The following is a 144,179-nucleotide window of genomic DNA, read 5'->3' on the forward strand; positions in this document are numbered from 1 at the left end:
TTTTTATGAAATTTTTCTGTATGTAGCCATGAATATGTCTTTCATTCAAGCTGTCAAACTACAAAACAACATACTTGTATCTGAAAATACATTGTGTAGGCTATATGAAAGATACAGTGCACGTTCACAGTAGATCATCGAATGATGTCTAGAATAAATATTATTTTTACTTTGATAATGATTTGGGTCGAATTGAATGGAAATTTATGCGAGTAGTGCTCCGTGGCACTTCAGAATGTTGATGCTGAGCATTGCCGGTTTGTGCATACCTTTTGTAGAAAATAAATATTTTTTTCTAATATTTGTTCTACCCCCCTTTCATTTACTCTGCGCTCACACTTTACCAAAGTTGAAATAAGAAACACCAAAATAAATATGCTTGAAAAGACAAAAACTATTGTGCAACAAGCAGCCTAGTATATATTTGAAAAGAAATCCTGATATATATTGATAATCATTTGGGAACTGCCAGACACGTCATCGGAGGTGAGCTTCCCTCCCTCCAGGACATATATACCAGGCGGTGTGTGATAAAAGCTCGGAGGATCATCAGAGACTCCAGCCACCCGAGCCATGTACTGCTCTCACTGCTACCATCGGGCAGGTGGTATCGCAGCATCAGGACCCACACCAGCCAAATTCATGACAGCTTCTTCCCCCAAGCAATCAGACTTCTGAACTCTTGATCTCTCACAATCAATATACATGAGCACTGCACTTTATTAATCTTATTAAGCTCTCACTGGACTGTCACAAATTATATTCTCTCTTAACAATACACTGGCAACAGTCTATCAACCGACAGCCTGAATGTCAATACATCACGATACAACCTACTGTATATTTTATATATACTAATATATATATATATGGAACTGCACCCAAGACTTTCACACACTGTTGCACTTATGTATATGGTTGAGTGACAATAAAGTGATTTGATTTGAAATCTTCAGAATATTGATGCATGAAAAAACTATCGATCCCAAGCCTAGTAATTCAGTAGATGATTTGCATTTCCATCTGTCAAAAAATAATCTGTAAATGCATTAATTCTATATATATATATATATATATATATATATATATATATATATATATATATATATATATATATATATACTACTGGTGAAACTCTTGAAACACTTAATAGTACTTACACGTTGTTCTGATTTAAATGGAAAATCAGGGAATAAACCAAATGTCAATACTTTAGATTCAACAAAAACAAACCAAATAACACATTTTCAAAAAAGAAACAAGGCTGAACACAAAATTGTAAAGAAAAGAAAAAAACATTCTTTATTATATATATATATATATATATATATATATATATATATATATATGGAATAACATAAATGGAAAGTATGTTTGACTAAACAAAATCCAAAATAAATCAAAACTTCAAAGTAGTCACCCTTTGCCTTTTAAAAATTAACAATTTTTTACATTTATTATTAAATTGTAGTTTTATGATGAAATAAATATATAAGGTGGCACAATTATATTTTTAATATATTTTAATTCCATGCTTATCCTCAAATGTTGACTCTGAAAAAAGACCTGTACCATTGTGAGAAATTATTTTACATTATGAGGCAATATTTTTCCCCTGGATTTTATATTTGGGGGTATTTTTTATCTTTATGGGGGCATATTTTTTTTTAAACATAAATTGTATCCTATCCAGTTATGTCAAATACTGTATTACCCCCAATCCCCCCACCCTTTTCTAACCCTGCCCTGTACCAATATTAATTTCCTTGACAAAAAGGATTAGGATTCATTTTATTATGGGATTTTCACATGAAATGCAATTTCTTATGGAGTCATGCCGGTGGATTACTTTACTTAGATCTGGGCTTATGTATTTTCTGTCACCAAATATCTAAGCAGAGCCTTCTGATTGCTGCGATCCATTAAGTATGCATGGGAGGAACTTTAGATTGCACGGAAACATGATTTTCTGCCTCACTTAAAGCAGGCCAGCCAAGATTTGGCCACATGATGATTCACCAGCAAGATTTCACAAATGCAGCCTTGCTGTTGAAAATGTTTTCATCATGGTGGGGGGTGGAGATGATGGATGAATGGACAGAGGGATGGATGGATAGACCAGTGAGAGATAACAGCGGAGAACATTAATAGTCAGAGTGAAAGCTGATTCCCATGTTTTATAAAACTGAATCTAACAACCATTAATATGATGACAGCATGTGCCAGACAGGTGAATAATGAATAAGCTAATTTATGTAAATGCATTTATATGTCTAAGCACCAGTGGAGCCATGATTTATGTAATGTCTACTGTGTCTTTATAACATGTTGAAAGAAGTAGAGCATGTCAGCATTTAAGGAGTTAATCCTGATTTTTTTTTCAGCTTTTAAACCCCTATGACTGTCCAACAGTGACACCAGCAGATAAAAAATAGGGAGGGAGGCCTCCTTTCAGCTCATTGTGATTTTTATTGAGCTTCTGAAGCGTTGTGTGAATGTAAGTTGGGTAACCGCGGTATATAGGGGAAAAGTCACGTGAGAGGAAGCAATGTCTCTACTTCGATTCGATTTGATTGGTCATTACCCTGTCATTTATTTGTCAAAGCAATAATGCCCAGCCTACCTATAATGCTTTCAGTGCATACGCAGATCACCATGAACGGAGCAAACTGGTGGAAGAGGACATTTGATTACAGAGTAAACAACTTACCGATACTGACAAAACCACTTCTGTGAACTTGAAATTACTTGAAATAGAACACAAAATGGTCTGTGAGTAAGATGGTTTTAGTGAGCACTTCTGTTCATTCATGTTAATATGAGCAGACAAAACATTAGATTGTAGTACTGAACACTTTTTAATAATGTTAGTAAAAAAGATATTCCAAACAACCCTGCGATGGCACAGTGCCTTCTCATTTCAAAAGTCCACCACACACCACTGCTAATAACATATATTAATATTGGTCTGGATTTGATATCTCTGTATAGATAAAATAGATTCCATATGTAGCATCAGTGTACCTGTGCATATAAGAATGAAAATTGTCAGATAAAATGGCTGGTACTGTGACTTGCTTAGCGATTTCTTAACAAGGGTGCAAATTTCTCCTTGTCACCATGGGCGACTGGTGTATGGATATTAATACGGTAAGATTAACATTACACAAAGGTGTGACTGCACTGAAAGCTATAGCTTGAAGCTCTTAGCTTGATCAAGTGTTAAAGCTTTCTAGATGTATAACAGACAGTCAGATTTCATTAAGTTATGTGATGAATGACTTTGCTATTGAGACTTAATTCCTTATTCTCTAAAACTGGTACCTGTAGTCCTGTAGTTCTTATTTGGACAAAACTAGGCAAAGATTCAGGGAAAGACTCAGAGAGACTGTGGACCAAGTATTTGAGAGAGTTCAGCTAGTACCATAATTGAAAAAAGAGAGACTGAAGCAATCCCCAGAACTGACAAACAAGTACTCTTAGCACCTCTGAAATGTATAGTGCACAGGTGGCTAACCAAACCAAAGACATGGTCTATGAAAAAAAGAGTGGGGTGTAAATCGAAAAAGTTTAAAGGTTGATAACACAGCATAAAATCACTCCTTGTAAATGGTGGCAACTGCAGTGTGCGTGTGTGTGTGTGTGTGTGTGTGTGTGTGTGTGTGTGTGTGTGTGTGGTTAAGTCCACTGCTGATCATAATAAAGGTCCTGACATGGACTGCCATCCAGAAACAAGGCAGTGGGAGAGAGCACCAACTCAGTTACTGAGGACTCAAGAGAGAAGAGATTTCATCAACCATTGTGCCACTCTTTCTTTTCTTTCTCTTTTTCTGGTCAAATTGTTCTTTGTGTATGTGTGAGATTGTGTGTGAGCAAGGGAAGAGGCAAAGAGAGATTTTAGGAAAAAGAATGATAGAGAAAAAACAGGCAAGCTCAGCCAAAGCATAATAAATATGTGTAACCCGAACACACACACACACAAGATGAGACAGTCACAATGTAAGTCAAAAACTGCTTTTATTGTAACAATAAAAGCAGGCAAAAGTACAAACGGGCAAATCCAGTGAAGAGTTGTCGAGGGAAGCGTAGGGTCAAAAGCCGGCAAATCAAAGAGAGTAAAGGGGGCAAATCCGGGAGAGTAGTCGAGGGGAGCGAGGGTCAAAGCCGGGGTAAACAGGATCGAGAGGCCGGTAAACTAACAAAGGGAGTAGACAGGGGTACTAGGGGAACGAGGAGCTGGCAAGCTAAGGGGGTAATCAAGAGGAGTTCAAGAGGAGATCAAAACTAGACGAGACTAGCGGGGGCAAAGACACGGGAAACTAAATACAATAACCAACCAGCGGGAGACGAATGTGCTGTGATATTTATAGAGGAACAAACGAGTGGTGCAGGTGAACCGAATGACAGGTGATGGGACTAGTACAGGTGTAACGAATAAAGGGGTGATTGAGACGAGTGCAGGTGGTCATAATGTTCTGGCCATAGGAGCGTGCATGTGAGCCCGAGAGACCTGCTAACGAGCAGGAGATCTCGAGGGAGCAAAACGAGCGTGAGCTCGAGGGGGGCGGAACGAGCGTGCGAGTTCGAGGGAGGCGGAACGAGCGTGCGAGCTTGAGGAGTGAGTGTGTGTGCGACGAAGCGGGGATGGGGCAGAGGAGCGGGGTTCGTGACAGTACTCCCCCCTCTAAAACGGACGGCTCCTGACGGCCGCGCTCGGTTGCGAGGAAGTGGTGCTGGACGATCCCAACAAACAAAAAAACCCTGAAAAGACAACCCACAAAACACACAAACAAAATTGAGGGCAGTCCAAGGGGCACAGAGGGAAATGAGTCCATGGGATCAATGGGCAGTTTCAAGGCAAGGTCAGGGGGAACATAGCGGACAGGCGGGTGGTCGGGAGATCTAGGGGGCAGCCATAGGGCAGAGGCTGGGTCAGGGTGTCTGGAAGGCAACTGGAGGACAGGGACTGGGTCCGGGGGTCTGGAAGGTGACCACCGGACAGGAACAGGGTCAGGAGGCCAGGGAAGATGCCACAGGACAGGGAGAGTGTCAGGGGGCCACCGGACAGGGTCAAGGGGCCAGGGAAGAGCCGTGAAAGGTGGTGCCGTCAGAGGCGGCACTGTAGGCGGCTCTGGAGGTGGGGTTCTGGAAGGCTCTGGAGGTGGAGCCAAAGGAGGCTTTAGGGGCGAAGGCCTGAAAGGCTCTGGAGGTGGAGCCAATGACGGTGGCGCCGTGGGAGGCTCTAAAGGCGGAGGCCTGGAAGGCTCTGGAGGTGGAGCCGAAGGAGGCTTTAGGGGGGAAGGCCTGGAAGGCTCAGGAAGTGGAGCCAATGGAGGTGGCGCCGTGGGAGGTCCCCCGAGGCGACGACCTGGCAGGCTCTGTAGTCTCGGGGGTAGAGCCGTAGGAGGCCCGAGAGGCGGAGCCATAGAAAGCTCTGGAGTCGTTGGGAGCAGAGCCGTGAGGGGCTCGGGAGGTGGAGCCATGGGAGGCTCTGGAGGGGGAGCCGTAGGAGGCTCGGGAGGCGGAGCCATAGGAGGCTCGGGAGGCGGAGCCCTAGGAAGCTCTGGAGTCTCTGGAAGTAGAGCCGTGAGAGGCTCGGGGAAAAAGGTCGTGGAAGACTCGAGAGGCTCTAGAGGTGGGGCCCTGGAAGGCTCGAGAGGCTCGAGGGGGGGAGCCATGAAAGACTCAAGAGACGGAGCCCCGAGAGGCTCAGGAGGAGGAGGAGCCCTGGAAGACTCGAGAGACGAAGCCCTGAGAGGCTTGGAAGGGGGTGGAGCCCTGAAAGACTCGAGAGGAGAAGCCCTGTGAGGCTTGAGGGGAGGAGGAGCCCTGAGAGACTCGAGAGGGGAAGCCCTGAGAGGCTTGAGAGGGGGAGCCATGAAAGACTCAAGGGACGGAGCCCTGAGAGGCTCGAGGGGAGGAGGAGCCCTGAGAGACTCGAGAGGCGAAGCCGTGAGAGGCTTGAGGGGTGGAGCCATGAAAGACTCGAGGGACGGAGCCCTGAGAGGCTCGAGGGGAGGAGGAGCCCTGAAAGACTCGAGAGGAGAAGCCCTGAGAGGCTTGGGAGGGGGAGCCCTGAAAGACTCGAGAGGAGAAGCCCTGAGAGGCTCGAGAGGAGGAGCCCTGGGAGGCTTGGGAGGAGGAGCCTTGGGAGACTCAGGAGGAGAAGCCCTGAGAGGCTTGAGAGGCGGAGCTCTGGGAGGCTCGAGGGGTAGAGCTCTGGGAGGCTTGAGAGACTTGAAAGGCAGAACCCTGGGGGGCTTGGGAGGTAGAGCTCTGGGAGGCTCTGGGGGCGGAGCAGAACCCGGCAGAGCCGTGGAAGTCTCTGGGGGTGGAGCAGAACCCGGCAGAGCCGTGGAAGACCCTGGGGGTGGAGCAGAACCCGGCAGAGCCATGGAAGACCCTGGGGGCGGAGCAGAACCCGGCAGAGCCGTGGAAGACCCTGGGGGCGGAGCAGAACCCGGCAGAGCCGTGGAAGACTCTGGGGTGGAGCAGAACCCGGCAGAGCCGTGGAAGACCCTGGGGGTGGAGCAGAACCCGGCAGAGCCATGGAAGACCCTGGGGGCGGAGCAGAACCCGGCAGAGCCGTGGAAGACTCTGGGGGCGGAGCAGAACCCGGCAGAGCCGTGGAAGACTCTGGGGTGGAGCAGAACCCGGCAGAGCCGTGGAAGACTCTGGGGGCGGAGCATAACCGGCAGAGCCGTGGAAGACTCTGAGGGCGGAGCAGAGGTCGGTAGAGCTGTGGAAGTCTCTGAGGGCGGAGCAGAGGTCGGTAGAGCTGTGGAAGACTCTGAGGGAACCTCTGCAGTCTTGAGCACAAGACGAGACTGGGGAGAAGGGGCCCTCTTCCTTCTCTTGCGTCCTCGGCCAACAGGGGACGTGGCCATAGGGACGGTCGAGGCTACAGGCGCTGGCTCGCCAACCGTGGCGGGCATGGGCGCTGGCTCGTTGGCCGTGGCGGGCATGGGCGCTGGCTCGTTGACCGTGGCGGGCATGGGCGCTGGCTCGTTGGCCGTGGCGGGCATGGGCGTTGACTCGCTGGCCGTGCCAGGCTTCGAGACTGGGGCCGTGTAAGGCTTCAAGACGGGGGCCGTGGTAGGCTTCAAGACGGGGGCCGTGGTATGGAACGCTGGTTCAGTTTCTGCCTCCCCCACAGTAAACGAGGAACCAGCGTACAGTAGGGCGAGGTCAATAAACTGAGCCAGGTTGAGAGAGCAGCTACCACCTGGCATGAATGATGAGGTTGGCTCATTCAGTCCACATTGAAAAATGTCTTTCAGAGCCACCTCATCAAAATTCACCTGGTACGCCAGGGCACAAAAATCCATAACAAAACCTCCAAGGGTTGACTCCCTGACGCTAACCCCAAGAGTCGGGCCGCAGGCTCCTTAATGTCGAGGGCGGGGTTATGAGTTGCACAACCGCTGCCTCGCATAAAAACCCCTTGGTCAGCGTCCGAAGAGCCAAAAACCTCTCCGGGGTGGAGAGTTCACAGCTCAAATATGCATGGGAAGCATAAACGGGCTCAGGGGCAGACACAGGTGAAGCAGGGTGACAAAAATCAAAAATCGCACGTACCTGCTGGCCCTAGGCTGTGAGCGCGCGATCATGACTCCCACCGGTAGATCCTGGGGCAGAGTGCGCTGAAAACATCCGCTCTAGTGAGCTGCGCGAATTCTCCGCGTGATGCATTGTGACTGTCTACGGTGAGGTTGGTTATTCTGTAACCCGAACACACACATACAAGATGAGACAGTCACAATGTAAGTCAAAAACTGCTTTTATTGTAACAATAAAAGAACGAGCGTGCGAGCTTGAGGAGTGAGTGTGTGTGCGACGAAGCGGGGATGGGGCAGAGGAGCGGGGTTCGTGACAGTATTGTTTTGACTCATGACTTTTGAAGAGAACTCTTGTTTGGAGAACTTTCCCATTCTGGACAGCACCATAAAAACAAAGGCAGCAAAAAACACTTCTCATAATGTAAACCTTTTTTATGCATTGTACAGTACTTCATTAAAGACAGTACATGATCCTTTGTAGACCATGGACAGCGTTATGGTGTACTGGGCTGAGCACATGCTCAGGACATAACTAACCATTTTTGGTTTCCAGAACAATCCTAGAAGAGTGCTTTACTGGTTTGGGTCCAACCTGGGTCATCATGTCCCTACCCCACTCCTTTCTATCATCCCTACTTTCCTGTCTGTCAAAGTGAATCGTTGCTAAAATATTGAAGCTCCACAAATCACATAAATCAGCATAAAAGTAGTCTAATCCTTGTGCCTCCAGTGGTTTAATAAGCGATATGATAGATGTGGTGAGAAACAGATCAATATTTAATTCCTTTTTTACTAATTCTCCTCCCTGCTCAGCCAATCTACACTTTAATTTCACTTTCTTCTTGAATTTTTGGTGATTCACATTCTTCATGCATATCACCACCTACTGGGCAGAGAGAAGAATTTCTAGCAAAAATGGACTTAAATATTGATCTGTTTCTCACCCACACCTGTCATATCAATTCTGAAGTCATGGATAAAACCACTGGAGTTGTATATTACGTTTATGCTGCTTTTATGTGCTTTTTGGAATGTCAATTTGGCACCCCATCACTTACATTTAATGGACCTACAGAGAAGAAGTTTTCTTCTAAAAATCATAATCCGTGTTCTGAAGAAAGAAAGTCATACACATCTGGGAAGGAATGAATGTGAGTAAATGATAAGAGAATTTTCATTTTTGTGTGAATTATTTCTTCAAATAGCACATGAGGGGCCACATTGTCCTCCTTTTGAGATACAAAATTCAACATTGATTTCGTTCTTGGATCTTTAAATGCCATCAATAGTTGTGTTCTCATTCTAATGCATGATGCACAATTTTCTGATGTTTGTGAATGGTGGAATGTTCTGCTGAAGTATTGTTCTGTAAATGTTGATACTTTTCTATCTTTATAAAGGCTAATCATAATGTGACAGGGCGGAGGGCAGGTCCGGGTCTTGATTATACACACCCGGTCCCTTACCAGGCTAATTAAGCATCTGAGAGGGATAAAGGCCGACTGCGGATGGTGGTGCAAGGGAGAGAGTTTGTTTTTTGGGCAGCTGACTGTCATGTGTGTGTTTGTGTTGTTTGTTTAAGTTTTTCATTAAACTATTATTAATATTGTCCAGCCGGTTCTCGCCTCCTCCTTTCCCTTATATCCCTTTACACATAATTATAAATTATTTGACCATCTCTACTTTCCTGGTAATTTATTATACCAATTAACCCACTCTCCACATCATGGGTTAGTATTATTAAAAAATGTACAATATTTTCAAAAAATAAATTATATTAAAAATGTCACTGTTTTATTGTATTACATTAATACTTTTTGTGGCAGGGTGGAGGGCGGGGCCGGGTCATGATACTACACACCTGGTCCCGTATTAGGCTAATTATGCCTCCGTGAGGTTTAAAGGCTGACTGCAGAGGGCCGTGCGGGAGAGAGAGATCGTTAGTGGACATGTCCGTCATATGTGTTTGTGTCTTTGTTTTAAGTTTACCATTAAACTATCATTTATATTATCAAGCCGGTTCTCGCCTCCTCCTTTCCGGGCTTCGGCACCAGTGTAAAGCTCTTCAATGGAAAGGAGGAGGCGAGAACCGGCTTGATAATATAAATGATAGTTTAATCTCACAGCAACCCAATATTCTCAGTGATAGATTGCAGGCTATGTTATTGACACACATAATCTAATAAGCAGAAATATACAATTTACCTTGCAATTCAGGAATTTACAATTCTTGGGGAAAAAGTAGTTAATTACAGTAACGTGAGTATTTGTCATTTGTTACTTTACACCCCTGCAATTACAGTAATCAATAAATCACTGTATACAGCAATTGCAGAAGCTTACTGTTAACAGGTTTTTACAGTAACTAGCTGTAAAATAAGTATTTTAATTCATAAACATCATGCATGCATAAATCCTCCTCCCCCTTGACATCAGGCACAACAGCTTAATTCACATTTTCCGTGTGAATCATATATTTAAATAAACCATAAATGTCACATACTTCAACAGCTTTATAAAGATTTATTTAGGAATATTTTAATTAAGTTTCAACAACATAACAGCAGACCTCGTAACACATTTTTTTCATGGCAACAGTGCATTGAAGGGACACTTGAGTGAACAAGCACATTCCATTTTACAAATGCATCTTGCTTTGATTCCTGTCCCCAAATCTTGTCCTAAAAAGATTGAAGGAAAATAAAAAAGAATGCACAATTTTTGAAATGTGAAGCATCCCATCTTCCATTCTTATAACAAACAGATTCCACACGGCCCAAACTCACGCCACTGGTTGATTTTACATGTTTATATGTCATACAACTCAAACAAACAGAGAATTTTAAATTTGGGGTTAACTATTCCTTTAAAGGAATATTTTGGGCACCAGTTTGAAACAACATGAATGAGTTGGACTTTGGTTTGCCACAGAATGAATCAATAACATTTGAAGCAGGAGTAGTTTTAAGATAAGTCCTAGTACTAAATTTAGATGCTTTTAGATGGTTTTGATAAACCCACCTCCAAGTTTTCTGACTTGCAGTGACTATTGCTATCACTGAGACAAATGATTTTTCAGGACACCTATTTCATTGATAACTGTCATATAGGAGGGACAATTTATGTGTGGTGTTCCTAAAAAAGTAACATTTCTGACAGAAATGTCTATTAAAGTAATCAGTGCCCGTATTCACAAAATTCACACAAAATGTTAAGGCTAAATTGCTCCTAACCTGGAAATTTAGGAGCAACTCTTAAAAATTAGGGGCGTTTCACTCCTAATTTTAGGACTATTAAAATTTTCATCTAAGAGTAATTCATGAAGCATTTTAATGCTGAAAATAGCACCTAAACCCACAACAGCTTATAAGTCATCATGAGGACTAATACAATAGTATAAATATTAAAATAATGTTGACATTGAACTTGAAAAAAATTATCTCCAGAATTGTGAGGGTGTTTTTATTATTGTAAACTTGGAGATGCAGTTCAATCACTATATATTCCCTCTCCAGACAGGCATATCATCTGACATTTCATAGAGTATGTTTTCTCGTAAATTGGGGCTACCCATATCTATCTATCTATCCATCCATCCATGTTAGATAAAAATCTTTGTGAATATGTGCCCAGACTCAGATTTTCTAACTCTTATTGTGTGGTCACACAACAAAGAATCCTGTACACGTTTAAATCTGGGAATCAAATTCTTGAATATGCAGATGTGAGGACTGAAGAACCTGTAAAATGTCTGTCATGTGTAAGAATATTTTAAACTAAGACATTCAAGATTTTGCTGAATTACTAGATGGCTTCAAATCAACTGCACTGCAGGGAATTTAAGGTCCTTGTCATAGAGAAAATAAATAAATTCACTTTTCTTTTCAGCAGTTGAAGGCTGAATTTTATCTCAAGAGTCCTGTGATTCCCGGATTTCTGATTTTTTGTATAATGCAAGAGAAATTACATAATTTAGCCCAGATCTCTGCCTACATTATTCCTTATTAGAGGTCGACCGATAGTGGATTTTACCAATACCAAAAACTAAGATGGGCAGTACCTGCCGATAACTGATTCATCAACCGATAGTTTTTAAAATGGATCCTGAATGAAAAAATAATACTTAAATTAAAATAGTGCTGAACTTAATTACAAAAATAAATAGTACTGACTGGAATACTGTACAGAAATACAATACTGAAAACGTATTGTACTTTTTGAAATGAAATAAATATATAAATATGAATATATATGAACTAATATTAAAATGTTAGTGTCAGCTCATTTTTAAATTGACGTTGTTTCCTTAATCCACAAGAGGGCACAATAAATACATAAACCATATAGCACCAATATATTATTGCATAGAACATTCCTATCCTGGCTGTTAAAATAAGAGCATTTCATTTTCAACTAATGTGCATAAAGTTTTAGTTAGTCCATATTCTCAAATGTTAAGTTAAAAATAAAATGAGTGGGGAAAACGCTTCAATAGACTGTTCACATGGTGTTACACTTGTACTGATTCCTACTACTCCAGACTCAAGCCTCATAATAACAGCAAAATACCACATTGTATTTAATTCAGCACAGTTGTACGTAGAGTAGCAATATTCACAGATAGCAGTGGTATTCGGATGAACTCGGTGGTGAAGCATCTCAGATTATGAGCCCAGGGCAGGGACTGTTCAATCAGAAGGAACACAACAGACTGGAACCGAACGCGAGGATCTCGAGACAGAAACGCATTTCCAATTGAATATCTTTCCTGACAAATCATTTAAACAAATGATTGCTTAATCTGAGAAATGCTTATAAGATAGCAAGATGCAATGGCCAAAGACATCCACCAACTGAAAGGGGCTGTTCACAATGAACACATTTGCAACCATCCATTTGATTTTCTATGTAAACGCACACTAGATGAATGCATTTGTTTCTCTTTGTTTTTGTTTATTCAGCATCTTGTGCAGGAGTGATGTTTTTTTTAGATGATATCTAATTAAAATAACTTTAAAAGCATATTGAGACACCTGCTTTGCTAAACTGTATTTGTAGCGCTGTGTCTAGCCTTTTTTAGTGCAATAATGTGATCGATCTGAGGTCATCATATTACAGTGAGGATACTTTTTTATTATTGAATTCATATGCGTTTCTGAATTGTTTATACGCTTCTCTGGGTTGCATGAAGATATTAATTTGCTTTCTCATGTCACTAGCTTTAAATATGCAACTTAGCTGGCTAATGAATGCATAAACGTGACCAGCTGAATTTAAAAGTAATGCAAAAAGATGGTAATAGATGGTAACAATCATGACATTTAAACATTTGGGTAGGACTTGTATTTTTGTCACATTGTTGTTTAATGTTAGCATCCTCTCAGCCTTGTTGGCAAACATACTGCTGTTCTCTACTAATGCAGCATCTAGTCAACAAATTAATTACTTTATAATATGACAACATGTAATGTAGTATACTGTATACATACCTTTTCGTTGTTGATGTTTTAAATCTGCATCTGAAGTGTTCTGCTCTGTGCAGAGTGTAGTCTCACATGTCAAAACAAACACCAGAAGGCATCAGTGAAGGGATAGTTCCTCGTCTGTCGCTCACTCGACGTTGTCGAATGAAGCGACACTAGGGGTCTTTCTTGAAGGCCTCGTTTACTTCTGAACTTGAGAAAAGGCCAATGAGAAATTGGCAGACAGAATTTGCATGTCCCTCCCCCAGACATACGGGTATAAAAGGAGGGAATCGTGCATCTATCTATTCAGTTTTTGCACTGAGGAGCCGAGAATGAGGTTCGGGCATTACAGTGGCTTGGTACAGCATTGTGGGCAGGAGGACATAATGTCTCGTTCCCTCCATCAGGGAACATAGGTTACAATAGTAACCTAGACATTCTCCTTCTGTCACTCACTCGACATTGTGTCGATTGAAGCGACACTAGGGGTCACTTTTCAATTACGCCATGCGCTGAACTGTGTATGTGAACTGCATGTATGAATCAGACTGCAAATACCCTTCTCCAGTGCCTCATAAAAACATCATAAACCTTTTAGGTTACCAGCATCCCTGAAGGTGGGGAACAAGCGACGTGTCAAGCATGGGAGCAGGCCGTGCGTTTTCTCTCTCTATGTTTCTTGCATAGAGTTAAAGTGGCTGGGGCCATTTAACGCTCTAACATGCATCGGGGAAGGCGTTCTTTTCCAACTCCTATTCTTTCAGGGCAAAACAACCCCACGGAGACCACATCCTGCCCAAGCTGGGGGTGGTTAAATATGGCGAATACGTCACACGAGTTTTCAGGCCACATGTGGAAGTGGCATGGTGGTAGATCCTACCTAGCAAGGGAGAAGTTACTACAAACACAGCAACCGGGGACAGATCTCCCAAGGGAGATGCGGGTCCGCCAAGTGAGGGACCATACCATGGAAAATACACACAGGGGTATTAATCCGTGATGGCAAAACCCTGTGGAGCACCTACTCCAGTACAGAGTAGTTAGTACCCATGGTGGGTCTGGTCGGGAATTCCTCTGCTGAATTCACGGACCAGAGGGCTAGGGAGGAAAGACATCTTGGGAGCAAGAGTTTAGTGGACTCTCCTGGGAGAAAGAGCACACATGATTGCCTCAGTGGAGGGGAAGGGGCTATGTGCAAGCGGAACCCAGTCAGCCGATCCTCATTACCGAGTGCTCGGACCTGAGAAAATACGGGACGAGACCTACTCAACTCTGAGATTGTGGAATCTCATAAAGGTATTGGGTGTTGCCCAGCCCACCGCTCTGCAGATGTTTGCTAGGGAGGTGCCATTGACCAGTCCCCACGAGAACACCACACTGCTCGTAGAGTGTGCTCGAACCCGCAAGGGGGAGGACACGGCCTGGGTCTGATAGGCCAGTGTGAAAGGGTGGAGGGCGGGGCTGGGTCATGATTATACACACCCATACCCTTATCAGGCTAATTAAGCCTCCGAGAGGGATAAAGGCCGATTGCGGACAGTGGTGCGGGAGAGAGAGATCGTTTACGGACATGTTCATCGTGTGTGTGTGTGTTTGCCTTTTGTTTAAGTTAATCATTAAAATATTAATTACATTGCCAAGCCGGTTCTCGCCTCCTCCTTTCCATTGAACTGCTTTTTTTCTCATGAAGCGAGGGCCGTAGAAATGTGGCTTCATCTCGGCTGGAGGGACGGCTGTATCGCATCCCTGTGGGGCGAACTAAATCCTGGCAAACTAAATTGCGTAGCCGTGTCGGATGGTCCCGGCCAGCAAGCGCAACCGGTTGGAAGCGTAAGCGATGTGTCCAAGCTCCAAGCGGGGGGCACTAAGGGGATGATCACGTATGACATACCCGGTGGGGCTTCGCAGCGGGGGGAGCAGGTAATATTATGTTGGGGAGCAAAGTTGCATCTCAAAACAGTTGTGCTGAGAAATAACTCATAGCACTTACCTTGCACCCCGTACTCGGCTGTGGGCGGGAAAGTGATTGAGGAGGAGGTCCTATGGAGGCATCCTCTAGACTCGTCAGAACCAGCCCACCGGGAATCTACAGTCAATGGCGTGGAGGTGAGGGGACAGCTTCCATGGGGCCTTGACTCTTGGTGTTTGACGCCAGAACGCCATATGGGGACACTGGTTAGATGACCAAAGGAGTGAGGAAACCGCTCTCTTTTTCCTGGCAATTTGGGTACCGCGGCCCGAGGGGGGGGGGCAGCAAAGGATTTCCCTCCCTCCCCCGGGATGGAGTGGTCCAAATAACAACTCTGTAGTGGCCATGTCGCGTCTTGGTTTAATCGTCTCATGAATGCTTGAGAGCCTTCTGGGTCCCGGTAATGGTTCGTGAGACAGGTGTGTCCGCTTCTTGCGGGGAGCTCTACGCTGGGGCTGAGAGCTGGGCCCAGGTTGAAGCGGAGCTGCCTGCTGTTAAAAAGACGCAGGGGGGCGCCCTCAGCAGGCAGACGGAGCACGGCCCATCTGATGTGAGAAATGGCCTCTGCTTCCTCACTGCCGAAGACTTCTGGAAAAATTCTTCAACGGTGTCGCCGAATAAGCTGAACTGGGAGACGGGGCATTGAGAAAACGGGCTTTGTAGGGGTCCCGCATCTCGGATTGTGGGCATCGCCTGTCCGAGTGCCGGCGCTGTGACCTTCATTGCCCGGGGGCTGCAGTTGGTCGTCGAGCGCAGTACCTGCAGCACATCAGGATCAGGATTACCTAAGTGCAGATCTTTAAGTGCCTTGGCCTGGTGGACATGCAGGGTGGCCATGGCATGCAGGGCAGAGATGATCTGAAAGGCCGCTCTGCCGTCGAGGGTAGTGAGAGCAGAGGAGTGAGGAAGTCGGTTTGTCAACTTGTCAAGCACCTCCAGGAAGAAATGAACCGGGGGGGGCATGGCTGTGAGCGGCGCCCAGACCCGCTGCATTGGAGAGCGTCACAGCGGTGTCTGATCCGGACAGAATCAAATGAGCGTGTTGGGGCGGGTGGTTCGTGGGGATTTTTCCGGCAAAACTGAGTACATTTCTCTCGGAGGAAAGGGCCGTGAACTGCACTGGCGTGCGGAGAAGAGAGAAAGCCATTGGCAATGCTCTTAGAGGCGAGTAGAACAGTAGTGGAACACCAGCTTGCTGAACAAACAACCGTTCGGCTGAAAGAAAGAATCTGAATGGACAGATGCACGATTCCCTCCTTTTATACCCGTATGTCTGGGGAGGGACATGCAAATTCTGTCTGCCAATTTTTCATTGGCCTTTTCTTAAGTTCAGTGGTAACCGAGGCCTACAAGAAAGACCCCTAGTGACACATCAATCGACACAACGTCGAGTGAGCGACAGAAGGGGAACAAAATGTACGTGAAGTTATTATTTTATTATTATTATTATTTGGTAATATAATATTCCAAATATATTTATACATTTTATAAACAATGTGAAAAGAGCATTACATTTTGAAATTTTGCAATGGACATAAACTTTTATTTACAATTAAGATGCTTCTATTAATTTTTCCCCCATACAAATGTAAATTGTCATATTTCAGTGCTTTTACTCTGCCGTTCACTCGGGAGGAGTGGTTCCTCCAGGCCCTCTGTGATAGAGACTGAAACCGAGGAGGGTGGCACCGCTCGGCTTGAGGCAGAGACTAAAGTCCCTGGGTGAACGGCTAAGAAAAATCAGTGAAAAAATTACTAAGTCAATGCATTGGGAGCGTGTGTGCTCCAGGGTCTATCTCATGGTGAGCGAAGCCGGGGAGGGTGACTCATCTCGGACTGAATGACGGAGTGATGTGCAGTTGAACCTGGGGTTTGATGAAAAAATGCAGTCGGGAGCATGTGTTCTCCAAACTCTTATCGACGGTGACTGAAGCTGAGGAGGGTGGATCACATTGGGTTTATTCAAAAGCCGAGTTCTTTGTCAACAGTACAGCAGTAACACGCTATAACTGCACGCCGTACGTAAAAGCGCACACACATTCAAACAAAGTCCACGGTTTTCCTCTCTGAACCTTTGCGAATCGGCATCAGGGATATATACAACCCTTATATCATTGGTTTCATCTTTTCAATGGCTACACGACCCATCAGTAAAAAATTATCTAGCTTTTCGTTGACTGGCTTTATCCAGAGAAAAACTTGGATGACACAAATTCATTACATCACTTGTATCAACACCCTTAATTGGCTATTTTTTGTGAATACCCAATCACAACTGCACAGAAATGTTTTGAGGGAGAGCTCATTTTGTTCATAAGACCCTCCCAAATATCGTCTTTGGGTGATTTGTTACTGAAAGACTACATCATTGCAGAGAATGGACATGAATGATAACGTGTTGAATCTGTAAAACCTGAACGAAGACAGATTGATCAATATTTCTTCTTATTTGTAAATTTTTGGACTAAAATCTCTAATGGATTTTATTAACTGAACTCTTGGAGTGAAAAGCATACCAGAGTTTGGAGGATTGTGCTCATCTGTGACTGGCTGGAAGACAATAAATGTTTAGAATTTCCGGTTTCATTTTCCATATTTTGATTTTCCCTCTTGACACATTTAATGAAATCTTATTGTTGTAACTTTGCGAAAATAGTCACTTAAAAATATCAAATCTTGAAACCAAGATATTTCAAATGATATATTGGTTGTCAATATTAGTTTACCATTTCACAGTTTAACATGCATTAAACATAAATTAAATGGGTAATTTTTGACCCACCCATCGTTAAGAAATACATAAGTGTTACTGCTATTCTGCCCTGCAAAAGCAAAAGACCTTAACTCACTAGAGTGTGAAACTGAGAAAAATGACTTTAAAGTTTCTGTTTTGTCCAGACAAAAGTATTATAGGTAGGACTCCCAAAATTTCACAACTAGTTGCTATACAGAAGAAATGTTTGTATGCAAAAAATCTTGAGCTCAAAATTGACCTTTGACCCTTGTTTGGCAGTTAATGTACTCTGCCTTTGTATCATGTGCCAAAAATCAGGAGTCATGCAAAGGCAAAAGGCCGTAACTGACATATAATCAATATTTACTTGCTGTTCACCATACTTACATCCATTATAAGAACACCTAACCAAGGTCTAGTCATCATGGTATTTGTTTTAAATTATATAGAAGACCTTTGGTTGTTGCTATTTAGTGCTATAATGATCAGGATAGTCTGGCAACACTAACACAGTTAAACAGTATAACAGATAAGTTACTTTGCAGTACAGTATATACAGTATGGATAAATACAATACATATTTTCACAATAAAGATAATTTAATTATAATTGAATACAAAGGTATATGTATTTAAATGCAAGATATAGAGTAATAATTAATTAAACATTGGACCAATACATTAGAGATTAGAGACTGCTCATTCCAAGTTTTTTACTGCTCTAAATAAAATCTTACTGAAAGCTAATTTTTTGAGATATCAACCTAAAATTTGGAACACAACTTGTCAATAGGTATATATGACAAAGCATTCTTGAAATACAACCATTTAAGTTTGGATAGTGATTTTCATGTCTATCGCGAAAAAAGGGGAGGGGTGACAGTTAAAGGGTTAAACTTTGAAGTCCAAACTGCTCAAGACGCTCAGTCAACGAACTTGACTTGGATTACTACTTTTTAATTCTGAGATAATATAGACAGAGTATACCGAAAAAAGTTGTAATTACTTTTACTATTTAGGTTAGCCTACTTTGTACGGACGTTAGCGATAACCAGCTGTAAAATCTGGCGTGAACACCTGCAAGAAGGAAATATGGCTCAAACACGTATGGATTGTTGTGGATACAGCAGATGGCGTGCATTGCTATGGATTATATCTTCTATGGATTATATCGGATTGCTTGGAAAGGTAGGATGCCTCTGTATTTAATATTTGGTTTTCAGCATCTGATGTGAGGCGAGTGTCAGCGTCAACGTTAGCGCTAATTTACGTGACACCGATTAAATTTAGCAAGCTCGGGCTGTCACTGACATTGACAGATCTGAACCATCAGCCCTATCACATCGCTATCACAGAGTAATAATACAAACAAGCAGTCGGCAGTCTACACTTTATTTCAAAGATGTGTCTTGTGTATGTTATGCGGTTTGGTGACAATAAAAAGCGGTAATCTTTGACAGTATGACAAAGCCAGAGTACAGTAACATCACAGCGGCACCGTAACATCTCTCTTGATGCCAGGCGAAACAAAGTCAGAACACCTTAAACTCAACTTCAGCGTGCGGAACAAAGGCTAAGAGCCGTAACAACTGTTACGGCGTTCTGCTGTGGTTTCTCGTATGGTTTTGGATGTTACGGTTGTCATAGCCCTTTAATTTCTCGTTAAAACAATCAAATTGACTCACGATATTTATTCACATGATAAAGGAGGTCTTGAATACCCCAAAAATGACATTAACTCATTTTTGACCAAACATGATGTTACGGCGTTTTGCCTTTGTAGGGCAGCATTCTCATGCTGGGAGATGTCTTAATTTCACTTGACAGGTCTTAGCAAAGCTGGAAGCTCTCTGTATGTGTTAGGCCCATTTGTTTTATCTGTGATTTGTCAAATAAAAATGACATCTTACTGTTGATATAATCAGGGACAGAATCTCACAAGAGACCCTTGCTTCCTATGTAAAAAATGGTAAATTACAATTTCTCATCAGAATTGTGCATGGAACAGCAATGGAAATCTATTCTCTCATATCTGCTGTCTTTTATCTCAAAAGCAGTCTTGTAGCAGGAGGTGAAAGACACTCCCGCAAGTTCAATTAGCACTTGTGCAAGAAGTCTCAAAGACCTGTGAATTAGTGTTTGAATGTAGGATGAAAAGGCTCCATTCTCTGAAGGTCATACACATAATGTTCTGGATATAGCATTTCCCAGAAGGGTTTCCAAAAGAAGGATGTTTACACAAAGGAAGAATTGGTGCTACCACCACCTTCTCCAATAAATCTTTTTCTCTCTCAAGTTTTTTTCTACATCCCTTTCTTTTGCAACCTGTAGCTATTTACTGAGTTGATGTCAGTGTTGTGATTAAAAACCACTTAAGATGCCAGTTTCTCATGCTACATTAGCTCTGTATGGACTTATACACACAAGCATTAGAGCATTCCCCCTAAAGCCTTTAGCCACTAAATAGAGCAATGAGAGAGAGAGAGAGAGAGAGAGAGAGAGAGAGAGAGAGAGAGAGAGAGAGAGAGAGAGAGAGATTGTGAGTGAGAAACAGAGAATTCCTCCATCAACAAACAGATGGTGTGAGGCATCATTAACATGTTAATATGATTCTCTCTCTCTCTCTACTCTTTCTCTCACTCACTCTGTCTCACACACACACACACACACAATACAGTTTACACAACCAACATATCAAGTTTTGAGATTTTTTACAAAGGGAGCACATCACACTTACATTGGCCTTTTAGCCATTCCATGCGGTTGACACTAAATTGCAATTTAGCATAAAGGTCTCCGTGCAATATTTTTAGATGATTATATAGTTTGGTGCATAAGACATATGGGGGAATTCACTAAGAAATAATTAATTGTACCCACTGATTCACTAAAGAAATTATGCAAATCAGGTAATGGTGCAAACACAGCAAAACTTTAGTGCAGAGAATAATTTGCACAGCGCAATTCCAATCTTGTGGGTGCAAGGTTGTAGAGTATGCAGCAAAATACTGCAATCTGTCACAGTTTACTGATACTGTATAGCCGATCCACCAATTTGATCCAGGCACCTGAACTGGTTCTTTAAAATGTTGAAAGTGTGTTCAGCTATATTGCACATCTGGATATAGTATTTATCCAGTTATAACACTCTTCTCTATCCTTTGATCATCATTTAATGAATTCCTGCTTCAATTAATGCCATGCAAACATTGATGTTTGACCTTTGTTCCATTATGTGTAAACACACATATTTGTCATTCAAGTCTTATCAATCAAGTCCCATTGTAAATATGATAAGAGGGTGGACCTGCAGCACGTATTAGACAGCTCCTACCAAACTGAACCCAAGAAGCATGCAACCCTATACAGGGGAGGATTTGGTTTAATTTCATGAAAGTCCCAGATGTTTTGTTGAGAACCTACACAAAAGATCAAAGATAATTCTACTGACCGTGACAACAACTGTAAAGAGGTGTTTGTGATCTTGTCATGAACAGTATGTGTTGCATTTACTGAGAGTGACCCCCTGTGTTTGGCTGGTTTTAGCCTGTCATGCTTTCCTGGCCTCTCGGAGTGCCTGTCATTTCTGCTCTATCTGTATATTTACAAACCACTATAGAGTGTACTGCCCAGCTTCAAAACGATTCCATCAAGTTTACTCATTGTTTTCCTGTTAAGCTGAAAAATATGCCACATCTTGCTTGTATGTGTTTCAGTTGCTGCTGTCGGTTTCAGAATTGTCATTGCTTCTCCTGTAGTTTATCTGGAGGCACTTTGCAATAAGAAGCAAAACCACTTGTAGGTGAAAAATAATAAGAGGTGAGGCAGGATGGGGATCCATTTCATTAGGTTATTTAGCATCATGGAAAAAAAAATCCACTATGCAAAGCCGTCAGAACTTGCTGACTTGCTGTCAGAAGTGACACAGAAAACTAAAAGATATTGTCAACCCAATAAGCCTTTGGCATATTATTCATTATTCAACATTTCAGCATATTATTCAGTTTCAAAGTTCATTTGTTGTAGATAGTTAGAATTATAATTGAATAGGTTTTGGTTTCAGGTTACATTTTTTATTCGTTAGCAATTTGAACAGTTATGGCCAAATTACTAAGCGACCAGGTTTTTCTTCATATGACACTTCGTCTTGTTTCATCCATCATTTTTATTTATTTTACTTTTCCTGTGACTGATGTGGACATGTCCTATGTTATAAATAACTGGGGGCTGAATTAGAATTGGAACAAGGGATTTAAATGCTCATAAAAAAAGAGACTCTCTTAGACATCATGGTTTTTCTACATGTTTAGTGTTGGTTGAGTGATTCCATGGTATGCCATTGAAGTTAATTGACAAAGAAAGTCTAGCTGGTTAAGCTAGTTAGGAAACCCAATTGTGACACCAGCATCTTACGTTGGGGACCAGCATCTAAAGCACAGAACATGCTGGAGACCAGCTACAGTATGCATTATTTTCAGCAGGAACGTAAATCCAGTATAGAAGATATAATGATTGCAATGCAAAGACTGGTAGATGGAGTATCAGGCATTATTTTGAGCATTTTCTTTATTCTTCTTTATTTATTTTTTTACTTCTGTCTGTTCACTGGCACAAGTTGTCTTTTTAATCTCTTCAAGCGCTTACAGTACTGACAAATGCTGCATACATTCTAAATCGGGATGTCGGATTTTACAACTTCAGTGACATCACGGGCTTAGACCACAGGCCATGTTATAATATAAAAATAAGAAGAATCCTTGCATCCATGACTTAAAAGATTACCACCCTAATTAATAATAATTATATTAAGCATGTTTGACATAGGTTCAGAACTTTTTGTGAGCAAACGTCAGGTGCACAATAAACAAATAAAACATGTTTTGATCTACATTGCGGATCAGCTAGTCACACTGTTTCCGTATTGGGAGATTCCGGAGCCGATGTTGAAATGGTCTCCAGGTGGCAAATTCCGATGATCCAGTTTGACGAAACTGTCACCACCCAGAGAGGAAGGAGGAGGTGCTAGACTGCTCCACTGTTACTGCTAGTGTCCACAGCCATGGAGGTTGTTTCTCTATTGCTGACAACGTCAATGGCCATGGAGGCCACTTCTCCTTCCCTGCCTGTGCTCATGACCATGAGATTGTTCCCCTGTTAGTGCACATGACCACGTAGTTTGTTCCCCTGTCACTGCCAGTGCTCATAGCCACGGAAGCTGTTCCTGTCACTACCTGTGCTCACAGCCAAGAATGCTGTTTCCTTGTCCATGCCCACGAACACGAAGTTCATTTCCCTGTCACTGCCTGTGCTCACGACCAAGGAAGTCGTTGTCCTGCCAGTCCCACAACCACAGAGGTTGTTCCTCTGTCACTGTCTGTGCTCACAGCCACAGAGGCTGTTCCAAAGTCCATGTCAGTCCTCACAGGCACGGAGGCTATTCCCCAGTCCATGTTTGTTTTCACAGCCATGGGGGCTGTTGCCTTGTACTGCCAGTTCTCACTGCCACGGAAGCTGTTCCCCTGTCTCTACCTGTGCTCACAGCCACGGAGGCTGTTTCCCTGTCCCTGTCAATGCCTACGGCCATGGAGTCTATTCCCTAGTCTCTGTCAGTGCTCATGGCCATTGAGGCCATTTCCCAGTCTCTTTTGGTGCTCATGGCTATGGAAGCCGTTCCCCAGTCTCTGTCAGTGCCCACAGTCACAGAGGCTGCTCACCAGTTGCAGCTGCCAGTGCTCATGGCTGCAGAGGCCGTGCCCCTGTCGTGACCAGTGCCCACACCTGAGCTTATCACATCTCCACCCCCTGACCCTTCCGCGGCTCTGCCCCCTGAGCTGCTCCCTCCTGAACCCTAACAAGCGGCCATCGCAGTGTTCACTGCCCCCTGTCCAGCAGCCATCGCCCAGTCCTTTGACCCCAGTCCATCGTCAGTCGCCCAATCCTCCGACCTCTGTACAGCAGCAACCAGCTAGTACTTTTCCCCTCTGCCCTGAGGCCAACAGACCCCGCATCTGCCCTGAGACCTCCTACCTGGCCTCCAGACCATGCCCCTTTCCTTACACTCCCTCCCTTCTATTTTATGTTAGTGCTCGTTTTGTTTGTCTTGTCTTTTGTTTGATGTTCTCGTTTGGAATGCCAGGAGGCTTCCCTTTGAGGGCCCCCTTGTCGTGGCTTCTGCCACCTCTGTGAAAAATCACTCTTAAGATCTTGGGGTTTTGATGTCAGAAAATAGACTTTATTATCAGAGATAAAAAAGCAGAGTTGTCTGCAGAGCAACTGTAGCATCTGGGTTTATACCCACTTATATACATATGATCTACCAAGATGTGTCTAATACATTCCATACATGTCACTATTTTTTATCATTTTGTTATATGGCCACTGTTGTTTTTTTAAGAAGTGGAAAGGAAACCTCTGTGGAGGGGCCTCACCATATATTTTATATAGTGTCAAAACAGGAGACTCAGTTTACCATATGTGAGCACATTCCATTCCAACACAGGCCTCTACACAGACACACACAGTTTGACCATCAGAAATAATTGCAGAATAAAATGGCTATATTTACATTGATTATACTTGATTCATTTATATTCAAATTTTACACACAATGTTCTGTATTGTGTTTCGTGTCCTGTCTTTGTGTTGAGCGCATGGGTCCGGGTGTGAGTTACCACTGTGCAGTCTTCAGTAATGTCCCGGTCATGTCACTCTGTCAGGTTGAGGTTTTGTCTGATGGAACCGTGACATCATCTCATGTCTTGTGTTTTGTGTACATTCTTTGTATGAGTGTGCGGGTCTGGTTGTGTGCAACCAAGCGCTCTTCAGTCAGTCTTGTTTCATGTCCGGAGCATGATGTCTGGCGTTCTCTGTGATAATGAATCTTCAAAGAAGTATTTATCTTTTATGCCTGTGTGTCAGGAGAGTGGTTGCCTTCCAGTTTTCTGCATGTCAGCTGCTCTTCAGCTGAGGTTTCCTCGCGGCTCTGCTCCTCGTGGCGCGTGCGATCGCCTGCGGAAGCACTCTTCATGGAGGATTCCTCAAATCTCTGCTTAAGTTATTATTTTGAATTGTTAATATATCCTTTGAACTGTTCCTCTACTCTTGGGTCTTGTTGTTTCGCTCTCGATCTGTGACAGTGATTAAGCATAGAAAGCTGTTTTGACCATGGACATTAAATGTTGAAGGAACTTTAGGAAGAAATCCTGAAGCAGCAGTGAGGATGTGTATTTAATTTGCATCAAATGCCTTAAAACTGAAAAAAATTCCCAGATGGATTATTTTAACATGTAAATGGTATTGCTGCATCACTGCCTTGCATCTACTTTATATAAACCTGTCTGATCTTGTGTGGATTGTGCTCATAATATATTTCATGCTGCTGCATTTTTAACCTTTGCATGTAATCTTACGTGAGTTCTCTTATATCTGTAATATATATATATATATATATATATATATATATATATATAGCGTCATCTTTGCCTTTGAATCACTAAAGTATCTAATAATGGCTCAGACTGGAGATGTTTTTGTGTTTAGATGTCGTCACGTTTAATTCATAACATGCAAGGGATTGAACAAATGTGTAATACACGCATATTTTCATGGCAATACGATCAAATCAGTATTTTTCCAATTGACAGAATTAATTTTTACAGTCATTATGTGTGTGCATTATGCAGTTATTTTAAACCATCAGACTATTTCTACATGATAATACTGTCAGTCAACTTTTTTGTGAAAATGTCCCGAATGTTTTCTTCCTCGTTGAGCAAATCATCAACACACTCATCATCATCATTGTTGCAGCTTGTAGAGATATGTTTTATTTTATTGATCTTCTCGCTAGAGAACTCGGTTCATTGTCTGTCATATTGTGATTCCATGGTAGTTCTTCTTCTCATATGTGATGGGCAATGGGCAGATCAGTTGAAAGTTACTTTGCACAACCAACCATAATATGGTAAAATTGCTTTGTTGATTAGCTCCACCTATTGTAAAGGTGTGAATGTGCTTATGTCGATCATTCGCATCACTTTTAATGTGAAAGGGCCAATTTCTGTTGATTCGCTTCACATTATTGCATGGTGGGCAAAGACCTTAACATTACCAAACAGTCTCCTGTGAAATTAATCAGCAAAATCTCATTTTAATATTCATGGGCTTAGTGGGCTGCAGAGAGAAGAAAGGCTCCACTCCACCTGCTAAAACCTGATAAGTTTCATGCCAACACATCTAGAGGAGCCAGACTGACCTTATAATGAAAGTTCTGTATATGAATCTGTCTTTGCTTACAACAATTTGAACCACTGCCCCCGGTGGCTGAAGCTGTAATTGTTGTTGAACATATGGGCATGTGTGAGCTCCAGTTTCCAGGTGAAATGTCCACAAAGTGGTGGAAAAAGCGATTTGTAAAGTGAGTTGTTTCATCAGTTGAGCAAAAATTGAATCGTAGAGGGAAAATGCAACCTCCGAATTGCGCTCTTCATTGATTATGTGATAAGATTACTTTCTGGTTTCTGTGGGACCAGAACCCAGGTCTTGTAGGCTGCTCACATTACGTACTACTAGTAGTGCTATAAGAAAAGGTAAACTTAAGGTAAATTTATGCAAAAATGTCTGATTAGGGTGGCCAGACATCCCATTTTTCCTGGGACAGGCTGGTATTTAAGCACTTTTTTTTGTGTCGAACTTGTGTCCCGAAAAAAAATTGTATTGTCCCATATTTCCCCTCTCCTAAAATGTCTCTATCGCCTATGCGGCTTTCTCAGCCATGTGAGTATTTAGCCAAGGATATGGCTTGTAAAACCAATACAATCACACCCTGTTATTTGAGGTACATGACTGGATTAAACTAACAAATCCCCTATCAATAGACATCCAGTTAGTGAACTGATTGAAGAGTCAGTTTGGAAAGCATACAGAGGAAATTGCGACTGGAGAAAATATAAAGGAAGTATGCATGTACATTTAATGATGATCTTCAAAAAGAGTTTACATTTCTAAAGAAGCAAGCATGCATGTACATTTAATGCAGATCTTAAAAATAGCTTAAATAACAATAAAAAAAAAGAGGAGTCACAGACAGAGCCTTTTAAAGTGAGGTGTGAGATTTGTGGAGCTCATTTTTCCATCACCCATGGAGGCCACACCAACATCATGCAGCATGTTCATACAAAAAAAGCACGTGGATGCTGCTGAAAGTAAGTGTGCCACACCTTGTGTTAGCAATTTTTTTGTGAAGCAAAGTTCCGAATCTGACAAGGTGCATGCAAGTGAAGGACGTTTTGCTTATAATTCTGTTGTGCACGGCCATAGATTTACACATTCATGACCTGAGAAAAGTCTTGCAGGCCTGGAGGAATCACTCATGCCTTCTGACATTAAAAGCAGTTGGATGCCCTAGTTGGAGCTGGTGACATGTTAGTGGATGGTTTCTTTTGTGTAGTGAGAAACTTTTATTCAACATCAGTGGATTACCTACAAAATTGGAGCTGCTCATTGGAGAACATAGATTAACTTAAGTGGGCCGTACTACATCGCAGAGTGGTAAGACATTAAGAGCAGACTTGAACACTTCTACTCCAGAATCCCCGCTCTCAGTTTGATTGACAAAACCATGCTCTTTGATGAGTGGGCTTGTGCAAAAATCATTGTCACTCATCACATCACAGGGTGGAACATGAACAAGATGGTCATATCTGAGAGATGGACAGATGTTTTTCATGAGCTGGAGGGCAAGACCATCAACTTCGGACTCTTAGCCAAGGTCGTGGAGTTTGTTTTATGCCTGCCTGGGACATCTGTGTGCGTGTGTTCTCATTAATAAACGCAGCATGGACACCAGATAAATCTTGACTCAGTGTCATGAAGGCAATGCTTTTCGTGCCTCTTAATTTTGGACTGGACTGCTCTGCATTTTACGATAAATTCTTGAAAGTTTGATAAAATCATAAAAATTGCTGCCAGGTGACAACAGTTAAAGCTGCGGATGCACCCTCTACTTCACATTGATATGCAGGTAGGTAAGGATACATACATTTCATTTTTGCCTGGAGGGGGCTGTTCCATTTTCCACAAGCAGGAATCTGGTCACTCTATGTTTCATGTTCGATGGGAGATGGCGTTTGTCAGTAACTCGGTAGAATGAGGTCTATGTCATGGTACCAGTACATTCGGTAGCAGCATATTGAGTGTCCGTGTGATAATGTTGGAGGAGTACAGTGAACACAGGACATAATGTTCAGCCTCCTCCCACATCACTGCCATGTGAAATGGTCTCCCTTCAGCAGACCCTGATAAACTCTTTTCAGGCTTAGCTAGGAGAGAAAAATAAACAAAATTAAGGGTGGGCTGCTATAATCGCAATCAATGGTAATTAGGGTGGATATTTGCTTGAGCATAAATTAGCACTTCGATCATCTTGTACTTGTTCTTGCTTGTAGAGAGAAAAAGTCTTTGGTAGCACATTTTAGCTTCCACAAGCTTAGTTAACAATGATTTTTAAACATCAATATCATGTTCAAGAGCACAGATAGTTTACTGCTAATCATGTGCCCCTTCCCATTAATGAGACATCTGTGAGTGTGTGTGCATATGGATGTTGTGTGGGTGCAGTGCAGCGGCCTTGTTTAATTTAGCTATTAAATGCTACAATTAAAATACGAAAGAATGGTTAGGACAAAAATGATCCATCATAAACATTATTTTATATTTAATTTTGAGGAGGTGAGTAAATTAACTCAAATTTGAAGACTTGGAACAAAGAGATCAAGTCAGTCAAGGTCATCTAAGACCTTTCTTTGTAGAAACAGTAGAAACCTTCTCTAATCTAGATCAGTAGCCCCAAGATGGTTAAATGGAGGAGTCTTTAACTTTAGTTTCACACTGCAGTGAATCTCCCAACTGAGCATTCATTCTGGATTTATCTAAACCCATGTTTCTAAAAGCCTCTGTATGGTTTGACATTGTGATGTTTTTCTAACCTGGGGATGTGCTTCAATCATTTTCTTATTTTGCTCCGCAGTTTTTGTTTGATGGCAATGATCTAAGAGCTTTTTGAAAACCAGCACCTGCCCTTTAGAAACCAGAATATAAATCTTTTTAGGATTTGAGGAGATTTATTACATATGTTCGGGTTAGAAGAACCTCAATAAATCCTAGCCCTTTGATAAACACACACACAGAAATGATGATGCAATTTAAAAGTTAAAGGAATTCTTCTCTGATGCCTGTTCGATGATTTCATCTGGCTCTAAGCACCCCCTCTTACAGCATCTGTAGATTACTAAACACTGACCCTGGATCTGTGATCAAAGCTTTTTTTCTATCTGTGTCCAGTCTTCTTGAATTCTCCCTCTCCTCTGTGTGTGCGATAGGGATCTTAAATACTTCACCAGTGTTCTGCTTTTATCTGGAACAAGTGCTAATGTGCCTCATTACTTGCCTAGCCTGTGCCTCATACACTGTGGAAGAGCAATGGATGGAGAGAGCAGAAAGAAGGGAGTGGGAGCAGAAAACTATGGGAGAGAGAAATGCCATATGTTTAAGTGTAAGAGCTCCCTTTGGGTTTGTTTGGGAGGACAGGGATTAGTGAAAACAACAAGGCAAATATGTGCATTTTGGGCATGTCCTTTTAATGCACAAAAACTGTAAAAGTGGTAACCTCCAATTGTTACCATAAGGGTCCATTTCTATTCGATCTCAACCTTAAAAATTATTTTTGTTGGTCCAACCTAATGTATTCAGGTTGAATCAGTGATTTTTTTTACTTTATAAAACCAGTTAATTTATATGTTTCCACATGAAGCATTTTTTTAAGGTTAATAGTTTGTGTATAGTAAAAATGCATCTATGTCATTATATGTTTTTTGGAATTGTAGATTCCACAAAAATACAAAAGCATTTCTACATCAGATATGGAGTCCTGCCCCAAAGTTTCTACATGCTTTAGAAGAACATAAAGCACAAAACTGCCCAGAATTGAACCACCACAATCTTTTTCTAAAAATTTCCAAATGTCTCCTTGAGTGATTATATGCAAGAGGGAAGATTTTAGCGACTGCTGTAGTGTGACTCATGCAATTAAGAGAAGCAGGAGAAAAGGGGAGGGGTTAAAGTTTCAACAGGTGTGAGAGCTTGTTTCACATTAGAGTTCTCAGCAAATAAACATACAGGAATTGGTATAGTGTTTACACACGACTGGTTCACAGCTGGTTATGAGAGAGAAATGCAGTGCGGTTTTCCTCTTTGACAGTATGAAATAAGAGATGGGACTCTGGAATCAAATATTTATCAAGGGAGACTTTTATCAAGGGAGATTTGTAAATGAAGCTGCTTAAAAATATTCATGTACTTTAACAGGGTGTCTGAGATTGCTATTCATTAAATGTACTTAAAACTTTTGAAGGGCAAGCACATGGCAAGAGAACCGAAACCAAACATGAAGCCATGCGCTCACAAAGACAAGACATAGAGCATGAGTGTCCGGATCACGAGACCGAAGTGTTAGGATACAGACACCATGCTCTAAACATTTCAGGTAATATTAAGTCTCTTGAATTATAATCACACAAACCAAACCATCAATTAACATACCAGCAGTCATACATAGTGTCAGATCCTGATTTGAGACAGAACACTGGTGATGGGTTTAATGTTAATTTCAATTGCATAGGCTGTCAAAAATATGTTGTAGACTTTAGCAGTTACACCAACTGAGGAGACCTAGTCATGTTGCTCTCAGCATAGTTTCAAGGTTCTCTGATTTACAAAAAACACAGAGGAACTGTAATTTTAAAATTGTGTACCAGCAAGGCAAAACGCAGTGGTGTAGAACCACTGCTCCCCCACATGGCGATAGTGAGTAACTTCTCCATCCCATCCATTTTTACAGGTTTGTCAAGGTGAAAAGTCTCTTCTCTATCTCCCTTTCACTTCCTCCCAATTACACACACACACACACACACACACACATGCACAGAGGTAGTGCCTCCTCGCTAGCCTCTCTTGCCTTAAAGTGTCCACATTAGAGGCCTTACAGATAGGATGCTTTTGAAAAGTTAAATGTCAAACGCCAAAGTTTTGGACAGGTAGGCAGGTGATTGAGGTAAAGACTAGTCATGTGGCCACAGGGACATTCACAGACTATTCAGAACCTAAAAAATATGGCACACCTGCAGAGAGACAGTAGCATGAATCTCAATAATTGCCACTTTATTGATAAGTGTGACATGGGAGCATGGAATTGTGGCAGCACTGTAGGTTATAACAGCCCTTTTTTAATGCTAATGAGTGTGATGAACTTCTCTTTAACATGTCCTGACAATAATGACAAGTCTGATGCTCACACTGGTCTGTTATCAGGTGCAAAGTGCCTCGTCAAAATGGGTTGATGACACAAGTTAAAAACCTCATTAACATAGTCTTAAGATTTCACCTTCAGTATGAAATGGGGTGTTAAAGTCAGTTTATGTGCAAGAGTCTGTGCACATGCCTTTTATAATAAGATTCAATAAAGTCTGCTCTCAGTTGGATTTATCTTATGAGCCCTATGATAACAATCACATTGGTGTACAAAAGCAAAGAGGATGCTGATCCTCTTAGAGAGATACAAGATGTGCAGAATCAGTTTGATAAATGTCCTGAGCCCTGCTAAAGAGAGAATAGCATTCAATAGCTGTCAAATCTATCATCATGTGTTTAGAGTTCTGAATAAAGTGTTGTTGTCTGTGTAAATACTGAAGCATAACACACACTCTGGCAGAACCGTTGCTCCAAGCTGTTATTTTGATGTAGCAATCAAAATATGCAATATTACCTTAGCAATCTCAGAGTGCTGTTGTACTGAATATTAGCAAGGCTGTGACTCAGACGAAAGTAATCACTGCTGTGTTGAAAAACAAAATAGCATAGCATATAAACAACATTTCTGTACACAAAAGTTAATACAAATAAAAGTTAACTTGCATTTTAGACACAGTGCCAGTTATTTTGTCTATTTTTGCTCCACAAATGAAAATTGTTGCAAACAAAGCCAATGCTGGATTGACAATAGAGCGCAAAAATATCCGCTCTCTTTTTCAGCTGTCTGGAAGTATTTTCTCCATTAATGTTTTTCCATAGGGTTTCATAAAGTTTAAAGAGTTCTAAGCCATGAACCAAACCAACCAGCTCTAAGGTGAATCACAACATTACACACTTTGATGTTAAGCAAAAATGTGTGTGAAAATGGACAAAAAGATAAAGACACAAGACTGTTTAAAATCATTTACGAGGGCAGGAACTACAGTCCCATGAAGTACATAATTTAATTAAAAACTATGGAAAAAAATATTGATTTAATATTGAATTTTATCTTGTTTATAAGTATAGAAACAATATAGGTAACACTTTCTATAAAGCCCATATGTATAATGCATTGTAAAGGCATTACAAACGCATTATACTGCATTCATAATGTCTCATAATACACCTTATAATAAGTTATAACTTATTATACTACAGTTATAATACTTATTATGAAACTTACCCTAATCATAGTTAAACTTAAAGAGTAAAATGCATTATAACACAAGCAACATCCAATTTTATCACAGCAGATGTTAATAAAGTTAATCATATAAGTGCTGACATGCAAAGGCAACATAGTGTAAACAGTCAAATGGCTTTATGAAATTATAATATTTCATATTATATTATGGTCTTTGCCTGCTTTATGTAAAGTTACAAAAGCAAAATCTTCTTATAAACAGCCATAACATAAACTTTTTACATACAATACCTTACAAGTCAAGCTTATATAATGGAAGTTATTTATACAAATCCCAAATAAAGAGCACAAACATTAAAGTTTATTGAATAGAGTCAAGTATATAATCATATATATATATATATATATATATATATATATATATATATATATATATATATATATATATAAAACCACTTAAAATATCTTATGGATGTTTAGAAGACATTGCTTTTGTCACTTTACTTAAAGTATAAATATATATTTATAAAATAAAACATTATAACTTCTGCAAATAACATTAAATGTTATTTGCATTATATTGCATTATACTCTAACGTAAAACTATAAATAGATAATTATTATAATGTATTATAATTGTGCTTACAATTATTTATGAGAAGTTATAACATATTAAAATGTATTATGAGGCATTACTAATGTATAATAATGCCTTTGTCACGCATCCCTTGGGCTCTCCACCTCCCTCAGTTTTCCGCTCCTCATCTCCCGACTTCTAATTCGCCACACCTGCATACAATCAGCTCACTCATTATCGACTGCTTAAATAGATCACCCTCACTCCAGTTCACCATCAAGTCTCACAAAGCAATCTAGTTTGACCGCATTGCTCTCACACAGTATTTACTTACCTTGTGCTTATCCTGTAGATTCTCATTATCGTTTGTTTATTGTTTATCCTGATTCTCTGCCTGATCCCTCCTCTTCAGTTCGGTGGATAGTTTACCTGGAAACTCACCTTGTGATTCACTCATCAGCCTGTGAAACCTACTTACCGTCAATTACCTGCTTACTTACCTGTGTTATTTAATCTGTGTTTGAATTCACAGTGCATACCCTGTAAATTCTGTGAGTCTCAGTAAACGCTCTCGCACCTGGTTTTCACTAACTACAACTTGTGTGGCTTGAATTCCTAACAGCCTTTACAATGAATTATAAATATTGGCTTCACAGAAAGTGTTACAACAATATATTCCAAGTTTATTGCTAAATATCCAGATATATAAAAATATATCAATAGATTGAGAGTTTAGGGAGACCAACTTGATTGTGTAATTCGCAGTGCAATTGGGCAGTTGTTGCAGTGCTTGCTTGGCATGCTTTTTTTTCCACGATTCGCTGATGGTGGATCATTTCACATTCCCCTATGGAAAAACCTACTGTGGTGGTGGTGTAGTGGTCTAAGCACATAACTGGTAATCTGGTAATCAGAAGGATGCTGGTTTAAGCCCCACAGCCACCACCATTGTGTCCTTGAGCAAGGCACTTAAAGGGTAACTAAACACTAAACCAACTTTTTTTAGTTAATGATCTGTAAGCATGGGGCTTTATTAGTACTGGTCATTGATTCAAGTAATTTTTTTGACATTTGTGTATAAAGTGTTTTAATTCTACAATATATGGTGTAAAAACGTCTGAGTGCTGCCCTCTTCAGGTTGAACGGTGGCTACTGCAGTTGCATTTTCCTATTGGCTGTTTGCGGTACTTCGTGACGTAAGCGGTGACAGCTGACGTAAGCAGGTTCCAGCTCACCATGCCAGATTCATGTACATGTCGTCTTGCGACCGTGTGAGGAATAATAATAACATAGAGTCTGACAGCAGCTGTCAATTAATCCGTCACTACGAGTCTCAGGTGCAAAAGACTGTCTTTTGGATGTGTTTTATGATGACATCACTGACTTACAAGTTGCCATCAGTTTTTTTTTATTATTATTTATTATTATTATTATTTATAAATGTTCTATTATATTAAATATGATGCTTCCCAGTTAAAACTGGATATAATTGAGTTTCAATTTCAATTTTGTTTTTGTTTTGTTTATTGCTACAATTTGAGAGTGTGCATGTAAGTTAAAATATTTAATTTTATAAAAATCAGTCTATGAAAGAAAAATAATGATTTCTGTAAGAGTATGTTGACAATTGTTTTAATCATAAAAAACTGCATAAATCAATGGATATAGTACATAGAGCATACTGGTTCCCCGTCTGTCGCTCACTTCAACGTAGTGTCGAAGAAGCGACACTAGGGGTCTCTCTTGAGCACCGAATATGCCTCTGATCTATGAAAAAAGGCCAATGGCCTCAGTTGCATACCCTGTCCCGGACATACGGGTATAAAAGCGGAGAAATATGTCGTGTTCATTCAGAAAATTTCTTCGGAGCCGATGGTCATGTTGCAGTCAGCTGCGACCTTTTTTCATAGATCAGAGGCATATTCGGCACTCAAGAGAGACCCCTAGTGTCGCTTCTTCGACACAACATCTCATTCCCTCCATCAGGGAATGGAGGTTACCGTAACCTAGATGTTTTGTTAGTGTGGGTCCCAGGTAAACTAAAAATGTCATAGTAGGGTCCTGGATGAGAAAGTTTAAGAAACCCCTGTAATAAAGCGTGTGACAAAAATTATCTACCCTGTACATGTAAAAAAAAGAATGGATATGTCATCTGTAAAAGCCATGAGAGCCTAACTATTACCAGGGCAATTTTAACAAACTGCACACTTTGTTGTATGTTATATATTCAGTTGATTGTGAACAGAAAAAAGGAACGCTGGACTTTAATTTTTACACCATCAGTTTGTGGTTTCCACTCATAACACCAATGCTTCGTTTCTGCATTGTAGAGACTAATTTTGAAGTTTGAGAGGAAAGTCTCCAGAGCATAAAGGTCACAAAAGGAGGTTTTGTTATAAACAGATCATTTCACAAAATCCTGCTCAAGGAGCTTCAAATACAGTGTGTGAATCCTGATAGCCCACTGTTCTGGATATCTTAGAGTACACTGATTTTAATAGCACAGTTACTATTCCTGTTCCCTAGATGAAACATTAGGATGCTCAACTGTGCTTTCTCTCTCTCTCTCTCTCTCTCTCTCTCTCTCTCTCTCTCTCTCTCTCTTGTTGATCTTCAAGGACACTGAAAACCTAGACAGAAATGATAGATTTTACTATTTTTAAAGATTTAAATTTGGGATATAAAAACTAATGATGGCTTGGCAAGTTCATAAAGCAATTTATATGAATAAGAAGAGACAGTGGCTTGCTCTCTGCAATAGAAGGGCTTAAGTGGAGATACAATTTAAAGCTCAAATGGCATTACTATGTTCCAGGAACGACTCGGTTACTAGCGTAACCTAGGTTCCCTGAGAGGAGGGAACGAGTATTGCGTAAGTAGCTTACGCTATGGGAAAACTCCGTTTCTCGAAAAATATTGAAGTCTTTATGTAAAACGCATTGCAGCTGCACAGCAGACAGCGATGAGCGAGGCAGCTCGGTCATTGGCTGTGCCGCGGCAACTGCTCGAACCAATGACGGTGCGACTCTGAACGCGCGACCAATGGGGGCGTGCCTCGCGTTCGCGCACTCAGAGCCTGCCGAAATTAGCATAGGCAGGCTATATAATGGGCACCCCGTCATGCGAGTTCCTTTAGGTTCAATCGACTGAAGCGAACTGACCAAGCACAAGCACGGCAGTTTACGCAATACTCGTTCCCTCCTCTCAGGGAACCGAGGTTGCGCTAGTAACCGAGTCGTTCCCTATCGAGAGGTCTCTCCTATTGCGTAAGTAGCTTACGCTATGGGAACACCATGTAAAACGCCGTGCGTGCTGACTTCGCTCTATAAAACCAGAGGCAGGTGCCTGAGCTTTAAAGCAAAGTGATTATTCCCGAGCCGGCCAACGGCGAGCTATATACTGGGATATTACAGAGCGTCCTTGCCCAAGGCGGGCTCTTTGTACAAACACAAGCACACATCTTATGTACTGAGCTTTTTATGTACTGGTACGCATAATAAATCCTCTAAGTCGGTCAGAGACGGACCTTATAAGGGAGGAGGTGATGCCCAGCATACACACACTCTATTCCATTCTATAGTCAGGCTGATAGAATGTTGGAATGCAATGAGGGGACCTGTAGGATATAAAACCTGATAAATGTCGAAGGCGAGGCCCAGCCTGCCGCTGCACAAATATCTTCAATGGGTATCCCACTCGACCACGCCCACGAGGAGGCCATGCTCCTCGTAGAGTGAGCTCTGATGCCTAAGGGGCATTGAAGGCCCTTGGCTTCATAAGCCAGCCTATAGCATCCACTATCCAGCCGATATTCTTTGCTTTGAGACAGCGAGACCCTTAGTTCGGCCGCCAAAGCATACTGAATAATTGTTCCGTCTGTCTGAACAGGGCAGAACGTTCCAAATATACTCTGAGCGCCCTGACCGGGCAGAGTAAATTTGCGTCGCCTTCGTCTGCTCGGGACGATAGAGCTGCCAGAGATATCACCTGTGCTCTGAAGGGTGTAGAGAGCACTTTAGGAATATACCCGTGCTTTGGCCTAAGGACAACTCTGCAGTCGTTAGGTCCAAATTCCAGGCAAGCAGCGCTTGATGACAGCGCGTGCAGGTCACCCACTCTTTTAACTGAAGCGAGTGCCAGCAAGAGCGCGGTTTTGAGTGAGAGCTGCTTAAGGTGCACGGTTCGGAGAGGTTCGAACGGTGCACCCTTGAGTGCGTCCAGGACCGTGGCCAGGTCCCAGACTGGCACCGAAGGTGGGCGAGGAGGGTTCATCCTCCTAGCGCCTCTTAGGAAACGAACGATCAGATCGTTTTTCCCTAATGAATGTCCTTTATCAGGATTGTGTGACGCCGCTATGGCAGCCACATAGACTTTGAGCGTGGAGGGTGTGCGGCCCGCCTCCAGCAGCTCCTGCAAAAAAGGCGAGTACACTTGGTATCTCGCACGTTTTGGGGTTCAAACTCTTGGTATCACACCAGTCACTGAACACTTTCCACTTTCGGGCATACAAGCGCCTCGTAGAGGTCGCTCGCGCCTCAGTAATGGTTCTCAAAACTCCACTGGGGAGGTTCTCGGGAACCCGTTGAGGGGCCATGCATGGAGGGCCCACAGATCGGGGCGGGGATGAAGAATCATCCCGCTGGCCTGTCCGAGGAGGTCTTGCCTCAGCGGAATCGGCCATGGGGCAGATTGCATCATCTGTATCAGTTCTGGAAACCACGTCTGGTTTTTCCAGAGTGGGGCTACCAGGAGCACTGCACATTTCACCTCCCTGATCCGACTGATGACCTGAGGTAGCATTGCGATCGGGGAAAAGCATACAAGGGGCTGCTCGGCCAAACTTGGGCGAAGCGTCCGTGCTTTTGAGAAGAAGAGAGGGCAGTGCGCGTTTTCCTTGGAGGCTAAGAGGTCGACCTCTGCCTCGCCAAAGGTTTGCCATAACCACTGAACCGTCAGAGGGTGGAGAGACCATTCTCCTGGGAGAACCTTGTCTCTGGATAGCATGTCCGCTCCTTGGTTCAGGACACCTGGCACGCGTCGCTGCCCTTAGCGAGCGCAGGTGGTGTTGTGACTATAGGATGAGCTCCCTGGCCATAGAGTGCAGGGAGCTCGACCTGAGTCCACCTTGGCGATTTATATACGAAACTACCGTCATGTTGTCCATTTGGACCAGGACGTGTTCGGTTTTTAGGTACGGAAGCAGGGCTCTGAGAGCCAAGGCGACCGCTTTCATTTCCAGACAGTTTATGTGTAGGCGCTTTTCCGGGTTTGACCAAAACCCGGAGACAGGCCTGCCCTCGTAAAGGGCCCCCCATCCTATTTTGGAGGCATCTGTCATGATCATTTTTCTCCGCGTACTCACGCCCAGACTCACGCCGGTTTGATACCAGTTGATGGCTTTCCAGGGCGTCAGGGCTTTTATACAGCCGTGATTCGCGCTGATCAAAAAGTGGCCCGAGCGCCACGCGTGAGTGGGGACACGGCTCTTGAGCCAGTGCTGGAGAGGACGCATGTGCAACAATCCTAGCTGGAGTACAGCTGATGCCGAGGCCATGAGACCGAGCATTCTTTGAAATCGTTTGACGGGGGCGTGCGCGCCCGTTCTGAACGATGTTGCAAGGCGTCGAATAGAGAGCGCACGCTCAGATGTCATCTGCACTGAGTCTAGCACTATTCTCAGAAAGAGATATTCTGGCTGGGGGATAGCACGCTCTTTGAAAAATTGATTCTCAGACCCAGGCATTCTAGATGGCTGATAATCCAAGATCTGTGCGTCATTAACTGGTCCTCTGATTGTGCTATGATTAGCCAATCGTCGAGGTAATTCAGTATTTGCACTCCCCGCTGTCTCAGGGGGGAAAGTGCCGCGTCCATACATTTCGTGAATGTACGGGGGGCCAATGATAGGCCGAATGGTAGTACTGTGTACTGGTATGACTGTCCCTCAAGCGTAATCTCAGAAAGGGCCTGTGATGAGGCGCTATCGGAATGTGAAAGTAAGCGTCTTTCAAATCCACTGATAGAAACCAATCCCCGGGCTGAACTTGCGCGAGGATATGTTTGGTTGTTAACATTCTGAACGAGCGAATCATTAAAGCTTTGTTCAGATGTCTGAGATCCAGGATGGGGCAAAGGCCACCGTCCTTTTTCCGGACGAGAAAATAGCGGCTGTAAAAACCCGCCTCGTTCAAAGAGGGAGGAACAGTTTCTATAGCGCCCTTCTCTATCAGTTTGAGCACCTCGGTGCGTAGAACATGTGACACATCTTTTCTCACTTTCGTCTCGACCACCGCTGAAAAGCGGGGTGGTCTGCGAGCGAACTGAAGTGAGTATCCGTGTTTTATTATGTTCAAAACCCATTTCAGCATGTCAGGGATTTTTTCCCAGGCTTCTGCTCGCACAGATATGGGATGAATGCTGGCTGGGGGCGTGTCGCAGTGACGTATGGGCCCCACCGGCAAATCGCTTTGTGCTAACACAGTCTACGGCTCTCAGAGGCGCAGGTGCGCGCTGAGCAGCCGTATTGAGTGCCGAGTGCAGGGGTGCTTGTGAGAGTACAGGCACGTGCGCTATCTCCGAGATGCTGACAGCATGAGTCGGAGAGATGCTTGAAACTGTATGAACAGTGTTTTGGGGTGGGGGTGCATACATCATAATAGGCATGCACGCCACATTCATAAAGCTTTCCGCATTTAGCGGCGAGTTTCTTTGCTCGCGCATTGCATCTGTGATGCTTGCGGCATGAAATAGAGAGCTGTTTGAAACTGTATGGGTAGCTGTGTGTAGGGGTGCGTGCAGTACAGCAGGCACGTGCGCTACACTTATAGTATTTCCCGTTTTTACTGGGGAAGTGTTTATAACTGTGGGAACAGTGCTTGTGTGTAGTGGTGCATACATGACAATAGGCACACAATCTACATTTTTGGGACATCCAGCCTGAACTGGGGAGGTATTTGGCACTGTTTGGACAGTATGATATGTGGGAATGCGCACTTTAGTGTGGACATGTGAACCCTTAGTTACACAGGCAGAAAATGACTCTTTTCGTGATTTCTGTGTGTCGCCGTAAAAACGGCGTTTGATTGCAGGTGAGCGAGTTTTATGACTGGCCCATTGACTGCTGTATAGACATTTCCAGCCGCCTGTAAGGGGACTGGGTAATGTTTTAGATGTTTGAGAGAGAGCGGTCCGGCTTTTGCGAGACACATACTCTCTTTTTTTCTTCCTGTTGCTAGGAAGACTTACGAGGCTCTGTGTTCAGAGTGATTCTGGGCCGAGGACCTCGTTGCTCGTGCAGCTTTCTTCGGCCAGCGGAACGCGAGCGGCGTCGAGCGTCCTTTTCAGGTCTGCTCTTTGGCTGGGAGACGGGCGGCTCTGCCCTGGCTCGCTGCTGCTGCTGGGGCGGTTTCTGAGACGAACTGGAGCGCTTGGGCAGGAAGTGATGCATAGCTTGCGAATCCTTCCGAGCCTCAGTGAAGCGCTCAGTGAATTCTCTCACTGCCGGTCCGAACAAGCCGCTTGGAGTGACAGGTGCGTCAAGAAATGGTGCCTTATCCGCGTCCTTCATCTCCGTTAGTGTTAGCCACAGATGGCGCTCAAGGACGGTCAAATTAGCCATGGCCCGGCCGATGGATTGGGCGGTGGCCTTTGTGGCTCGCAGGGCTACGTCCGTAGCGCTGCGCAGGTCCTTGAAAGCCTCGGGTTCAGGTCCAGACTTGTCCATGGTGCGGAGGAGTTTGGCCTGAAAAACTTGTAGAACCGCCATCAAATGCAGCGCTGACGCAGCTTGGCCGGCGGCGGCCTATGCGCGACCGGCGAGAGCTGAGGTGGTTCTGCAGGGCTTCGGGGGGTGAGAAGCTCTGGCCTTCCATCCAGCGGTGGAGGGTGGGCATAGATGGTTGGCCACGGTCTCCTCGAGGGGCGGAGTTGCCTCGTAGCCTCTTTCTCTCGCGCCGTCCACTGAGGAGAGCGAGGAAGAAAAAGAAGGCTTTAGGCGAGCAGAGTGCGGGGCTTTCCACGACTTTGTGAGCTCGTCGTGGACCTCAGGGAAGAAAGGAGAGGGTCTCTGTCGGGGGGCCTGCCGGCACCCATGCAGGAACCACTCGTCCAGCCGGCTGCGGGCGGGTTCTTCCGGGGAAGACCAGTCGAGCCCGAGGTCTTCCACGGCTTTTGACAGGATACGGACGATTTCCGAGTCCATGCTCTTGCCAGCGCTCGTGTCCGCTGATGTCGATGGCGCGGGGTCGAACGAGCCCGGCCAGTCGTCGGATGCAGCGTCTAGAGAGAGGCTGTCATCCTTTCCATCGTCGTCCCCTGATGTGCCGAACGAGACGAGACCCACCGCTTTGTTGGAGGGGTGCAGGTCCGCTCTCGTGAAATGGACTGGCGGCGGGGAGATTTCTGGTAGCGGTGATGCACGCGGGACTGGGCCGGCGTGGCGTCACCGAGTCGGCATGTTCTGGCAGCCTCTGTGAGCGGCGCTTTTCTTGCGCTGCTCGAACGGAGGTGGCAGCACGGTGGAAGCCGGCTTGTTTGCGGTGAAAACGGCAAAGCGAGCGCGCGACTCGGCGAGGCCCAAGGAGTCGCGATTCGGGGCATCCGCCCTGAATGAGTGCAGCTTCTGCGTGGTCCAGACCCAGGCAGCGAGTGCAGATGATGTGCCGATCTCCGTCATGAAGAGGGCCTCTGCACGAGGCGCAGGCTGAAGGCATTTGAAACAACGCCTTGGAAAATTACTCTTTTACTTTTAAAAGTGTCGCGGGGGCGAGCGCTTGCAGTAAAGGATATGCGATGCGCGCCGGATGGCGTAGCAGAAGGCTTCGAAGGCGGCTGAAGGCGCCGGTGTCCTCTTAGCAGTCCCGCTGTAAGCTTGTCAACGGCGGCGAAAGACTCCAACAATCCGGAGGATCCAGCGAAGTCTTCGCTGAAGGAGATTAAATCTAAAGGAACTCGCATGACGGGGTGCCCATTATATAGCCTGCCTATGCTAATTTCGGAAGGCTCTGAGCGCGCGAACGTGAGGCGCGCGCCCACTGGTCGCGCGTTCAGAGTCGCCCCGTCATTGGTTCGAGCAGTTGCCGTGGCACAGCCAATGACCGAGCTGCCTCGCTCATCGCTGTCTGCTGTGCAGCTGCAATGCGTTTTACATAAAGACTTCAATATTTCTCTAGAAACTGAGTTTTCCCATAGCGTAAGCTACTTACGCAATAGGAGAGACCTCTCGATAGGGAAATGCAGACATCAGTACATCCTGACTTTTAAATCCATCCATGCATTTATTAAACTTGCAGTTCAGGCAAATTATGTTGAAAATGTCATCTTTTTCTTTAATCTTAATGTTGGTTTTAAGGTTTATAATAAATTAATAAAACATGCTATATGCGTTGGTGTGATTTGAAAGCATTTTTGCTCCATTCATCCACCGATCAGCCACAACATTAAAACCACCTGCCTAATATTGTAAAGGTCCCCCTCGTGCCACCAAAACAGCACCAACCTGTATCTCAGAATAGCATACTGAGATGTTATTCTTCTTACCACAGTTGTACAGGGATACATTATCTGAGTTAACGTAGACTTAGTTCGAACCAGTCTGGCCATTCTCTGTTGACCTCTCTCATCAACAAGTCATTTCCGTCATCAGAACTGCCGCTCACTAGATGTTTTTTGTTTTTGGCACCATTCTGAGTAAATTCTAGAGACTGTTGTGTGTGAAAATCCCAGGAGATCAGCAGTTACAGAAATACTCAAACCAGCCCATCTGATACCAACAGGATGGTTCGAACTGACAAAGTCTACGGTAACTCAGATAACCGCTCTGCGCAATTGTGGTGAGAAGAATAGCATCCCATGCTATTCTGAGATGCAGGTTGGCACTGTTTTGGTGGCAAAAGTGGGACCTACACAATATTACACAGGTGGTTTGAGTGTTGTGGCTGATCTGTGTAGATCAATGGATATATCACACTTGCTGTGTGAAAGCCTTGGGCAGTATTGTACATAATGTTGCCAGCTCTTAGTGAATGTCAATGTTATTCTTTACATCTTGAGTTCTTTGAAAAGCTGCATTCAGTGATGCATTTAAATATTCAAACAGAAAAATGTACAGACTTAATTTTAATTTAACTTTATTATAGATTCATTTTAGTGTCATGTGATTGAAACTGTTCTTAGAATGTTAGAATGTGCTTACGTAATTCACCCACTTAATCAAAAAAGGTCCCAGCATTACAGTGTTTATGTTTGCAAAAACTGAACTCAAATGGCATACAAAGTAATACTAACAAACTGCATGCATGGTTTATTCAGGTAAATTGAGCCACTTTCTGACACTTAAATAATAAAAGTCTCAAAACTTACTTGAATTCGACCTATTATCTGTATAATAAATTTGATGAGCTGATTTTAATTACACATTGTTATTGTTCCAATTATAGTATTACATTTGATTAATATCTAGTATGTACAACAGGAACACTATAATGTAATTTGTAGCCAACATTATGTGATCAGTTGGATGTTACCAATCCTATTTGTTTGGATTTTCAAATTGAAACTTTCACATATTGATATTTAAACAAATGATAACTTAAAAACAGGTTATGATTAAAAATTATTATGCAGTGGTAGCACATACAGTTTACATACCTAGATATTTACATACAGACACTCAAAACGTATATGTGTGCCTGTGAACAGCCCTTGAAATATATCAAAAATCAGTATCTGTCTAATGAGACTAAAGGTAATTTATTCTCAGTAAAATTTAAAAGCCTAATTCTCAAACACCACCTGATTAATTGTCTTCTGACCTCTTCTCTGATGTTTCTATGTAATAAACAAGTTGTTTAATTAAATATCCAACTCCAGTATGTAAACAGTATGGAAAATGAAAGCACTCAGAAAATTATCAGTGGGAACCGACAGATGTACAGAGAGAACTCTGGTAAGACTCATTAGATATAAATAGAGACACATCAAAAGAGGAGAGAGGGATGAACAATAAATTTACAGAGAAAGAGCAAAGCACAAAGGCTCACTGGCAGCAGGCAGACATTTAAATATATAAATATGTTAAAGGGATAGTTCACCCAAAAATAAAAATTCTCTCATCATTTACTCACCCTCATGCCATACCAGATTTGTATGACTTCTTTTTTTTTTCTTCTACTGAACACAAACAAAGATTTTTAGAAAAATATAAAGGCAGCATAAATGTAATCTATAAGACTCCAGTGGTTCTATATCTTCAAAAGTGATAATACAGGTGTGGGTGAGAACTAAAAAAAGTTTTCCTATAAATTCTCCTCCACGCCCAGTACGTGGTGATATGCATGGATAATGAAAATCACCAAAAATAAAAGAAGAACAATGTGAAAGTGGTAATTTTGTAGTAAAAATGTACTTAAATATTGATCTGTTTCTCACCCACACCTATCAGCTTCTGAAGACATGGATTAAACCATTGGAGTCCTATGGATAACTCTTATGCTGCTTTTATGTGCTTTTGGACCTACAGAGTTTAGAAATTCTTCAAAAAAAACAAAACATTTTGTTCAGCAGAAAAAAAGTCACACACATCTAGGTGGCATGAGGATTATTAAATGATGAGATAATTTTTTGGAAAGCAAAATGCTAAATGTTGGTGAAAGATATGGTGGCAGTCACCGAGGCAGTCATCATTCATCATCACAACACCTGATTGATTGTCTTCAGACCTCTATTCTGATGTTTCCATTTAATGAATCAGTTGATTAATCCCAAATCCAAGTTTTCTAGAATCCATCAAATGTGCAAGTTGTTTTGTGCATAAACCACTGGAAATCATACAGTATGTAAACAGTTTGGAAAACTAAAGTGCTCAGAAAGTCAACAGTGGGAATCAACAGATGTATAGAGAGAACTCTGGTAGGACTTATTAGATACACATAGAGACACATCAAAAGAGGACAGAGGGATGAATGAGTAATTTACACAGAAATAGTATTTTAATGATGTAATACAGTGAACAGGAATTAATATTTATTAACACTACTCCCTAACACAAACTTGTCAGCTTGTCAGTTGGCTAGATGGAGTTGATTTTAGGGTATGTAAACATTTAAAAGCAACTCAATTCACCGTGTGATCATTTTGTTCATTCTACCAAAGTCTCCTTTTAAGTTCCACTGAAGAAAGAAAGTCATAAAGGTTTGGGAACACATGAAGGTTAGTAAAGGATCACAATATTTTTAGGTGAACCATCATTAATATTTCAGATATGTGTGGCTTGCCCCATAATTTTGAAGCTGGAATAATTGGCTTGGGTTTTTCTTTACACACTCACTGTTGTTTATCAGAAATTCAATTCGCTCCTCAATTCCGAAGCCCCGAAGCGGTATTTGAATTAAATAGCTTTATTTGCCTTTCCTAAATTTTCTCTGTGATATAACCAATCCAAGATTATAAAGCATGCTGCATATTGTTGGACACAAAAATATAATTTACTGCTGAAGTAATTTATAGCTAATTCCTGCTTAATGGAAAAAATGTACACAATCTACGTAGTTTGAGAAATATTGGCTGCTTTCATCCATATTTATTTATCAGGGCTAATTTGCAGGGATGAACAAGACAGTGCTATAACAACCCTGCTCACCAGATGGACCCTGTCTGACATGCACAGCCAATAACAGACCATCTGAATTTCTAAAAAGCATTCTGGTTTATTTTTGGAATCAAAGATTCATATTTGATCAGGTCAAATACTTCAGACAAGACAACAGAAATATGCAATGAGGCTCAGTGTTTGGGTTATGCATAATTCATTACTTTCAGCTCTCATTTATGAAGGCATGGCAGAAAAAGGAAGGCAAAAAATAAACTGAAATGTTTGAATAATGTGGTGTGTCTGTTCTGTCTCATGAAATGAATGAAAACTGCTGTAAATATGGGGTGGGTAGTCAGAACTAACTATCCTTGACTATTTTGACAGCATCAATTCCTACACATTTCGATACTGTACATTTTACTAACATCGCTATGATCACAGATTTCAACATTTTACACTTATTCTTGACTCAGGCACAACATTACTTGAGAAATAAATAATTGACTGGACACCCTGACCTCAATTAGAAACACACTCAGTATGAAACAAATAATTTTCTAACAGACAAACCTACTAGATATTCTAAAAAGGTAGATACAAATAAAATAGTGATATATCGCACTACAGCAAGCTGAAGTCATCTGCTCACTCATTCACCTTCCCTCTCAGAGCATTGCTGTTGGATCTATGGCGCTTTCCAACGGTCTCTCTCCACTCTGCACTCTGCTGCAGACTACACCCTTGGGTGCTTGGATAGCACTTCTGAAAGAGCTTATTTTCTCTACAAGGGTGTGCACATTGACGTTGAACATCTTTTTAAAGACGCATATTTTTTAAGATGCCGTTCCATCTCTTTGCAGTTCCTGGATTCGGTCGTTACCTCTCCGCCTCTGATGGTCATGAACAGTGTGTCTGGGCCAATGTCACGTTGAGGAAGCATTTGTGGATGGTTCATGTTCTCACTGTGAGAACATGACCATGGCCACTTTATGAGCGCGGCTCTCCTTCTTCCGAGGGAGCGCCTCTTCAGCCGCCCCCTTCCCGGCCCTCCTACCTACATGTACGGCGCCGATATGGCTGACACTGGAGACGTTTCGCAGGCTTCACTGGGTATGGTCCCACCGGGTAATTCCCCATGGCTACCCACCCCGCAGCATGCTCGCTGGCCTCCGTCCACCTCTAGGATGAGACAGGCAGCTCGCCTCAGTGCCAGCTTAATGTCTCTCCTGGTTCACGAGACCCGTATGAGATGTCGATCACTGCATCGGAGGGCATCCTAGCAGTGTCGGATGCTGAAGACTCGACCGGACTGCCGCCTTCAGGTGTGGCAGCCCGGTCTGAGGTGGATGCTGAACTCACTGCCATGCTTTCCCGGTCTGCCGCGAGTGTCTGTCTTGAATGGAAACCTCCGCCCACCCCTGATCACTCACGGCTGAATGACAGGTTTCTCTGGTCGGCGTGCCGCTCGCGATAGAGGCTGTCCCTCCAGCCGAGATGAAGAGCGGCTTCTACAGCCCTTACTTCATTGTTCCCAAGTAAGGTGGTGGGTTGCTCCCAATCCTGGACCTGCAAGTCCTGAAACGGGTGTTGCACAGACTCCCATTCAAGGTGCTGTCACTGAAGCACATTTGTCGTGCATCCGGCATCAAGATTAGTTTGCGGCGGTAGACCTGAAGGATGCATACTTTCACGTCTCGATTTTACCTTGACACAGACCCTTCCTAAAGTTCTTGGTCTACGGTTGGACGTATCAGTACAAGGTCCTCCCCTTCGGCTTGTCCCTTTTCCCCTGCATCTTCACGAAGGTCGAGGAGGCTGCCCTTGCCTAAGGGAAGTGGGCATACGCATACTGAACTACCTCGATGACTGGCTGATTCTAGCACACTCTCGTGACTTACTGTGTGAAACCTTGGATGTTCCTCCTCCTAGCCCTCTGACTCACGAATTCTTGGTCAGACCCAGTACTTGTGCTACATGCCCTGTACCGGGGTAAGTGTTCCACAGCTTTCACCAGGTTTCCTTGTGAACCTCCTGTGATGTATCTTCCACGGCACGGTCTCCCCCTTCCTTGTGGTAGGCCCATGTCTCCCTTGGCAGAGCTCTCTCTGCCCCGGTCGCTGTGTTATAGAATACCTCCCCCACGAAGGGCAGGATTTACCACTGCGCCTCTCCCATGTCTGGCCATTGGGCCCGTATAGTGCATTTGCAACTCTTTACCCTCCCCTTCTCTTCAGGGCAGGGTCCTGTTGAAGGGAATGAGACGTGTCCCTTTTGACACAGACATAACTTTTCCGCTCTAATGGTCGGGACCTTGTCTCGGCTCCTCAGTGCAAAACCTGAATGAACTTGCCTGCTGGCCTCCCTTTTATACCCGTATGTCGGGGGGAGTGGCATGCCAATTCAACTAGCCAATTCTCATTGGCCTTTTCTCAAAGATCTGTAGGTGTTTCGGGCTCTCAAGATCGACCACTAATGTCACTTTATCGACACAATGTCTCGTTCACTCCATCAGGGAACAGAGGTTCCGACAGTAATCGAGACCAAAACTTTACATGATACAGCACAGAAGAGGTCAGAAGGTGAAAAATCACTCACAAATGCTAGCAATATGTATATTTACTGTTCAACCACAAGGCTGAAAATGCTGTCCAGCTCTTGACCTGATTTTAAAACAGAGTTGGAAGATTACGGACCTTTACTGCTGAAATACACATTAAAGAAGCTGAAACAGTAGGACAAAATAATTTTCAATGGCCTTGGACAACCTCCACATGTTATACATGTGAGATAATACGATAAAAAAAAATAGCTACTCAATAGCTGTGGTAAAAGTATAGTAGACAGTTTACTAGAAAGAGATGTAATGTACTGTTTTATCTAAATTTGAGATCATTCTATAAAAATTATTATATTGCAAAAACAAAATTTTAATTGTGCTATCAAACCGATGTGATTACACTAGACTGGGCTCATACGCATAGCCTACGATCAAACCAGTGTGATTTGCTTTCATGCTGCTGTGATATAATCTGTTCTCCGGTGCATATGCTGTAAAGTGTAAGGTCATGCTGGGGGATCCATAAGTATACAGGAGAAACTGGTGTGCGAAAAGGTTAAAGAGATAATTCACCCAAATTTTGAAATTCTCTCAACATTCACTCTTAGGACATCCTAGATATGTAAAATCAAAATATACAAAAATATTAACCATTGTTTTGGCAAAAAGATACTACTGTATACAGTATACATTTATAACAATTAAAACTTTGTTAAAATGTGCCTCCCAAAAAGATGACAACTTGCCCAGACCTAACATTTATAAAAAAAAACTATTTTAAAATTTAAAATAAAACATTGACTCACTCAACCTCAGAAGTGGCCTTTGGTATTTGGAGGCCTGTTTTTAAAAACTCATTCTACCTTCATTAAAGAGTTGACCCCTGCTGATGTGATTATGTGTATGTTGATGTGATTCAATTGTTTAAAACCAGTATAAAAAACACTCGTGCATGTACACACATTTGTATAATTTAATTCAAAACCTTTTTTTTACAGTTTATAGTTACATAGTGAAAACATTGTGAAAACTAGCCCCATTCTCTTTTAAAATTCTGCACAGTGTTTTTTCTGGGTCAAAAGTGGGTTTCTGTTGTGACTGGCTTACATTGAATATCTGAGTTATTATTGATCATCTAAGCATCTGGGACCTTTTGAATTAAACACAGAATGTTTTACTCTGCAGTGGGAAATCAAATTAATCACCCTATTTATATATGGCTATTTAATATTGTGACTGTGAACCCTTTTAATTCATTTTGGAGACTGTGTTTTCTCCTCTTTTCCTCATCAGTGCTGTTGTCAGGGCTATTCTTCTCACCACAACTGTACAGAGCAGTTATCTGAGTTACTGTAGACTTTGTCAAATGTGAAAGGAGGAGGCGGGAACCACCTGAACAGTCAGAGTAATATTTTAATTTAAACTTAAAAAGACACTAAACATAAACGCACACACGGCAGCTGTGTGTGGCTCTCTCGACCTGCTACATCGCACTACACATATCCCTCTCCTTGGCTGATAAGCCCGATTGGGGGCCGGGTGTGCGTAGTCACGGCCTGACCCTGCCCTCCTCCTCGTCACTTGTTCCACACCTCACACGTTTTGACTGTTGATTAGGTTTATGCATTCTCATGACAGGAAAAGCCATTGGCAGTCCAATTTCTTTGGCTATGATTATGGTGTCTGTTTGGGTGGATGAAACCCTGTTACATCTGTACTCATGAGAAATATTAGTACTGAGTCCACATCATGTTTTAACCCTCTGGGGTCTGAGGGTATTTTGGGCCTGGAGAAGTTTTGACATGCCTTGACATTTGTGCTTTTTCAGTTGCTTAAAAACATATTAATGGATAAAGCCTGATAACACTGTATTCAGCACAAACTGGGCTACAATAATATGTGAACAACATGTGTGTACATGTTTGTATTTTTGAGAAAATAACGTTTATGCATGTTTTTTTTAAGTCACTGAAATAAGGCCATATAACACATACTAAACATTTGAGAACTGGATCTTGTAGCCTAGAGGTTTTGCTACAAAATGATCATGATCACCATTCTGATCACTCATTCATACAAAACAATACAGTAATTTAACTTTTTTTAGACAATTTTAGTGTTGAAAGGTAATATGCGAGGAGGCGTGAACTATCATGAATATGGAGGTCATTTACACCTGAGAGACATAGACCCTCCCCTGGGCCTATCAATGAGGGATAGAGAATGAATGTGAGGAGACTTAATGATCAAAATCAAGTTTTAAGTTAAAAGAAGAAAGCTGACTATACATTTTCTTTACATAAAGACTTTACTTAATTTTAGACCTACACTACCATTAAAAGAAGTCTCTTCTGCTCACCAAGACTGGATTTATTTGATCCAAAATACAGAAACAACATTGATATTTGTTCAATATTTGTTCAATATCCGAGCCTATTTTTGCAGCATTGCTCCTGCTCAATTAAAGTGACTATGCGCTGTTGATGGATAAAATGAATGTGATTTGACACAAAAAGTAAACAATGAACAGAGTATGCATATATTAGTAGTCTAGTGTAAATTTATATGAATTAGAGCACATCTGAAAAACAAATGAAAAGAAAAGAATTCCAGGATATTTAACAATTTAAACCAATTTAATTAGATCTTCATCAGAACTATGATTTATAATTTAAAACTACAGTAAACTACAACTTATGAGCCTAAAAATATGAGACAAAAAAGTATTTTAAGTACTATTAAACACAGAACAGGTCTATAGGCTTCTCAGCCGAGTTTGCTTTCACTTTCATATGACAGACCTTAAAGTTGGCAAATTCAGAACTTACCTCATTCGAGTTCAACAATGGATACAAGACTGATTGTGGAGGTGGAGAGCAACAAAGTCACTGTAAAAAATTGCTGTGAAATCTACAGTTATTTACTGTAGATTTCACAGTAACATTACTGTATAATATTTTTACAGTAGAATATTGTAAAGTTTACAGTAAGACCTTAAAAATCACAGTAGTCCAAGCATTACAGTTGAAATCACAGTAGTCAAAGCATTACTGTAAAAAAAATCACAATTTAGCCACTATAGTACTGTAAACAGTAAAGTAAACTACTGTAATTTTCCTTTTTTTATATATCTTTCTTTGTACCCGTTTCACATGGACGGCCCCAGATTATTGTTGTTCAGAATTAATTACCGGAATATGATATAAATACTCGATGGTGAGCTTTAAGTAAAAGTGTAATATTAATAAATTAAAATGTGTTATGTAACTTGTACTCTAATGCACCTGCTGCAGGAGCTTTCGATTCCATATATAAATTAAATATTCCAATATATTTTTTTTAAAGAATTCACATAAGATTCCAAGAATATTTTTTGTTTGTTTGTTTTGTGACTGTAAATGGGTGTTTGGGGGTAAATGGGTGTTAACAGGACAATAAAATATTTGATAAGCCTTATCTTAAACTTCTCAATAGGCTTAACAATATAGGCTTCATAAACGCATAATTTTTTGAGATATCATCCTCAGATTTGAAATTAAGCATTGGTTATAAGTTGCAATAGTATATTCACATAATTATGTATATTAATATTAAAATATTCATATTTTTATACATTTAATAAATATATTCTTAATATTTGTTGTTTTTATTTTTGAGCTTATATATCTCAATATTAATAACATCTGATTAATTTTGAGTTTTGAACTTGAGCCAAAACTCTCAAGCTTTCTAAATATATGTTGGTTATGTGTCTATTCAGAATGACTTATGAGCAGAAACCTTTTTATTTTGGGTAGGCTACTATGTCATGTGCATTACTTGCCAAATTGGGGCTGTCTGGTTCACTCATAAATACGTACCATGGGATCTTTATTTTACAAAAATCAGTGTTATATATTTTTTTCTTCGGAAGCAGGAGAGAAACGTGCAAGTTTCCAGAGCTGTTTCTGAGCTGCAGGGTGAAATCAAAGCGCCGGCAGAGTGGGCGGGGTTTACCCAGTCTAGAAAGCTCTAGAATCTGTGGGAAAAAAACACGAAAGAAGCAGCACTTGAATTTCTGACTCGTCGTCAGTGACAGAAAAGCTCAGTTAATACTCAAATTTACGCTTCTTTACACACGGCTTTGTCTTTATATTTATGTCTTTGTGTTGATTTCTTTCACTTTTGCCTGAGAGGAATTCAGCGAAAACTTTTCCGTGAGAGCTCCGACAGAGACGTTTTAACAGCCTTTAACGTTAAGCTCCGTTAATAACAGACTTTTACTCAAATTTACGTTTCTTTATATACGGCTTTGTCTTGTGGTTGTATTTATTTTGTGTTCGTCTTTGTGTTGATATCTTTCACTTTTTGCCTTAGAGGAATTCAGCGAAAACGTTTCCGTGAGAGCTCCGATGGAGACGATTTTCACAGCCTTTAACGTTAATGCTACAGGTAACGTTACTATTAACTAACTTACCTAGTTATCGGTAACGTTAGCTAGCTAGCCAGGAGAAGATTTTTCCCAACCGTGACCTCTGCCGGAGTTTCCATCTTGGAATCGCGGATCCTTCACCAACTGCTTATCGGGACTTCCAGAAAATCAGTAAGTAACTTTACCATCACTAGTACTAGGAGCAAAAAAAAAAAAAAAAAAAGTTCTGTGCCACCCTTCAGGCTGTGGAAAGCCACATACAGCTAGTGCTAGGAGTATAACCAGTTAGCTTGCCATCAAAATGAATTACTCGTGCAAGCACTGTAATTTCACCACAGCTTCAATAACTGCATTTGTTCGTCATTTGAGCATACACAGAAATCTAGCTAACTTTAGGTTTCCATGTGGCGTAGCAAAATGCTTTGCCACATTTGTGACGCGTGGTGCCATTCAAAGCCACATGTACCGCTTTCACAAGAATACAGCTAAACCAGGACTTAAAAGGAAAATTGATGGAGTTGATTTGGCTTGCACTGTTGAAGGTTGTAACTATGTGTCAGCAAATTTTCCAAGCTTACGTGAACATCTTCATTGGCATATTAAAGATGGCACAAAAGTGTCATGCCCTTATATTAATTGTTTAAAACATTTCCGTGTCCGTTCAACCTTTGCCTCACACTTGAATCGGAAACACAAGAGTATATCTAGTTCTCCACATATTAGCCAAAGTTCTACCACCAGTGCTAGTACTAACATCACCTGTGCCTCCATGTCATCAGACAGTGAACTAGATCACACTTTTGAGACAACATTTGACGATGATAATGACAACACAAATGATGAAGTGGACACAGATGATTTTATGAACAATCTGGCCATGATTTATCTCCGAATGCAGGCTAAAATGCTGTTACCAGCCAGTACAATTCAGACCTTAATAGAGGAAATACAAGAGGTGCACAACACTGGTTTGACTCATCTATTGTCTAGGATGCATGAAGAGTTAACAAATCTGAATGTGCCTGAAAGTGATATTAAGAGGCTCCTTGATAATCTCTCAAAAGATAACCTTTTGAAAATGTGCAACGAAGGAGTGTTTAGAACAGATCAAACCCGTAAAACCTTCTTTAAGAGCAGATTTAGCTATGTTGAGCCAGTCAAGACTTATTTGGGCATTGATGCTAAAGGCAAAGAGAGGTTCTACCAGTACGTGCCCATCAAGGATACAATAAAATCACTCCTCTCTCAGAACTCTGTTAAAGAGCAGTATGCCCAAGCTAAAGCTGACACAGAAACAAATCCTGATGTTCTGGAAGATGTGAGAGATGGTAGAAACTTTAAAGAGAATATACTTTTACGAGATTCACCATCTTCGTTGTCTCTCATCTTGTATCAGGATTCTTTCGAGTTCTGAACCCACTGGGCTCAGGCAGAAAAAAACACAAAATTCTGGCCATGTACATGACACTTGCAGAGATTGCACCACACAACAGGTCTTCCATTGATCCAATGGAACTTGTTATGTTGTGCAGAGAGGAGGATTTCCAATTTTTTGGACAAGAAAAAGTGTTCTCCACTTTAGTCAGTGACTTAAAAGAAATGGAGGAAAATGGAGTTGAATATGGTGCTGAGGAGAAAATAAAAGGCTCTGTGATTGCCATTACTGGAGATAATCTGGGGTCACACAGTATTGGCGGGTTTACTGAAAACTGAAAATTAATTCACCTCAAAATGAAAATTTCCTAATAATTTACTCACCCCAATGCCATCCAAGATATCCATGTCTTTCTTTCTTCAGTGGAAAAGAAATTAATTTTTTTGAGGAAACAATAGCAACTAACTCAATTCTCAATTGATTTTGATGGTAATATCAATTTTAATTAATATGCGCAAAGAAGGGAGGTTTGAAGACTGTGAGAGTGCGTGGCCGGTGGAGGCGCTCTCTCTCTTTCTCTCTGCTCATTCTCTCAGTAACATGCGCGGGCGCCTGTCAAAATTGGCGCAGCAGTCAGTCATCTACTCTATATCACTCACCGATCACATAAGGCTTTTCACTTATCACTCCACGGCGGTTCTGTTACTCAAGAATCCAACACGAGACAATGATATGGCGCAACTAAACTGTTACATGATTGGCTGGTAGTGTGTTACTCCCTACGTTGCTATGTTACCAGAAAGTGAGTGCCTTTGTTCATGCAACCAAACTTGCTTCGCAACCTCTGGTTTCTTCCGACGAAGAAAAAAAAAAATAGACCGTTTAATCGAACAAATTTTTTATTGATATTGATTACATGTCTATCGCGATACATATTGTTAATGTTTTATCGCCCAGCCCTATTATGTAAAGTATCTGAGTATCTAAATAGTGTAGGTTGAAGCCTCCTTACAACTTGAATGCTTTAGGAGGACTGTTGGGCATGTACACACTATATTCCTTTTTACATAAAACCTTTTGGGAGAAATTGAGTGGACCCAATGCGGAGATGTCTGGGGAATATGATTTGCCCTGAAAAAACAAACTAGGAGAGTGGTTTATGTCCTGTAAACAGTTGTGATTTGCTAACCAGTTACTCATTACTTACTTAGGCCTGTTACTCCAAGGAGCATAGCCCACTCACAATATTTCTCCACTTCATTCTGTTCTGTGCCAGCTTCTCTAGATCTTGCCAGCTCTTTCCATCTCAGCTGTGACACTCCTCCTCCAGGTGTTTCTTGGTCTCCCTCTACCACGTTTACCCTGTGGGTTCCACTGCAGGGCTTTGTGTCATGGAATTATTTGTTTTACACAATGTGTGCCCAATCCATCCTTTTTTTCATTTCTTTATTTCTACTTCTATCTCATGCTGCTTTGCTCTTCTCCACAGCTCTTAATTCTTCATTTTTTTTCAGGCCATCTGATGTTAAGATACGTCTTAGGCAGTGGTTGAAGAATTGTAGCTTGTTCAGGAGGTTCTTTGTTGTTTTCCACGTCTCAGATCTTTAAAGGAGTATGGTATTAATGCTTGAGTCGAATAGCCGTAGTTTGGTCTTGAGTGTGATGTTATGTGCTCTTCATTTGGGCCCCATCATGCCAAATTCAGCTCTTGCCTATTCTCCTCTTTACATCCCTTTTTGATCCGCCATCACTTGCTACCTACATGGAGTTGACTTCCTCTAGTGGTTGGTGGTTAACCATCAAGCTGGCCAGTGTCTTTCTGTTTGCACTTTGGTCGTTGTGCTAATGTGGAGACCTGTCTCAGCTGACTTCTGTTCTACCTCTCTCAATTTCTCTTGCATTTGTTGGTGTTTTTGGGGCAGTAATGTGATATAATCTGCAAAGTCTAGGTTGTCCAGTTGTGTAAATGGGGTCCATTGGATCCCATTGCGCCTGTTGTTAGTGGCTTGCCGCATGATCTAGTCGGCCGCATGATCTAGTCGACCTTCGAAGAGGAATGGTAATCGGGAAAGTAGACAGCCTTGACTAACTCCTGTTGAGATGTGAAATGCCTCTGTCAGCTGGCCTTTATGTATGATTCTACATTGCTCACTGCTCTTACAGTTATTCATTAATATGTACATATTGTCCCATCCCTAACTCCTATACTCATGTTCATAGGTTTTAGTCAGGATTAATCCTGACTCCAACAAGTGCACTGCCAAGGAGCAGATGAGCAAGACGACTGGGAGAGTGGTGAAGCGGAAGACTTCATACATGAACCCCCATGTAATCTCCTTCATCAGGGAATTCACAGAGTTCTATTTGCTAACTGACTAGATACAGGTGAGGTTCTGAAAATAGCTTTAATAATAATTATAATATAGGTATATGTGGGTATAATATAATTAATCATAATTTGATAATAATAATTATTAGGGATGCACCGATATCGGGACGATACTGAGCTCAATGTACTCGTAAAAATGATTTTTTTTTACTCCGATACCAACAACCGATACCAGGCGTGTAAACAGTGTTTGTGTATAGAAAAAGAAACACTGACAACAGAGGGTATAATGGGGATAAAAAAGGCAGTCTATTAAGTAAATCTATCTTACTAGTGGAATATTAAACGAAATATAGTAACACAACATTACTTTGGTGCCGTGGATTGAGCGTAGAGCGGGACAGACGCGTGAGCTGGTCGAGTACATCCCTTTAACCAGACGTCATTGGAAAGTTTGTAGTTCAGTCAGATGTAAATGGCAAAGAAAGTCAAATAAGACAAATAATGTAGTTTATCAACGTTAACTGACGAGAGAGAGAGAGAGAGAGAGAGACTTGTTGATTGCTCTTGATTGACTAAATCATATATGTAAGTAAAACATAAACTGTTACCTTATTTATTAGGGCTGTGTAAAAAAATATAGATTTTTCGATTTTAATCGATTCTCATTCTAAATTTCAAGAATCGATTAGTCATCCTGTTTTCAGTTGATGAATGAATGGAGCATTGTAGCACGCCTCCCATCCAATAACTCGCAATAATCTTTGTGTTTTGTTACTATTGATATGAAACTGTCTCAGATTTCAATTTACGTCCATTTTCTTACAATATTAAAAAACATAAATACAGTTTTGGCGCTGTGGCGTGAGATTGCTCTGGCGCAGCTCAAGAATAGATAAGCAGCAGCGCGGAGCTCACATGATCTTCTCTTCCGCCTTAATAATACCAGTTACAGCGCGAAATAAATATGAATAAGCATCTGAAAGTGTGTTAAAAGATAAGAGTAGGCCTACAACTTATCGAAATCCGTATCATGTCACATGGAATCGCTCAATCATAAACGATGTCATGTAACATCACATTTACCTCAGAAAAAACATATCCAGTGACCATAAACTCATTAGTCAGCTAGAAAAATTAACTCTAGAGAGGAGCATTTTGCTAGATATATGAACCATATTACATATTCATTATAATTAGTGGTGCTTGCCAAAGGCAAGGCATCACTATTGTTATTCGCCATATTATTATTATTAGTGGTGCTTGCCAAAGGCAAGGCATCACTATTGTTATTCACCATACTTATTAGTGGTGCTTGCCAAAGGCAAGGCATCACTATTGTTATTCGCCATACTTATTATTAGTGGTGCTTGCAAAGCATCACTATTGTAATCTCACATACTTATTTTTCTTCTTATTATTATATCTCCGTACAAAAATTCGGCACCTAACTAGTCCCGCACCGTTTGGCGTAGACCCACGAATGAGGTGTCAAATCGAACGGCCTATTGATGACACGTGTGCTATGACTTTTATAAGTGATCAGGGGTACGGTGTTTGCCCCAGGGGCAAAAAAGCGGCCGAAAAATCACATAGACTTAACATTGCGTCAAACTTTGACGCGTCACAGCTCCGAGCGAGGATTTCGCAGAAATGTGTGATTTGCCACATTTGAAGAGGCTGGCAGGCTCTGTAAGAGCATATCTCAATATGGGGTAAAAGTTGCACCCCTGGGGGGCAGGAGCTGCCCAAAGTTGCCCCCATTGACTTACAATGGTGTAGGACGGCCCATGAAATTAAATTTCAAAGGGATTTAATATTGAACATAGCTCTGGATCACAGTGTCATAGAGACAAGGGGGCAGGCTCATTTCACTCAGACGACCAATCAGTCTCTTAGGATCATTGTGAAGCTATCAAGCCACGCCCTAGCAACAATTTAAAGCACCTTAGCAACAAGTCCCATAGACTTCTAATGAAAGACATCAAAGGGATATCTCCGGATAGAAGTGTCATAGAAACACCAGGGTGGTCTCGTTTGACTCGGGGCAGCAAACAGCCAATCATGAATCACCTGAACACTTCCTAGCCCCTCCCTAGCAACCATTGTCGAGCACCTTAGCAACCAAAATCCATAGAGGGATATCTTCCATTCTGAATGTCACAGAGGCATGGGAGTTGGTTTATATCATTCATACTGACAAGCAGCCTTTGGAGATTCATGATTGGCAGCTGCCAAGCCACGCCCTGGCAACTTAACAGAGTACCCTAGCAACCGAGTAACAAATCACATATTTCTGCACCAGAAAATCGTACAGACTTCTGGGTTGATTTATTTCAACCAGGATTGCAAGGAGACTTCATTAGTATCACTATGGTAACTGCCTAGCAACCAGATGGGCTTACCCTAGCAACCGAGCAACAAATCACATATCTCTGCACCAGAAAACACTACAGACTTCCGGGTTGACTTATTTCACTCAGGATGGAAAGGAGCCATGTATTGTATTACCTTGGTAACTGCATAGCAACCACACAGGCTTACCCTAGTGACCGAGCGACAAATCACATATTTCTGCACCAGAAAATCGAACAGACTTCTGGGTTGATTTATTTACGACCATAATTTTTGCTCTTTTCAAGTTATAACATGCTGTTTCACGAGTTTTGCCATGGCAAGCACCACTCACATTTTCTTCAGGAAATGTACATTCTAGTTAGTGGTGCTTGCAAAGCATCACTATTGTAATCTCACATACTTATTAGTGGTGCTTGCAAAGCATCACTATTGTAATCTCACATACTTATTAGTGGTGCTTGCAAAGCATCACTATTGTAATCTCACATACTTATTATTAGTGGTGCTTGCAAAGCATCACTATTGTAATCTCACATACTTATTTTTATTTTTATACTTTTTATTATTCTATCTCCTGACAAAACTTCGGCACCTAACTCGTCCCAAGCACCGCTTAGCGAGACCCACGTAATGAGGTGTCAAATCGAACGGCCTATTGAGGACACGTGTGCTATGACTTTTATAGTTTATCGGGGTACGGTAATTGCCCCAGGGGCAAAAAAGCGCCGAAAAATCCCATAGACTTAACATTGAGACAAACTTTGACGCGTCACAGCTCCAAGCTGAGGATTTCGCGAGAAACGTGTGATTTGCCACATTTGAAGAGGCTGGCAGGCTCTGTAAGAGCATACCTCAAAATGGGGTAAAAGTTGCACCTCTGGGGGCAGGAGCTGCCCAAAATGCCCCAATTGACTTACAATGGTGTAGGACGGCCCATGAAATGAAATGGCATTGGGATTTGTATTCAACATAGCTCTGGATCACAGTGTCATAGAGACAATGGGGCGGGCTCATTTTACTCAGACGACCAATCAGTATCTCAGGATCATTTTGAATCTATCAAGCCACGCCCTAGCAACAATTTAGAGCACCTTAGCAACAAGTCCCATAGACTTCTAATGAAAGACATCAAAGGGATATCTCCGGATAGAAGTGTCATAGAAACACAAGGGTGGTCTCTGCTTCACTCGGGACAGCAAACAGCCAATCATGAATCACCTCAACACTTCCTAGCCCCTCCCTAGCAACCATTGTCGAGCACCTTAGCAACCAAAATCCATAGAGGATATCTTCCATTCTGAATGTCACAGAGGCATGGGAGTTGGTTTATATCATTCATACTGACAAGCAGCCGTTGGAGATTAATGATTGGCAGCTGCCAAGCCACTCCCTAGCAACTAAACAGAGTACCCTAGCAACCCTTTAGCAGTAACTATATCTCTGCACCAGAAAATCAGAGAAACTTCTGGGTTGATTTATTTCAATCAGGATGGCAAGGACACTTCATTAGTATCACTAAGGTAACTGCCTAGCAACCAGATGGGGTTACCCTAGCAACCGAGTAACAAATCACATATCTCTGCATCAGAAAAACGTAGAGACTTCCGGGTTGACTTATTTCAATCAGGATGGCAAGGACACTTGATTACTATCACTATGATTACTGCCTAGCAACCAGATGGGGTTACCCTAGCAACCGAAAGTAACAAATCACATATCTCTGCACCAGAAAATAGTACTGACTTCCGGGTTGATTTATTTCACTCAGGATGGCAAGGACACTTCATTACTATCACTATGGTAACTGCCTAGCAACCAGATGGGGTTACCCTAGCAACCGAGTAACAAATCACATATCTCTGCATCAGAAAAACGTAGAGACTTCCGGGTTGACTTATTTCAATCAGGATGGCAAGGACACTTGATTACTATCACTATGATTACTGCCTAGCAACCACATGGGGTTACCCTAGCAACCGAGTAACAAATCACATATCTCTGCACCAGAAAATAGTACTGACTTCCGGGTTGATTTATTTCACTCAGGATGGCAAGGACACTTGATTACTATCACTATGGTAACTGCCTAGCAACCAGATGGGGTTACCCTAGCAACCGAGAAACACATCACATATCTCTGCACCAGAAAAGAGTACAGACTTCCAGGTTGATTTATTTCAACCAGGATGGCAAGGACACTTCATTAGTATCAATATGGTAACTGCCTAGCAACCACATGGGGTTACCCTAGCAACCGAGTAACAAATCACATATCTCTGCATCAGAAAAACGTAGATACTTCTGGGTTGACTTATTTCAATCAGGATGGCAAGGACACTTGATTACTATCACTATGGTAACTGCCTAGCAACCAGATGGGGTTACCCTAGCAACCAAATAACAAATCACATATCTCTGCATCAGAAAAACGTAGAGACTTCCGGGTTGACTTATTTCAATCAGGATGGCAAGGACACTTGATTACTATCACTATGATTACTGCCTAGCAACCAGATGGGGTTACCCTAGCAACCGAAAGTAACAAATCACATATCTCTGCACCAGAAAATAGTACTGACTTCCGGGTTGATTTATTTCACTCAGGATGGCAAGGACACTTGATTACTATCACTATGGTAACTGCCTAGCAACCAGATGGGGTTACTCTAGCAACCGAGAAACACATCACATATCTCGGCACCAGAAAAGAGTACAGACTTCCAGGTTGATTTATTTCAACCAGGATGGCAAGGACACTTCATTAGTATCAATATGGTAACTGCCTAGCAACCACATGGGGTTACCCTAGCAACCGAGTAACAAATCACATATCTCTGCATCAGAAAAACATACATACTTCTGGGTTGACTTATTTCAATCAGGATGGCAAGGACACTTGATTACTATCACTATGGTAACTGCCTAGCAACCAGATGGGGTTACCCTAGCAACCGAGTAACAAATCACATATCTCTGCACCAGAAAATAGTACTGACTTCCGGGTTGATTTATTTCACTCAGGATCGCAAGGACACTTGATTACTATCACTATGGTAACTTCCTAGCAACAAGGAGGGGTTACCCTAGCAACCAAATAACAAATCACATATCTCTGGATCAGAACATCGTAGAGACTTCCTGGTTGACTGATTTTACTCTGGATAGCAAGGAGACTTGATAAGTATCACTATGGTAACTGCCTAGCAACCACATGGGGTTACCCTAGCAACCGAGTAACAAATCACATATCTCTGCACCAGAAAATAGTACAGACTTCCGGGTTGACTTATTTCAATAAGGATGGCAAGGAGACTTCATTACTATCACTATGGTAACTGCCTAGCAACCAGATGGGTTTACCCTAGCAACCGAGTAACAAATCACATATCTCTGCATCAGAAAAACGTAGAGACTTCTGGGTTGATTTATTTATGACCATAATTTTTGTTCTTTTCAAGCATGCTATTTCATCTAGTTTTGCCACGGCAAGCACCACTCACATTTTCTTCAGGAAATGTACCTATCTAGTTAGTGGTGCTTGCAAAGCATCACTATTGTAATCTCACATACTTATTTTTATTTTTATACTTTTTATTATTCTATCTCCGCACAAAACTTCGCACCTAACTCGTCCCCAAGACCGCTTGGCGTGAGACCCACCTAATGAGGTGTCAAATCGAACGGCCTATTGAGGACACGCGTGCTATGACTTTTATGTTTATCGGGGTACTGTAATTGCCCCAGGGGCAAAAAAGCGCCTAAAAATCCCATAGACTTAACATTGCGACAAACTTTGACGCCACAGCTCCGAAGCTGAGGATTTCGCGAGAAACGCGTGATTTGCCACATTTGAAGAGGCTGGCAGGCTCTGTAAGAGCATACCTCAAAATGGGGTAAAAGTTGCACTCTGGGGGCAGGAGCTGCCCAAAAATGCCCCAATTGACTTACAATGGTGTAGGACGGCCCATGAAATGAAATGGCATTGGGATTTGTATTCAACATAGCTCTGGATCACAGTGTCATAGAGACAATGGGGCGGGCTCATTTTACTCAGACGACCAATCAGTATCTCAGGATCATTTTGAATCTATCAAGCCACGCCCTAGCAACAATTTAGAGCACCTTAGCAACAAGTCCCATACACTTCTAATGAAAGACATCAAAGGGATATCTCCGATAGAAGTTTCATAGAAACACAAGGGTGGTCTCTGCTTTCACTCGGGCAGCAAACAGCCAATCATGAATCACCTCAACACTTCCTAGCCCCTCCCTAGCAACCATTGTCGAAAGCACCTTAGCAACCAAAATCCATAGAGGATATCTTCCATTCTGAATGTCACAGAGGCATGGGAGTTGGTTTATATCATTCATACTGACAAGCAGCCGTTGGAGATTAATGATTGGCAGCTGCCAAGCCACTCCCTAGCAACTAAACAGAGTACCCTAGCAACCCTTTAGCAGTAACTATATCTCTGCACCAGAAAATCAGAGAAACTTCTGGGTTGATTTATTTCAATCAGGATGGCAAGGACACTTCATTAGTATCACTAAGGTAACTGCCTAGCAACCAGATGGGGTTACCCTAGCAACCGAGTAACAAATCACATATCTCTGCATCAGAAAAACGTAGAGACTTCCGGGTTGACTTATTTCAATCAGGATGGCAAGGACACTTGATTACTATCACTATGATTACTGCCTAGCAACCAGATGGGGTTACCCTAGCAACCGAAAGTAACAAATCACATATCTCTGCACCAGAAAATAGTACTGACTTCCGGGTTGATTTATTTCACTCAGGATGGCAAGGACACTTCATTACTATCACTATGGTAACTGCCTAGCAACCAGATGGGGTTACCCTAGCAACCGAAAGTAACAAATCACATATCTCTGCATCAGAAAACGTAGAGACTTCCGGGTTGACTTATTTCAATCAGGATGGCAAGGACACTTGATTACTATCACTATGATTACTGCCTAGCAACCACATGGGGTTACCCTAGCAACCGAAAGTAACAAATCACATATCTCTGCACCAGAAAATAGTACTGACTTCCGGGTTGATTTATTTCACTCAGGATGGCAAGGACACTTGATTACTATCACTATGGTAACTGCCTAGCAACCAGATGGGGTTACCCTAGCAACCGAGAAACACATCACATATCTCGGCACCAGAAAAGAGTACAGACTTCCAGGTTGATTTATTTCAACCAGGATGGCAAGGACACTTCATTAGTATCAATATGGTAACTGCCTAGCAACCACATGGGGTTACCCTAGCAACCGAAGTAACAAATCACATATCTCTGCATCAGAAAACGTAGATACTTCTGGGTTGACTTATTTCAATCAGGATGGCAAGGACACTTGATTACTATCACTATGGTAACTGCCTAGCAACCAGATGGGGTTACCCTAGCAACCAAATAACAAATCACATATCTCTGCATCAGAAAAACGTAGAGACTTCCGGGTTGACTTATTTCAATCAGGATGGCAAGGACACTTGATTACTATCACTATGATTACTGCCTAGCAACCAGATGGGGTTACCCTAGCAACCGAAAGTAACAAATCACATATCTCTGCACCACAAAATAGTACTGACTTCCGGGTTGATTTATTTCACTCAGGATGGCAAGGACACTTGATTACTATCACTATGGTAACTGCCTAGCAACCAGATGGGGTTACCCTAGCAACCGAGAAACACATCACATATCTCGGCACCAGAAAAGAGTACAGACTTCCAGGTTGATTTATTTCAACCAGGATGGCAAGGACACTTCATTAGTATCAATATGGTAACTGCCTAGCAACCACATGGGGTTACCCTAGCAACCGAGTAACAAATCACATATCTCTGCATCAGAAAACGCACATACTTCTGGGTTGACTTATTTCAATCAGGATGGCAAGGACACTTGATTACTATCACTATGGTAACTGCCTAGCAACCAGATGGGGTTACCCTAGCAACCGAAAGTAACAAATCACATATCTCTGCACCAGAAAATAGTACTGACTTCCGGGTTGATTTATTTCACTCAGGATCGCAAGGACACTTGATTACTATCACTATGGTAACTGCCTAGCAACCAGATGGGGTTACCCTAGCAACCGAGAAACAAATCACAGATCTCGCACCAGAAAAGAGTACAGACTTCCGGGTTGATTTATTTCAACCAGGATGGCAAGGACACTTCATTAGTATCAATATGGTAACTGCCTAGCAACCAGATGGGGTTACCCTAGCAACCAATTAACAAATCACATATCTCTGCATCAGAAAAACGTAGAGACTTCTGGGTTGGTTTATTTCACTCAGGATGGCAAGGACACTTCATAAGTATCACTATGGTAACTTCCTAGCAACAAGGAGGGGTTACCCTAGCAACCAAATAACAAATCACATATCTCTGGATCAGAACATCGTAGAGACTTCCTGGTTGACTGATTTTACTCTGGATAGCAAGGAGACTTGATAAGTATCACTATGGTAACTGCCTAGCAACCACATGGGGTTACCCTAGCAACCGAAGTAACAAATCACATATCTCTGCACCAGAAAATAGTACAGACTTCCGGGTTGACTTATTTCAATAAGGATGGCAAGGAGACTTCATTACTATCACTATGGTAACTGCCTAGCAACCAGATGGGTTTACCCTAGCAACCGAAAGTAACAAATCACATATCTCTGCATCAGAAAACGTAGAGACTTCTGGGTTGATTTATTTATGACCATAATTTTTGTTCTTTTCAAGCATGCTATTTCACTGAAGTTTTGCCACGTGCAAGCACCACTCACATTTTCTTCAGGAAATGTACCTATCTAGTTATACTTTTTATTTTTATTTTTATTTTTATATCTCTTAACAAAACTTCGCACCTAACTCGTCCCAAGACCGCTTGGCGAGACCCACCTAATGAGGTGTCAAATCGAACGGCCTATTGAGGACACGTGTGCTATGACTTTTATGTTTATCGGGTACTGTATTTGCCCCAGGGGCAAAAAAGCGCCTAAAAATCCCATAGACTTAACATTGAGACAAACTTTGACGCCACAGCTCCAAGCTTAGGATTTCAGAGAAACGCAGTGATTTGCCACATTTGAAGAGGCTGGCAGGCTCTGTAAGAGCATACCTCAATATGGGGTAAAAGTTGCACTCCTGGGGGCAGGAGCTGCCCAAAAATGCCCCAATTGACTTATAATGGTGTAGGACGGCCCATGAAATGAAAAGGCATAGGGATTTGTATTGAACATAGCTCTGGATCACAGTGTCATAGAGACGAGGGGTGGGCTCATTTTACTCAGACAACCAATCAGTCTCTCTGGATCATTGTGAAGCTATCAAGCCACGCCCTAGCAACCATTAAGAGCACCTTAGCAACAAGTCCCATAGACTTCTATTGAAAAAGATCAAAGGGATATCTCCGGATAGAAGTGTCATAGAAACACAAGGGTGGTCTCGCTTGACTCGGACAGCAAACAGCCAATCATGCATCACTTCAACACTTCCTAGCCCCTCCCTAGCAACCATTGTCGAGCACCTTAACAACCAAAATCCATAGAGGGATATCTTCCATTCTGAATGTCACAGAGGCATGGGAGTTGGTTTATATCATTCATACTGACAAGCAGCCTTTGGAGATTCATGATTGGCAGCTGCCAAGCCACTCCCTAGCAACTACACAGAGTACCCTAGCAACCGCTTAGCAGTAACTATATCTCTGCACCAGAAAATCAGAGAGACTTCTGGGTTGATTTATTTCAATCAGGATGGCAAGGAGACTTGATAAGTATCACTATGTTAACTGCCTAGCAACCAGATGGGGTTACCCTAGCAACCGAAAGTAACAAATCACATATCTCTGCATCAGAAAAACGTAGAGACTTCCGGGTTGACTTATTTCAATCAGGATGGCAAGGACACTTCATTAGTATCACTATGGTAACTGCCTAGCAACCAGATGGGCTTACCCTAGCAACCGAAGTAACAAATCACATATCTCTGCATCACAAAAACATAGAGACTTCCGGGTTGACTTATTTCAATCAGGATGGCAAGGACACTTGATAAGTATCACTATGTTAACTGCCTAGCAACCAGATGGGGTTACCCTAGCAACCGAGTAACAAATCACATATCTCTGCATCAGAAAAACGTAGAGACTTCCGGGTTGACTTATTTCAATCAGGATGGCAAGGACACTTCATTAGTATCACTATGGTAACTGCCTAGCAACCACATGGGCTTACCCTAGCAACCGAAAGTAACAAATCACATATCTCTGCATCAGAAAAACGTAGAGACTTCCGGGTTGACTTATTTCAATCAGGATGGCAAGGACACTTGATTAGTATCACTATGATTACTGCCTAGCAACCAGATGGGGTTACCCTAGCAACCGAAAGTAACAAATCACATATCTCTGCACCAGAAAATAGTACTGACTTCCGGGTTGATTTATTTCACTCAGGATGGCAAGGACACTTCATTACTATCACTATGGTAACTGCCTAGCAACCAGATGGGGTTACCCTAGCAACCGAGAAACAAATCACATATCTCGGCACCAGAAAAGAGTACAGACTTCCAGGTTGATTTATTTCAACCAGGATGGCAAGGACACTTCATTAGTATCAATATGGTAACTGCCTAGCAACCACATGGGGTTACCCTAGCAACCGAAGTAACAAATCACATATCTCTGCATCAGAAAAACGTAGATACTTCTGGGTTGACTTATTTCAATCAGGATGGCAAGGACACTTGATTACTATCACTATGGTAACTGCCTAGCAACCAGATGGGGTTACCCTAGCAACCGAAAGTAACAAATCACATATCTCTGCACCACGAAAATAGTACTGACTTCCGGGTTGATTTATTTCACTCAGGATCGCAAGGACACTTGATTACTATCACTATGGTAACTGCCTAGCAACCAGATGGGGTTACCCTAGCAACCGAGAAACAAATCACATATCTCTGCACCAGAAAAGAGTACAGACTTCCGGGTTGATTTATTTCAACTCAGGATGGCAAGGACACTTCATTAGTATCACTATGGTAACTGCCTAGCAACCAGATGGGGTTACCCTAGCAACCGAAGTAACAAATCACATATCTCTGCACCAGAAAACACTACAGACTTCCGGGTTGACTTATTTCACTCAGGATGGAAAGGAGCCATGTATTGTATTACCTTGGTAACTGCATAGCAACCACATGGGCTTACCCTAGCAACCGAAAGTAACAAATCACATATTTCTGCACCAGAAAATCGTACAGACTTCTGGGCTGATTTATTTATGACCATAATTTTTGTTCTTTTCAAGTTACAACATGCTGTTTGATCTAGTTTTGCCACGGCAAGCACCACTCACATTTTCTTCAGGAAATGTACCTATCTAGTTATACTTTTTTTATTTATTTTTATTTTTATTTTTATATCTCTTAACAAAACTTCGCACCTAACTCGTCCCAAGACCGCTTGGCGAGACCCACCTAATGAGGTGTCAAATCGAACGCCTATTGAGGACACGTGTGCTATGACTTTTATGTTTATCGGGGTACGGTATTTGCCCCAGGGGCAAAAAAGCGCCTAAAAATCCCATAGACTTAACATTGAGACAAACTTTGACGCGCCACAGCTCCAAGCTTAGGATTTCAGAGAAACGCAGTGATTTGCCACATTTGAAGAGGCTGGCAGGCTCTGTAAGAGCATACCTCAATATGGGGTAAAAGTTGCACTCCTGGGGGCAGGAGCTGCCCAAAAATGCCCCAATTGACTTATAATGGTGTAGGACGGCCCATGAAATGAAAAGGCATAGGGATTTGTATTGAACATAGCTCTGGATCACAGTGTCATAGAGACGAGGGGTGGGCTCATTTTACTCAGACAACCAATCAGTCTCTCTGGATCATTGTGAAGCTATCAAGCCACGCCCTAGCAACCATTAAGAGCACCTTAGCAACAAGTCCCATAGACTTCTATTGAAAAAGATCAAAGGGATATCTCCGGATAGAAGTGTCATAGAAACACAAGGGTGGTCTCGCTTGACTCGGACAGCAAACAGCCAATCATGCATCACTTCAACACTTCCTAGCCCCTCCCTAGCAACCATTGTCGAGCACCTTAACAACCAAAATCCATAGAGGGATATCTTCCATTCTGAATGTCACAGAGGCATGGGAGTTGGTTTATATCATTCATACTGACAAGCAGCCTTTGGAGATTCATGATTGGCAGCTGCCAAGCCACTCCCTAGCAACTACACAGAGTACCCTAGCAACCGCTTAGCAGTAACTATATCTCTGCACCAGAAAATCAGAGAGACTTCTGGGTTGATTTATTTCAATCAGGATGGCAAGGAGACTTGATAAGTATCACTATGTTAACTGCCTAGCAACCAGATGGGGTTACCCTAGCAACCGAAGTAACAAATCACATATCTCTGCATCAGAAAAACGTAGAGACTTCCGGGTTGACTTATTTCAATCAGGATGGCAAGGACACTTCATTAGTATCACTATGGTAACTGCCTAGCAACCAGATGGGCTTACCCTAGCAACCGAAAGTAACAAATCACATATCTCTGCATCACAAAAACATAGAGACTTCCGGTTGACTTATTTCAATCAGGATGGCAAGGACACTTGATAAGTATCACTATGTTAACTGCCTAGCAACCAGATGGGGTTACCCTAGCAACCGAAGTAACAAATCACATATCTCTGCATCAGAAAACGTAGAGACTTCCGGGTTGACTTATTTCAATCAGGATGGCAAGGACACTTCATTAGTATCACTATGGTAACTGCCTAGCAACCACATGAGCTTACCCTAGCAACCGAAAGTAACAAATCACATATCTCTGCATCAGAAAAACGTACAGACTTCCGGGTTGACTTATTTCAATCAGGATGGCAAGGACACTTGATTAGTATCACTATGATTACTGCCTAGCAACCAGATGGGGTTACCCTAGCAACCGAGTAACAAATCACATATCTCTGCACCAGAAAATAGTACTGACTTCCGGTTGATTTATTTCACTCAGGATGGCAAGGACACTTCATTACTATCACTATGGTAACTGCCTAGCAACCAGATGGGGTTACCCTAGCAACCGAGAAACAAATCACATATCTCGCACCAGAAAAGAGTACAGACTTCCAGGTTGATTTATTTCAACCAGGATGGCAAGGACACTTCATTAGTATCAATATGGTAACTGCCTAGCAACCAGATGGGGTTACCCTAGCAACCGAAAGTAACAAATCACATATCTCTGCATCAGAAAAACGTAGATGACTTCCGGGTTGACTTATTTCAATCAGGATGGCAAGGACACTTGATTACTATCACTATGGTAACTGCCTAGCAACCAGATGGGGTTACCCTAGCAACCGAGTAACAAATCACATATCTCTGCACCAGAAAAGAGTAGTGACTTCCGGTTGACTTATTTCACTCAGGATGGCAAGGACACTTGATTAGTATCACTATGGTAACTGCCTAGCAACCAGATGGGGTTACCCTAGCAACCGAGTAACAAATCACATATCTCTGCATCAGAAAAGACGTAGAGACTTCCGGTTGATTTATTTCAATCAGGATGGCAAGGAGACTTCATTAGTATCACTATGGTAACTGCCTAGCAACCAGATGGGGTTACCCTAGCAACCGAGTAACAAATCACATATCTCTGCACCAGAAAACACTACAGACTTCCGGGTTGACTTATTTCACTCAGGATGGAAAGGAGCCATGTATTGTATTACCTTGGTAACTGCATAGCAACCACATGGGCTTACCCTAGCAACCGAGTAACAAATCACATATTTCTGCACCAGAAAATCGTACAGACTTCTGGGTTGATTTATTTATGACCATAATTTTTGTTCTTTTCAAGTTACAACATGCTGTTTGATCTAGTTTTGCCACTGCAAGCACCACTCACATTTTCTTCAGGAAATGTACCTATCTAGTTATACTTTTTATTTTTATTTTTATTTTATATCTCTTAACAAAACTTCGCACCTAACTCGTCCCCAAGACCGCTTGGCGAGACCCACCTAATGAGGTATCAAATCGAACGGCCTATTGAGGACACGTGTGCTATGACTTTTATGTTTATCGGGGTACGGTATTTGCCCCAGGGGCAAAAAAGCGCCTAAAAATCCCATAGACTTAACATTGAGACAAACTTTGACGCCACAGCTCCAAGCTTAGGATTTCAGAGAAACGCAGTGATTTGCCACATTTGAAGAGGCTGGCAGGCTCTGTAAGAGCATACCTCAATATGGGGTAAAAGTTGCACCCCTGGGGGCAGGAGCTGCCCAAAAATGCCCCAATTGACTTATAATGGTGTAGGACGGCCCATGAAATGAAAAGGCATAGGGATTTGTATTGAACATAGCTCTGGATCACAGTGTCATAGAGACGAGGGGTGGGCTCATTTTACTCAGACAACCAATCAGTCTCTCTGGATCATTGTGAAGCTATCAAGCCACGCCCTAGCAACCATTAAGAGCACCTTAGCAACAAGTCCCATAGACTTCTATTGAAACAGATCAAAGGGATATCTCCGGATAGAAGTGTCATAGAAACACAAGGGTGGTCTCGCTTGACTCGGACAGCAAACAGCCAATCATGCATCACTTCAACACTTCCTAGCCCCTCCCTAGCAACCATTGTCGAGCACCTTAACAACCAAAATCCATAGAGGGATATCTTCCATTCTGAATGTCACAGAGGCATGGGAGTTGGTTTATATCATTCATACTGACAAGCAGCCTTTGGAGATTCATGATTGGCAGCTGCCAAGCCACTCCCTAGCAACTACACAGAGTACCCTAGCAACCGCTTAGCAGTAACTATATCTCTGCACCAGAAAATCAGAGAGACTTCTGGGTTGATTTATTTCAATCAGGATGGCAAGGACACTTGATAAGTATCACTATGTTAACTGCCTAGCAACCAGATGGGGTTACCCTAGCAACCGAGTAACAAATCACATATCTCTGCATCAGAAAACGTAGAGACTTCCGGGTTGACTTATTTCAATCAGGATGGCAAGGACACTTCATTAGTATCACTATGGTAACTGCCTAGCAACCAGATGGGCTTACCCTAGCAACCGAGTAACAAATCACATATCTCTGCATCACAAAAACATAGAGACTTCCGGTTGACTTACTTCAATCAGGATGGCAAGGAGACTTCATTAGTATCACTATGGTAACTGCCTAGCAACCAGATGGGCTTACCCTAGCAACCGAGTAACAAATCACATATCTCTGCATCAGAAAACGTAGAGACTTCCGGGTTGACTTATTTCAATAAGGATGGCAAGGACACTTGATTAGTATCACTATGGTATCTGCCTAGCAACCAGATGGGGTTACCCTAGCAACCGAAAGTAACAAATCACATATCTCTGCATCACAAAAACATAGAGACTTCCGGTTGACTTATTTCAATCAGGATGGCAAGGAGACTTCATTAGTATCACTATGGTAACTGCCTAGCAACCAGATGGGCTTACCCTAGCAACCGAGTAACAAATCACATATCTCTGCATCAGAAAAACGTAGAGACTTCCGGGTTGACTTATTTCAATAAGGATGGCAAGGACACTTGATTAGTATCACTATGGTATCTGCCTAGCAACCAGATGGGGTTACCCTAGCAACCGAGTAAAAAATCACATATCTCTGCATCACAAAAACATAGAGACTTCCGGGTTGATTTATTTTAATCAGGATGGCCAGGAGACTTGATTAGTATCACTATGGTAACTGCCTAGCAACCAGATGGAGTTACCCTAGCAACCGAAGCAACATATCACATATCTCTGCACCAGAACACACTACAGACTTCCGGGTTGACTTATTTCACTCAGGATGGAAAGGAGCCATGTATTGTATTACCTTGGTAACTGCATAGCAACCACACGGGCTTACCCTAGCAACCGAGTAACAAATCACATATTTCTGCACCAGAACATCGTACAGACTTCTGGGTTGATTTATTTATGACCATAATTTTTGTTCTTTTCAAGTTACAACATGCTGTTTGACGAGTTTTGCCACGGCAAGCACCACTCACATTTTCTTCAGGAAATGTACCCATCTAGTTATTTATTATTTTTATTTTTATATTTTATATCTCTTAACAAAACTTCGCACCTAACTCGTCCCCAAGACCGCTTGGCGAGACCCACCTAATGAGGTGTCAAATCGAACGGCCTATTGAGGACACGTGTGCTATGACTTTTATGTTTATCGGGTACGGTATTTGCCCCAGGGGCAAAAAAGCGCCTAAAAATCCCATAGACTTAACATTGAGACAAACTTTGACGGCCACAGCTCCAAGCTTAGGATTTCAGAGAAACGCAGTGATTTGCCACATTTGAAGAGGCTGGCAGGCTCTGTAAGAGCATACCTCAATATGGGGTAAAAGTTGCACTCCTGGGGGCAGGAGCTGCCCAAAATGCCCCAATTGACTTATAATGGTGTAGGACGGCCCATGAAATGAAAAGGCATAGGGATTTGTATTGAACATAGCTCTGGATCACAGTGTCATAGAGACGAGGGGTGGGCTCATTTTACTCAGACGACCAATCAGTCTCTCAGGATCATTGTGAAGCTATCAAGCCACGCCCTAGCAACCATTTAGAGCACCTTAGCAACAAGTCCCATAGACTTCTATTGAAAGAGATCAAAGGGATATCTCCGGATAGAAGTGTCATAGAAACACAAGGGTGGTCTCGCTTTGACTCGGGACAGCAAACAGCCAATCATGCATCACCTCAACACTTCCTAGCCCCTCCCTAGCAACCATTGTCGAAGCACCTTAACAACCAAAATCCATAGAGGGATATCTTCCATTCTGAATGTCACAGAGGCATGGGAGTTGGTTTATATCATTCATACTGACAAGCAGCCTTTGGAGATTCATGATTGGCAGCTGCCAAGCCACTCCCTAGCAACTAAACAGAGTACCCTAGCAACCGCTTAGCAGTAACTATATCTCTGCACCAGAAAATCAGAGAGACTTCTGGGTTGATTTATTTCAATCAGGATGGCAAGGACACTTGATAAGTATCACTATGGTAACTGCCTAGCAACCAGATGGGGTTACCCTAGCAACCGAGTAACAAATCACATATCTCTGCATCAGAAAAACGTAGAGACTTCCGGGTTGACTTATTTCAATCAGGATGGCAAGGAGCACTTGATTAGTATCACTATGGTAACTGCCTAGCAACCAGATGGGCTTACCCTAGCAACCGAGTAACAAATCACATATCTCTGCATCACAAAAACATAGAGACTTCCGGGTTGACTTATTTCAATCAGGATGGCAAGGACACTTGATTAGTATCACTATGGTAACTGCCTAGCAACCAGATGGGGTTACCCTAGCAACCAAGTAACAAATCACATATCTCTGCATCAGAAAACGTAGAGACTTCCGGGTTGACTTATTTCAATCAGGATGGCAAGGACACTTGATTAGTATCACTATGGTAACTGCCTAGCAACCAGATGGGGTTACCCTAGCAACCGAAGTAACAAATCACATATCTCTGCATCAGAAAAACATAGAGACTTCCGGGTTGACTTATTTCAATCAGGATGGCAAGGAGACTTGATTAGTATCACTATGGTAACTGCCTAGCAACCAGATGGGGTTACCCTAGCAACCGAAAGTAACAAATCACATATCTCTGCATCAGAAAAACGTAGAGACTTCCGGGTTGACTTATTTCAATCAGGATGGCAAGGACACTTCATTAGTATCACTATGGTAACTGCCTAGCAACCAGATGGGGTTACCCTAGCAACCGAAAGTAACAAATCACATATCTCTGCACCAGAAAATAGTACAGACTTCCGGGTTGACTTATTTCAATCAGGATGGCAAGGACACTTCATTAGTATCACTATGGTAACTGCCTAGCAACCACATGGGGTTACCCTAGCAACCGAGTAACAAATCACATATCTCTGCACCAGAAAATCAGTAGAGACTTCCGGGTTGATTTATTTCAATCAGGATGGCAAGGAGACTTGATTAGTATCACTATGGTAACTGCCTAGCAACCAGATGGGGTTACCCTAGCAACCAAGTAACAAATCACATATCTCTGCATCAGAAAATCATAGAGACTTCCGGGTTGATTTATTTCAATCAGGATGGCAAGGAGCACTTGATTAGTATCACTATGGTAACTGCCTAGCAACCAGATGGGGTTACCCTAGCAACCGAGTAACAAATCACATATCTCTGCACCAGAAAACAGTAGAGACTTCCGGGTTGATTTATTTCAATCAGGATGGCAAGGAGACTTGATTAGTATCACTATGGTAACTGCCTAGCAACCAGATGGGGTTACCCTAGCAACCGAGTAACAAATCACATATCTCTGCATCAGAAAAACGTAGAGACTTCCGGGTTGACTTATTTCAATCAGGATGGCAAGGACACTTCATTAGTATCACTATGGTAACTGCCTAGCAACCAGATGGGGTTACCCTAGCAACCGAGTAACAAATCACATATCTCTGCATCCAGAAAACAGTACAGACTTCCGGGTTGACTTATTTCAATCAGGATGGCAAGGAGCACTTGCATTAGTATCACTATGGTAACTGCCTAGCAACCACATGGGGTTACCCTAGCAACCGAAAGTAACAAATCACATATCTCTGCACCAGAAAATAGTAGAGACTTCCGGGTTGACTTATTTCACTCAGGATGGCAAGGAGCACATGTATTAGTATCACCTATGGTAACTGCCTAGCAACCAGATGGGGTTACCCTAGCAACCGAAGTAACAAATCACATATCTCTGCACCAGAAAATAGTACAGACTTCTGGGTTGATTTATTTCAATCAGGATGGCAAGGAGACTTGATTAGTATCACTATGGTAACTGCCTAGCAACCAGATGGGGTTACCCTAGCAACCGAAGTAACAAATCACATATCTCTGCACCAGAAAATAGTACAGACTTCTGGGTTGATTTATTTCAATCAGGATGGCAAGGAGACTTCATTAGTATCACTATGGTAACTGCCTAGCAACCAGATAGGGTTACCCTAGCAACCGAGTAACAAATCACATATCTCTGCACCAGAAAATAGTACAGACTTCCGGGTTGACTTATTTCAATCAGGATGGCAAGGACACTTGATTAGTATCACTATGGTAACTGCCTAGCAACCAGATGGGGTTACCCTAGCAACCGAGTAACAAATCACATATCTCTGCACCAGAAAATAGTAGAGACTTCTGGGTTGATTTATTTCAATCAGGATGGCAAGGACACTTGATTAGTATCACTATGGTAACTGCCTAGCAACCAGATGGGGTTACCCTAGCAACCGAAGTAACAAATCACATATCTCTGCACCAGAAAATAGTACAGACTTCCGGGTTGACTTATTTCAACTCAGGATGGCAAGGACACTTGATTAGTATCACTATGGTAACTGCCTAGCAACCAGATGGGGTTACCCTAGCAACCGAGTAACAAATCACATATCTCTGCACCAGAAAATAGTACAGACTTCCGGGTTGATTTATTTCAATCAGGATGGCAAGGAGACTTGATTAGTATCACTATGGTAACTGCCTAGCAACCAGATGGGGTTACCCTAGCAACCGAAGTAACAAATCACATATCTCTGCACCAGAAAATAGTACAGACTTCCGGGTTGACTTATTTCAATCAGGATGGCAAGGACACTTCATTAGTATCACTATGGTAACTGCCTAGCAACCAGATGGGGTTACCCTAGCAACCGAGTAACAAATCACATATCTCTGCACCAGAAAACAGTACAGACTTCCGGGTTGACTTATTTCAATCAGGATGGCAAGGACACTTGATTAGTATCACTATGGTAACTGCCTAGCAACCAGATGGGGTTACCCTAGCAACCAAGTAACAAATCACATATCTCTGCACCAGAAAATCGTACAGACTTCTGGGTTGATTTATTTCACTCATGATGGCAAGGACACTTGATTAGTATCACTATGGTAACTGCCTAGCAACCAGATGGGTTACTCTAGCAACCGTAAAAAACATATCTAGCAGTTATTGCTATGCATCAGCAAGCACCACTACATTTTCTTCAGGAATGCTATCTAGTTAGTGGTGCTTGCAAAGCATCACTATTGTAATCTCACATACATTATTTATTTTATTTAGTGGTGCTTGCAAGCATCACTATTGTAATCTCATACTTATTATCTATTTTATTAGTGGTGCTTGCAAAGCATCACTATTGTAATCTCACATACTTATTTTTATTTTTATACTTTTTATTATTCTATCTCCGTACAAAACTTCGCACCTAACTCGTCCCAAGACCGCTTGGCGAGACCCACTAATGAGGTGTCAAATCGAACGCCTATTGAGGACACGCGTGCTATGACTTTTATGTTTATCGGGTACGGTAATTGCCCCAGGGCAAAAAAGCGCCTAAAAATCCCATAGACTTAACATTGCGACAAACTTTGACGCTCACAGCTCCGAGCTAGGATTTCGCGAGAAACGCGTGATTTGCCACATTTGAAGAGGCTGGCAGGCTCTGTAAGAGCATACCTCAAAATGGGGTAAAAGTTGCACCCCTGGGGGCAGGAGCTGCCCAAAAATGCCCCAATTGACTTACAATGGTGTAGGACTGCCCATGAAATGAAATGGCATTGGGATTTGTATTCAACATAGCTCTGGATCACAGTGTCATAGAGACAATGGGGCGGGCTCATTTTACTCAGACGCACCAATCAGTATCTCAGGATCATTTTGAATCTATCAAGCCACGCCCTAGCAACAATTTAGAGCACCTTAGCAACAAGTCCCATACACTTCTAATGAAAGACATCAAAGGGATATCTCCGGATAGAAGTTTCATAGAAACACAAGGGTGGTCTCTGCTTTCACTCGGGCAGCAAACAGCCAATCATGAATCACCTCAACACTTCCTAGCCCCTCCCTAGCAACCATTGTCGAAAGCACCTTAGCAACCAAAATCCATAGAGGATATCTTCCATTCTGAATGTCACAGAGGCATGGGAGTTGGTTTATATCATTCATACTGACAAGCAGCCGTTGGAGATTAATGATTGGCAGCTGCCAAGCCACTCCCTAGCAACTAAACAGAGTACCCTAGCAACCCTTTAGCAGTAACTATATCTCTGCACCAGAAAATCAGAGAAACTTCTGGGTTGATTTATTTCAATCAGGATGGCAAGGACACTTCATTAGTATCACTAAGGTAACTGCCTAGCAACCAGATGGGGTTACCCTAGCAACCGAAAGTAACAAATCACATATCTCTGCATCAGAAAACGTAGAGACTTCCGGGTTGACTTATTTCAATCAGGATGGCAAGGACACTTGATTACTATCACTATGATTACTGCCTAGCAACCAGATGGGGTTACCCTAGCAACCGAGTAACAAATCACATATCTCTGCACCAGAAAATAGTACTGACTTCCGGGTTGATTTATTTCACTCAGGATGGCAAGGACACTTCATTACTATCACTATGGTAACTGCCTAGCAACCAGATGGGGTTACCCTAGCAACCGAGTAACAAATCACATATCTCTGCATCAGAAAAACGTAGAGACTTCCGGGTTGACTTATTTCAATCAGGATGGCAAGGACACTTGATTACTATCACTATGATTACTGCCTAGCAACCACATGGGGTTACCCTAGCAACCGAAAGTAACAAATCACATATCTCTGCACCAGAAAATAGTACTGACTTCCGGGTTGATTTATTTCACTCAGGATGGCAAGGACACTTGATTACTATCACTATGGTAACTGCCTAGCAACCAGATGGGGTTACCCTAGCAACCGAGAAACACATCACATATCTCGGCACCAGAAAAGAGTACAGACTTCCAGGTTGATTTATTTCAACCAGGATGGCAAGGACACTTCATTAGTATCAATATGGTAACTGCCTAGCAACCACATGGGGTTACCCTAGCAACCGAAGTAACAAATCACATATCTCTGCATCAGAAAAACGTAGATACTTCTGGGTTGACTTATTTCAATCAGGATGGCAAGGACACTTGATTACTATCACTATGGTAACTGCCTAGCAACCAGATGGGGTTACCCTAGCAACCAAATAACAAATCACATATCTCTGCATCAGAAAAACGTAGAGACTTCCGGGTTGACTTATTTCAATCAGGATGGCAAGGACACTTCATTACTATCACTATGATTACTGCCTAGCAACCAGATGGGGTTACCCTAGCAACCGAGTAACAAATCACATATCTCTGCACCACAAAATAGTACTGACTTCCGGGTTGATTTATTTCACTCAGGATGGCAAGGACACTTGATTACTATCACTATGGTAACTGCCTAGCAACCAGATGGGGTTACCCTAGCAACCGAGAAACACATCACATATCTCGGCACCAGAAAAGAGTACAGACTTCCAGGTTGATTTATTTCAACCAGGATGGCAAGGACACTTCATTAGTATCAATATGGTAACTGCCTAGCAACCACATGGGGTTACCCTAGCAACCGAGTAACAAATCACATATCTCTGCATCAGAAAAACATAGATACTTCTGGGTTGACTTATTTCAATCAGGATGGCAAGGACACTTGATTACTATCACTATGGTAACTGCCTAGCAACCAGATGGGGTTACCCTAGCAACCGAGTAACAAATCACATATCTCTGCACCAGAAAATAGTACTGACTTCCGGGTTGATTTATTTCACTCAGGATGGCAAGGACACTTGATTACTATCACTATGGTAACTGCCTAGCAACAAGGATGGGGTTACCCTAGCAACCAAATAACAAATCACATATCTCTGCATCAGAACATCGTAGAGACTTCCTGGTTGACTTATTTTACTCTGGATAGCAAGGAGACTTGATAAGTATCACTATGGTAACTGCCTAGCAACCACATGGGGTTACCCTAGCAACCGAAAGTAACAAATCACATATCTCTGCACCAGAAAATAGTACAGACTTCCGGGTTGACTTATTTCAATAAGGATGGCAAGGAGACTTCATTACTATCACTATGGTAACTGCCTAGCAACCAGATGGGTTTACCCTAGCAACCGAGTAACAAATCACATATCTCTGCATCAGAAAAACGTAGAGACTTCTGGGTTGATTTATTTATGACCATAATTTTTGTTCTTTTCAAGCATGCTATTTCGACGAGTTTTGCCACGGCAAGCACCACTCACATTTTCTTCAGGAAATGTACCTATCTAGTTATTTTTATTTTTATTTTATTATATCTCTTAACAAAACTTCGGCACCTAACTCGTCCCACGACCGCTTGGCGTAGACCCACTAATGAGGTGTCAAATCGAACGGCCTATTGAGGACACGTGTGCTATGACTTTTATAGTTTATCGGGTACGGTATTTGCCCCAGGGGCAAAAAAGCGCCTAAAAATCCCATAGACTTAACATTGAGACAAACTTTGACGCGCCACAGCTCCAAGCTTAGGATTTCAGTAGAAACGCAGTGATTTGCCACATTTGAAGAGGCTGGCAGGCTCTGTAAGAGCATACCTCAATATGGGGTAAAAGTTGCACCCCTGGGGGCAGGAGCTGCCCAAAAATGCCCCAATTGACTTATAATGGTGTAGGACTGCCCATGAAATGAAAAGGCATAGGGATTTGTATTGAACATAGCTCTGGATCACAGTGTCATAGAGACGAGGGGTGGGCTCATTTTACTCAGACAACCAATCAGTCTCTCTGGATCATTGTGAAGCTATCAAGCCACGCCCTAGCAACCATTAAGAGCACCTTAGCAACAAGTCCCATAGACTTCTATTGAAAAAGATCAAAGGGATATCTCCGGATAGAAGTGTCATAGAAACACAAGGGTGGTCTCGTTTGACTCGGGACAGCAAACAGCCAATCATGCATCACTTCAACACTTCCTAGCCCCTCCCTAGCAACCATTGTCGAGCACCTTAACAACCAAAATCCATAGAGGGATATCTTCCATTCTGAATGTCACAGAGGCATGGGAGTTGGTTTATATCATTCATACTGACAAGCAGCCTTTGGAGATTCATGATTGGCAGCTGCCAAGCCACTCCCTAGCAACTACACAGAGTACCCTAGCAACCGCTTAGCAGTAACTATATCTCTGCACCAGAAAATCAGAGAGACTTCTGGGTTGATTTATTTCAATCAGGATGGCAAGGACACTTGATAAGTATCACTATGTTAACTGCCTAGCAACCAGATGGGGTTACCCTAGCAACCGAAAGTAACAAATCACATATCTCTGCATCAGAAAAACGTAGAGACTTCCGGGTTGACTTATTTCAATCAGGATGGCAAGGACACTTCATTAGTATCACTATGGTAACTGCCTAGCAACCAGATGGGCTTACCCTAGCAACCGAGTAACAAATCACATATCTCTGCATCACAAAAACATAGAGACTTCCGGGTTGACTTATTTCAATCAGGATGGCAAGGACACTTGATTAGTATCACTATGGTAACTGCCTAGCAACCAGATGGGGTTACCCTAGCAACCGAAGTAACAAATCACATATCTCTGCATCAGAAAAACGTAGAGACTTCCGGGTTGACTTATTTCAATCAGGATGGCAAGGACACTTCATTAGTATCACTATGGTAACTGCCTAGCAACCACATGAGCTTACCCTAGCAACCGAAAGTAACAAATCACATATCTCTGCATCAGAAAACGTACAGACTTCCGGGTTGACTTATTACAATCAGGATGGCAAGGACACTTGATTAGTATCACTATGATTACTGCCTAGCAACCAGATGGGGTTACCCTAGCAACCGAGTAACAAATCACATATCTCTGCACCAGAAAATAGTACTGACTTCCGGGTTGATTTATTTCACTCAGGATGGCAAGGACACTTCATTACTATCACTATGGTAACTGCCTAGCAACCAGATGGGGTTACCCTAGCAACCGAGAAACAAATCACATATCTCGGCACCAGAAAAGAGTACAGACTTCCGAGTTGATTTATTTCACTCAGGATCGCAAGGACACTTGATTACTATCACTATGGTAACTGCCTAGCAACCAGATGGGGTTACCCTAGCAACCGAGAAACAAATCACATATCTCTGCACCAGAAAAGAGTACTGACTTCCGGGTTGATTTATTTCAACCAGGATGGCAAGGACACTTCATTAGTATCACTATGGTAACTGCCTAGCAACCAGATGGGGTTACCCTAGCAACCGAAAGTAACAAATCACATATCTCTGCACCAGAAAATAGTAGAGACTTCCGGGTTGACTTATTTCAATCAGGATGGCAAGGACACTTGATTAGTATCACTATGGTAACTGCCTAGCAACCAGATGGGGTTACCCTAGCAACCGAAGTAACAAATCACATATCTCTGCATCACAAAAACGTAGAGACTTCCGGGTTGACTTATTTCAATCAGGATGGCAAGGAGACTTCATTAGTATCACTATGGTAACTGCCTAGCAACCAGATGGGGTTACCCTAGCAACCGAGTAACAAATCACATATCTCTGCATCAGAAAAACTTAGAGACTTCCGGGTTGACTTATTTCAATCAGGATGGCAAGGAGCACTTGATTAGTATCACTATGGTAACTGCCTAGCAACCAGATGGGGTTACCCTAGCAACCGAGTAACAAATCACATATTTCTGCACCAGAAACATCGTGATACAGACTTCTGGGTTGATTTATTTATGACCATAATTTTTGTTCTTTTCAAGTTACAACATGCTGTTTGACTAGTTTTGCCACGGCAAGCACCACTCACATTTTCTTCAGGAAATGTACCTATCTAGTTTTTATTTTTATATCTCCGTACAAAACTTCGGCACTTAACTCGTCCCGCACCGCTTGGCGTAGACCCACCTAATGAGGTATCAAATCGAACGGCCTATTGAGGACACGTGTGCTATGACTTTTATGAGCTATCGGGTACGGTATTTGCCCCAGGGGCAAAAAAGCGCCGAAAAATCCCATAGACTTAACATTGCGACAAACTTTGACGCATCACAGCTCCGAGCGAGGATTTCGCAGAAACGTGTGATTTGCTACATTTGAAGAGGCTGGCAGGCTCTGTAAGAGCATGCCTCAATATGGGGTAAAAGTTGCACCCCTGGGGGCAGGAGCAGCCCAAAGTTGCCCCCATTGACTTACAATGGTGTAGGACGGACCATGAAATAGGGATTTTGTATTGAACATAGCTCTGGATCACAGTGTCGTAGAGACAAGGGGCCAGGCTCATTTTACTCAGACGACCAATCAGTCTCTCGGATCATTGAGAAGCTATCAAGCCACGCCCTAGCAACAATTTAGAGCACCTTAGCAACAACTCCCATAGACTTCTAATGAAAAACATCAAAGGGATATCTCCGGATATAAGCTGTCATAGAAACACAAGGGTGGTCTCGTTTCACTCGGGCAGCAAACAGCCAATCATGAATCACCTCAACACTTCCTAGCCCCTCCCTAGCAACCATTGTCGAGCACCTTAGCAACCAAAATCCATAGAGGGATATCTTCCATTATGAATGTCACAGAGGCATGGGAGTTGGTTTATATCATTCATACTGACAAGCAGCCTTTGGACTTTCACGATTGGCCACTGCCAAGCCACTCCCTAGCAACCAAACAGAGTACCCTAGCAACCGCTTAGCTACAACTATATCTCTGCACCAGAAAATCAGAGAGACTTCTGGGTTGATTTATTTCAATCAGGATGGCAAGGACACTTGATAAGTATCACTATGGTAACTGCCTAGCAACCACATGGGGTTACCCTAGCAACAGAGTAACAAATCACATATCTCTGCATCAGAAAAACGTAGAGACTTCCGGGTTGACTTGTTTCACTCAGGATGGAAAGGAGCACATGTATTGTATCACCTTGGTAACTGCATAGCAACCACACGGGCTTACCCTAGCAACCGAGTAACAAATCACATATTTCTGCACCAGAAAATCGTACAGACTTCTGTGTTGATTTATTTACGACCGCGATTTTTGTTCTTTTCGAGTTACAGCACGCTGTTTGACGAGTTTCGCCACGGCAAGCACCACTCACATTTTCTTCAGGAAATGTACCCATCTAGTTAGTGGTGCTTGCAAAGCATCACTATTGTAATCTCACATACTTATTATTTTTATTTTTATTTTTATATCTCCATACAAAACTTCGGCACCTAACTCGTCCCACACCGCTTTGGCGAGACCCACCGAATGAGGTGTCAAATCGAACGGCCTATTGAGGACACGTGTGCTATGACTTTTATAAGCGTATCGGGGTACGGTATTTGCCCCAGGGGCAAAAAAGCGCCGAAAAATCCCATAGACTTAACATTGCGACAAACTTTGACGCGTCACAGCTCCGATCGAGGATTTCACAGAAACGTGTGATTTGCCACATTTGAAGAGGCTGGCAGGCTCTGTAAGAGCATACCTCAATATGGGGTAAAAGTTGCACCCCTGGGGGGCAGGAGCTGCCCAAAAATGCCCCAATTGACTTATAATGGTGTAGGACGGCCCATGAAATGAAATGGCATAGAGATTTTGTATTGAACATAGCTCTGGATCACAGTGTCATAGAGACGAGGGGGTGGGCTCATTTTACTCAGACGACCAATCAGTCTCTCAGGATCATTGTTAAGCTATCAAGCCACGCCCTAGCAACCATTTAGAGCACCTTAGCAACAAGTCCCATAGACTACTATTGAAAAATCAAGGGATATCTCCGGATAGAAGTGTCATAGAAACACAAGGGTGGTCTCGTTTGACTCGGGACAGCAAACAGCCAATCATGAATCACCTCAACACTTCCTAGCCCCTCACTAGCAACCATTGTCGAGCACCTTAAGCAACCAAAATCCATAGAGGGATATCTTCCATTCTGAATGTCACAGAGGCATGGGAGTTGGTTTATATCATTCATACTGACAAGCAGCCTTTGGAGATTCATGATTGGCAGCTGCCAAGCCACTCCCTAGCAACTAAACAGAGTACCCTAACAACCATTTAGCAATAACTACATCTCTGCACCAGAAAATCAGAGACACTTCTCGGTTGATTTATTTCAATCAGGATGGCAAGGAGACTTCATAAGTATCACTATGGTAACTGCCTAGCAACCACATGGGGTTACCCTAGCAACCAACTAACAAATCACATATCTCTGCATCACAAAAACGTAGAGACTTCCGGGTTGACTTATTTCAATCAGGATGGCAAGGAGACTTGATTAGTATCACTATGGTAACTGCCTAGCAACCACATGGGGTTACCCTAGCAACCGAGTAACAAATCACATATCTCTGCACCAGAAAATCAGAGAGACTTCTGGGTTGATTTATTTCAATCAGGATGGCAAGGAGACTTGATTAGTATCACTATGATAACTGCCTAGCAACCAGATGGGGTTACCCTAGCAACACAGTAACAAATCACATATCTCTGCATCACAAAAACGTAGAGACTTCCGGGTTGACTTATTTCAATCAGGATGGCAAGGACACTTCATTAGTATCACTATGGTAACTGCCTAGCAACCAGATGGGGTTACCCTAGCAACCGAGTAACAAATCACATATCTCTGCATCAGAAAACGTAGAGACTTCCGGGTTGACTTATTTCAATCAGGATGGCAAGGAGACTTGATTAGTATCACTATGGTAACTGCCTAGCAACCAGATGGGGTTACCCTAGCAACCGAGTAACAAATCACATATCTCTGCATCACAAAAACAGTAGAGACTTCGGGTTGACTTATTTCAATCAGGATGGCAAGGAGACTTCATTAGTATCACTATGGTAACTGCCTAGCAACCAGATGGGGTTACCCTAGCAACCGAGTAACAAATCACATATCTCTGCACCAGAAAACACTACAGACTTCCGGGTTGACTTATTTCACTCAGGATGGAAAGGAGCCATGTATTGTATTACCTTGGTAACTGCATAGCAACCACATGGGCTTACCCTAGCAACAGAGTAACAAATCACATATTTCTGCACCAGAAAATCGTACAGACTTCTGGGTTGATTTATTTATGACCATAATTTTTGTTCTTTTCAAGTTATAACATGCTGTTTGACGAGTTTTGCCACGGCAAGCACCACTCACATTTTCTTCAGGAAATGTACCTATCTAGTTATTATTATTATTATAATAATAATAATTATTCTTCCACACAAAAGTTCGGCGCGTAACTTGTCCCGCAGCTTTTGTCACACACCCCTGAGTGAGGCGTCAAATTATGCGGCCTATTGAGGAGAGGTGTGGAATGACTTTTATAAGCTTATCGGAGTACGGTATTTGCCCCAGGGGCAAAAAAGCGGCCGAAAAAATCCCATAGACTTAACATTGCGACAAACTTTGACGAGTCACAGCTCCGAGCGAGAATTTCGCAGAAACGTGTGATTTGCCACATTTGAAGAGGCTGGCAGGCTCTGTAAGAGCATACCTCAATATGGGGTAAAAGTTGCACCCCTGGGGGCAGGAGCTGCCCAAAGTTGCCCCATTGACTTACAATGGTGTAGGACTGCCCATGAAATGACATTGCATAGGGATATTGTATTGAACATAGCTCTGGATCACAGTGTCATAGAGACAAGGGGCGGGCTCATTTCACTCAGACGACCAATCAGTCTCTCTGGATCATTGTGAAGCTATCAAGCCACGCCCTAGCAACAATTTAAGGCACCTTAGCAACAAGTCCTATAGACTTCTAATGAAAGACATCAAAGGGATATCTCCGGATAGAAGTGTCATAGAAACACAAGGGTGGTCTCGTTTTACTCGGGATAACAAACAGCCAATCATGAATCACCTCAACACTTCCTAGACCCTCCCTAGCAACCATTGTCGAGCACCTTAGCAACCAAAATCCATAGAGGGATATCTTCCATTCTGAATGTCACAGAGGCATGGGAGTTGGTTTATATCATTCATACTGACAAGCAGCCTTTAGAGTTTCATGATTGGCAGCTGCCAAGCCACTCACTAGCAACTAAACAGAGTACCCTAGCAACCGTTTAGCAATAACTATATCTCTGCACCAGAAAATCAGAGAGACTTCTGGGTTGATTTATTTCAATCAGGATGGCAAGGAAACTTGATAAGTATCACTATAGTAACTGCCTAGCAACCACATGGGGTTACCCTAGCAACAGAGTAACAAATCACATATCTCTGCATCAGAAAAACGTACAGACTTCCGGGTTGACTTATTTCAATCAGGATGGCAAGGACACTTCATTAGTATCACTATGGTAACTGCCTAGCAACCAGATCGGGTTACCCTAGCAACCGAGTAACAAATCACATATCTCTGCATCAGAAAAACGTAGAGACTTCCGGGTTGACTTATTTCAATCAGGATGGCAAGGAGACTTAATTAGTATCACTATGGTAACTGCCTAGCAACCAGATGGGGTTACCCTAGCAACCGAGTAACAAATCACATATCTCTGCATCACAAAAACGTAGAGACTTCCGGGTTGACTTATTTCAATCAGGATGGCAAGGACACTTGATTAGTATCACTATGGTAACTGTCTAGCAACCAGATGGGGTTACCCTAGCAACCGAGTAACAAATCACATATCTCTGCATCAGAAAAACGTAGAGACTTCCGGGCTGACTTATTTCAATCAGGATGGCAAGGAGACTTGATTAGTATCACTATGGTAACTGCCTAGCAACCAGATGGGGTTACCCTAGCAACCGAGTAACAAATCACATATCTCTGCACCAGAAAATAGTACAGACTTCTGGGTTGATTTATTTCACTCAGGATGGCAAGGACACTTGATTACTATCAATATGGTAACTGCCTCGCAACTAGATGGGGTTACCCTAGCAACCGAGTAACAAATCACATATCTCTGCACCAGAAAATAGTACAGACTTCCGGGTTGACTTATTTCAATCAGGATGGCAAGGAGACTTCATTAGTATTACTATGGTAACTGCCTAGCAACCAGATGGGGTTACCCTAGCAACCGAGTAACAAATCACATATCTTTGCACCAGAAAACAGTAGAGACTTCAAGGTTGACTTATTTCTCTCAGGATGGCAAGGAGACTTGATTACTATCACTATGTTAACTGCCTAGCAACCAGATGGGGTTACCCTAGCAACCGAGTAACAAATCACATATTTCTGCACCAGAAAATCGTTCAGACTTCTGGGTTGGTTTATTTCAATCAGGATGGCAAAGACACTTGATTAGAATCACTATGGTAACTGCCTAGCAACAAGGAGGGGTTACCCTAGCAACCAAATAACAAATTACATATCTCTGGATCAGAACATCGTAGAGACTTCCTGGTTGACTGATTTTACTCAGGATAGCAAGGAGACTTAATAAATATCACTATGGTAACTGCCTAGCAACCAGATGGGGGTACCCTAGCAACCGAGTAAAAAAAACATATCTCAGCAGTTATAAAATGCTATTTGACGAGTTTTGCCACGGCAAGCACCACTCACATTTTCTTCAGGAAATGTACATTCTAGTTGTTAATGTTATTCAATATTTATTAGCCTGACTTCGTCATACTCATATTCTAGTCAGAATGTGAGTCTGATACTGCTCCATAGGGCTTTGATTGAGGCGTGTCTTAACCGAACCAGGAAAAAAAAACTCTGCACTCAATTGGATAGACCTACAACCAATCAGAGCAAGCAAACGGCAAGGAAGGACGGCAAACACATCTTTACGATCAACAAATGCCTTGATTGCAGTTCTCTGTTCGTCTTTTAAAATTAATGCGCTGTCGATTTATTTTACAACAGACGCGATAGCGGAATCTATACATCTCAATTCTCCAGCTGCAGTCATCTTTGTTGTAAACCAGTTCAAACCAAGCGCTCTTTGATGACGTGATGAATACGTAACTGCAGATCATCTGTCCATCATCGTATAAAGCCCGCCCTGGCAATTTGATTGGCCCGACGATTTCTGAACCGATCATAATTACTCCTCAATGGATCGAGTCCAGACCGAACTTCCCGACCAAAAAATGTTGTGGGCGGGGTTCGGCCTGGCATCCAGGCTAAATATTTATTGCATGTTTGAATGTTTATTTTTCGTATAAATGTATTATAAAAATAAATAAAAATGTAATTTAAGAGTTTGTATACAAATCAGTTAATTTTTACCTTCAATATTATAGTAGGCTAATGAAGCGTAGTAGAATACCACTGACTCCCATAGTTTACAGCATTAGTTAAAAGATTTGTTTTCCTTGAGAAAATTTGCAATATATTGTACTTGATATCCAAAATAATCGATATTGAATCGAATCGAATTGCAAGCTTGTGAATCAAATCGAATTGTGAAATTTGTGTCAATACCCAGCCCTATTATTTATGTATAATGGGTTGTTGCTGTTCCCTACATTATTACAGGACGTGTGTGCAAGTCAAGAAGTTCCATGAACACAAACATCCAAAGCACGCGCCCCGCAAACCAGCATTTCAGACAGCGCGAATAGTGAACTGAATTGAATAAGAGCAATAGAATGAACAGTGAAAGTAACAGAGGCTCATACAATGCATTTTAGCAGGCTTAAGCATGAAAATTACTGAAGGAAATATATAATTTAATTAACAAAGTTAGCCAACTATATGACTCTTTTGATTTATCTTCTAATATATTTAAAAATTAGAAATGCAGTGAAAATACAGGGATCGGTTTTCGGTATCGGCGAGTACCAAAATTGGAGTATCGGACTTGTTCTGGAAAAAGTGGTATCGGTGCATCCCTAATAATTATAACGACTCATTCTGGTTTCATGAAACCTACAATGAAAACGAGTCCACTTTTAACCGCAGCATTTTCTGTCATCAATGTATGACAAGTAGTGCTGTTAACGTTAACGCATGCGATTTTAATTTTTGTCCAGCTTTAATGTGTTAAAATATTTAACGCAATTAACGCAGCATCTGTTCTTTCTGTCATCCTGTAGGGTTATATGCTCACGCTCTTATTCACGAAAATGCTTTTAAACCATTCATGTGCGACAAGACATCAGAGAACGCGCTCAGTGAATGTTTTCCTGACACACACACACGACGCACAAAGACAAGTGCACCAGTATCGCGTTCTCTTTCGCACTTGAACAAACAATAACGCACACATTTATGCTAAAATGTCATTTTTTTTCGAGTATCCTCAAGAACAGTCTTAAATGAGTTATATAAAATCTAAGAGTAGTGAGAGAATGAGATGCGTGAGATCCTGTCAGCAGATGCAGGTCTTAAAGTGACAGCAGCCTCTAATAGTCTCTGTCAGTAAAGTTAATCAAAGAACAAAGGGAACAGAAAATCACTCACTGGTCTTGACTAAGGAAAGCTTGTAGCTTTAGGTTTAATGACAATAAGGATGAATCTATATTTCATTTATAATTTATGCAGTCCAGTGTTTTATAACCAATCAATTATAATTATATAATACATTTCCGTATTTCAATTTCATACCTGATAGACAGTAAAGGTACAGGTAAATATGACATTAATTTTGGGTTTAAATGAGGATTTTTTTTTAAGTTTTCTTAAATTAAAGTTATTTTTTTTGAAGCCTAACAAATTTTTAAAATTTGGGGGAAAAAGAATTTTCATTGAGACATCAGTAGCTATATTACTAATATCAGTGATACATGCCTTCATTCATAAAAATATTCCATTAACATGGGTAGGGATGGGTACCGAAAGCCGGTATTAAACGGGCCCCGGGGCTGAATTTTTAAAGACCGCAGTATCGATAAGCTCGGACGTTATCGGTTCTGCTGTCTGTACTTGGAAAAATACACGTACTGTTATTATTGCTATAAAGACGTTTTATCTCGCCAGCCATTTCTATATACCATAATATTAAACCATTTGTCTGTGATGCATTTTTGCTATTCGCAGTCCAAGAGAGAGAGAGAGATCTCCACAGCGCGCACAACATGTGCTTGCAAAGCTGAAACTTAAAGGAATTGACGGAAGGGCACCACCAGGAGTGGAGCCTGCGGCTTAATTTGACTCAACACGGGAAACCTCACCCGGCCCGGACACGGAAAGGATTGACAGATTGATAGCTCTTTCTCGATTCTGTGGGTGGTGGTGCATGGCCGTTCTTAGTTGGTGGAGCGATTTGTCTGGTTAATTCCGATAACGAACGAGACTCCGGCATGCTAAATAGTTATACGGCCCCGTGCGGTCAGTGTCCAACTTCTTAGAGGGACAAGTGGGCTTGCTGGGATTTGATGGATTTGATGGCGTGGTGATCTTTTGGGAGCAGGTGACCAGAATTCAACTTGGAATCTCCTATTAAAATGATTGTCTTTCCATCAGTTTTTATCCAACAGCCATGTTTTGCACATCTATTTAAAGCTCAGAATGTGTAGTTTAACGTGTGCCCAATACATTTCTCTCTCTCGTTCAGGGAGTTCAAATTACAGGGCAAAGTGCAGAAAGCCAAAGTTGAGGCACCCAGGCCTGAGTGGTCCGAATGGGTTAGAAGCAAAATCTCTATAACTAACTCAAATTTCAAGCGTTCTTTCTGCTTTTTGCACCGTATTAAAAGGTTAGTATTGTAGTTCACAATGTCAATACTGATTAGGCTGTGTCTTGGTCAGAGAGGGAAAGAAAACAGCTCAAAGATGTGTGGTTTAGGAGACTAGCACCGGCACTGTCCAGTGGTTCGCAGCAAAACATCTCTAAGTCAGACAAATCGTAAGCTATTTTCATGTGTTTTGCATTAAAATAAAGCCCGGTATGAGTACTTTACTAATATACCAATTATTTGGCTGTAGCTTGTTCCTGCCATCACTGAGAGCGCGTCCAATTGCCCTTGTTTTGATGGATTTGATGGCGTACAGAATTCAACTTGGAATCTCCTATTAAAATGATTGTCTTTCCATCAGTTTTTATCCAACAGCCATGTTTTGCACATCTATTTAAAGCTCAGAATGTGTAGTTTAACGTGTGCCCAATACATTTTCTCTCTCTCGTTCAGGGAGTTCAAATTACAGGGCAAAGTGCAGAAAGCCAAAGTTGAGGCACCCAGGCCTGAGTGGTCCGAATGGGTTAGAAGCAAAATCTCTATAACTAACTCAAATTTCAAGCGTTCTTTCTGCTTTTTGCACCGTATTAAAAGGTTAGTATTGTAGTTCACAATGTCAATACTGATTAGGCTGTGTCTTGGTCAGAGAGGGAAAGAAAACAGCTCAAAGATGTGTGGTTTAGGAGACTAGCACCCGGCACTGTCCAGTGGTTCGCAGCAAAACATCTCTAAGTCAGCCAAATCGTAAGCTATTTTCATGTGTTGTGCATTAAAATAAAGCCCGGTATGAGTACTTTACTAATATACCAATTATTTGGCTGTAGCTTGTTCCTGCCATCACTGAGAGCGCGTCCAATTGCCCTTGTTTTGATGGATTTGATGGCGTACAGAATTCAACTTGGAATCTCCTATTAAAATGATTGTCTTTCCATCAGTTTTTATCCAACAGCCATGTTTTGCACATCTATTTAAAGCTCAGAATGTGTAGTTTAACGTGTGCCCAATACATTTTCTCTCTCTCGTTCAGGGAGTTCAAATTACAGGGCAAAGTGCAGAAAGCCAAAGTTGAGGCACCCAGGCTTGAGTGGTCCGAATGGGTTAGAAGCAAAATCTCTATAACTAACTCAAATTTCAAGCGTTCTTTCTGCTTTTTGCACCGTATTAAAAGGTTAGTATTGTAGTTCACAATGTCAATACTGATTAGGCTGTGTCTTGGTCAGAGTGGGAAAGAAAACAGCTCAAAGATGTGTGGTTTAGGAGACTAGCACCTGGCACTGTCCAGTGGTTCGCAGCAAAACATCTCTAAGTCAGCCAAATCGTAAGCTATTTTTATGTGTTGTGCATTAAAATAAAGCCCGGTATGAGTACTTTACTAATATACCAATTATTTGGCTGTAGCTTGTTCCTGCCATCACTGAGAGCGCGTCCAATTGCCCTTGTTTTGATGGATTTGATGGCGTACAGAATTCAACTTGGAATCTCCTATTAAAATGATTGTCTTTCCATCGGTTTTTATCCAACAGCCATGTTTTGCACATCTATTTAAAGCTCAGAATGTGTAGTTTAACGTGTGCCCAATACATTTTCTCTCTCTCGTTCAGGGAGTTCAAATTACAGGGCAAAGTGCAGAAAGCCAAAGTTGAGGCACCCAGGCCTGAGTGGTCCGAATGGGTTAGAAGCAAAATCTCTATAACTAACTCAAATTTCAAGCGTTCTTTCTGCTTTTTGCACCGTATTAAAAGGTTAGTATTGTAGTTCACAATGTCAATACTGATTAGGCTGTGTCTTGGTCAGAGAGGGAAAGAAAACAGCTCAAAGATGTGTGGTTTAGGAGACTAGCACCCGGCACTGTCCAGTGGTTCGCAGCAAAACATCTCTAAGTCAGACAAATCGTAAGCTATTTTCATGTGTTGTGCATTAAAATAAAGCCCGGTATGAGTACTTTACTAATATACCAATTATTTGGCTGTAGCTTGTTCCTGCCATCACTGAGAGCACGTCCAATTGCCCTTGTTTTGATGGATTTGATGGCGTACAGAATTCAACTTGGAATCTCCTATTAAAATGATTGTCTTTCCATCAGTTTTTATCCAACAGCCATGTTTTGCACATCTATTTAAAGCTCAGAATGTGTAGTTTAACGTGTGCCCAATACATTTTCTCTCTCGTTCAGGGAGTTCAAATTACAGGGCAAAGTGCAGAAAGCCAAAGTTGAGGCACCCAGGCCTGAGTGGTCCGAATGGGTTAGAAGCAAAATCTCTATAACTAACTCAAATTTCAAGCGTTCTTTCTGCTTTTTGCACCGTATTAAAAGGTTAGTATTGTAGTTCACAATGTCAATACTGATTAGGCTGTGTCTTGGTCAGAGAGGGAAAGAAAACAGCTCAAAGATGTGTGGTTTAGGAGACTAGCACCCGGCACTGTCCAGTGGTTCGCAGCAAAACATCTCTAAGTCAGCCAAATCGTAAGCTATTTTCATGTGTTGTGCATTAAAATAAAGCCCGGTATGAGTACTTTACTAATATACCAATTATTTGGCTGTAGCTTGTTCCTGCCATCACTGAGAGCACGTCCAATTGCCCTTGTTTTGATGGATTTGATGGCGTGGTGAACTTTTGGGAGCATGTGACCAGAATTCAACTTGGAATCTCCTATTAAAATGATTGTCTTTCCATCAGTTTTTATCCAACAGCCATGTTTTGCACATCTATTTAAAGCTCAGAATGTGTAGTTTAACGTGTGCCCAATACATTTTCTCTCTCTTGTTCAGGGAGTTCAAATTACAGGGCAAAGTGCAGAAAGCCAAAGTTGAGGCACCCAGGCTTGAGTGGTCCGAATGGGTTAGAAGCAAAATCTCTATAACTAACTCAAATTTCAAGCGTTCTTTCTGCTTTTTGCACCGTATTAAAAGGTTAGTATTGTAGTTCACAATGTCAATACTGATTAGGCTGTGTCTTGGTCAGAGAGGGAAAGAAAACAGCTCAAAGATGTGTGGTTTAGGAGACTAGCACCCGGCACTGTCCAGTGGTTCGCAGCAAAACATCTCTAAGTCAGACAAATCGTAAGCTATTTTCATGTGTTTTGCATTAAAATAAAGCCCGGTATGAGTACTTTACTAATATACCACTTATTTGGCTGTATCTTGTTCCTGCCATCACTGAGAGCGCGTCCAATTGCCCTTGTTTTGCTGGGATTTCTGTGGTTTTCTGAGCGTGCCGATATTTAGTCCAAATATTAACCAGGTTGTTCAGTCCAGGAGACTCAGATCTTCAGTTGTGCTACATCAAATTGTAGCCCTGAATCTCCACTTTCCATCAAGCCCAAACACAATAATCTAGCCAAAAGGATCAGCTACTAATAATCATTACAGTAAAGCCAAATAAGGTGGTTTTTTGAGCGCGCCGATATTTAGTCCAAATATTAACCAGGCTGTTCAGTCCAGGAGACTCAGATCTTCAGTTGTGCTACATCAAATTGTAGCCCTGAATCTCCACTTTCCATCAAGCCCAAACACAATAATCTAGCCAAAAGGATCAGCTACTAACAATCATTACAGTAAAGCCAAACAAGGTGGTTTTCTGAGCACGCCAAAAATGTACGAGGCTGTACAGGCTCGGAAACCCCTATTTTAGTGTGGACGATACATAAGTGTGCAGTGGAGATTCAGTCCTTTCAGTAGATACCAATATCAACATGGTAGAACGAACACACCAAGGCCAAGCTAGTGCGCTTGTGTGTCTATTGTGCACAATTATGGAAATGGCATAATTGGCACTTTGAGATTTTCGTGATATTCTGGCATCGTCGGAACCGGCTTGGGAAGACGAGAACAACCGTGCCTGAACCGACTTTCTAACGTGAAAGGAAACCGAGAAGTTGTCAAAAACACATTGGGGTATATTCGCGCTGCATTTGTGATGCGGTCAACCCTAAAACGTCAAAATAATTATTAAAAATCAAAACAAGGTCCTGCGAACAAAGCGAAGGCATCCAGGTGACCAAGGGTGCTGGGGGCACCACGCCCAGCGTTCGATTGGCCAATCAAACGCAGTCCAAGGCTGAAATAGTAGCCATGAAAAGCGTTGAGGCGATATTGGTTTGGACGTACGCCTGTAGACGGTGACGATAGCCGTTGGATCGTTGTGCCCTGCGTTCGGCTGGCCCCCAGACACAACTCACCGTCGGATTCAACGCCCCCGGGCGTGCGGTTTCCGACTTACCGCGGGGCAATATGCGACAAATATGTGGCATATGTAGGCTTGACCCCAATTTTTTTTTCCATATTAAAATTAATATCTCATCTGAATCGTGACGAGAAATCATACGCCAATCTGCCGAAATCAACTTTGAGTAGAATTCCCGAGTGGGCCTGTTGAGTTTTACCGTTTTCGAAACTATTCAGCCAATCTAAAGTGTTTTCTTCTTTAATTTCAGGGCTCCAACTAGGATTCTAGGTCTCCAAGGTCAGGGCATGCAAGAGGCCATAGACCTTTGTCAAGTGGCAGGGGAAGTTTATTTTCCTTTCTGTTTTAAATGTTCATGCAAATGTTAAATATTTTATTTTTTAATGTTCAATGTTTTATTTTATTTCAATATTGCCATAGTGTTATTTATTGCTCTTTAGAATGTGGTAATAATCAGTTATTTGCACAGCTTCAAACTAGTGAATGAACTAGTAACAGTTTGCTCTGTAACTTAACAAAACTTGTTTGTATCAATTTGTATTATTGTTCCATCATAGCAACCAGTCATGCAGAACTATTGAATGAACTATTGAATGAACTCCGCTCGGCGTTGTGGCCACATTACAAACATAGAACGGGCGTTAACTTTTGTTGGTATAATGGCATGTTGTCCAATGTCCATTATCCCTTTATGTTGTACCTGTTTTGTCATTCCTGTTCACCAAATGTTTTTAAATAAATAACTTAACAATTTTCTTATTGTCTGCAGTTGATTGCAATGTTTTAGAAAATGGGTGATTTCTTTTAATGATGGCTAATATTAAATCACAGTGATACAGTATTTAAATTGTACAGTGAGAATTTGAATTTACAGTGATTAACTGTTATCTACTGTTTATAGTACTGTATTGCATACAATACATAAAAAACAGTGCTTAACTGTTTTTTTGTATGTAAATGCAATTGAAATCACAGTATTTTTTTCTTCTACAGTAAAACAATCAATACTGTAAATACGACTAAAATCACAGTGTTTAATTGTTTTTTTATTTTACAGTGAATACACAAAATACTGTAAATGGAAGTACAGTACCCTTACTGTAAAACGTATTCACAGTAACTTACTGGCAACAATTAGCCAGTAAGTTACTGTAAATACAACTAAAATCACAGTATTTAATTGTTTTTGATTTCACAGTGTATACATAAAATACTGTAAATGGAAGTACAGTACCCTTACTGTAAAACGTATTCACAGTAACTTACTGGCTAATTGTTGCCAGTAAGTTACTGTAAATTTTACGGTAAATTTTTTAGATGCAAATCTAAAAGGTAAACAAACCTAAATCGTGCAAAACACGACCTAAATCGTGCAAAACACGATGATCAAGTTTGTAATACTTATCAATGACCCACCCCTGATATCCAGTTTTTTAAGTTAGTCTTTACTAAAACAAATACTCTCCGTAGTAACATAGAAATCACAGTATATTTCTGTATAGATCCACTGCTGTGACACTAGAAAAACACTTCCAGTGTGAATGCCCTGTTGAGTCTGCATTTGCAGTTATGCTGTAGTTAAGCTGACACTATGCTCGCTTCTCGCTTAAGCTTCCGATGTGAAACAGGGGTATAATATTTTATCCTAATTCTGGGCTTAAAAGCAGCTTGCTGATGTGATTTACTTCATAGGATGTTGTACCATGATGATAGTCAGCAGAAATCTTCATGACATGTTATCTTGTTCCAGGCCTCGGACTGCACTGGTGGTTTCATTGTCACTATTTCCATTGTGTGATCTACCAGTGACTGCAGTGCATCACCTATGTTAGAGAACTGGAAGCGAAAACCTTTCATGCCGCACCCCAGCTTGTGTTGGAGAGGGCCTTGAGGGTCATCTGTGGGACATGCTGTCCCATCTCTGTGGAGACAAGCTGAATATAGTGTAGAGGCTTTGTAGAATTCCAAAGAAGCTCACAGACTCAACCGTTGATTATTTAGTTACTATGTTTAGAGTGTGGCTAGCACACATCATGAAAAATGCTTTGCTGTTAATATCCAGTACTCTCTGCTACACACCGCAATTCTTGCCCCTCATATTGCTCCTGTTGTCATATGCATGTCCCCTGCATTTTGAGATGTTCAATCCCAAATTTTCTATGTATTTAAAGAACACCTTTAAATACATGAGTCAAGCACTGGTAGGACACCAACAAAGTGTTCTTTCACGGTTGCATCAACATGGACTTGACAGTTAACTATGTATAGTGTCATAGAGAGATGTAATGTAAATGAAATGTCAGAGGTACAATCCATTATAACTGAGAAGTTATTTGCTTGCTTTACTTTCTCTATATTGCCTCAAGTGCTGTTTCCAATTAGGGTGATTAGCTCGTTCTGTATGTTTTTTCCCAGATCATGGTCAGCAATTTCTGTGATCTTGGCTTTTCTGTTGCGAGGCCCATTTCAAGTGAAAAGGGTGAAATATACAAAGGCTACATCAGCTTTGTTGTTGCTGTTGAAAAAGGGATTACGTAAAGGTTGCGTTCAGTTTATGATGTTATTACATCTAATGACCTTGTTCTTATCAGACCTGCTGATCACTCAAGGATTCTAGCATGCAACACTTACACTTGCTCATCATTTATTAGGTAAATTGAGCTAAATTTTATCTCAGTTTGTCAGTGACATAGTGTGCGCTATTGTTAATGTACGCAGGTAAAACATATGTCTTTTGTTTGCCTAGATACGAAATCTGTCATTAAAGATTTCAGTTTAATTCGCAAATATCCCAGTGATCAGAGGTGTACAGTATGAGAGATAAATACATCAGAGCTGCTCTCCTCACAGATGTAAATGGTAAATAAAATACAAGGTTAAAAGGCATCAAAAGGTTTTACGAAATCCGTGACAGTGCAGGAATCACCAAAGACATCTAATGCTTGCCGTTCGTGCTTGTGAAAAATGAAAAAGTTGTTATAAGAGGGAGAAACTTTTAAGAAATACAAGATTGAGATCTCTGACAGATTGTTGAAAAGTCTTGCGAATAGAGTGAATTTTTTCTGACACACGGCTCTGTTCGGTCCCTGCGTGTATGTTGTGGTGCTGAAATGTTTTTTATTAATGCACTGAAATGTTATGTTATTGTATCCAGTAATGTTATTGATAATAATATTTAGATTTTAACTATAAACTGTTTAATGAGGTGGGGTTGAAAATGTTCTGTTAATTTGTGTGTTTGTCTGTTGAAAATGTATGTCTGAAGTTTAATGCTTGTCAACTGAACATGAATTTGTACATGTGAATGGCATGTTTTAGTAAAAACGCAAGTTAAAAAATAATTATATTAGTTTTTATAAATATTGATAAATAAAAATTTTAATATAGGTAACAAAATCTTTAAAAGAACATTGCATTAGTTGTGCATAGATGACCCACAGTAAAGGGGTGAATTGAGTGCTGATTTGTAAGTTGCCCATTTCAAAGTTGCCCATCCCTGATGTACTTGCTAGCACAAGTATGTATTTTTGCTTGATCTAACTCTTAAAAATTACTTTTTGGTGGTGTAACAATGTAGTCAGGCTGATTTAGTCATTCTATAAAATATTTTTGATGAATAAAAGCAGTTAATTTACATGTTACCACATAGAGCACAATTTTCTGGTTACCAGACAAAACTTTTTTTTGATTGATTGATTCATATTTTATATTTATGGGATATCATGTTTATTAGTTTCAAAAAGATGTGTTTGTTATAAGTACAAATAAGCCTGTGCTGTATACTGTTCAATTATTGTATATCAGTCCTATTCATATACTTTTGAAATATTACACTCAAATCATCATCTTCTCATCATCATGTCCCTGTCATACTCAATCGTTTTATTTTTCCTTACTGTGGAAGCCTATCACCTTCCTATTGTGACCTCTCTCTCTCTCTTTCCTCTGTGTATATTTCTTCACCATATTTCCTTTCATCCTCATTGCCCCTTTAGTAGGCTTTCGTCTCCATCTAAAGGGGCCATTTGATCTTAGGGGCAGATTATTTACAGTATGTGACCTTGCCCTGACTTTTTCAGTGACTGTGTGTGGAAACAAGCACCTTACAGACCAGTTTTTCCATCTGCTGGTCTAGAATTAATCCCCCTGTGATGGGTGCAATCATTGGAAAAGTTTAATTAACTGTGATTAGGCACGCCACTGTGTATTAAAAAATCTTTTTCATTCTATAGCCAGGCAGAGCCAGTGCCAGCTAATTATCTGCAGACATATTTCTTGCAGAAACATTTCTTGATTAAACATTTGTCCTTATTGATATTGGGGGAAAAAATACATTTTACTTTTTGGGGATGACTCGAGTTGAATTTATATAGGAGGATCACAGTGAGGATGATATACCTTTATTTTAAAGACTTGTCATGATATTCATTGAAGTCAGTGTATCATACACCACAAAGCAAAGTAGAATTTAATGTGTCTAATGTCACACTTACGCAATTAACGCACAAGACCAATTTGACAATCGATTCTTACATTCTATTCAGAGTTCTAAACACTGCATGGCATAGTGAGAACCTCTACAGTGTGTCTCGGGACATTTCACTAATGTACAACACAAACAAACACACAACAGTGATTCTGTGTCAATGATCAAGTGATGGAGAAAGGATCTTTTAGCTGTAACATTTTTGTAAAAAATAAATAAAGTACTTTGTGGTCTTTGTAAAAATAGAATTTAATTAGCACAGAAGCACATCAAGTCACAACTATTACCTTAAAGACAAACACACAATATACAATATGGCACTGATGAGGGACAGCAGCAGCATGCTATCTTGTTGGAGGACTGTCCTATGGATGTCTATGAACCATCACAAGCAATCTAAAGCCGCATTCACATGACTCATTTGAGTGAAGCATAATCGTTTCCCCTGCATTACGATCCATCAAATCGGACAGTTCAGATGAAGCATCATTACTTGAACAGAACACAGAGTGAGGACAGGCACAGTCACTTACCCCATGATCCTCATTTATGTTTGCATATATTTCTCTCTTTCTCTCTCTCATGCTGATTATGGAAGACTGAAGTTTCACTCCGCCAGCAAATATAGTTTCACTCCGCCACCGGACAGACCAGAACAGGGGAGGAGATCTTTCATCTGTGAGTTGAAGCGGAAGAGCGGGCATGAATACTGTCCTACAAAGGCAAAACGCTGTAACATCATGTTTGGTCAAAAATGAGTTAATGTCATCTTTGGGGTATTCAAGACCTCCTTTGTCATGTGAATAAATATCGTGAGTCAATTTGATTGTTTTAACGAGAAATTAAAGGGCTATGACAACCGTAACATCCAAAACCATAAGAGAAACCACAGCAGAACTCTTAGCCTTTGTTCCGGCACGCTTAAGTTGTTACGGTGCCGCTGTGATGTTACTGTACTCTGGCTTTGTCATACTGTCAAAGATTACCGCTCTTTTATTGTCACCAAACCGCGTAACATACACACGACACATCTTTGAAATAAAGTGTAGACTGCCGACTGTTGTTTGTATTATTACTCTGTGATAGCGATGTGATAAGGCGATGGTTCAGATCTGTCAATGTCAGTGACAGCCCGGAGCTTGCTAAATTTAATCGGTGTCACGTAAATTAGTGCTAACGTTGACGCTAACACTCGCCTCACATCAGATGCTGAAAACCAAATATTAAATACAGAGGCATCCTACCTTTCCATGCAATCCGATATAATCCATAGAGGATATAATCCATAGCAATGCACGTCATCTGCTGTATCCACAACAATCCATACGTGTTTGAGCCATATTTCCTTCTTGCAGGTGTTCACGTCAGAGTTTACAGCTGGTTATCGCTAACGTCCGTACAAAGTAGGTTAACCTAAATAGTAAAAGTAATTCCAACTTTTTTTCGGTATACTCTGTCTATATTATCTCAGAATTAAAAAGTAGTAATCCAAGTCGAGTTCGTTGACTGAGCATCTTGAGCAGTTTAGTGGCCCTTAACCCTTTAACTGTCACCCCTCCCCCTTTTTTCGCAGAGACATGAAAATCACTATCCAAACTTAAATGGTTGTATTTCAAGAATGCTTTGTCATATATACCTATGGACAAGTTGTGTTCCAAATTTTAGGTTGATATCTTTTTATTAGATAGATTTTATTTGGGCGCAGTAAAAAACTTGGAATGAGCAGTCTCTAATCTCTAATGTATTGGTCCAATGTTTAATTAATTATTACTCTATATCTTGCATTTAAATACATATAACTTTGTATTCAATTATAATTAAATTATCTTTATTGTGAAAATATTTATTGTATTTATTCATACTGTACATACTGTACTGCAAATTAACTTATTTGTTATACTGTTTAACTGTGTTTGTGTTGCCGCACTATCCTGATCATTATAGCACTAAATAGGAACAACCAAAGGTCTTCTATATAATTTAAAACAAATACCACGATGACTAGACCTTGGTTAGGTGTTCTTATAATGGATGTAAGTATGGTGAACAGCAAGTAAATATTGATTATATGTCAGTTACGGCCTTTTGCCTTTGCATGACTCCTGATTTTTGGCACATGATACAAAGGCAGAGTACAGTAACTGCCAAACAAGGGTCAAAGGTCAATTTTGAGCTCAAGATTTTTTGCATACAAACATTTCTTCAGTATAGCAACTAGTTGTGAAATTTTGGGAGTCCAACCTATAATACTTTTGTCTGGACAAAACAAACTTTAAAGTCATTTTTCTCAGTTTCACACTCTAGTGAGTTAAGGTCTTTTGCTTTTGCAGGGCAGAATAGGGGAGGTTAGGGAAATCGAAGGGATTCCCAGACTACCCGACTCTTCACTTTATTGTTGAGAATGGGCACCTGTATTGTGTTGCTGAGAGGAGAGAGGAACAGAAGCGGCTACTGGAGTTCCACGTGGAAGGACTGAGACAATTTTGACCCTGGCGCACACCCACCCCATGACTGGACACCTTGGGGGGGCCCAAAACACCGCCCAACAGACGGAGAGGTAAAGAGGTACTGCCAGTGGTGAGAAGTGTGCCAGAGAACCACCCCGCAGCAACAACCTCCAAGCCCACTCGTCCCATTGCCCATCATTGAGGTGCCTTTTGAGTGTTTCGGCATGGACCTAGTAGAACCGCTTCCAGTATCGGCCCGGGGTCACAAATATATCCTCATCATCATGGATTATGCCACGAGATACCCCAAGGCCATCCCCCTGTGAAAGGCCACCTCCAAGAATGTTGCCAAATAATTTTTCCTGTTAATAAGCCAAATTCCATTTTTCCATTTAATTCAGATTTTCCAAATTCCAAAAGAGATCCTGATGGATCAAGACATGCCCTTTGTGTCTCAGCTGATTGTGGATCTCTGGAAGCTGCTGCTTGTCTAACATCTACGCACTTCTGTGTACCACTGCCAGAGAGACGGCATAGCAGAACGGTTTACAACATCATTTTTGGAGTCTGAGAAGTTCCCCATGCCTTGTGGGTTTCACTCCCTTCAAACTGCTGTTCATTCACTAACCCCGTGGGCTCTTGGATGTGGCCGAGAAGCTTGGGAGCAACAGCTTTCACCACACAGCTCAATAATCTACCATGTACAGAAAATGAGGAAGAGAGGGTAAATTACTTGGTAAGAGAACATATGCAGTAAAGCCCTTGGTAAGAGAACACATAAGCATCAGCAAGTCTACAACCAGGCAGCCCAGCCCAGGGAGTTCCATCCAAGAGACTAGGAGACAGCCCAGTTAACTACAGAGTCCAGCAGCTGGGCCACCGAGGAAACGAGCAGATCTACCATGTGAACCTTCTAAAGAAGTGGATCGAACCGGGACCCCACCGATCACTGCTATGGCTACAGGAACACCTCCTGTGGTGGCGCTTGGTGAACACTTGGTGCCAGATCAAACACAGGATCTTAAACACCTCCAGAAGTTTGCAGATGTGTTCTCTGAGACCCCGGGTTGGACTCATGTCATCTCCCATGATATCCACACCCCTATGAATACCATCATCAGGCAGCGGCTGTATCGGGTACCTGAGGCTTGGAGACTCACGGAGAAGTGCAGAGGATGCTCCAGCTTGGCATTATCGAGGAATCCCACAGCTCCTGGTCCAGCCCCATCGTGATGGTTCCCAAGCCCAGCACCTTCTGGTTTTGCAATGATTTGTGAATGGTGGCCAGAACTTTGAATGTCCAAAAAGCATATAAAAGCAGCATAAAGGTAATACATATGAGATTTATGCTGTTTCTCAAAGCTAAGAACACAGAAAACAGACTTGCATTCTTATGAAAATCAGTCTTGCCAAGCTAACTTGGAAGAACAAACTCGGAAGGACAGGACGTATATCGCAAGATGTATATCGCATTTACTGTGAGCTTTGCGATGTGCTTCAATCTTCCTGTTGCACAGTTAACTGTCATAGCATAATTGAAGCCAGTGAGAGCTGACATTATCACACAACAGTGACAACATTAGTATCATCACACAAGTGAGGTTTTGCATAGGGTGGCCTGACATCCCATTTTTTCCGGGACACTCCCTTATTAAATAACTTTTTGTAGTATCCCAACTTATTTCCGAAAAAATTGTGTTTTGTCCCATATTTTCCCTCTGCTAAAATTGGTCCATCACTTATGCGGCTTTCTCAGTCACGTGAGTATTCTAATCAAAGGTAGCCAATGATATTGCTTGTAAAACCAATAAAATCACACCATGTTATTTGAAGCAAATTCATTAAACTATCCAATCACAACCCCCATCAATATACGTCCAGTAAGTGAACTGATTGAAGAGTCAGTTTGAAAGAGCACACAGATGAAGTTGAGGCTGGAAAAATTTCCAGAAGCGTGCATGTGCATTTAATGAGGATCTTCACAAAAGAGTTTACATTTCTAAAAAAGGAGTCACAGACAGAGCCTAGTAAAGTGAGGTTTGAGATTTGTGGAGCTCTATTTTCCATCACCCATGGAGGCCGCACCGACAGTATGGATGCTGCTAAAAGTAAGTGTGCCACACCAAGTGTTAGCAATTTTTTTGTGAAGCAAAGTTCTGATTCTGACAAGGTGCATGTAAGTGAAGGACTTTTTGCTTATCATTCTGTTGTGCATGGCCATAGTTTTCGTTTGGCTGACTGCTCTGCGAAATTGATCAAGAAATTGTATGAACCCAAATTTTCTTTTGCCTGCACCAAATTTGAAGCTGTCATACTGCAACATGCTTTTGTGCAGCTGGACTATCAGAAATTACAGCAGCATGGTAACACACGTTTCCTCTCTCTTTGTCAATCTCTTGAAAGAATACTACACATGTCTGTGTGCATACTTGCTTTCTCAAGAAAAATGGCCAAATTTTCTAAGCGACATTTTCAGCGATCCTTGCACTAAACTTTGGATTGGCTTTGCACTCAAGTAAACAGCTACTTTAAACCGTGCACTGGAGGTAGTAGAGCAATACCACTGATCAGCAACAGAACTGGCTTTGCACATTCATGACTTGAGAAAAGTCTTGCAGGCCATGCTGGAGGAATCATTCATACCATCTGACATTAAAAAGCAGTTGGATGCCCTGGTTGAAGCTGGCGACATGCAGTGAGAAACTTTTTTTCAGCATTGGTGGATTACCTCTAAAATTGGAGCTACTCATTGGAGAACAAAGAAAAACTTGAGGGGGTCCTACTGAGAGACATCCCAGTGTGGAAAGGCATTCAGAGCAGCCTCGAACACTTCTACTACAGAATCCCTGCTCTCAGTTTGATTGACCAAATCACGCTCTTTGGTGAGTGGGCTTGTGCGAAATCTTGTTGCATCACTGAGTGGAACATGAACAAGATGGCCGTGTCTGAGAGATGGACAGACATTTTTCATGAGCTGAAGAGCAAGACCATCAACTTTGGAGTCTTAGCCAAGGTCTTGGAGTTTGTTTTATGCCTGCGGGGGACATCTGCATCTGTGGAGCGTGTGTTCTCATTAATGAAAGCAGCAATGGACAATGGATAAATCTTGACTCAGTGTAACAGTCATGAAGACAATGCTTTTCGTACCTCTTAATTTTGAACTGGAATGCTTTGCATATTCCGATAAATTCAGTGCACACTGAGACGAATTGTTCCCAGTGAAAACTAAAAGGTGACAACAGTTACAGATATGGATGCAACCGCTACTTCACATTGATCTGAGCCTAGGTAATGATACGTCAATTTAATGTTTGCTGGCAGGGGGCATCCCGTTTTCCACAAGTAGGAATTTGGTCACCCTAGATTTGCAGGACTAGTAAAACATTGAAAGAAAAAAGTCTGTTAACGCATGATGCATCCTAAATTTTCTGTCTGATAATTATATGTCTGGGTAATTTTATGCATTTTCGGTACTTGCGTTCTTGAGGATTGGAACTTTACTTTAGCAGTGGATGACGATGTTGATCCAGTCCACGAAAACATAAGAACACATAAGAAGCAAATTGAGAAACAGCCTTATAGTGAAAAGGCTTAAATAGTGATCTGTTTCTCACCGATACCTATCATATCACTTCTGAAGATATGGATTTAACCACTGTAGTCATATTGATTACTTTTATTCTGTCTTTGTATGCTTTCTTTGTATGCTTTCAAATTTCCAGCCAACATTCACTTGCGTTAAATATTAGATTAGTAAAAACACTTCTCAAATATTGCAATTAGATTTTTCTTTGTCCCTTTGCCTGCTGTGGGTAAAAATGCAACTTCCTCCCTCACCTAAATCTTGCAGTTACAACTCAATTAATTGGTTTTGGTTGTGGATGCAATCAATCAATCAATTTTTCTCCAAAAAAGAGAGAAATTGTTAACTGGCAGGGACACCAGTGTCTACGTTGGGGGTTTCACTCACAAGGGGAAGACACTGCAGAGACCACACCCCACCCAGAGATGGTATTTCAAGTGGAGATATGACACATGGTCTTGCTGAGTCTAGTCGGAAGTATGTCATGTGGAGAGGTCCCATGGTAGGTCCAGCCCAAGGAAGATGCAATTTGCCAACAGGGAAATACTTTTCAGTGTATCCAAGATGATTTAAGATGGCGGCGCGGTAGCACGCAGCGGCCACTTCGGATCCACAATGGTGCTATTTTTGTTAAAAAAGCCAGACTTTTGCAACACATGGACATCGGAGCAACCGGTGTTCGTGTCTACCATCGCCAGACACTACTGAAATATAAGACTCATGCAAAAACCAAGCTGCATGATGACCTGCAGGAGGCGCTACGCATACTCGGCTTGCTGCGGAGACCAGGCCTCCAGCCCTCGGCGTCGCCTGATGCCGGTGGCCAGGGGAGAGGACGTCGTAGGCGGTGTGCGAGAAAGCGGAAGCACGGAAAGAGGGCGGGGTCCATGCTAGGCTAAAAACAAACCCTAGCCGGCCGGCTCTCCCGTCTATCCTGCTCTCAAATGTTTGCTCCCTGGACAATAAACTGGACTATATCCGACTCCAGCAGGCTACGCAGCGTGAGTTTAGAGACTGCTGCGTCTTTGTTTTCACGGATACGTGGCTCAGAGACAGAGTTCCGGATGCCGCCATTCAGCTAGACAGGCTCGCCTCGTTTCGTGCTGACAGAAATACAGCTCTCTTCGGTAAGACTCGCGGTGGTGGCTTGTGTGTTTACATCAACACGGAATGGTGCAAGAACTCTATGCTAGTCTCTAGTTACTGTTCATCGCTGTTGGAGCTTGTGACTGTTAGATGCAGACCTTTTTATCTACCACGGGAATTCACCACTGTTTGCATAACCGGAGTTTACATTCCCCCCAGCGCTAACGCTAAGGAAGCGCTCTGTGAACTGTATGGGGCTATGAGCGAACTGCAGAGCGCTCACCCTGACCGGACTGTTTATTGTCGCCGGAGATTTCAACCATGCAAATCTCAAGACAGTGCTCCCTAAATTCCATCAGTATGTGGACTTTGCAGCGAGAGGGCGAACACGCTTGATCTTGTTTACACAAACATCCCAGGCGTGCACGGCGGAGCCCCGCCCCACCTCGACTACTCAGACCACATCTCTGTTATGTTAATTCCAGCATACAGACCGCTCGATCAGGCGCACAAAACCGCTTCAGAAGCAGGTGAAAACCTGGCCAGCAGGAGCCATCTCTGCTCTTCAGGACTGTTTTGAGTGTACTGACTGGCACATGTTCAGGGAGGCTGCAACATATGGCCATTCTACCAACTTGGAGGAATACACAGCATCAGTGACCAGCTACATCAGCAAGTGCATTGATGATGTCACTTTCTCAAGACCATCACCACACGCTCCAACCAGAAGCCGTGGATGACTGCGGAGGTCCGCTGCGCTGCTGAGGTCCGAGACTCCACCTTCAGAGCAGGCGATAAGGCAGCCCTAAGAACAGCTAGGGCCAAACTGTCACGGGCAATCAGAGAGGCAAAGCGCGCTGCGCCCAGAGAATCCACAGTCACTTCCAGGACAGCGGTGACACGCGGTGCATTTGGCAGGGCATCCAGGCCATCACCAACTACAGGACAACATCAGTTGCCTGTGACAAAGATGCCTCCCTTCCAGATGCGCTGAACGACTTCTACGCTCGGTTTGAAGTGCAGAACGGCGTGATGGCGAGGAAGTCCACCCCTCCTCCCAGCGACCAGGTGCTCTGTCTTACCACGGCAGATGTGAGGAAAACTCTACGTAGAGTCAACCCACGGAAGGCTGCTGGACCAGACAACATTCCTGGCAGAGTGCTCAGAGGATGTGCAGACCAGCTAGCAGATGTTCTTACCGACATCTTCAACATCTCTCTGAGCAGCGCCGTCGTTCCAACGTGCTTCAAGGCCACCACCATCATCCCCATGCCAAAGAAGTCTTCAGTGTCCTGCCTCAGCGACTACCGTCCCGTCGCACTTACACCCATCATCATGAAGTGCTTCGAGAGGCTCGTCATGAGGCAGATTAAGACCCAGCTGCCCCCTCACTAGACCCACTGCAGTTTGCGTGATCGTTCAAACCGTTCAGCGGACGATGCCATCACCACAACCCTCCATCTGGCCCTCACCCACCTAGACAATAAGGACTCATACGTTCGAATGCTGTTCATAGATTTCAGCTCAGCATTCAACACAATCATTCCCCAGCACCTGATTGGAAAGCTGAACCTGCTGGGCCTGGACACCTCCCTCTGCAACTGGATCCTGGACTTCCTGACTGGGAGACCTCAGTCAGTCCGGATCGGGAACAGCATCTCCACCACCACCACACTGAGCACTGGGGCCCCCAGGGCTGTGTGCTCAGTCCACTGCTGTTCACTATGCTGACTCACGACTGTGCAGCAATGCACAGCTCGAATCACATCATCAAGTTCGCCGATGACACGACCGTGGTGGGTCTCATCAGCAAGAACGACGAGTCAGCATACAGAGAGGAGGTGCAGCAGCTGACGAACTGGTGTAGAGCCAACAACCTGTCCCTGAATGTCGACAAAACAAAAGAGATGGTTGTTGACTTTAGGAGAGCACAAGGTGAACACACTCCGCTGAACATCGACGGCCCTTCTGTGGAGATCGTCAAAAGCACCAAATTCCTTGGTGTTCACTTGGCGGAGAACCTCACCTGGTCCCTCAACACCAGCTCTATCACCAAGAAAGCCCAGCAGCGTCTCTACTTTCTTCGAAGGCTGAGGAAAGCACATCTCCCACCCCCCATCCTCACTACATTCTATAGAGGGACTATTGAGAGCATCCTGAGCAGCTGCATCACTGCCTGGTTTGGGACTTGCACCGTTTGGACCGCAAAGCCCTGCAGAGGATAGTGAGGACAGCTGAGAAGATCATTGGGGTCTCTCTTCCCTCCATCAAAGACATTTACAAAAAACACTGTATCCGCAAAGCAACCAGCATTGTGGACGACCCCACACACCCCTCACACAAACTCTTTACCCTCCTCCCGTCTGGCAAGAGGTACCGAAGCATTCGGGCCCTCACGGCCAGACTGTGTAACAGCTTCTTCCCCCAAGCCATCAGACTCCTCAATACTCAGAGACCGGTTTGACACACACGTGTCCTGAGTTGCACTTTAATTACTGTCACTTTATAACTGTCTGCTACCTCAATAACTGCATAGAACACTATCTCATAGTATGTTATGTTTACATTTTTAGAAACTGTCATCTTTTTGCACTACTGAGTACTGGTCGGCGCTGCACTGTCTATTGTCCTGTTCATTGTCAGAAATTTGTTGTACTGTCCCGTACTTTTTGCACATGTTTGCACATGCACTTTATATAGGTATATATAGGTTTTTTATATAGGTATTTTATTTCGTTGTGTTGTCTCATGTGGTCCTGTGTTGGTCCTTTGTTGTTTTTATGTAGCACCATGGTCCTGGAGGAACGTTGTCTCGTTTTGCTGTGTACTGTACTGACTGTATATGGTTGAAACAACAATAAAAACCACTTGACTTGACTTGATATATCACAAGAGGTTCCCTTCGAGGTAATGATGCGTGGTCTGGAGGGATTCAACCTCCTGGTGCCTGTCAGGAACCTGATGATCAGGTTGTGTTTCCCTAAGGACTTACCATCCACTGTGTCGTGGTTATGCCACATAACAGCTACGTACACCTTCAAGATGGAGGGGGACAGCCATCCCTTCAACCTCTCCTGCAGAAAGGAAAGCACTGAGCCGACTGCACATTTCTGGGGGTCTTTATGTTTGGAAGAACACCACTTAGCGAACAGACGCCACTTCAAGGCATACAGGCGCCTTGTAGAGGGGGCCCCTGGCCTGAGTGATGTTTTATTTAGGTCTTCCGTGTCCTGTCCAGGGGCCAGACATCAAGGTTCCAGAGGTCGCTACTAGGATGACTTGCTCCTCGTCCTCCCTGACTTTGCACAGGGTCTGTGCAAGCAGGCTCACTGGGGGGAATGCATACTTGAGTAGTCCAGGCCACCTGCTGTGTGCCAGTGCGTCTATACTGAGGGGTGCCTCGGTCAGGCGTACCAGAGCGGGCAATAGGAGGATTCTGGGAAGGCAAACAGGTCTACCTGTGCCTGCCCATATCGACTCCAGATCTAGCCCAACGCTCGCGGCTGCCCGGGAAAGCATGTCCGTAATTTACATGTCAGCGTGTGACCAGGCGACCTCACCTGAAGGGGGGAAGCCCAGCTGAGGCTTTCACGTCCGACTGGACGAGCCCGCTCTCCGATGCTGCGCTCAAGAGCTCATCACCTTCTTGGGCACCGAACAAGAGGTCGAACTCACCCTGGGATGAGCCGGCACACACATTCAAGCACCTAATCAGAGCAAACGAGCGTGCCAGGGAATGGGAGGTCTGAGGGGATTTGCCCAGCGGAGGTGGTCCCATTGTGGTCCCCAACTCGGCCCCAGTGCTTGCTGCGCTGGCCTCATAACCATAGGTAGAGGACCGAGGCAGGGAGCCACTGGGGTGGCTTGATTTCTTACGAAAGCGAGCTGCAACCACAACTTTGCTATGTTGGATGTGTCATGTCCTCGTGTCTCAGTGTGGCAGTGCCCAGGTAAGAAAGACAGCGATCGTGGCCGTCTGAAGGTGAGAGATATCGACCGCATCCAGGAATAACAAACAATCGGAAGGGGATCGATAAAAAAAACGCATCTTTAAAAAGATGCTCCAATGTGTGCCGCTCTTTTAGAATATACTCTTTTAGAAAGGAAAATACTCTTTTAGAATACACTCGAAATGACCTGCCGAAGTGCCCAGGGGCGATCTCTGCAGTGCACCCGTGGGAGGGGAGAAAACTGCTGTAATGCACCGTAAGGGTCAACAAGGGGGCTGGGACTCACGAGGGGGCCGCTGAAAGCTTCCAATGGGACCTCAAGGTGTCTTAAAATTATTTTAAAAAAGATATATTAAAATATGATAACATTATTTAAATTCTAAATTTAGTTAAAATCAGTTCATGCCATCATGACTAGTCTAATTAGACTTAACTAATGTCCTTGACTAGTTAACTATTAAAAATCAGTAGTTGTGCAACCCCTATTAGTCAATTACTCACACTTGGACTTTGGGAAACGTTCAATGTTACTTCAATAGGAGCTATTTTAGTGCATTTGATACTTTACACTGTTAAATGCTTTGTTTTGAAAATCTCAGTAAAACATTATTGCAGCATATTGTTTATTTTTCTTACCTAGGAATTTTTACAGGAAAATAAGTAAATATACATTTTAGCACTTTCAACTAATTTCGATTAATCATGAAAAATCATGCAATTAATTATGATTGAATAGATGAATTGACTGAAAGCAGTAATATAAACACATATACACTTTCTATTTTGTATTGTAAATATTTATTACAAAACGGAAATTGGAAAACATGCTCTTCACGTTTCAGATTTCAAATCCACTTGGCAGATCTTGAAAAACGATCATCATTTATATGACAGCACCAAGAAGTGCTTGCTAACACTGTAATACTTAGATATACATGCTACACTTTTCCTTGATACATGAAAAACACACAGAGAGAGGAAATAATGGACACAAACAAATGGGTAAAATAAATAAATTATCACGTAATTTATTAAACAAATGGATACATGATGGACCAAAAATTATTGAAAAAAAATAAAATTGTGGTTTATCTTTATTTTTTAGGAAAAAAATAAATAGCATTGTGTAACAGGAATTAGCACTGGTTAACAGGAATATTTGTCCGTATGTTCTTGTGTATGGGAGTGTGTGTGTGTTATTGTGTGTATCTGTGTGTGGATTGTTTTGTGTATTTGTGTGTGAGTGTGCATGGCCATGTGTGCATGTTGTGTGTGTGAGTGTGTGTGTGAGTGCCCCTTCTGTCACTCACTCGACATTGTGTCGATGTAGTTACACTAGGGGTCTCTCTTGAGAGCCTCGGTATCTTTGAGAAAAGTTCAATGAGAATTGGCAAACAGAATTTGCATGCCCCTCCCCCAGACATACAGGTGTAAAAGGAGGGAAGCGTTTGTCTGTTCAGACAGATTTTTTCTTCAGAGCCGATCGGTTGTGTTTCAGCGAGCTGAGTAAACCCACTGTTGTTCCACTTACCTCTATAGAGCATACACGGTTGAAGATACAGCACATTTTCAGTGGCTTTTCTCTTCTTCTGCATGCTCCTCAGCCGCTAGAGTCAGTCGAACTAAAGCCCTCTCCTTGAAGACGACCCTCCTGATTGCGCTCACTTCCATCAAGAAGGTTAGAGACTAGAAAGCGTTCTCTGTCAGCGACACTTGCCTGGAGTTCGGTCTGGCAGATTCTCACGTCATCCTAAAATCCCAACCGGGCTATGTGCCCAGAGTTCATACGTCCCCTTTCAGGGATCAGATAGTAAACCTGCAAGCTCTGCCCCAGGAGGAGGCAGACCCAGCCTTAGCGTTGCTGTGTCCGGTGCATGCTTTGCACACCTATTTGGATCGCACACAGAGCTTTAGATGCTCTTGCGGGTTCGAGCACATTCTATAAGGAGTGTGGCATCCTCATGGGCACTGGCCAATGGCAGCTCTCTAGCAAACGTCTGAAGAGCGGCGGGCTGGGCAACACCCAATACCTTCGCAAGATTTTACATTCTTTGGGTTGGACCGGTCTCATCCCGTGTTTTGTCAGGCACAAACACGTGGAATTCGGTAATACAGAACATCTGGCCGGGTGTATCGCTTGCGCATAGTGCGTTTTGCCTCTCCGGAGGCGAAGACATACGCTCTACTCCCCCAGTCAAGTTCACAAGTCATGGACCTTGGATGTCCTTCCTCCCTAGCCCTCTGGCTCCGAATTCAGCAGAGGAGTTCGCAGTCAGACTTACTACAGGCACCGGGCTGCCTGTACTGGAATAGTTGCTCCACAGGTACTGATTACTATGGTAACCCCCTGTTATGTATGGTCCCCCTGTCGGTGGACCCACGTCTCCCTTGGGCAGAGTTCCAACTGCCCCCGGCCACTGTGTTTGTAGAGCTCCTTTCCGTCTTGGCAGGACCTACCACCGCGCCACTTCTATATGTGGCTGGTGGCCGTCCATAAGTGCTGGGCCTGGAACATGTAGGTGCGCATAATAGCTCCATTCCTCTCCAGCTGGCCACTGGCAGACACGGGTTCTCCCCTTTGGCCTGCATGGAACCTCTGCAACCTTCCAATGGATGATGGATGTCCTCTGGCCCCATCAAAGTTACGCCACAGCCTATATGCACTCTGAGAGCTGGGAAGACCACCTCGCCATCTCCGGAAAGTGCTGACTGAACTATGAAGGGGGTGGACCAACCGCCAACCTCTCTATGGAGAGAAAACAAAGAGAGAGAAAATGCTGGCGCAGCCTGCGCCCATGCTAGTTTTGTCACTTCCCCCCTCAGAGATGTGGGGAACTATATGATGTCTTTTAGGGCGTTGGGGAAGTTTATGTGCAGTCTGATGCACCTGCTATTTTTGCACACAGCAGCTTGCTTGCACCTGCATCAGCAGTCCATGTAACACTGTTCAGTGTTGTGCCATTTTTAGGTAGGGACCCCTAGTGTCACTACATCGACACAACGTTGAGTGAGTGACAGAAGGGGAATGTCTTGGTTACTGTTGTAATCTCCGTTCCCTGATGGAGGGAACGAGACGTTGTGTCCCTCTTGTCACAATACTGTATTAGCCGCTGAAATGGCTGGGACCTTACTCTCGGCTCCTCAGATCAAAACCTGTCTGAACAGACACACGCTTCCCTCCTTTTACACACGTATGTCTGGGGGAGGGGCACGCAAAATCTGTTCGTCAGTTCTCATTGACCTTTTCTCAAAGATAAGAGGTAACTGAGGCTCTCAAGAGTGACCCCTAGTGTCATTATATTTACACAACATCTTGTTCCCTCCATCAGGGAATGGAGGTTACGACAGTAACCAAGATGATTTCTGTGTTGAAGGGATGTGCTATGTGCTTGTACTTCACAGCGAAGGAGGTGGAGAGAGAAAGAGGGGGAGAGAGAAAGAGTGGGAAAGAGAGACAGATAGAGAGAGGGGAGATAGAGAGGGTGGTGGGTGTGTCTCGCTCCTTCCCCTGCAGCATGCCATGAGTGGGTGTTCTGGCTCCTGTACATGGCTCCTGTAAAGTATGTGTTCTCTCCAATTTCTTCTTCAAAAGGTGAGAAAGACAACAAATATCTGAAGATTTTACATAAGTCCTCAGATCTTTGCATTGACTACCAGTACCTACAATCAACTTGAATATATTCTTGCTTGTCTACAAAACACTAAAAATGTAGTTGCAAAAACTACATCCAATAGTGTTTTAGCTAGAATTGCAATACATTTATGAAAACAAACTTGCCTGTCCTTTTTCTAAAAATTCTTCTCTAGTTTGTCCAATACTTCTTTCTCAATCTCCATGTGATGACCTGTGACAGGCCTTGGGGGTGGGATGATGCACACGATGTCCTCAACGGAAAGTCTTATGGGCTTGCCAGAAAAACCTGTTGACCCCAATATTCTGCATATAATGGACCTCAACATGTGTTTCACTTGTATCTGTGATGACCTCAGGGTACAGTTCACCATTGTACTTCAGCACACATAATTTTCCAACAACTTCAGGACTTTGCCACTGAACTTCTTTGGCTGTGGGAGCTTTGTGAGACTGAATGTGAAACGCTTTGCATTAAAGCACTCACAGTTCAGATTTTGTGATATTGTGCACAAGCAGCTGATGTCCCTGTATGTCAGTTCTCTGTTCTCTTGATCCTATGGTAAGACTCCCTCCACTTTCTGCTACGTTTGCACTTTTCTCTCTCTGATGGTTTTCTTCCTGCCTGACTCTAGGTCCTTACTGTATTTATCAAATTCCTTCTCTAAATATTTCTATCCCCTCTCTAGATCAGCATCACGTTGAGCACGATAGCGGCACTGCTTTTCTGGAGCACTTAGTTGTGGATTGGCTCACTGTATGCTATTCACATTGTAAAACTGATCTTAAATGACAACTTCAGTAATTTCAACTGTAAAACCTAAAAATCAGTTGAATAGTATTAACGACTAATATTCACACTACTAAATCAATAAACCAGAGGACACTACTCACTCATGTTACTGTTACTTAGTCCTGTTACTTTTTATATGTGACAGGACTGAGTTTTTAGCATAGATTTAGCATAAACATTAAATATATCATTGTGTATTCTAAAAAAATATATGTTTTTGAAATAAATAACATCTAAGAAATTATTTAGGTAACAGGAGATTACGTTGAGATTGACCTTCTCAGAAATAGTTACTTAATGTCATCAAATATACAGAACAGAAAATTAGTCTTTTTTTTTTTTTAAACCTTTATTTATCCAGGTAAACTGTTTGAGAACCACTTCTCATTTACAAACATGACCTGCTAGCTATTGGCAGAGAGGAGATGGTAGATTGATGTAGCCAATTCAGGGATGGAGATTATTAGGAGGCCATGATATATAGGGGCCAATGGGGGGGAATTTGGCTAGGACACCAGGGTTACACCCCTACTCTTTACAAGAAGTGCCCTAGGATTTTTAATGACCACAGAGAGTCAGGACCTCAGTTTAACGTCTCATCCGAAAGACAGTGCTTTTTTACAGTATAGTCTCCCCATCACTATACTGGGGCATTAGGACCCACACAGACCACAGGGTGAGCACCCCCTGCTGGCCTCCCTAATACCACTTCCAACAGCAAATTTGGTTTTCCCCAGGAGGTCTCCCATCCAGGTACTGGCCAGGCTCAACCCTGCTTAACTATAGTGGGCAACCAGGCAAGAGCTGCAGGGTGATATGGCTGATGGCTATCACTCTGCAGGGTGATATGGCTGATGGCTATCACTCTGCAGGGTGGTCTTCCCATGTCCTTCAGAAGATCCAGATGATGACACTTCCTGTTCCTGTAATAAGACTGAGTGACTAAAATGTGTTATTTTTTTAAATAAAGTATTATGGATTTCTTTTATTTATTTAAAGCATATATGGGATATGGAGACACACAACAATGCAACATTGAAAATGGACCTTGGACATCCAAGGTCCATTTTCATGCATATTTATACCTATAATATCCTGGGGACAGAAATGGCACTTGTTCTGCAGAATAGCTCACATGTCAGCTTTATGATTATCTCCTCCACATTATATGTAGTCTAACCATAAACAGAACTAAAGGAGAAAGAAATTTGTGCTGACACCCCAATAAGCAGCCATGTTTTGGGCCTGAGAAATAAGTGCTGACTTTAGAATGTACTGGAACAATTACACTCAAGGGACTCAACATAAAAGACAAAAGGCAATCCTGCGATATATGGTGGGAATGCCCAAAGGCATTTATCATAAATATGTGTGAGGCATCCTTAAATACAGATTGAAGAAATATAGTGGGAGATAGTAAATACTAATAGTGTTCTAACTCAGTAAACCATTTCATTGCAATGACAGTAACCTCTAAAACATTTCCCTCACAGTATTTTAAAAATAGGCAAATAATAAGTATTCCCTCTCACCCGTGGCGTAGTGCTGATTAAATAGGGGGAATCAAGTTGTGTTGAACAAAATCAATTTTCTCAAGTCAACATGTTTGTATCTTTGTAACTAATATTTATGTTTAAGTCTCAGAAAAGATTTGCCTATGCTTCACCTGCTTGCTAATTGGGGGTCAAATAAAACTTTTTTTTATTTTTTAAGGCAAAGTTTACAATCATGTTTTTCAATCAAGACATTACAAATATTACAGCTTAATTTTCTGTTTGCATATTTATTTATTTTTTGTAAAGCTGCTTTGAAATTATGAAAAGCGCTATACAAATAAAAATGACTTGACTTCATGGTGTTCACAAGAGTGCCATTTTGTAGCCAGTGATGTTATTTGCTTTGTGTTATGAGACTGATAAAAAGCATAGCTTTTCTCAAACAATTACATTTTCTTCTCTATTTATTTGGTTTTAGAACTATTCTTTGTTTATTATGCATTTTATTTTTATTTATATTTTTACATGTAATTTTGTTCTTTTGCTATCTTGTTTTTATTTTTTAATTATATTTTTTTTACTTGTATTCTATTCTATGTATGTGACAATCTGTTTCTTCACTTTGTAATCAAAATCAGAATTACTTTTTTACTTAAGTAAAGTTGGCATAAAATGTATTTGATTTATAATAATGAAACAGGAATTTAATGTTCTTTTTGACATAAACCCCACCAGAAGGTCCGATGAAATTGCTACTTAAACTGTCAGATCCTGCCGGAGATAGGAGGCAAGGGGCAGACTACCCCTTGGACGGGATTCAACTTGTGGTGGTGGGGAGGTGGAAGTTGCTGTGTTGGCACAATGAAACAGCAAAGTCATAGGTTGTCAGCAGACTTTTAAAGCAAGGGCCGACATATGATTTGCGATCAGCTAACTAGATAATGACGTGATGATGTACAGCTGCAAATCTTCCCACTAGAACTACACTTATGCTTACTTTTCTATCAGAAAGACTTGCAGACTTAAGTAAATTTGGCATGATATTTGTTTAATGAATAATTATGAAACACAGGAATTGAATGTCTCTTTTTGTCATAAGCCCTGTCGTCTAGCGGTCAAATGAAATTACTACTCGAACCATCAGATCCTGCCAGAGATAGGAGGCAGGGGGTGAAGAGCTGAACCCAAAAGGTAACCCAAATACTACTCCCAAAATAGAGGAGTTCTAGATGGTTTATGAACCAGGTCTTCGTGGCCAAAGTTTCAATCTGGAGAAGAGAAAAAGAGATGTGAAAAACACATGAACTATGCAATATATGTTACATTTGAGCCCTATGATAAGGGCAAAATTGTTGTGCAGTACCCTTTGCTGAAAGATAAACAACGTATGCTTTTGAGCCCTATGGACAGGGCGAATGCTATTTGTGCAATGTCCTTGGCCAAAGGATAACAAAGTAATATGAGGGCCCTATAATAAATGTAACATTTTGTGCAGTATCTTTTGCTAAAAGGTAAACAACATATGTGTTTGAGCTGTACGATAGGGCGAACATTATTTGTGCAATATCTTTTCCAAAGGATGAACAATGTAATGTGAGGGCCCTATGATAAGGACAACATTCTGAAATACCCTTTATCCAAGCCAATATCCAACATTTGATTATGAGCCCTCCAACGAGGGAGTCCTTTGTTTGTGCAATATCTTTGGCAAAGGATGAACAATGTAATGTCAGGATCCTACGATAAGGACAAAATTGTTGTTAAATAGCCTTTCAAAACATAAACATCCTATGCATATGAGCCCTACGAGAGAATTGTGTAATCGCATATTGCTTCCACCTTCTTTTATTGAGGTTTGATGATACCGTGGCTGATCTGAAACCCCAGGAACCGTGCTTTGGAGATTCCAAGGTGACACTTCCTTGGATTGGCGGATGGTCCACCCCCTTCATAGTTCAGTCAGCACTTTCCGGAGATGGCGAGGTGGTCTTCCCAGCTCTCAGAGTGGATATAGGCTATGGTGTAACTTTGATGGGGCCAGAGGACATCCATCATCCATTGGAAGGTTGCAGAGGTCCCATGCAGGCCAAAGGGGAGGACCCATGTCTGCCAGTGGCCAGCTGGAGAGGAATGGAGCTATTATGCGCACCTACTTGTTCCAGGCCCAGCACTTATGCACGGCCACCACCTCAAAAGTATGGAGATATGCCTCCACATCATCCTGCTCAATCAGCTTCATCAGTAAATGGTGGGTTGCTGTCCGTGTGTCCGGCATCTGTGTATGGTTTTTCAGCCTCCACGTGAAGCCGCATCAATTCACGCTCTGTATGATCTGTGTACACAAAGGAAAAACAGGGAACATAATCTTGTCTTTCCTCATCAGTTGGCCAATATTTTCCACCAATGTAGCGAGCTGAGCATAAGGCTTGGACATGAGGTCACAGTTAGCATTTGGTCACTGGTTTTACAAAAATCAATTAACTTTTCTTTTTTTAAAATTTGCCAACACATTATAACTGTCACTTCAATTCTTGGAACAAAGACACATTTCTTATAACTACAAACAATATTCACCTGTTTTCACACATATTCCAGTTTGTCCAATATTTTATGCAAAACTGTACACAAAATGCCCTCATGTTTAAACATGTTCTAATTCAGACAGCACATGCACTGTAAATAATTCACTCAAGGAATAAAACCTGAACTCAGTTAACTATAATTTATCCATGTGTAAACAATAAGTAGCAATATTGCTCACACACCTGTCAGAATTTCAGGATAAATAAAAATTTCCACATGTGATTATGTGCTTTGGAAAACGGGTTATAATATTTCAAGAGGAAAACAGAAAGATAGCAGACGAGACAGAGAGGAAGATGAAGGGGCAGAAGAATAGTCCATGATGATTTCTGCTGTAAAGTATTATGGCTATGTTCTTGTGAATGGGACAACAATGGGCAACAAGTCCAGCCAAATCTGAGTCTTATTACAGTTCAATGTATTCAAAAATACAGGCAAGTTAACAGGTAGCCTATCTGCATCAACTGGAGTAACTGAAACTTCCAAAGTACAGTGCTTCTATATTAAATTATTACAGATTATGGAAATGGTTTGGAAAGCGAAAAATGCATAGGTAAAACATTAAAGACACTGTTCTAACTGTAAAATTTAGACTAAATGCAAATGTGTTCCACAATTAGAAGAAATGATGGGCCACACTCTGATGTCAACAGTCATTCAGAACTCTGAAACACAAAAGCACCAAACTAGAATCTGCTCATCAGGAAGGTATACAAGTATCCTTTCAACGGACATACCCTGTTCTGATTCTCCTGTCCAGAGAGACACTAACAGAATATGAAACATCAAAGTTCTGAGTCAACAGCCAGCATGGTAGGAGGAAGTAACAGACCACCAAGTTCTGTGTCTCCCTCCCAGAGAGAGAGAGAGAGAGAGAGAGAGAGAGAGAGAGAGAACAACAGATATATCCAAAGATCTGAGTCTACAGTCCACAGAGCATGGGGACAAAACAGAGCAAACCAAGTTCTGTGCTCCCTCCCAGAGAGACAATAACAAAATATGGAGTGATCAGTCTAGAGAGACAGCAACAGATCAACCAAGTACCAAGTCTCACTCCGAGAGACAACAGTAATGGCAAGTGTGGAAACCCCATACCAGGGAGATCACTACAGAAATTACAGCAACATTGTTAAGCTCTGGCGAGCAAGCCTTCTCTTCAAGTTTCCTGCATCTGCGTTTTCCAGATAAAGGAACTTCTGCACAGACATAAGAACTTCATCTGCTTGTTCCACATTGCAAAGACCCTCTCGTTGCTCCAGTAGATCAGCATTTCTCATCATTTCATGTTTAAGGCAGTTGAAATGGTATCCAACACCTTCCACACTGTAGCGTGTCCCCAAACAGCCAGTGGAAGACATCACCGTTTCCAAAATCATCAATCAATCAAGTAGAATGTAAATCTAACTATCCAAACCTCTTTCCAGAGACCTTGGCATTAGTGAATACCATAACCTTATGATTTTCTAATGTTCTTTATAGTGCATAATCTGTGTACTAATCCTTGACCAGAAAGGAGCGGGGGGGGTGTATGTCATGCCAGGGGCTCCACGGCCTGAAGCAAAGGAGGGAGGAGTGTGGCAAGGAGAAGGGTGGGGCCGGCCCCTAATCAAGCCAATGGATAAAGCCGGATGGAGGCGGCAGTTCAGCAGAGAGAGAGAGAGCTACAGGCAGCTGCCCTGTATACCCTGTATGTGTTTATGTCTTTTTGTTTAATTAAATATTACTTTGATGCTTCATCTGGTTCTCGCTTCCTCCTTTCCCTTTTACCCTATTAAAATACTCTGCCATACTCTGCCATTCCTACATCCAATTCAACCACTTGCATCTTTCCATCCTATACACTTTTTTTTCTATTTATAGTGTATTTTAGGATATTAATACCATTAGTAGTTGTTAGTTTTTGTTGGTTAAAATTCATAAAATGTATATTATTACAAATGTGTCTTCCTTGTGTTAATAATACAGTAAGGGCTCTAAAGGGCTGAATCTTACAAATCCTTTATCCATATTATTCAGATGACCATCTTCCTCCAGCTTACATATTTCACATTTATTGGATGGACTATTTGGATCATTATACTGTTATGGTGAAATTCCTTATCTGGTTAAATAAACAGAGGGAGAGGGCCATTGGACATTCATAAACACACACACCCCTTAAGTGGCAAGTGATCAAAATCAACACATACTTTGGCGTCTTTTTTGAAGCCTACTATTTTTGAATTTGTGTCCAGCTGTCCATCACTACACCGTAATGTCTTGAAGTCCTCATTGAGCAGTTAAAATAAAAAACATGATTGAAATTCATGCTTTAAAAACGATTTGTCTTAAGGCCCCAGTGATAAAGCCAAATGTGACCGTGGCAAGGAACCTAAAAGTCCATAAGTTAGTTAATGGAGAGAAAAAACAAAACTTGGGAATACCAGGCTCAGCTGGGGGAGCCAGTTTCCTTCTGCCCATACATCATTAATATAATGCAGATATTAGTTATCTATGTGTAATACAAGTCAAATAATAATTGAGTAACCTAAGCAGATGTTAGTGGGCAATGATTAAAACTAAAGGATATTGATTGAACTGTACGTTTTATGTCAAGTGTCTTTGAAATCCAGTCCGATTGAATGTAGAAGTACACGTAGGTGCAGTGTCTTTTTTATTTGGCTGATGAAGTCTATTTAGTTGGCATTAATTTATTGTCTATGTACTGTATTTCGTTCGAAAACAAGTGTAGTCCGTCCTCTGACCAAGATCATGCAAGCAGAGGTCAGTGAGGTGTACCTCGCAGTCCAGCTGGAAACTTGTGGCAGTTTATTTCCAGGTAAATTAATCCTACATCCAAGGTGCAGCCAGTGGTCTGTGATGTATCCCTTGTTGTATGTTTGGAGTTGGCAGTAGTTAATCCTCTGTGAAGTCCACCATAATAAATTGAAGTAATGCACTGAAGCATCCCTTGCTGTCTGATTGGTACAGGATGCAGTTAGTAGTCATCACTCAGGTAGTCAAACATTGGACTGGACGTAGATGGATCTGGCATGGATATGTATCCCAAGGATGAGTCAGGGAAAAAATATATATTTATGTAGATGTCATTCACTTTAAAGCAGAGTTATAAAATATGAAAAGTGTTTCCAGTTCTGGCAGACCTGAATAATGCAGCATAACTACAGTTTAAGGGATAAATTAGGTGTATGCCTGGCTGAAGAGGCGAGTGTTTAGTCTAGACTTAAACTAACTCCTGAACAATGCTAGAAAGGTAATCATATATGTTGGATTATATATGCAGAAGAATCCCACCAACATTATTTGAATCTATGAAAAAAACCCAGTCTTTCAGTTTGGAATGTGTCAACGTCGTAAATCACCGGCCTTCAAAAGAACCCCCTACCCAGTTAAAGCAGAAATTTCTTCTGTGCAAGGTTACCATCAGATTTGCACAACTCTAAGACATTTTCATCTTAATCCAGGAACATTTTAAACAAAGTCACAGTACTTTGCTGAATCAACTTTCTAACTTGTATAACAAATTAATGATTACAGACTGATGGAACTCTTTAAAATGTGTGTAGTGATATGCAATCACCTATAATTGATAAATATAATCTATAATTCTGTATGATATATCTCATTCTACTAAGAATGGTAACTATAAGGTTTAATTTGATAAAATGCAATGAAGTGTAAAATCAATATGATTTTGTAACCAGAGATTTTCATGTTTTATTACCTACATGTATAATACCCATAAAAACATTTCATGTTTGGTATGTAAACATTTGTTTGTGTATGAAGAAATATCTGATGACAATGAATATCATGCCTCTTTTACCATTCTCAAGATAGAAAGCTCATAATTAAACATGCACTATTTTTGAGCGGGAAATTCTCAAGAGTCTGAAACAAAGGAGCATAACTCAACTGTCGGAAAAGACAGCCCAGTTGACCATGTGACTCTGAAAATTCACTTCTGATTGGCGCAGGACACCTTTGGGTGATGCGGCCAATTTTAGTTCAAATAGTTCCAAATAGGAAGAACACGTTCTCTCTTGACTCTTGTTCTGCTGGTCGCTCCTGCCCTCTCTGCATCTTGGTCTTCAGTTGCTCTCTGCTCTCTGAACACTCTTCCTCCCATGTGAGATCCAAGGGAACTCGGGACTCGACGTCCTGAGAAGGAGTGAGAAGGCCTCACTTCACAGCTAAAATCATCATCTCATACAGACAATACATTAGATCATACAAAGAGATCAAAACATCGACGTAACGAACTTCCGACAAACAACCAATCAACATTAGAGTTAGATTAGATTTATGTTAAGAATAGTAATAAAGTTTGCCTGTATTCAAAGATGATTTGACTGTGGTATATTTGATAAATAATCTTGATAAAAGATTTTGCTTCAAAGCTGTACCTAAATACATGTGATATTATTTTCAATAAGCCATGAAAATAATATCACTCCAATAAGTTAATTAATCATTCACTCATTAAAGTGAATTCCTTTTTTTTTTATTATGTTTTCAATGGTGGAGAATCTATTAAGACAAATAATCTAGTTATTTGTAATTTATCTAATTTATAATGTTGTCGAACGCGACTAATTCCGATATATATTTCTTTACCTAATGAGGACAGTTTAATTTAGTTCATAGATCGCATATTTCGAGACCATAAATTCCCATCTAAATTTAGCATGCATGCAAATTACCCTACATATAATGATGTTAAATATGTGCAAAATACCCATTTTAACTGATTTGAGTCCACATCTCTAAATTATATATGTAAATATCCTACATATAGTTTAGGAGCTAAATAGGAAAATGATTTACGTCCTTGTGTCGATTTTGACATTCTAAGTACTACTTTATCAACAGGCCGGAATGTTTAGATCATAGTGAACATGATGGATTATAGCACAATAGAAGATTGCATAAGTACTGAGGAGCTCGATCATTCAAAACTTTGTAAGTAATTAGCTAAATGTAAAAATGAACATGAAGATTAAAAAGAAGTCAATGCAGTGATGGTAAAAGTGGAACAAAAATCTAATATTGTGGTCATGAATGCATGATTTCGATTTTTAGTATCAGAAACAGAGAGCATGTGACATATTTGCTTTGAAACATAACACCCAAGTTCTTAACTGGATAAAATTATAATGGGTGTAATGATCCATTGATCTGGATTGATGCATTGATCCAATAACCAATGAATGCATAAATATCAATATAGACTTTTTTTTAAGATGCACCTTTATTGTAACTCTCTCATGTCAGCCACATCTGTACGCATTTCTGTCAGGCAGTGAAGCAACCATATTACATTAATTTCACTTCATGACCTCTAAATACACTTTTCATGTGGGAAAAGTATGTGCACAGGTTCTGTGAATCCAAATTACACTATGCTATCCGTGTGCACGCATCAACTGGGCTTCACATGAAACGCAAACTCCAGACCAGTGACAGGATCATTCCGAGCATGTCAAGCAAAATGCAAAGTCTCGTGACAAATGCAGAACAGCTCACATGCCCGATTAATTTGAGCTTCCATCGATAACGTTGCGCATTTGAATTTTACATGAGAATTTGTTATTTAAAAGTACCATGGAGCAGTTAAACCATCATGTGAAACGTCTTGACAACGGCGACATTCTGAACAGCACTAATGAGTGAAAGAGAACACATCCTCAGCACCAGCATCAGTTATAAGACTTTACACATCTACACATCAACATCCTTATTAACATTTATCCCAGTTAACTGTAACAGAATTTGTCATTACAACTGTGGAAGTTGAAGCCAAGAAAAGCAGATAGCACAGATAGTTGGAAACAAGTCATGGGTATGTAATTACTTTGAATTGGATTAAACTGACAAATAAGCTGTAATCAAATTATTTTTTATATCATTATCTGTATTTTATATGAAGTACCTTATTTTGTTGTGAATGTCATAATATGGATACAAAATTTTCAATTTTCAGAGAGCTCAATATAATATACATATTATATTTTGGTTGCATTTGAAGGCAAAACAAATAATTTATTGATTGTGTAAAATAGGCTCATAATATCGGAATATCGATTGCAGGGCCCTGAATCGAATCAAAAACGAAATTGTATCACACCAGACTTTGAAGAATCTGAAAATATGGGTGCAATTCTCAGGGTGGCATAGTCTATCCATTTTCATGTAGTGTGCTTTAACACCCCCTTGCTCTGTCACAATTTGGCATAGTTGGCCGGTTCTACGGTATTTTGGCAGAGACGTGGGTCTTTAGTTTTATTTTGTTTATTGCATTATTTTGTTTATATAGGTATATTTCTCTCTTATTTTTGTTTTTAGGAACAGAGCACCAGCGTGCGCCCTGGTTGGAGACAGCAGTTTCTTCCTTGCTGGCTCACTTACGTGTCACCCCTCCCTATTTGGTGGTAAGTTTTGTTCCATAGGTATCAAAATCAAATCAAATCAAATCACTTTATTGTCACACTACCATGTACACAAGTGCAACAGTAGGTGAAATTCTTGTGTGCAGGTCCGAGCAACATAGCAGTCATGACAGTGACGAGACATATACCAATTACAGTAAACAACATACTTACACATGACAATTTACATATCAGATGTACAGTAAACAATACACACAATATAGAATACACAATATACAATACAATAAGTAAAGAGTATACATTATATATTTTATATATATATATATATATATATATATATATATATATATATATATATATATTATATAAAGTAGTTGTATTGAGGAGAATATGTTGACAGTCCAGTGTGAGATTATAGGTTAATAAAGTGCAGTGCAAATTATTGATCATGAGAGATCAATTGTTCAACAGTCTGACTGCTTGGGGGAAGAAGCTGTCATGTAGTCGGCTGGTGCGGGACCTGATGCTACGATACCGCCTGCCTGATGGTAGCAGTGAGAACAGACCATGACTCGGGTGGCTGGAGTCTCTGATGATCCTCCGAGCTTTTTTCACACACCGCCTGGTATATATGTCCTGGAGAGCGCTGGTGAGCCTTCTTCACAACGGCCTCAGTGTGGACAGACTCATGTGAGTTCCTCAGTAATGTGTAATGAGGAACTTGAAACTGCTGACTCTCTATACCGGTGCTCCATTGATGGTGATGGGGCTGTGTTCTCCGTATTTCTTCCTGAAGTCCACTACAAGCTCCTTGGTTTTACTGACGTTGAGGGAGAGGTTGTGCTCCTGACACCAGCGTGTCAGAGTGTGCACCTCCTCTCTGTAGGCTCTTTCATCATTGTCAGTGATCAGACCTACCACCGTCGTATCGTCAGCAAACTTAATGATGGCATTGGAGCTATGTGTTGCCACACAGTCATGTGTGTATAGTGAATACAGGAGTGGGCTGAGAACACAGCCCTGTGGGGCTCCAGTGTTGAGGGTCAGTGATGAGGAGGTGTTGCTGCCCATTCTAACCACCTGACATCTGCCTGACAGGAAATACAGGATCCAGCTGCACAGCGAGCTGTTTAAGCCCAGAGCCCGGAGTTTCTCATCAAGCTTGGAGGGCACTATGGTGTTGAATGCTGAGCTGTAGTCTACAAACAGCATTCTCACATATGTGTTCCTTTTTTCCAGGTGGGAGAGAGCAGTGTGTAGTGTAGATGCAATGGCATCATCAGTGGAGCGGTTGTTGCAGTAGGCAAACTGCAATTGGTCCAAAGAGGTGGGCAGAACAGAGCAGATGTAATCTCTGATTAACCTCTCAAAGCATTTGCTGATGATGGGAGTCAGAGCAACAGGACGCCAGTCATTTAAGAAAGTGATTGTGGCTTGCTTCGGTGCAGGCACAATGGTTGATGTTTTGAAGACAGGGAGAGGGTTGAAAATGTCCGTAAAAACACCTGCCAGTTGATTCGCGCACGCTCTGATGACGCGGCCTGGAATGCCGTCTGGACCCGCAGCTTTACGGATGTTCACCCATCGGAAGGATCGGGTTATATCCACAACAGAGACGGAGAGTGAAGTGTCAGCCGCGAGTGCTCTCTCCGCGAGGGCGGTGTTATTGTCCTCGAAACGAGCATGCAATTTATTAAGTTCGTCCGGGAGAGATGCAGTGGTGTTCACGGCGGAGTCTTTATTCCGTTTGTAGTCCGTGATGATGTTAATTCCCTGCCACATACTTCTGGAGTCAGTGGTGTTGAACTGACCTTCAAGTTTGTGCCTGTACTGGAGTTTGGCTTCACTGATAGTGTTACGGAGGGCATAACTGGCTTGTTTACGCTCCTCCGTGTTAGAAGAATTAAAAGCAGAGGTCCTCGCATTGAGTGCCGCGCGAACATCGCCGTTAACCCATGGTTTCTGGTTGGGGTATATCCGTATTGTTTTGGTCGGAACAACATCCTCTACGTACTTCCTGATGAAACACGTTACGCTGTCAGCGTAAACCTCGATGTCGTCATCAGAGGCGGACCGAAACATCTCCCAGTCCGCGTGATCAAAACAGTCTTGTAGCGCAGTGTCTGATTGGTCCGACCAGCACTGGATCGTTCTGAGGGTGGGTGCTTCCCGTTTCAGTTTCTGCCTGTAAGCGGGCAGAAGAAGAACGGAGGAGTGGTCCGATTTGCCAAATGGGGGGCGGGGGAGGGATTTGTAGCCATACCAGAAAGGAGAGTAACAATGATCTAAAACCTGGTCCTCTCGTGTGTTGAAGTTTATGTGTTGATGGTATTTTGGATCGATTGTTTTGAAGTTGGCTTTGTTAAAGTCCCCGGCAACAATGAACGCAGCCTCAGGGTGCGCGGTTTCCTGCTCACTTATACACCCATACAGTTCCCTGAGTGCCCGGTCTGTGTCGGCTTGTGGGGGGATGTACACAGCTGTGATGATGACCGCTGTGAATTCCCTCGGTAGCCAGAATGGTCGACACAGAAGCATGAGATATTCCAGATCAGGAGAGCAGAAAGACTTGAGGAAATGTACGTTCCTCTGATCACACCATGATTTGTTGATCATAAAACATACACCTCCACCTCTGCTTTTACCAGAGAGGTGTTTCGCTCTGTCCACTCGGTGCACGGAGAACCATGTCATGGGGGCCCCAAATTCATTGAGAATGCTCTGTTAAAAATGGAAAATGTCCCCAAAATCTCAAAGACAATTTAATGTTAAGAGAGCTGGGTGACATTTTGTGAAAGGAGGATGTAGCAATGTCAGGAGGCTACTTACCAGGACTGGCTTATTTAGACACAGCCCTTGGGGTTAAGCCAATTGTTGAATAGCTACCATATAGCTTGCAAGAAAAGTGGATCTCCCAGGGCTCCAAGTACAAATTAGATCACTGTGTCTCCTTTCCACCATTCAGTTATTTCAACAGATTTAGCCAAGCAAAGACTAGGAACGATCCACATTTCACATTCTAAATATTCAGCAAAGTAACAGACCATCTGTGTCTGTTCAGAAAAACGTAGGTGTTAACCACTAATGCACCCTCACAAGTAAAAAGTCCTGAAAAGAAACTGATTGAACCAGACAGTTAGTGCCCAATTCATAATTAACAACAACCATTTTCAAAGTGCAGTGAGTTCAGAAGTATGCATATAGATGAACGTAAAGGTTACCTGAAAGAAAATAACATTTGCTTCAGCTATTGTTTCTCCAGGTGCAATGTGTAAGATTCAGAATCCCTGGTTATTAATGACACCTGTGGCCTGCAGCCTGTTATGTGAACTGCAGCCAGCTACCTGTTGCTCGTGCTCGCGGTCGTGCACACACTACATAGGGGCACGAGTGAGCGAGCATCAGCCAAAACAATGACGTAACGTACAAAGAGACTGAACGTGATTCACCGGTATCGTGCTGACAGATGATAGCATAATTATGGTATCATTATTAAAATTACACAGTTATGATTGATTTACTACAAACTTTGAGACTAAACTAGCATAAACTAAACATCAGTTAACATAGCATACTGATACACACATACAGCTGCATACTACTGAACTATGACAGACAGTTTACTGTTGCACTGCACTGTTATTGTCATGATTCTCTGGTGTTTGCCTTGTGTATCTTCCCTGTCATCTGTTTCTCTTGGACTATACTTAAGATAATTTCCTGCCCTCATCACTGCCAGCTGTCCTCAATTGTTCCCACCTGTGTTCCATTACCTCATTAGTCTTTGTATATATAATGCCCTGTTTTCTGTTCAGACCTTGTAAGTTGTTATGTGTTTTGACCTCCTGTGTAATCCAGTTCCCATCATAAATGTTTTGTTTGTTCTTGTGCTTTCTATTGTGGATGTTTACTTTGTTCCTGTGTTTACCCAGTTATTCTGTACTTTGTTTATTTTATTAAAAACTGTTTCGCAACGGCTAGATCCAGCTTTCGTGACCTCATACCAAACGTTACAGAACAACTGACTGCAAAATGGATTTGAAAGTTACAGAGCAAGGTAGCTTGCAATTCATCAGCATTAGCAGGCAAGATTAAGTTAGCTATGGGTTATCAGAGCTAAAAGGCTTATCTCCAGCATCATCAACAGGTGTGTTATCTGCAGAAAGCTGAGAGGATTGCTACAAGAGCAGAAGATGTCACATCTCCCTGCAGACAGACTTACCATAGCTCCCTCGTTCACACATGTTGGACTTGATGATTTTGGGCCTTGGAATGTTGTGTCTCGCCATACCAGAGGAAACAGTCCAGAGAGTAAGAGGTGGGCTGTACTGTTTACTTGCTTATGCACTAGAGCAGTGGTTCCCCGTCTGTCACTCAGTCGATGTTGTGTCGATGAGCTGACACTAGGGGTCGCTCCTGCGGAGCACGGCCATCTCTGATTTTGAGAAAAGGCCAATGAGAATTGCCGTGTGGAATTTGCATGCCACTCCCCCGGACATACGGGTATAAAAGGAGTGACGCTGCAAATACACATCAGATATCTTCTTCGGAGCCGAGAGAGCAGTCATAGAGCTGAATTCCTCTGCTGTTTCATTCATCTCTGCAAGCTGTTGGCTTTACGGCGCTTTCCAGCGGTCCTCCCCCTCGCATACTTCGTTGTGCTGAGCATACACCCCTGGGCGCTTCAGCAGCTGATAAAAGAGTTTATGGAGTGAATAACTTCGTTTATATATATATATATATGTATATTCTCATAGATATATATATATATGCCCACCCTCGGGTGCGGCGGCTCAGTCGCAGGCTGACGCGGAGCTGACAGCCATGCTTGCCCGGGCAGCCGCGAGTGTCGGGCTGGAGTGGAACCCTCCGCCTCCCCCCGAACCCTCACGGCTCGACGATTGGTTCCTGGGGCCGGAGCTCCGCTTTCGGCCACGCTCCGCCCCCGTTCCTTTCTTCCCGGAGGTGCATGAGGAGCTTACGCGCTCGTGGCGGGCACCTTTCACTGCCCACACGCGAGCGGTAAGCTCCTCCGCTCTCACTACCCTCGACGGCGGGGCAGCAAAGGGCTACACGGCGATTCCCCAAGTGGACCAAGTGCTCGCGGTGCACTTATGCCCACAAAATGCCTCCACCTGGCGGAACCGCCCGAGGCTTCCATCCAGGGCCAGTAGGCTGATGTCGTCTCTGACGGCTAAAGCCTACAGTGCCGCTGGACACGCCGCCTCCGCCTTACATGCCGCCTCCGCCTTACATGCCATGGCACTCCTGCAGGTGCACCAAGCCAAGGCACTTAGAGAACTACACGAGGGTAGTCCTGACCCAGGTCTAACGCAGGAGCTGCGTTCAGCAACCGATTTCGCCCTCCGGGCAACGAAGGTCACGGCGCGGGCTCTCGGGCAGGCGACGTCCACCTTGGTGGTCCAGGAGCGCCACCTATGGCTCAACCTGGTTGAGTCGCGAGAGGCTGACAAGGTACGTTTCCTTGACGCCCCCATCTCCCAGGTTGGGCTGTTTGGCGACACCGTTGGAGACTTTGCCCGGCAGTTCTCAACAGTAAGGAGGCAGACGGAGGCTATACAGCACATCCTGCTCAGGTGGAGCTACAGGCCCCGCAACCCGTCTGCTCGTCGCCCAGCGCGTCCCACTGCGGTACCAACACCAGCCCCGCCACAGCCCGCCCCTCTTGGCCGGCCCCGGCGCGGAGCTACCCGCCACCGGTTCTCTTTGGCAGGTACAGCGCCTTGGAACCGGGTCTTCCGCTTCCACGCGTCCAGCCGTGGCACAACCCCGCCCCCGAGCCGACGGAAATTCTTCCTCCCCCGTCCCAGGCTGTTCCGGGAGCAGTCACAAGGAGCCAGGTAAGTGCTTCGATGTCCCTAGACTCAGCACCCCGGGTTCTGCCCTGTCACGAGGCCCGCCTGCGTACGTCCGATGCTATAGTCCCCTTGATCCCTCTAGCTCGGAGTTTGGGAGCATGGCTCGCGCTCCCCAACCCGTCGCGTTGGTTGATCAGGACAGGCTATGCTATTCAGTTCAACAAGCGCCCGCCCAGGTTCAACGGCAACCGCCCCCCCACGGTGAGAGGTGAGAACGCCGCTGCATTCCGTGCGGAAATCACCTCCCTTCTACAGAAGGACGCGATAGAGCCTGTCCCTCCAGCCGAGATGAAGAAGGGGTTTTACAGCCCCTACTTCATCGTACCCAAAAAACGCGACGGGTTGCGGCCGATCCTTGACATGCGAGTTCTGAACCAGGCTCTGCACAGACTCCTGTTCAAGATGCTTATGCAGAGACGCATTCTAGCGAGCGTCCAGCATCTGGATTGGTTCATGGCGGTAGATCTGAAGGACGTGTACTTTCATGTCTCAATCCTTCCTCGGCACAGACCCTTCCTCCGGTTTGCCTTCGAGGGTCAGGCATATAAGTACAAAGTCCTCCCCTTCGGCCTGTCCCTGTCCCCTCGCGCCTTCACGAAGGTCACACAGGCAGCCCTTGCCCCACTGAGGGAAGCGGGCGTCCGCATCCTCAACTATCTCGACGACTGGCTAATCTTAGCCCACTCGCGAGACATGTTGTGTGCTCACAGGGACTTGGTGCTCAGACACCTCAACCGCTTGGGGCTTCGGGTCAACTGGGAAAAGAGCAAGCTCGTCACGGTTCAGAGCATCTCTTTTCTCTGTATGGAGTTGGACTCGGTCTCAATGTTGGCACGTCTCACCAGCGAGCGCGCACAGTCAGTGCTGACCTGTCTGCGTACGTTCAGATGGAACACGTTGGTCCCACTGAAATCCTTTCAGAGGCTCCTGGGGCATATGGCATCATCAGCCACGGTTACACCGCTCGGGCTGATGCATATGAGACCACTCCAGCACTGGCTGCAGACCCGAGTCGAGAGATGAGCATGGCGCCACAGCACACACCCTCTCAGCCCCTGGTCAGACCTAGCATTCTTGCGGGCAGGAGTTCCCCTAGGCAGGTATCCAGGCACGTCGTGGTCACAACAGATGCCTCCCAACGGGGCTGGGGCGCCGTGTGCAGCGGGCACTCAGTCGCCGGCCCTTGGACGGGCCCTCGACTGCATTGGCACATCAACTGCCTCGAGTTGCTTGCATTACTACTTGCCCTGAGGAGGCTTTTGCCGTTGATCGAGGGCAAGCACGTGTTGCTCCGGATGGACAACACAGTTGCGGCGGCGTATATCAACCGCCAAGGTGGTCTACGCTCTCGCCGCTTGTCACAACTTGCCCGCCGTCTCCTCTGGAGTCAGCACTGACTCAAGTTGCTGCAGGCCACTCACATCCCAGGTTACCTCAACAGCACAGTGGACATGCTGTCGAGGCAGGTTACATCCAGGGGAGAGTGGAGGCTCCACCTCCAGGTGGTTCAGCTGATCTGGAGTCGATTCGGCCAAGCGCAGGTAGACCTGTTTGCTTCCCCGGAATCCTCCCATTGCCCACTTTGTTACTCTCTGACCGAGGCCCCCCTCAGCACAGATGCCCTGGCACACAGCTGGCCCCCGGGGCTTCGCAAGTATGCGTTTCCCCCAGTGAGCCTACTTGCACAGACATTGTGCAAAGTTGGGGAGGACAGGGAGCAGGTCCTCTTAGTGGCCCCTTATTGGCCCTCCCGGATTTGGTTCTCGGCCCTCACGCTCCTCGCGACAGCCCCCCCCCCGGCAAATTCCCCTGAGGAAGGACCTTCTTTCTCCCGCGATCAGACCTCTGGAATCTCCATGTCTGGCCCTTGGATGGGACGCGGTAGACTTAGGTGGCCTACCACCCGCGGTGGTAGACACGATCACTCAGGCGAGAGCCCCCTCAACGAGGCGTCTTTACGACCTGAAGTGGCGTCTGTTTGCTCAGTGGTGTTCTTTCCGTGGTGAAGACCCCCAGAAATGCGCAGTTGGATCAGTGCTTTCCTTTCTGCAGGAAAGGTTGGAGGGACGGCTGTCCCCCTCCACCTTGAAGGTGTATGTAGCTGCTATATCGGCACATCACAATGCAGTGGAAGGTAAGTATTTAGGGAAGCACGATTTGATCATCAGGTTCCTGAGAGGCGCGAGGAGGTTAAACCCCGCCCAGGCCGCGCCTCGTTCCCTCGTGGGATCTCTCCGTGGTCCTTCGGGGCCTTTGGGGAGCTCCCTTCGAGCCCCTTGAGTCAGCAGAGCTAAAGGCACTCTCTCTGAAGACCGCCCTCCTGACGGCGCTCACCTCCATCAAGAGGTTAGGGGACCTGCAGGCGTTCTCTGTTAGTGAACTGTGCCTAGAGTTCGGTCCGGCTTACTCTCACATCCTGAGACCCCGACCGGGCTATGTGCCCAAGGTTACCACGACCCCCTTTAGGGATCAAATGGTGAACCTGCAAGCGCTGCCCCTGGAGGAGGCAGACCCAACCTTTACGTTGCCGTGTCCGGTGCATGCTCTTCGCATCTACTTGGACCGCACGCAGAGCTTTAGAAGCTCCGAGCAGCTCTTTGTTTGCTTTGGCAGACAGCGGAAGGGAAGCGCTGTCTCCAAACAGAGGATCGCCCACTGAGTCGTCGATGCCATCACTATGGCATACCACGCCCAGCACGTGCCGCCCCCTGCTGGCCTACGAGCCCATTCCACCAGGGGCGTTGCGGCTTCATGGGCGTTGTCCCATGGTGCCTCTCTAGCAGACATATGTAGAGCCGCGGGTTGGGCAACACCTAACACATTTGTGAGGTTCTATAACCTCAGGGTTGAGTCAGTTTCGTCCCGTGTGTTCTCAGCTGACACAAACAGGTATGTTCGGGTCAGCTGGCAGGGTGTATTGCTTGTGCATAGCCCTCCCTTGAGGTGAAGACGTGCGCTCTTTTTCCCAGTTGCGTTTGCAGGAAGTGTGAACCCTGAACGTTATTCCTCCCTAGCCTAGCGGCCGTCGAGTCTTCGGAGAGGCTCGCTGCCGCCCCCGGTACGGGCGTCACTAGGCCCCCGTACTGAGGTAAGTGCTCCACATGTGCTGGTTGCCCCCTTCGGCAACCCCGTGTGATGTATATCCCGCAAAATGGTTTCCCTAACGGCAAACCGCGTCTTCCTTGGACAGAGGGCCCTCTGCCCTGGGTCGCCGTGTTTGTAGTAACCCCTCCCCACTTTTGGGTAGGGTCTACCACGACGCCGTTCCACACGATGTGCTTCCGCTGCTAGCCGGTAAGACCGTGTTTGTATTCCACCTAAACCCCCCCCTCAGGGCCGGGTGTGGTCTCCGAGTTGTCCTCCTCTTTGGAGGGACACCCCCCAGCTTAGACCCTTTATATTTGGCCCCCAGCTGAACAATTTCGTTCCTTTTACAGGGGAGAAAAATAGAGAGAAGGCCCCGGCTGGGCCAGCCAGTCCTTATACTTCTGAGCAATTAGCTGTTCCCCTAGGTGCAGGGGACCGCTTCATGCCTGCCAGTGTGTTGGGGGTAGTTATGCGACGGCTTGCTGCACTGGCTACGAGGCACACAGAGGTTTGCCCGTCTCGCACCGCTTGTCTGCGTAACTCGGTTCAGCTCTGTGGCGTTTTCCATGGGACCCCTAGTGTCAACTCAGCGACACAACGTCGACTGAGTGACAGACGGGGAACGCCTCGGTTACTGACGTAACCTCCGTTCCCTGATGGAGGGAACAAGACGTTGTGTTCCCACTAGCCACAATACTGAACTATCCGCTGAAAGCGCCGGGTCTTTGGCTCGGCTCCTCAGTGCGATACCTGATGTGTATTTGCAGCGTCACTCCTTGTATACCCGTATGTCCGGAGGAGTGGCATGCAAATTCCACACGCCAATTCTTATTGGCCTTTTCTCAAAATCAGAGATGGCCGTGCTCCTAGTGTCAACTCAGTGACACAACGTCTTGTTCCCTCCATCAGGGAAAGGAGGTTACGTCAGTAACCGAGACATTCTCAACTGGTTTGGCCTATGGACCCACATTTTCCTATGGTTATTAAGCTGCGACCCAAACGTTTAGGATTTTGAACAAAGCAAATGTATTTCTTAAAAATGGTTAACACACACATATACCGTGCCACTTTACTTAACATAAGACACATACATTGTAAGAATGTCTCTAACACTGATGAATAAAACAGTATTATAAGGTAAAGCTATTAAATAGCAGTCGCAAACTAGTTTTTGTTGCTACAATAATGTTGTGAAAATAAGTGAAAATAAAATGGTATTTTGGGTTAGGGTTACGGAAACTACAGTTACCATGGTAAATACACAATACTAACATGAACTGTTAATAAAACATATTGAAACTTATCCTGATGAATAGAATGAACATGCACGCAAATTCTTAACAGTAGACTGATGAAAATAATCAGAACTGCATTTACATCTAATATGACAACTATATCTCATAATAAACATGAGCTGTTTCACTTAACAGTCATTTGGTAGGCTAATGAGACAATTGAGGATGTGCTTTACTCCTGATATTCAAACTCTGGTGTGATGATAGAGAGAGCTACTCTAAGATCATGCTCAATGTCCAGCCTGTTCATCTGCTTTGACTTAAGCTGGACCAAAGCAGAGAAGCCACTTTCGCACAGATATGTAGTGCTGAATGGTAGGATGATTTTGACTGCATAAGTGGCGAGGGACAGATACTCAGAAATCACATCACTGCATGATCTTACCAATGAGCTTACATCATCCCTCTCATGAGCGTGTGTCACAGAGATGTACGGAAGCGAACATTTGTAGATAAAAAGTATACAAGTATTGTTTGTTTCTAAAAAAAGAATCAATCATTTGGGTTCAGAAGAAATTTATTTGTCGATTGGAGTTGTATGGATTAGTTTGATGCACCCTAAATATGTATTTTGGACCATCAAAACATGGAGTACATTCACTTGCATTGTTTAAAGGAGGTGTGAAATGAAATCCTAAAAATCTTAAATTCTGTTTTGCCTGAGGGTGAGTAAATTATCAGCACATTTTTATTTTTGTGTGAACTATTCCTTTAAATAGCTCAGCATAAGGAGAGTTATTCTCCAAAAGGAAGGCAGAGATTTCTGTTTTAAGTTCGTAAAACTGTGACAACACTTTTCCCCTCGGGAGCCAACCAACTTTGGAGTGGTACAACAGCTGTACATACTCATAGCCCAGGTCTTTGCATAGATTTTTAAAACACCTGGAGTTCTTGGCATTTTGTTTAATGTTGTTCACCACTTTGACGATTTGTTTTAATGTCTCATCAAGCACAGGCACCATATTCTTTGCAGCTAATGCCTCTCGATGCATTTGGTGCCCTCTCAAGAATACTCATCACTACCCCTGAGTGTTTTCCTGTCATAGAGGCTGTGCCACCAGTTGTGATTCCCACACACTTTTATAAGATGCGCAGAGTGCCTGTACTTGTTTTGAACATGATGATGTTAGACACTTTACTCCTCAGCTCCCGGAGTCGTCTTTGAAAATACTCCACAGGTTTGTCTTTGCAAGCCAGGTGTTTTGGTTCTAAATAACGTTTCAATTTGGATGGTTTCATGCTCTCTTGTGAGAGAACTTTACTACATTCCACACACTGAGGTGTCAGGCTCTTTTTGTTGTCAATGTACGTAAATCCAAATTTGACTTATTCAGGGTCATACTTGCGCTTTGCCATAATTATTGCTCAATTAAAAAATAATTTGACCTTGTCACTTTTCAATCAGTGTTAACCATCTCAAAAGTTTTCACATACATCTTTCAAAATAAAAGTCCTGCATCAGAAAAACTTTTTTTGTTGTTGTTGTTTCTTTGACTACACACGCCACGGCCAACTCAAAACGGTCCTGCTACACACCGGTTGAGAAACACTACACTAGAGCAGTGCAATTGGAGGTGCTTGAATCCGTGGAGGCAGAAATAACTGTCAACACTAAGCATGAAAAAAGTGGAAGGATGAAAAAACAATAATTCAGAAAGGTGATATTGTGTTGTTGAAAGACTCTCAACTGAAGTGCAAAGAGTGGCCAATGGGTTCATCGTAAATGCCATTCTCATTAGAGATTTAATATTAGCAAAGTCGAAGTGAAAATAATCAGACAAGGCAAAAGTATATCTCAGGCCTATTTCAGATGTGATTGTTCTTCTTCCAAATGAAAAGTAATTGAATGTTGTAAATAGACTATATAAGAACGGTATATTGGTTTATCCATGCAGGGAGTGTTTTGTCTATTATTTAGTCATAACATGTTGACACCACCTTGTGTATTTTGTGGGAATGACCATTAATTTCATAGAAGAAATTCCTTTAGTTTTCGTATTTTCAATCATTGTTGGATGATCTGACTTAACTAACCTCTCAAGTCTTATGAGATGTGAGAGAAAGAAATGCAAACAGCCGTCTGATTCACATGTGAAAATAGCCAATCAAATTGTTTATAGAATACTTCAGATGCAACCCTGTTTCATTGTCAAATGTCCAAATGATCAAATCAAGTAAAATGTTTAGTCCAAATCACATTATTACATCAATAAATATCCACAGACTCTTGTTGCATCATTTCGAAGCACCTGGCAGCTGTGCCTAATCTTTCACATATAATCGGTACTAACTTCAGTTCAGATGTAAACATTTCCTATATCCGGTATCAAAATGGAAGCACGCACTCTGACCTTTCGATTGACACCTCATTTGACCCAATAGGAGCTTCCATGTCCTGTCCAAAGCCTTCAATACCCAACCACAGTCTGTGTCGAATGTAAGGGCATACCCACTTTCCTTTGTTTACTGATCAAACCAATTACATCGAAGAGTGGAAATGACTGACGCATCGTATAGCCAATGAAATTCTGAAAACAGTGATATGCGGCTTTAGTGGATTAATTAGAGCACGATTCTGTTATGCGTGTGCGCAAACTATAATCTCCTTTACCCACTGTTTTGCGCCTCTATGCGTAAAGCCATTGGAGAGTTGTTTTGGAACTGTTTACACATTTGGCGATTTAAATATGGTGAAACGGACGCGAAAACAGGATTTTCACCTCAGGATGTGATATAAGAAGGCATTCATTGTGAAAATTCTGAGTTTGGAGATGAAATTTCTGAAAACAATACGGATGATTTGGAGGCAGAGGAAATATGGAGAGATGAGACATTGCTCTGGACAAGTAAGTGTTTTCTTGTGTTTTATAACATATATTACTGTATATTCTGCATAAATAAGCTTTAGTTTGAATAATGAATACACATTTTGTAATAACCCTTTGTCGTGTGTTTCCTCAGTGAGTGTTTGAACCGTTTGTGCGTGTTTTTAGTTCATTGTTTGTTTCAGATCTATTGACATGCTATATAGATGTTTTGTATATTTACTGTAAATATATATTTATATATATATATATATGGACATGAAATATATATATATATATATATATATATATATATATATATATATATAATCAATAAATATAAGTTGAAAATAAGAATATATGTTGTGTTTGAGAGTCTATTTGATACAATGTGGGTAGGTGGGGGAGGGGTAGGCCCATCTATTTGTTACAATGCTGAATTCATGGGGGAGGTGTAGGCCCATCTCTTTGTTCCATAGTACATTGGCAAAGTATACAGTATTTACAGTAAATATACATACAATAATACATATTTACACACTCGAAAAGAAAACTATCTATATATATATATATATATATATATATATATATATAGAATACAGAAAAGATGGAAAAGTTGTGTCTAGCTTTCTAAATTACATTTATTTATTCTCCCCCACTCAGCAAGCGGCCACATAAAGTGGAGCAGCAGGACAGCACCTCATCAAGAGAGGAGGGCTTTCAGAGAGACCTTTGCTGACAGAGTTGGGGTCTCAATCCACAGCCAGACCAGTATCTCCTGCTCCACGAAGAGCACATCACAGGCCGTTGCACATCACCAAATCTTGCACCGCTGGTCGTCTGAAGTGCAGGCAGTGTCATGCAAAGACACCAGTGAAGTACTCTTCCTGTGTTGTGCCTATGTGCTTTGTACACAAATGTGACTGCTACAATGACTGGCATGTTGCTAGAAACATGTAAAATTTTATAATGGTTTGTAAATACTTTGTGTAAAAATTCATGTAAATAGTTTGTTGTGTATTTTTTATATAAACAAATTGTCCACCATAGCACTAGTTTTGACTCTTTTATATGCACAACATTTAGTTTCAAGAAGGGAAAAGGCACTCTAATGTGTTTATGCATCAGTTACTCTGTGTCAGCAAAACTAATAGTGGATCTGGATATGGAATATGATAGCTCTAAGTGTCATCTTTCATTAGAGCCCAAAATTATGACTGTACGTTGAAGCGTTCAAAAGTAGTAGCCTTTTTGTCCTAGGTTACCAAAGGGTCCTTTTGGAGTATCCAAAAGGCACTTTTGTAAAACGCCTGGGTGTACCCTTAGAAAAACATGTGTAAAATATTCATTTTTTATGGTATTGTTATAACATTTGAACTTGGACTAGGTAAGGCTTCATGCTGTGATCCCATTGTGTTCTCAAGCTAATAGCTACAAGTTATAGTCATCTGCAGGCATCTGTATGCAAAAAAAATTTCAGGCGGAAAAAAAAAACTTCTATTTCATTGTGTTCAAACTTCTATTACTCAGAATCAGTAGCACTTACAGTAATTCTGTCTGCTGGGGAAAAAACTTCAGAGTGTCCCCTTTCAAATGTGACCAAAACCATGCATGTACTCCAAACGGTTCAAGAACAGCTTTAAATTTACTTTGGGTATGCCTTGATTAGGCATTTTAGGCTAATTTTACAGGATTGGGAAGACATTAAGCCATTACCATTAGGGCTGACTATTTTGATGCAGTGATACGGCCATGTTTTCTGATGTCAAACAAAGAATAAACTAGTTAGTCCACTCAAGCCTTCCCATTCCGTCCGTCACTCATTCTTACCACTTCTGATGCAAAAAAGTGGAAGGGCTGGGTTTTTAAAACCTTCTACGTTTGACGGACTCAAAATCTAATGCTGTGTTACATATTGGCATGCATGTTTGTGATCGCATCTTATCTATCTTATAATCAATCATTATTAACATCACATTATAGGTTTGATAATATATAATCTGCCCTCCATTGCATCTGCTTTGAAGGGTAATGTATTGTTTTGATAACAGCACGCATTAAAGAAATCTCTCTGGGGGATCTGTTGGTACAGGAAAAACTCAAGTGTGAAAGTGGAGTGGTGGTGGCGTAGTGGGCTAAAGCACTAAACTGTTAAGCAGAAGGTTGTCGGTTCTACCCCCACAGCCACCACAATTGTGTCCTTGAGCAAGGCACTTAACTCCAGGTTGCTCCGGGCGGATTGTCCCTGTAATAAGGGCTCTGTAAGTCGCTTTGGATAAAAGCATCTGCCAAATGTATAAATGTAAATGAAAGGGTTAAGGTGTGCCTTTAGACCTGTTGTATCATATAAGCCCACGATGATGTCAACATAGGCAGGGTTTCAAGGTCACTGCCCCTGGGAGGTGCTCTCATGGTGTTAGCTTCTAATGCAGTGGCAAAGTTACCTTCTGAAAGGGAACTAAATCTAGAAAACTGTATAATTTCTTTTAACTAATAATTAAAAAAGAAACTAAATAATAATTAATTGTTGGACATTTTTACTAAATTCAAAACTATAAAACCTTGCATGGCACACCAACAGAGGCACATGGCAGTGAGTATATCTAGTCATTAACTACCCCATAATGCAGAGCACTTAATTTGCAAGAGAACAGTTATATTTAGATTTTATTTTATTGAAACAAATCGATGCAAACAAACATGAAATCCTTTTCTCACTCATTTTACTGCCTCTATGCCACCTTTTATTAAAGCATCATGCTAACAATACAGTGGCCCCAGAGAGTATTATGACTCTTAAGCCACTTTAAATAAATTAATTGTCATTGTATTTGAAAACAAAATAACCACCCAAGTGGTTTCTGCAAACAGAATTTGCATGTCCCGCCCCCGGACATACGGATATAAAGGGAAGCGGGCATGGTGGTTGGTCCTGCCTGAAGAGGAAGGAGCTCTACAAGCACGATGACCAGGGGCAGTGGGACCGTACCACGGAAAATATGTCACAGGAAGTTGCCTAAAGAGGGAACTAAGTCTGTGGAGCCCTACCCCAGTACAGAGCACCTGTGGCTCGTAGTGGGTCTGGCCAAGAATTGCTCCACTGAATTTGCAGGCCAGAAAGCTAGGGAGGAGAACATCCAGGAAACGACGCTCTGGGAGAGAAGTTGCACTGGATCAACTTGGTGAAGGGCGCTGTGTCCAAGCGGAACACTCGGTCAGCTGTTCTGCATTACCAAGTTATACCGTCTCAGACCTGACAAAACACGGGACGAGACAGACTCAACCCTGAGATTGTAAAATCATCATGCACTTCCGGGAAGATTGGTACCGGGGGGGTCATGGCTGGGAGCGGCACCCGGAGGCGAGGTACCAGTCATCGAGCCGCGTAGGCTGTGGGGAGGAAGGAGGGTTCCAGTCCAAGCCCACGCTCACGGCAGCCCGGGAAAGCATATCGGCCATCTGCGCATCAGCTTCAGACTGGGCGGGCTGGCCCAAAGGTGGCAGCCCAGTTGAGTCCTCCACGTCAGACATCTCTGTCATCACCCAATTCCAGGGGCTCAAGTGAGAATGCCAGCTGGCCGTGAGGTGAGCCACACTCATCCCGAGGTCGGACGAAAGCGAGCGAGCCTGTCGGTGGCGGGTGGTCGTGGGGATTTACCTGGTGAAACCAACCCCATCGTAATCCCTAAATTGCCTTCATCGCCAGCCGGGTCATCCTCAAACCCATGGGAAGGAGAGATGTGGGGGGCGGCTGAAGTGGCATTCACCTTGAGGAAGGAGAACTGCGACCACAATGCTGCCATGGTCATGTTCTCGCAGTGAGTGCATGAACCATCCACAGTGTGATCGCTGCCCAGGCACATGAGGCAGTGTCTGTGGCCGTCAGTCTTGGAGAGATATCCACCGCATCCAGGAACAACAACGAGGCGGAAGGTCAAAGGTCTGACCAAATCATGAAGTATGCAAATGAGCTGTGACCGAACAAAGGGGCAATAAACCAAATTCCTGCCTGAAACTTCCACTCTTCTTATTGGTCGAGCCAATGAGAGGTGGGACACATTTTCTAAGGGCATAAATTGCACCAACAATGGACCTTCTCTCTTTTACTTCCCTCATCTCCTTACAGCTTCTCTCTTCTTCGAACGCTCCGATCTTCTTCCTCTCTCTCTCTTGCTTCCTGCCCTCTTGCTGAATGATGCTGAACTAGGAAGCCCTCAAGGACTCCCAAGCGTGCGCCAGGCTACGGCCTTGTCTTTCCAACTCCCAACTTCACTTCTGGACCTCCCTTGGACTTCCCCTGGATCTCTTCAAGCCATCTCACGCTCTCTCACTTCTTCTCCCGATCTTCTGAAACTCCCCGGAACACTCGTCAACTATTCAACTTCACGCTCTGGAAACACCGCACCGAAGTCCTCTGTCTCAAGAACGCCACGAGGACACGCAGTCTCGCTCAAGCAACACAAAAAGGTCTAGTGTGCAAGTATGATTTCACCTGAAATTCCAACACGTTAAAGTGTGTAATTCCAGTTGCTGGCTCTTAAAGGGTTAATTGTTGTAATAAGTTTGCCATACCTCCAATAATTCTTCACTTTCCCTTACTGCATTTATTTCGTTTATTTTATGCTTATTCTGTGTTATATGTATGTTTGTCAATTGCACTGATATATCATAGTGCCTTGTATTAAACTCAATTATACGCGTAATTGTCTGTGTGTGTTGGTTAAAGCCTCTTTAATGTGCGATTTTAAGCTACGAGCTGATATTATCAAAGTAAGTTAACGTGCTTTTGATGAGTGAGCTTATAACTAGGAATAACCCCTCTGGAGAATTGATCAAAAGTACCAAATAAAGTGGTTCGGCGGACGAACTGACTGGTTGCGGTAGCCTACGGGTCAATTCCATTGAGGTGTTATTAAAATTAATATAGCCTGTCTGCATATGATGTATATTCCTAATTAATCATAATTCGTTGTGTTTAATTATCTATATATATTTGAAGCAGACTCTTGGACTATATAAGCCCTTTTTGGGGCGTTTTTACATGTATGGGTGTTCGGGTCACACTGTATGATTAATCATTGATTTTGATCAGTAATATTAATTGTACATTCCCCAAACCTGACCTGTTCACACCCTACATATTAATGGTGGAGAATGCGGGCACATTTTAAGCTTTGTTTTGTGAACGAATGCATTGTCAATTTTGTTGCTAATTTTGTACGCGAGCGCGCCGAACTGAAAGGCACAAAAAGCCCGTCCCAGTTCAGCATGATTAACAAGTTGCTAAATAATGTCGAAACATTTGTTACCACTGTTGAATGATAAAGTAAACCGCAGTTCATAATATTAAAATTGCTTCTGTAAAGACGCGCTATATTTTAATATTACAAACCAGCCCTGTTCAGAACGATGCTCTTCT

Source organism: Xyrauchen texanus, chromosome 5 (genome assembly GCF_025860055.1).
Source record: "Xyrauchen texanus isolate HMW12.3.18 chromosome 5, RBS_HiC_50CHRs, whole genome shotgun sequence".
In the NCBI taxonomy this organism is placed as follows: Eukaryota; Metazoa; Chordata; class Actinopteri; order Cypriniformes; family Catostomidae; genus Xyrauchen; species Xyrauchen texanus.